The 131,737-nt window shown below is 47.1% G+C and overlaps 2 protein-coding genes across 3 annotated transcripts; one reads left to right on the forward strand and one right to left on the reverse strand.

Annotated features, from left to right (window-relative positions):
- The first annotated feature begins 7,733 nt into the window (after window positions 1-7,733).
- Window positions 7,734-82,946, forward strand: LOC141051766 (complement C2-like). Its single transcript, XM_073548788.1, has 18 exons — window positions 7,734-8,719; window positions 9,728-9,943; window positions 10,366-10,548; window positions 11,542-11,715; window positions 11,805-11,891; window positions 12,892-13,025; window positions 16,923-17,058; window positions 17,542-17,679; window positions 19,957-20,046; window positions 58,775-58,912; window positions 59,936-60,027; window positions 60,903-61,014; window positions 62,061-62,208; window positions 63,969-64,045; window positions 64,697-64,803; window positions 65,029-65,140; window positions 66,581-66,630; window positions 82,106-82,946. Exons 1-18 carry the CDS (start codon window positions 8,638-8,640, stop codon window positions 82,295-82,297), a joined length of 2,268 nt encoding a protein of 755 aa, XP_073404889.1. The 5' UTR covers window positions 7,734-8,637; the 3' UTR covers window positions 82,298-82,946.
- A 6,576-nt stretch (window positions 82,947-89,522) lies between these two features.
- Window positions 89,523-121,681, reverse strand: NELFE (negative elongation factor complex member E). 2 transcript variants are annotated; one of them, XM_073548790.1, is made up of 11 exons: window positions 121,507-121,681; window positions 94,739-94,817; window positions 94,143-94,212; window positions 93,404-93,549; window positions 93,022-93,096; window positions 92,882-92,919; window positions 92,604-92,812; window positions 92,117-92,261; window positions 91,983-92,037; window positions 91,331-91,433; window positions 89,523-89,951 (listed from the first exon to the last, which is right to left on the reverse strand). In XM_073548790.1, exons 2-11 carry the CDS (start codon window positions 94,811-94,813, stop codon window positions 89,842-89,844), a joined length of 1,026 nt encoding a protein of 341 aa, XP_073404891.1. In that variant the 5' UTR covers window positions 94,814-94,817; window positions 121,507-121,681; the 3' UTR covers window positions 89,523-89,841. The 2 variants fall into 2 exon arrangements, with proteins under 2 accessions (XP_073404891.1, XP_073404890.1); XM_073548789.1 differs by lacking the exon at window positions 121,507-121,681 and adding an exon at window positions 121,140-121,160.
- Window positions 121,682-131,737: the final 10,056 nt, after the last annotated feature.

Consider the following 131,737-nt stretch of genomic DNA (forward strand, 5'->3'; position numbering starts at 1 on the left):
CGCTCCCTCCATCCTCCCCCTCGCTCCCGCTTTCCTCCGCGTTACTGGAGTCCAGCGGGAGGGCCACCTGCTCGGGGGCTATCCCGCTGCATGTTACCTGGCTCACGCTGGTGTCCGCCAGGTCTTCAGGTGGAGGTGGCCCGGATGTGGTGTGGGCGCCATCTTGCTCTTCCTCCTCCTCGCTTTCCTCCACCTGGACGGGGACTCCTGACCCCCCAGGAGACCCACCGGCCATGGCCCTGAACCGGTCCTCGTTCTGCAGCTTCTCCTGGAAGGGGCCGCTGCCGGCCACGATGGTACTTCGCCGGTCCTCCAGGGCCCGAATCTCCCCTTTCAGCCGCTTGACCGTGGCGGTGACCTCCGCTCTCTTTGAGGCAGGGAGCCTGTTTTTACTGATGACCCGGGCTCCCTCCAACTCCCCCCAGAGTCTCCTGAGCTGCTTGCCGGCCTCCTCGTACTCGGAGAGGTGGGCATGAATGCGGGAGGCGTAGGTGGTAGCTGGCTCTCCCGCAACCTTGGAGCCCCAGATGTTAAGGGGGGGCCCCGCCTCACCTCTGCCGGCTGCTGCACCTCCGGGGGAAGGGCCCGCCACAGCCTTCACTTCGGGGGTCCCGGACCCTGGAGCCTTGCGGCCCCCTGGGGTCCGCTTTTTCCCCATCCCTGGGACTGGCTGACTGTGCCTTGGGCCTCCTGGTGGTGGATGAGGCCCCCCACCCCCAGCTGGCTTGCCGGAGGGTGGGAGCCAGGGGCACAGCCCTGGCGCTCAGTCCCAAGGAGAGTCCTCTTTCCTGGGAAGGGGGCAGATGGAAAGTCCTTGCAGGAAAAAAAACCTCCCTTCCCAGGAGCTTAGCAAAACCCCAGCCTGCAGACGCTCAGCACAGACGCTCCTCCTCTTCCTGGGCGTGTACAGAGCTGCACTCACTATTCTGCTGGTGCAGTCACTGTGTACATACATTACTGATCCTGAGTTACATCCTGTATTATACTCCAGAGCTGCACTCACTATTCTGCTGGTGCAGTCACTGTGTACATACTGTTAGGGATGGCGGAACGCACCAAATATAAATAGGAGGTGCGTTCGCTGCCTGGGGTCCACCGTGCGGTAGGTGACAAGACCGCTGCTGGACAATGGCAGACTCGCTAGCTGGTGAAGTGCTGCACTCGGGTTAACGTCACCCGAGGAGTGAAGGCGGACTCTGTTAAGCCACAGAGACGCCCTAATATAAATTAGGAATGAGCGCTGGGCCTGTTAACTCCACAGGACCAGCTGGCGTGTGGCGTCGCAGCCGCGAACGCCAATAAATGCTGCTACTGCAGCGCAGCGGTAACAATAGCCGCTAGACGATGGCGCCGGACACCATCGGACGCTAGTGTACAGTGCGGGAAGCACAGTGGCGCTTAGCTTGCCACTAACTGGAGCGGACTAACCCAACACTCTGTCACCATTCGTTTTATCAGAGGGAAGGGGGTTTCAAATAAGTCAGTCACCAGACACATGCATCCATCACCTTACACACACAGCATAATAGTCTACACTAGCGCATGTACGAGCCGCCATGCGTGCTTTTTATAGCCATCCACTTCCGGGACCTTCCAGTACTCTGGGAAGGACCAATCAGATCCGACACAGGACCTGAGCATGTGACCCCTGTTCTCCACTGAGAGGTCATCTTGCGGGCATGCCCAGCAGCACAGCGAGAGGACTAAGCCTCTGGAGCGGTTCCCTGCAGAGCAGGTTGCGCTACCATTGCTGCACCAGAGGTGGCAGCAACATCCAGGCTCACAGAGTGAGTCTGAGCAGGATGCCTGGATCGCCGGGATTGCTGAGCAGGTCTCTGAGTGGTTGGAGGGGAATGGGAGACCGCTGGATGTACGGCTCTGGATTCCTGTTGTGCAGTCCCAGGAATCTGATGCCTTACACATACGTTACATTTCTGATCCTGAGTTACATCCTGTATTATACCCCAGAGCTGCACTCACTATTCTGCTGGTGCAGTCACTGTGTACATACATTACTGATCCTGAGTTACATCCTGTATTATACTTCAGAGTTGACACACTATTCTGCTGGTGCAGTCACTGTGTATGTACATTACTGATCCTGAGTTACCTCCTGTATTATACTCCAGAGCTGACACACTATTCTGCTGGTGCAGTCACTGTGTATGTACATTACATTACTGATCCTGAGTTACATCCTGTATTATACCCCAGAGCTACATTCACTGTTCTGCTGGTGCAGTCTGTGTGTACATACATTACATTACTAATCGTGCACTAATCCTGAGTTGGATCCTGTATTATACTCCAGAGCTGCACTCACTATTCTGCTGGTGCAGTAACTGTGTACATACATTACATTTCTGATCTGGAGTTACATCCTGGATTATACTCCAGAGCTGCACTCACTATTCTGCTGGTGCAGTCACTGTGTACATGCTGGACTCATAGTTATCCTGACATACACCCTTGGTTAGACTCCAGAGCCCGGTATGATACTTGTCCCTGTGATATTATACACAGACTTTAGCCTCTTATCCTCTTACATAAACAGTTCCTGTGAATTCTGTATTATCAGCCAGTATTGATTTAACAAAAAGGGTAAACAGATGAAGGGAGATTGGAGAAATAAAAGTGAGAGCAGCATGGAGACCACACAAACTTCCAGTACAGAAAATGAGAATGATTAAAGGGATCTCCGAAAATATGAGACACAATTGTCCACCATAATCATTCATTAGAGGATTCTTTATTTAACCTTTATAGGGCAGGTGATGATCTAATGAAGATCTGGAGATGTCACTAACATTACAGGCAGGGCCGGTTTTAGACAAAGTGGGGCCCTGAGCCAAAGTTTAAAGTGGGGCTCCAAATACTCACATATTCTACATCACATAAACATTTCGGTTGTATTTACATGCACAGAGTTCAGGCCGCTAAACGAGTATGACCAACAATTTTGAAGTCATCAGACGCTTGTTTCCCGGCCTCTTTTCACCAGCTGAGGAAGATTGATGGGGACAGAACAATCACTAATAGATCAATCTGTCCCCATACAGTATCATATTATTTGCAGCAGTTATAGGAAGTTTCGCCCCCAGCAGTTCGTCCCCAGCAATTTGCCCTCAGGTACATTTCGCCCCCGCACATTTCGCCCCCGCACATTTCGCCCCCAGGAAGATTCGCCCCCGCACATTTCTCCCCCCACATTTTGCCCCCAGGATTTCGCCCCTGGATGTTTCGCCCCCGGATGTTTCGCCTACAGCATTTTGTCCCTGGATGTGTCGCCATCTGATGTTTCACCCCTAGCATTTTGACCCCAGATGTTTCACCCTCAGCTTTTGGGGTCAACATGCAGGGAACAAAACATCTAGGGCTGAACATACCTGGAGGTAAAATATAGGACCCCAATTGCTGGGGATTCCTGTGGCTGCCTTTTCAGCAGCTCACCCAGTGTCTCTTCTGGCTGGCCTTAAAGGAGTATTATCACCCTAGAACACAAAAAAACTGACATACTTACCTGTCACAGCTGCAGCTCCTTGGGTCACGGAGTGCAGTCTAGCGGTTCCCTGTGACGTCTTCTCCTGCTTCCGGCTGTCTTTTCTTCTTGCCTGGATCACTGATCCATGAAGCATGATGAATGTCTCCTGGCCGCTCACTGACATGATGTCACTCCTGCCCCATTCATTAGTAAATCCAGGGGGCAGGATGCCTCTTCTGCCACCAAGACACTGCTGCGCATGTGCAGTGCCGCGATGTGATCAGGCAGAAGAAGAGGACACTGGGAAAAAGGAGAGGACTCATGGTGGCCTCCGAATCCAGCATGGCGATCACCAGCCCACACAGCCAGAAGAAGATCAGGCAAAGATGAGCATAAGACCTCTAGGTAGGTACCAGGAGGGGAAGATCGGCAGCATGCTTACCGCAACATGTTTGCTGAAAGCATGCTGCCTTATTTTGCTGTTCGGCATGAGAATACCCCTTTAATGCAGGCTATGTATGGAAGCAGGGGGATTGTTGACTGACTACAGGTTTAATCCCACCAACTATCTCTGCAGAACTAAGATATTGGCTTTGCTGAACTAAAGTGGTTAACCAGCTTCTACAGAACAGGGTACAAATAAAAATAGGGTACAAACATCCGGGGGCGAACTGCCGGGGATGAACTGCTGGGGGCGATATGTGCGGGGGCGAAACATCCTTGGGGCCAAATGCTGGGGACGAAATGTGCGGGGGTGAAATGTACCCAGGGGTGAACTGCTGGGGGCAAACCGCTGGGGGCGAACTGCTGGGGACAAAATAGCGAACTGCTGGGGGCGAAACATCCAGGGGCAAACTGCTGGGGGTGAAAAATCCGGGGGGCGAACTGCTGGGGCGAGACATCCGGAGGCGAACTGCTGGGGGCAATATGTGCGGGGGTGAAATGTGCGGGGGCGAAACATCCTGGGGGCCAAATGCTGGGGACGAAATGTACGGGGGCGAAATGTACCCAGGGGCAAACTGCTTGGCGCAAACCGCTGGGGGCGAACTGTTGATGGTGAACTGTTGGGGGTGAAACATCCAAATCCCATCTGCAGCATATCTGCAGTTTTCACCGGGCGAAGTGATGCCGAGAAAAATGATTTCTGTTTCCACATAAACAATCCAATCAATCGATGAATAGGCAGGATTCTGCTCATTTAGTATAATGTGCCCCATAGTCCTCCACATAGTATAATGCACCTTATAGTCCTCCATATAGTATAATACACCCCATATTGCTCCATACAGTAAAATACACACCCCATAGTCATCAGTATAGGGTAATGCATCCCACAGTCCTCCATATACTACAATGCACTCCCCATAGTCCTCCATATAGTACAATGCACTCCCCATAGTCCTCAATAGTATAATGCAGCCCCACAGGAGTATAATGCAGTCCAAAAGACACAGAGGTATAATCTAGCCCCAGAGAGGTATAATGCAGCCCCATAGGAATATATTGCAGCCCCACAGGAGTATAATGCAGTCTCCACAGAGGTATAATGCAGACCCCAAAGAGTGTAATGCAGCCTCATAGTGTATAATCCAAACTCATAGAGTATAATGAAGCTCCATAGAGTATAATGCAGCCCCATTAGAGTAAAATGCAGCCCCATAGAGTATAATTCAGACTCATAGAGTATAACACAGCCCCCATAGAGTATAATGTAGCCCCCATAGAGTATAATGCAGCCCCGCAGAGTATAATGTAGACCCCACAGAGTACAATGCGGCCTCACAGAGTATAATGCAGCCTCATAGAGGTATAATGCAGCCGAATAGGAATATAATGCAGCCCCATAGGTGTATTATGCAGACCCCACTGAGGTATAATGCAGCCCCACAGAGGTATAATGCAGACCCCCACAGAGGTATAATGTAGACCCCACAGAGTAAAATGCAGCCTCAAAGAGTTTAATGAAACCCCATAGAGTACAATGCAGCCTCATAGAGTATAACGCAGTCTCATAGAGGTATAATGCAGCCCAATAGGAATATAATGCAGCCCCATAGGAGTATTATGCAGACCCCACTGAGGTATAATGCAGCCCCACAGAGGTATAATGCAGACCCCCACAGAGGTATAATGTAAACCCCACAGAGTAAAATGCAGTCTCAAAGAGTATAATGCAACCCCATAGAGTATAATGCAGCCGGTTGTGAACTCATTTTCTGGTCTGTCTCTGGTTTCTGGTGAGGGAGCTGGTTATGCTGACATAAGAGTTGTGAATTCTCTTTCCGGGCTCCCTCTGGTGGTGGCAGGAGGTAATGAACCTGATCTAATTAACAGAGACCTGCCACCTGATAATGAGGATGAGGATTGGACATCTGGAGTCTCAGACTGGATTTAAGACAGCCAACTCCCTATTCCCATGCTGGTGATTTTTTCCTGCCTCCTGAGGTCTTAGTTTCCAGTTCAGTTCCTGCCTTCTAAAGCTAAGTGTTCTCTGCTAATGTTCACATTTGTTTTGGTTTGGTCTATTCAGTTTTTTGTGTGGTCAGCCAGCCCCGGCTGGGGCTGTGCTGAATTTCCATTCTTATGTTACTGTATAATAATAATAATAATAATAATTTTTATTTATATAGCGTCAACATATTCCGCAGCACTTTACAATTAAGCGGGGACATGTACAGACAATAAATTCAATACAAGTTAAGACAATTCAAACAGTGACATTAGGAGTGAGGTCCCTGCTCGCAAGCTTACAATCTACAAGGAAATGGGGGGACACATTAGGTGAGAAATGCTTGTTAATTCAGGTCTGGCAATTATAATAGGGATTTTCATATAAAGCTGCATGATCCAGTCATCAGCCCGTGTGTTTAAGTGCAATAGACAAGTATCAAGTGCAGTTCTCATGTGCATGAAGGGTGTGGAGACAGATGAATAGTAAGGTGCAGATTCAGAATAATATTTGGAAGGAGGGAACAGGGCAAGAGCAGCACGAGAGAAGTCTTGGAGACGGAGGTGCGAGGTTTGGATTACGGGGGATGTTAGTCTTAGGTCATTTGTAGAACGGAGGGCACGTGTAGGGCGATAGACAGAGATGAGAGAGGAGATATAAGGCGGTGCAGAACAGTGGAGAGCTTTGTGGGTGAGAGAGATGAGTTTATACTGGACCCTGTAGCGAATAGGTAGCCACTGTATGTGCCAGTTTGCTTTTTGTCCCTTATTAGATTGGCCTCTTTTTGCTCTGTTCTCACAATATGCCAGAATGCTGATATAGTGGGAGAAGTCTAGTGACTTCAGGGTTTTTTTGCTGTCAGAAGTGTTGGACATTTTTGCAGGGTTTTTTGGCGTGATTGCAGACAGTTTCTTTCCTTTCCTGTCCTTTCTAGTTAGTGTGGGCCCCATCGTTTGCTCAGCCTATTTTCCTACCTGTGTTTGTGCTTTCATCTTGTCTCACCGTCAATACATGTGTGGGGGCTGTCTATTCCTTTGGGGTCTGCTCTGGGGCAGTTCAGATTTCCCCTTTTCTTGCTTTAGGCTTATTTAGTCCTCCGGCTGTGACGGGGCATCTAGAATCATCATAGGTACGCTCCATGATTGCTGTTAGTTGTGTGGTTATGATCAGGGGTCTGCAATCCACGTAGTTACCAACCTCTCTGGTTTTCTGTGACTTAGCTTGGTCTTGTTTTCCTCCTCGGTGACCCAATCATAACAGCAGCCCCCATAATGCAGTCCCATTATAGTATAATGCAGTACCATCCCATTAGAGTATAATGCAGCACCATTTTGGTATAGCATAGTCCCCATAGAGTATAATGCAGCCCCCATAGAGGGTAATGCAGCCCCACAGAGGTATAATGTAGTCTTGCAGAAGTATAGTGCAGCTCCCACATAGAATAATGCATCCCCATAGAGTATAATGCAGCCCCATAAAGTATAAGTCAGCACCATAGAGAATAACGCAATCCCTATAGAGTATAATGCCACCCCATAGAGTATAATGCAGCCACCCCATCGAGTACAACACAGCCCCCATAAAGTATCATGCAGCCACCCCATAGAGTATAGCACAGCCCCCACAGAGTATAATGCAGCCCCACAGAGGTATAATGCAGACTCACAGAGTATAACGCAGCCCCCATAGGGAATAATGCAGCCCCCACAGATGTGTAATGCAGCTCCATAGTCCTTCAGTATTATGGCCACAATGTACCCACTGATTTAAAAAAAAAAAAAAAAAAATACAATCCTCACCTCTTCTTGTTTCCCCACTGCTCCAGTCTCTGCAGCACATCTACTCACCTCAACAGCTTCACTGCCTAGTACAATGTGGTTCGCGATGAAGCAACATCATCGCCCAGCTGTGTCTGAGGCAGAAGGGGAATTATGGGAGAGGGAGCATCAACTGATGTGTCTATGATGCCAGTACAGTTGAATGCGCGATGAGGGGTCCCACGGGTCCCATAGCGGCCGGCGCACCACTGGCTATGGTCCCCTGGGTGGGGGCCTTAGGCAAATGCCCAAGATGGCCTACCCCTAAAGGTTGGAAAACTAGTTAAAGGGTTGATATCACCTTCTGATCCTACAGGGAAACGGTCTCCATCATGCTTCATAGGGGACTTTATGGAGGATCTGAAAGTATATTTTTTCCAAAATAAAGAGTGCTTGTCTCAGTCATGTTAGTTTCTAGTTAGTGAACTTGTGCACCAACCCTTACAGAATAGGGGTCAGGAGACACAGGGTCCGAGAAGCTAAAATACGAGCAACTAAGTGCTGAGCGTTGAGGTCCTCACACTGTCCAGCTACTTTATTAGTGTTTGCGTTGCCTTCAATATGTGTTGAAATGATGGCCAGACTAAAAAGATGGCTTACAGATGATCTACTTTTGACTCTTTGACCCTGTAGCGCCTCATATCTCAGCTTCCAGGCAGAAGATCACTGCTACTCAACATGTTTCCTGCAAACTTTAGGCTAGAAATAATTCCCTTTTGGGTCACATCATTTTTAACCTTCCTTCTTCTTAGTCCCGTAATAGTTTAACTTTGCATTTTCCTTTCATCATTTCCCGGAGGTTCACTCCTCCCTGGAGGTGTAGTCTGGACTGTGCTCTTCTCATAACTCTGCACCCAGTGCAGCAGAGCTCGGGGACACAGAGGACAGAAATGGGCCACCGACTGCAGGCAAAACATATTTTATCAGGTGACCTCCTCCAGGTGGTCCTCCTGGGGTTATTATTTACAGCAGGTATGTAGAGTCCTCAATCATTTTATTTGCTATTTCCACATGGGGCCGGAGATGTAAGTACTGTATGCACTTTGAGCAGAACTTTTTTTACTGACTTGTTAGCTATGAAATTTGAAAATAAGCAACAATATCTGTAGTCAGATATAACCTATAGCCTTTGTTGGATAGTACTTTGGGTTTAAGCTCAGTCCAAATGCCGGTCTGCCATTAGTCTGCTGAGTATGAGTCTTTCGGAGATGCACATTTCAGTCAAGCCATTTTCTCTCTATCTGGTCTGCACGGTGTCTGGTCACGATAATCTGACCAACTTGTGGGTGCTGCTAGTAATATTCCTGCCTTGGTGACCTCTGGTACATTGGGTGGAGACCAGGAGCAAACATGGCTCTTCCACTCAGTCTGATGCTCTTCTTGAACAGAGGTTCTTCAGCTCCCACTAAAGCTCTTTGGTGACGTCCGGTACAATGGGTGGAGACCAGGAGGTTGTCTTGGCTCTTCAACATGTCCTATTTACCTTCTGATGCTTTTCTCAAACAGGTGGTCTTCAACTACAACTAAAGTTGGCCATACACATAGGCAGACTTGGACTGTCCCATAGGAATATGGGTGAATCCCCTTTGTGGGTCCTTGTGCAGCAGTAAACATTTTACCCCCTACATGAGCAGTAGTTGGCCCAATATATTTGATTAACAATGTAGCTGAACCGTGGCATCCACAGTGAATGCTACTGGTGGGGCCTTGTCACTCTAGTACGACACTGCAAATGGTCATAGAAATCAAGGGTGCCTACACACTTTGGCTGGTCAGTCATCCCTCCAATGTCGGCAGGTTCTAATCACTTTCGTGTATTGGGTATGGGAGCCTATAGTCCAACATCCAACTTTTTCAGGTGCTTTGGGAAAGTGATCGAGAGGGCAATGGTTTAATCTGTCAAGGTAGTAATGCTTGAATTTTGACTAACAGAATCCAGCTGTTGTCTTCCAAACTCATACTTAAATTATTTTTTCTCAGCTTGTGAAGCAAGGGTCCATTGTCCTCAAGATATTGGCAACCGGACTTCTACTGTTTCCCTTACGGATGGACTGAATGTGGGAAGCACAGCCAAATTCCAGTGCCCCTTAGGACAATACCCCTGGCCACAAAGCAGCCGCATGTGCCAAACAAATGGCAAATGGACAGACATAAAAAACAGCTATGGGAGGAAGATAAAGGAAATATTATGTAAAAGTATGTACTAAAAAGTATAAATGTTGTCATAGTCCTTTGGCAATTGAGGGCACCCTCTTGAATGTTCAGTGAAAAATTGACAAGGAACAAGGCATATACGGTATAGTTAATAGATTGTCATAAGCAGTTGCCAGCAAGAATAATTTTAAACTCTAATTGGAGGCAGAAATAGATTAATATACTTACTGTATATGATTTCTAATCACTATCTTGTCATTAAGACAATATTGTCAATTTTTTAGATAGGATATATAATTGCAGTGGACAGTTATGACTAAGTCACAGGGACCGCTATGGGTACCTACATAAGTACATGAATGACACTTTTATGAATGAGCCTAGCTAGTAAACAAATTAGTTTATTATACTATCTTTTTATTTCAAACATTCTTTTGACTTTTCATTTTTTTGTATCCTTTCAGAAATTAGATGTCCTGATCCTGAAATGTTTGAGAATGGAGAGTTTATTCCAAGAGGGCCTTTTTTTGTAGACTCCAATATTACCTTCATGTGTAATGATGGTTACATCCCCAGGGGATCTATGGTGAGGGTATGTAAGAAAAATGGAAAATGGAGTGGAGAGACAGCAATTTGTGATAATGGAGGTAAGTGAGTGGCTACCATAGGTTAGTATGCGCTACAGCAAATGCATGTGTAAAGCAAGTGAAAACTGGATGGATATTAAAAACAACATCTCTGAATGGAAGATAAGAGCAAAAACACTCCCTTAAAATACGCGTGGGAAATTGACAAAAACCTAGTATAAACTTAGCTGGCGTTGTAAAGGGAAGAAAGAACACTATATTAATACTTAAAGGGTATTTGTCCGCAGGTTTTCCCTCCTGTAAACAGACAAAACCGCATTATGTTTTTTACAAGCCTCAATATCACCCCTGCTGCCCCACAAGCATTGTTAAAAATAGTTGGAAATTATCCCATTTGGTATAGTAATGAGATTTGAGTGGTTTGGGTGTCTCCAGACCACATTCAGTGCCCCCTTGTAAATACTATCAATTCCCAACCTTTTCTCATTGACATCGCTGAAATCCCAATCCCCTTAAGCGCTGAAATTTTGCATCCACACCATTGATCAGAAGACTGGTAGAATTAACTAATTCTCTGTACATGAGCCAGTCCTCTGATTAGCATCTCAGTTGAAGGATTTCAGAGGATATAAGGATGAAATAGAGGACGTCATCCACGTCAATCAGAGGTTACGGGAGTGAAGCATGCTTCGGAAAACCCACAGGAAACCACTTATTACCATATCACATGGGACTATTGACTATTTCAACAGTTTTTTGAAAGGTATAATGGTAGCAGGTGCATTAAGGAGAGTTTTTAGGGAAGTAAAAAAAAAGTTTGTGGTGACAGTTTACAGAGTTCAATAAGACTTTCATCATGGATTGTATTTATGATGGTAATGGATCACTTGGTTTCTGATCACTATTTTATCACGATGACTAAATGAGCAGATTAATTTGGTGAAGAGAATGGGCGACCGGCTCTTAGACAGACCTAACAGTATGAGGCTAGGAGTCATTATGGGATTGCTGGCTATTAATGATATTTGCATTACCTGATGTTCTACCCTACAGCCGGCCACTGTCCTGACCCAGGATTACCACTGGGTGCAATGAAAACAGGTATTCGATATGATATTGATGAAAGTGTCTCCTACAAATGTGTCTCTGGCCTCACACTAATTGGATCATCAACAAGAACGTGTCTAGAGAGTAGGCGATGGAGCGGAACCGAGGTCACCTGTCAATGTGAGTACAGAGCCCAATAAGTGATGCTGAGGTCTGAAAAATATGCCACCCTTTATCTAAACCCATTATGTTCTTCTCTTTTTTTCCAGTTCCTTATACATTTGATCTCCCGGAAGAGGCCGGAGAGTTCTTTGCAGGGTCACTCTCTGGAATTCTGCAAATGTCTGAATTGAAAGGTAAGTTGTTCTGGGAAGGTGGCAAAGTCTTTAGGAACCTTATAGTGGACATGTGGTTTACCTGAAGTGGCCATGTATGAGACTGAAGCTCCACATGGTAACCCTACAAGCCAAGGCTCACTTGTGTGGCACCAGAATTATGGTGGCCATGGCAGTGCTCTTAACTGTTGCCAGAACTGTAGCTAGGCTTTTCTTCTCCTATAACTATCAAGATCCAGGCAAAGAGGCTTGTTGGCTTCCCTCTGAACACTAAGTAATCGGGGCAAATTCCTCATTTGCAGTCATGTAGCTACATTACTGCTTTTACACGCTGACATATCTTGAGTAAGCTCTTAATCTGAACAATTCATTCCCCAATTCATCATCTCCTTTGACCCTGTTGTTACTTTGTGTACTTTTGTGTGTTTTTCACATTTTTTTGTTTGCACCAATTCATTATTCTATTTGTGCCTTTTTAAAATCTATTTTATATGTTCCATACTCGTCTGTTTTTTTTTGTTTTCTGCTTTGTGAGCAGCGTCTAGCAATTCCAGATGTTTTAGCCTGATTCAATATATTACGACTTTATAAAAAGTTGCAAAATTTGGCGCAACTTCACTCTGGTCACACCCTGATGTATTTTTGAGAACGTCAAGCTTTTGGTGCAATTCCTGCAACTTTTGGCTCCAACATACAAATTTATGTGCCAAAAATCCCCAAAACAGTTCAAGACAGGAAGAAAGAACCTTTTTTGACGAACAGCAACTAATAGCACAATCCAAAAAAAAAAAGAAAGTGACTTTAAAAAAAAAAAAATTAAAATGGCAAAATGACGCCTCAGTCTTCGAAAAGTTAGGTGATCTCTCCAATGAGAACTGTAGTGGCAACCAACATTGGTGGTCATCCACCGACGTACAAGCGGAAAATATCAACTTTATATCTCCATTAAAAAAAATCTACTATTCTAATAATCCTCCTGAAACCTTAAATAAGCTTCCATAATATATCCATTTGCTTTCAGAAAATGCGGGGAGAACGATAAAGATAAAGAAGGACGGGATTCTCAATGTGTATGTTCTCCTGGATGCCTCCAGTAGTGTTCTTGAAGAAAACTTTGCCATCTTCAAAGAGTGTGTTGAAATTCTTGTCGGAAAGGTTTGTAATGGCGCCATAACTGAGCCACTCTATCTGATATGCCTTCTTATAAGAAAATCTGGCCTAATTATACCTAGGAAACATGGCGTATATGACCAGGTCTGTGTCCCTGAGCAAAACATCTGAGGTTAGATCCTCCTAACTCTTCTTTTGAAGTAAAGGAGTAATATTGCCAATCTAGTGCTCAAACTCTTATGCCATGCTGTGCAAATGATTACTATTAACATAATATAAAGTAACGGTACCACCATATAGTACCCAAATAAGAGTGCTGCTGTAATACGATAAGAGGAACTGTGATTTAGGTTTGAGATGAGCTGCTAGGAATTAAATAAAAAATACTCATCAATGGGATAGGCGATACCTTGTCAATTGTTGGGGGTCCCACTGATTCACAGAACGGGTTGCTTTAAGGCTCCGTTAGAATATAAAATAGTTGAAAAGTTGATAAAACCAAATGACAGATATGCATCTCATCAATGAAGGCCAAGACCAAACCACAGTAGAAAGTGACCAGTCGTTCTGTACAAATTGTTCTTTTAATCTATGGTATTGTGGTCCAAGATGTCAACCTTCACGGACCATCCACGAATGAGAATTCATTCAGAAGACAGTTTTCTCATCAGTCTCATTAAAGGGGGTCCAGGACTTAGGAACTGATGGCCTTAAGAAAAGTCACTAATATCGTATTGGTGGGAGTCCGAAACCAAAAGCTTTGCGCTTTGCCGATTTGCTGCTTCCAGCTCCCACAGCAGCCGGATGTGCACAATGTACCGAGCCGGAACAGCACAGCTCCATACACCATGTAGTAGCCGTTTTCTGGTGCTGCAGATCAGCTCTTATTGAAGGGATTGATCTGAGCTGCTGTACCTGAGAACAGTCACTAAGCAGTGCATATGTATAGTCGCTCCTGGTTCGGTAGATTCTTGAGACCCCCGATCTGGTGGCGCTGAGGAGTATTGGTGCAGCGACAAAGGTTGTAAGTCTAAAGCTACATGACATGTGTAATTTTGTACGGTGTAGTGTTGCAACCTGCTGCAACACAGAGACAAAAATGTTTCCAAATGTGTTGGATTTTCTGTCGTGAGACCCATGCCACTTATCTGCAACTTGTTTTATTCACAGCAAAATCAGTCTTTTAAAATAGTCATGTGAAAGTAAGTCACAGACAAGATGCGCACCTGTTTTTGTTGTGCTACTATTGTAGTACATGTGCCGACTGGGGGGTGGTCCCTTTTGGCCGTGGAACAGACTGGAGGCAGAGGCAGAAATCCGTTCAATCAGCTCCAAACTTTATTCGGTGTCCTCTGACATCTACAGCAGACACATCAGCTTCTGGTCCTTGGCCTGGGTACCTGTCACCTTCCTTTTGCTTCGATTGGCAAAGACCCTCCGGATTCTTTCACCGTGGCTGCCATTAGGCCCACGGCCACAGTGCTTTCCCCTGGCTAAGTCTGCCCGCTGTACACCTACTCACTCTTCGGTGTCCCAGCCGTCCGGTACTCAAACCTTCCGTCAGTCGCTGACGTCCTTTCCTGCGGCTGCCTCCTCAGGGCCAACCCCTGTCTCCGAGTAACAGTCTCTGGCTCTCCTCTGCCCTTCTTGAGCTTCTCCTCTCTCTGTCCTCTCCTGTGCTCTTCTCACTTCTTTCTTCCTCGTGGGTGTCTCTCTGCCCTGCCCCTGGAACTCTCCTCCCTTATACCTGTTCTCTCTGGAAATCCCCCTTCTCAGTCCCGTAACTCCGCCCACCATTACTCTGTGGTTTCCTAGCCTTAAGCTGCAGTTAAAGGGACTATGTCACCCCTTTTTATGGCCTTTCAGCTGCCGGCATAGACATCGGGGGCTTATCTACAGCATTCTGTAATGCTGTAGATAAGCCTCCGATGTAACCGGAAAGAGAAGAAAACCACGTTATATTATACTCACGGAGGTGGGTGGTCCAGTCCGATGGGTGTCGCTGTCCCGTCCGGCGCCTCCCTTCATGTGATGACGTCCTCTTCTTCCCGTCCTGTATTGGCTCCGGCGCACTGCTCTGCCCTGTTGAGGGCAGAGCAGAGTCCTGCAGTGCGCAGGCGTCGGGAGAGGTCTGGCGCCTGCGCACTGCAGAATTCTGCTCTGCCCTCAACAGGGCAGAGCAATGCGCTTGCGCCGGAGCCATTTCAGGATGGGAGAAGAGGACGTCATCGCATGAAGGGAGGCGCCGGACGGGACCGCAACACCCATCGGACCGGACCGCCCACCTCGGTGAGTATAATATAACGTGTTTTTCTTCTCTTTCAGGTTACATCGGAGGCTTATCTACAGCATTACAGAATTCTGTAGATAAGCCCCGATGTCTATGCTGGCAGCTAATAGGGGAAAAAAAGGGTGACAGATTCCCTTTAAGCCCTTTTCTCATTGCTCCCTGTCTCCATCTTGTTGCCAAAACCCAGTACTACCTCATCCTGCACTAATTCCCAGCTGTTAACCACATACACACAATAAAGTATAGTGCACGTCATCCTCCACGTGCTCCTTCCTTCTCAGACAGGTCTACAGGTCAGTCCACCCCCTACACTTTTCCAATAATTCCACCTCATCATGTAGCCTTTATCTATAGGCCGTATGGCCACGGGAGGTGTAGCGAAGTAAGCCACAAGGAAGACGGAGATTTAACTTTGGGAGACTGATGTTGAATAAAATAAATGGCACTGCAAAGAAGACTTGATGATGTGGCAGAGCTGAATTGAACAGAACACTCACTGTAGTGATGTGGCAGAACCCAGTGATGTAGCAGATTAAGTAAGTTAGGAGACTCACTGTAGCAATGTAACAGAGTCCAGTGATGTAGCAATAGTGGATCAGGAAGCTTACTGTAATGATGGAGCAGAACCCAGCGATGTAGCAGAGCTGAGTAGGTTAGGAGACTCAAAGTAGCAATGTAAACAGAGCCCAGTGATGTGACAAGGGTTGGTCAGGATACTGCTATAACAATGGAGCATAGCCCAGAGATGTAGCAGCGTTGAGTCAGTTAGGAGACTCGCTATGTCAATATAACAGAGCCTCGCAATTGACTCACTATGTCAATGTAACAGAGCCCAGTAATGTAACAAGAGTGGCTCAGGATGCTTACTATAATGATGGAGCAGAGCCCAGCGATGTAGCAGTGCTGAGTCGTTAGGAGGCTCACTGTAGCAATGTAACAGCGCCAAGTGATGTAACAATAGTGGATCAGGATGCTTACTGTAATGATGGAGCAGGCCCCAGCGATGTAGTAAAGCTGCGTAGGTTAGGAGACTCACAGTAGCAATGTAACAAAGCCCAGTGATGTGACAAGGGTTGGTCAAGATACTTACTATAATGATGGAGCATAGCCCAGAGATATAGCAGCGTTGAGTCCGTTAGGAGACTCGCTATGTCAATGTAACAGAGCCCAGTGATGTAACAAGAGTGGCTCAGGATACTTACTATAATGATGGAGCAGAGCCCAGCAATGTAGCAGAGCTGAGATGGTTAGGAGACTTGCTATAGCAATGTAACAGAGCCCAGTGATGTAACAAGAGTGGCTCAGGATACTTACTATAATGATGGAGCAGAGCCCAGCAATGTAGCAGAGCTGAGATGGTTAGGAGACTTGCTATAGCAATGTAACAGAGCCCAGCGATGTAGCAGGGCTGAGTTGGTTAGGCGGCAGGTATAACAGAGCTAGCGCAGCTTCGCAGAGAAGATGAGTCAGTAATAAGATTAAAATGCAAAGTGACGGCTGTGTAAAGTAGTAGTGTGGACACCAACTACTTGTATGATCAGATGTCCAGAAGCCGTGTCCTAGCAACCCCTCTTTAACCCTGCGGGACACAATGATGACAGATCCCTTATAGTTCTGCCGACACCGCTGTCCTGTTGTTCTCATCCTTTTAGCTCGGGAGGTTTGATATGAAGATTCAGTTTGCAGTGATATCTTTCGCCACGGAGCCCAAAGTCATTGTCAGCATTTCTAATGATGAAGACGCTAACGATGTGTTGGATCTTATCGAAAAGGAGCTGAGATACAGCGGTGAGTGCCGTGGGGAGCGCCACGGGGAGCGCCATGGGGAACACAAAGACACAAGATTCAGCAAGCAGAGTCAGGTGTAAAAACTGCTTAAAATGTCGCCACATTTTTACGCCATTATGTTGCGACTTTTGGTGTTTTTACACCCTTCCCGGCCAGTTTCACTTAGTATTTGAAAAACGGGTGAAGCTCATTTGGGCAGGGCGTCTCTGAGAGCGCTCAACGAATCCATCTTAATTTACGTCACAAAGGTGGTGTAAATTACAACAGAGATGTACATACATCCCCAACCAAAGTAACATTTCTTACCCTGGTACTCGAGCAACTAAAAGAGGCTCCATATTCCAGTACGAAACGTGCACCCCTTCATGAATATGGCGCATATTACTTCAGCGCACCTTAAGACTGGAGAGCGAAATGCCAGAGAGCGAAAAACAGTCACCAGGGAAAGTCATAAACTCATCGCCTTTCCTTCCCCTCCATCAGATCACAAGGACAAGTCAGGGACGAATACCTATGCTGCGCTGAGGCAGGTGTACGGGATGATGACGTTCCAGGAGCAGACATATAAGGACAAGGTGAAGTGGGACTCCATCCATCATGTCATCGTACTGCTGACCGATGGTGAGAGACAGCATCAACCTTCCACACAACTGCAGAACAGGGACAATTACAGGGGGATGTTATCATCGGAAAATCTCTTGTTGTTTAAATCAAATTTTTGTGCTCCATGTATTTTTTTATATTTTTTACCAATGTTTTTCTTTTTTCGTATCACAATCTTTATTAAACAAAAAACAAGAAGAAAACTAGTAATCTTGCAATCTTAACAATGGCCACTGAGGGTATTTCATATACGTACTTCTTGTCCTTTCAAGACGAGTTTTCGACTTTGCTGATTATCATCAGAGGCAGGATTACAATGACTGATAACTCCTGTATACAGTAGATGACACAGTACCCACCATTTACAATAGTTGATGTCACAGCTCACCTCCTCCTCCTGTACAATGACTGATAACACCTCTTTATACAGTATATAACACAGGATCAACCATTCACAATAGGTGATGTCACTGCTCACCTCCTCTCCCTCCTGTGCAATGACTGATAATACCTCTATATACAGTAGATGACACAGGATCCACCATTCACAATAAGTGATGTCACAGCTCACCTCCTCCCCATCCTGTACAATGACTGATAACACCTCTATATATAGTAGATAACACAGGATCCATGATTCACAATAGGTGATAACACCTCTATATACACCAGATAACATAGGATCTAATCAAAATATGTGATGTTACTGCCCACCTTCTCCTCCTGTACAATCACTGATAACACCTCTATTTACAGTGGATAACACAGGATCCATCATTCACAATAGGTGATGTCACAGCTCACTTCCTCCTCCTGTATAATGACTGATAACACCTCTATATACAGTAGATAACACAGGATCCACCATTCACAATAGGTAATGTCACAGCTCACCTCCTCCTCCCTTCACAATCACCTTTGCACATGCTCATCAGATGCTTCAGTTCAAGAGAGAGGGCTGAGTCTTTTCATTGCAACTAATGTTTTAATTTTAATTGTTTCTAAATTTCTTGAAACATATGAAGCTAGAGCCTAAAAAAACCCCCTGATGGCTAATGTGAAAATTGTAAGATTTCTAATTTAGTTTTAACACAGATTGTGATGTGGAAAAAACAAACAAAATCCTTTGTACACAATAAATTTAGCACAAAATCCTGATTTCAACAATATGTCATTTTTTCAATTTGTTTCCCTTTTAAGTCCTTCTCCAAACCCGCCATGAAATTGGGGCCGTCCTAGAAAACATGGACTGTCAGCAGCCATGATTGTAGGTACAGTGCCTTGCAAAAGTATTCGGCCCCCTGGAACCTTTCAAGCTTTTCCCACATATCATGCTTCAAACATAAAGATGCCAAATGTAAATTTTTGGTGAAGAATCAACAACAAGTGGGACACAATTGTGAAGTTGAATGAAATTTATTAGTTATTTTAACTTTTTGAGGAAATTCAAAAACTGAAAAGTGGGGTGTGCAATATTATTCGGCCCCTTTACTTTCAGTGCAGCAGACAAAAATGTAAAATAACCATTAAATTTCGTTCAACTTCACAATTGTGCTCCACTTGTTGTTGATTCTTCACCAAAAATTTACATTTGGTATCTTTATGTGTGAAGCAGGATATGTGGGAAAAGGTTGAAAATTTCCAGGGGGCCGAATACTTTCGCAAGGCACTGTATCTGGTGGAGCAGCCGCAGGGTCTCATATCCCAAGCGAGCGGTGGTCTTACAGTTGCAGTTGCTTCTTCCACAATTGGGGGTCCTTCACCCAGAAAATTGGTAGTCATGTGTCTGATCTCTGTAACGTGGAGGGCCGATCCTGGAAAAGCCAATGTCTCCCATAAAGTGGCCATTCAGCGTAGGTTTTGGACGATTCCTGCTCAACAACCATAAAAGGTGTCTACTGTATACACATTGGCCAAACCTCAGCCAAACCTGAGGAACTTCTCCAATATTGCCCACCAGACCTCCCCGCTGTCCTGTGGCAGCAGTGGAAACTAGGTTCGGCCATGCCCTTAGTTTTGACAAGAAACAAGCCCCTGCTGGTATTCAGAAATGGACAGGGGTGTTCTTAGTGGTTCTGAGTACACCACCGCACCCGTTCCCAATTAGTGCCTGACACCTCTGGAGAATAACTGTAACACATCTAACCCTTCACGAGACCCCAATACTGGGCTTGGCAGACGTTACTCCCAGAAGCTCCCACAAACGTCTTCACTTCTATGGTTTCTCAAATTTTTTCCCCAACATAAACCTGAAATAACTTCTCCGATAAATTCATGGCTTATTACTGTTACTAGGAAAAGCAAATATGGGAGGCCGACCTGTGGAAATGATCAAGAAGATCAGAGAATTCCTGAAAGTTTCAGACAATAGGGAAGATCATCTAGGTAAGAAATTATCTATCTATCTATCTATTGTCTATCTGTCTATTATCTATCTATCTATCATCTATCTATCTACCTATTATCTATCGATCTATTATCTATCTGTATATTATCTATCATCTATCTATCTATCATCTATCTATCTATTATCTATCTACCTATTATCTATCGATCTATTATCTATCTGTCTATTATCTATCATCTATCTATTATCAATCTATCTATCTATCGATGTATTATCTGTCTATTATCTATCATCTATCTAGCTATCATCTATCAATTATCTATCTACCTATTATCTATCGATCTATCATCTATCTGTCTATTATCTATCATCTATCTGTCTATTATCAATCTATCTATCGATCTATTATCTATCTATCATCTATCTATTATCTATCTACCTATTATCTACCTATCGATCTATTATCTGTCTATTTATCATCTATCTATCTATCTATCTACCTATTATCTATCGATCTATTATCTATCTGTCTATTATCTATCATCTATCTATTATCTATTTATCTATCAATCTATCTTTCTATTATCTATTATCTATCTGTGTATCACCTATCTATTGATCTATTATCTATCTATCTATCTATCTATCTATCTATCTATCTACAGTTGTGGCCAAAAGTATTAACACCCCTGCGATTCTGTCAGATAATACTCAGTTTCTTCCTGAAAATGATTGCAAACACAAATTCTTTGGTATTATTATCTTTATTTAATTTGTCTTAAATGAAAAAAACACAAAAAGAATTGTCCTAAAGCCAAATTGGATATAATTCCACACCAAACATAAAAAAGAGGGTGGACAAAAGTATTGGCACTGTTCGAAAAATCATGTGATGCTTCTCTAATTTGTGTAATTAAAAGCACCTGTAACTTACCTGTGGCACCTAACAGTTGTTGGCAATAACTAAATCACACTTGCAGCCAGATGACATGGATTAAAGTTGACTCAACCTCTGTCCTGTGTCCTTGTGTGTACCACATTGAGCATGGAGAAAAGAAAGAAGACCAAAGAACTGTCTGAGGACTTGAGAAACCAAATTGTGAGGGAGCATGAGCAATCTCAAGGCTACAAGTCCATCTCCAAAGACCTGAATGTTCCTGTGTCTACCGTGCGCAGTGTCATCAAGAAGTTTTAAAGCCCATGGCACTGTGGCTAACCTCCCTAGATGTGGACGGAAAAGAAAAATTGACAAGAGATTTCAATGCAAGATTGTGCCGATGTTGGATAAAGAACCTCGACTAACATCCATACAAGTTCAAGCTGCGCTGCAGTCCGAGGGTACAACAGTGTCAACCCGTACTATCCGTCAGCGTCTGAATGAAAATGGACTGTATGGTAGGAGACCCAGGAAGACCCCACTTCTTACCCCGAGACATAAAAAAGCCAGGCTGGAGTTTGCCAAAACTTACCTGAAAAAGCCTAAAACGTTTTGGAAGAATGTTCTCTGGTCAGATGAGACAAAAGTAGAGCTTTTTGGGCAAAGGCATCAACATAGAGTTTACAGGAGAAAAAAAGAGGCATTCAAAGAAAAGAATACGGTCCCTACAGTCAAACATGGCGGAGGTTCCCTGATGTTTTGGGGTTGCTTTGCTGCCTCTGGCACTGGACTTCTTGACTGTGTGCATGGCATTATGAAGTCTGAAGACTACCAACAAATTTTGCAGCATAATGTAGGGCCCAGTGTGAGAAAGCTGGGTCTCCCTCAGAGGTCACGGGTCTTCCAGCAGGACAATGAGCCAAAACACACTTCAAAAAGCACTAGAAAATGGTTTGAGAGAAAGCAATGGAGACTTCTAAGGTGGCCAGCAATGAGTCCAGAACTGAATCCCATAGAACACCTGTGGAGAGATCTAAAAATGGCAGTTTGGAGAAGGCACCCTTCAAATATCAGGGACCTGGAGCAGTTTGCCAAAGAAGAATGGTCTAAAATTCCAGCAGAGCATTGTAAGAAACTCATTGGTGGTTACCGGAAGCGGTTGGTCGCAGTTATTTTGGCTAAAGGTTGTGCAACCAAGTATTAGGCTGAGGGTGCCAATGCTTTTCTCTGGCCCATTTTTGGAGTGTTGTGTGAAATGATCAATGTTTTGCTTTTTGCTTCATTCTCTTTTGTGTTTTTTCATTTAAGAAAAATTAAATGAAGATAATAATACCAAAGTATTTGTGATTGCAATCATTTTCAGGAAGAAACTGAGTATTATCTGACAGAATTGCAGGGGTGTCAATACTTTTGGCCACAATTGTATCTATCTATTATCCATCTAATATCTGTCTATTATCTATTATCTATTGATGATCAATCTATTATTTATCTGTCTATATATCTGTTACCTCTCTATCTAACTGTCTATTATCTATCTAATGAAAAAAAAAATGAAACAGCACAACACTACACAGGCAGGTGTACAGGACTTCTAAGCAGTTCATCCAACACTTGCCCAGGTCCATAAAAAAAGGCAGGACTCCATATACTTCAAGAGAAAAAGTGGATTTATTCAGACCCACGTGGCGTGGCGATGTTTCAGCTCACACTTTCTCAAGCAGTGAATTCATCATACAGGTGAGTATATAGAGGTAAAATTTACAATCATCAATTAATAACAATTATTATAAACAGTACAAAAAGTGCAGAACAATACATGAGCCAATCAATAGTTCAACATTAATACATTTCATATATTCTTAAAAAACGCTAGATTTCCTCATTCAGCGTTCCTTACAGCTAACTGCGCATGTCTCTGTGCGTCATCAAACTGTCACAGACAACCAGCCGATAGTGACATCCGCGTGGCATGATATTGTGTGCATGCGCACTTGCACAATTTGGACGCGTCAGCCTCATATTGGATGAGGCATGCTGACAGAACGGAGAGCCTACTGCGCATGTCTTTGCGTGTGATAGATTTATAGGTTTATCAGTTACTAGATGGTGGCCCGATTCTATCGCATCGGGTATTCTAGAGTCTCTGTGAAGATATACTCACCTCCCGGCGGCCCCCGGACTCTTTCTCTCCTCTCCACGCCCCGGCATCTTCCGGTTCCTAATGTATTGTACTCCAGTTACACCCAGAGCTGCTGTCACTGTTCTCCTGTTACATAATGTACTCCTGTTACACCCAGTGCTGCAGTCACTGTTCTGCTGTTACCTAATGTAGTGTACTCCAGTTACACCCAAATCTGCAGTCACTGTTCTGCTGTTACCTAATGTATTGTACTCCAGTTACACCCAGATCTGCAGTCACTGTTCTGCTGTTACCTAATGTACTACTCCTGTTACACCCAGAGCTGCAGTCTCTGTTCTGCTGTTACCTAATGTAGTGTACTCCAGTTACACCCAGAGCTCCAGCCACTGTTCTGCTGTTACCTAATGTATTGTACTCCAGTTACACCCAGAGCTGCAGTCACTGTTCTGCTTTTACCTAATGTATTGTAGTCCAGTTACACCCAGAGCTGCAGTCACTGTTCTGCTCTTACCTAATGTACTGTACTCCAGTTACACCCAGAGCTGCAGTCACTTTTCTGCTCTTGCCTAATGTATTGTATGCAAATTACACCAAGAGCTGCAGTCACTGTTCTGCTCTTACCTAATGTACTGTACTCCAGTTACACCCAGAGCTGCAGTCACTGTTCTGCTCTTACCTAATGTACTGTACTCCAGTTACACCCAGAGCTGCAGTCACTTTTCTGCTCTTACCTAATGTATTGTATGCAAGTTACACCCAGAGCTGCAGTCACTGTTCTGCTCTTACCTAATGTATTGTAGTCCAGTTACACCCAGAGCTGCAGTCATCGTTCTGCTCTTACCTAATGTACTGTACTCCAGTTACACCCAGAGCTGCAGTCACTTTTCTGCTCTTACCTAATGTACTGTACTCCAGTTACACCCAGATCTGCAGTCACTGTTCTGCTGTTACCTAATGTATTGTACTCCAGTTACTCCCAGAGCTGCAGTCACTGTTCTGCTTTTACCTAATGTATTGTAGTCCAGTTACACCCAGAGCTGCAGTCACTGTTCTGCTTTTACCTAATGTATTGTAGTCCAGTTACACCCAGAGCTGCAGTCACTGTTCTGCTCTTACCTAATGTACTGTACTCCAGTTACACCCAGAGCTGCAGTCACTTTTCTGCTCTTACCTAATATATTGTATGCAAGTTACACCAAGAGCTGCAGTCACTGTTCTGCTCTTACCTAATGTACTGTACTCCAGTTACACCCAGAGCTGCAGTCACTTTTCTGCTCTTACCTAATGTATTGTATGCAAGTTACACCCAGAGCTGCAGTCACTGTTCTGCTCTTACCTAATGTATTGTAGTCCAGTTACACCCAGAGCTGCAGTCATCGTTCTGCTTTTACCTAATGTACTGTACTCCAGTTACACCCAGAGCTGCAGTCACTTTTCTGCTCTTACCTAATGTACTGTACTCCAGTTACACCCAGAGCTGCAGTCACTTTTCTGCTCTTACCTAATGTATTGTATGCAAATTACACCCAGAGCTGCAGTCACTGTTCTGCTGTTACCTAATGTAGTGTACTCCAGTTACACCCAAATCTGCAGTCACGGTTCTGCTGTTACCTAATGTATTGTACTACAGTTACACCCAGATCTGCAGTCACTGTTCTGCTGTTACCTAATGTACTCCTGTTACACCCAGAGCTGCAGTCTCTGTTCTGCTGTTACCTAATGTAGTGTACTCCAGTTACACCCAGAGCTGCAGCCACTGTTCTGCTGTTACCTAATGTATTGTACTCCAGTTACACCCAGATCTGCAGTCACTGTTCTGCTGTTACCTAATGTATTGTACTCCAGTTACTCCCAGAGCTGCAGTCACTGTTCTGCTTTACCTAATGTATTGTAGTCCAGTTACACCCAGAGCTGCAGTCACTGTTCTGCTCTTACCTAATGTACTGTACTCCAGTTACACCCAGAGCTGCAGTCACTTTTCTGCTCTTACCTAATGTATTGTATGCAAGTTACACCCAGAGCTGCAGTCACTGTTCTGCTCTTACCTAATGTACTGTACTCCAGTTACACCCAGAGCTACAGTCACTTTTCTGCTCTTACCTAATGTATTGTATGCAAGTTACACCCAGAGCTGCAGTCACTGTTCTGCTCTTACCTAATGTATTGTAGTCCAGTTACACCCAGAGCTGCAGTCATCGTTCTGCTCTTACCTAATGTACTGTACTCCAGTTACACCCAGAGCTGCAGTCACTTTTCTGCTCTTACCTAATGTATTGTATGCAAGTTTCACCCAGAGCTGCAGTCACTGTTCTACTGTTACCTAATGTATTGTACTCCAGTTACACCCAGATCTGCTGTCACTGTTCTACTGTAACCTAATGTACTCCTGTTACACCCAGAGCTGCAGTCACTGTTCTGCTGTTACCTAATGTACTCCTGTTACACCCAGAGCTGCAGTCTCTGTTCTGCTGTTACCTAATGTATTGTACTCCAGTTACACCCAGATCTGCAGTCGCTGTTCTGCTGTTACCTAATGTATTGTACTCCAGTTACTCCCAGAGCTGCAGTCACTGTTCTGCTTTTACCTAATGTATTGTACTCCAGTTACACGCAGAGCTGCATTCACTTTTCTGCTCTTACCTGATGTACTGTACTCCAGTTAAACCCAGAGCTGCGGTCACTTTTCTGCTCTTACCTAATGTATTGTATGCAAGTTACACCCAGAGCTGCAGTCACTGTTATACTGTTACCTAATGTATTGTACGCCAGTTCCACCCAGATCTGCAGTCACTGTTCTGCTGTTACCTAATGTACTCCTGTTACACCCAGAGCTGCAGTCACTGTTCTGCTCTTACCTAATGTATTGTATATGTACAGGACTGTACCTGTGTAATGTGCGATGCAGCAGTGATGCCTTTAACGTCTGTAATGTGCCTGTACAATAAGCGATGCGGCCATGTTGCCGCGACGACTAAGCGAGGATTTCGGTTACAGACAGACATGATAAGACAATTATATATATAGATGGCATGCCTATCATAGAGTCCGTATGGCATACATCAAATAAATGCTTGCGCATGTTCAAAGTCAAGACACATCTGCACCTCTTTAAAGTGGTGAACCATATACAAGGGAATTGTTCTGCACTTTTTGTACTGTTTATAATAATTGTTATTAATTGATGATTGTAAATTTTACCTCTATATACTCACCTGTATGATGAATTCACTGCTTGAGAAAGGCTCAGTGTGAGCCGAAACGTCGCCACGCCATGTGGGTCTGAATAAATCCGCTTTTTCTCTTGAAGTATATGGAGTCCTGCCTTCTTTTTTTTTCTTTTTTATCTATCTATTATCTTTTTAATATTTATCTATTATGTATCATCTATCCAATTCTTATCTATCTAATTCCTATCTATCTATTATCTATCTACACTCACTGGCCACTTTATTAGGTACACCTGTCCAACTGTGTGTTAAGACTTAATTTCTAATCTGCCAATCACATGGCGGCAACTCAGTGCATTTAGGCATGTAGACATGGTCAAGACAATCTCCTGCAGTTCAAACCGAGCATCAGTATGGGGAAGAAAGGTGATTTGAGTGCCTTTGAACGTGGCATGATTGTTGGTGCCAGAAGGGCTGGTCTGAGTATTTCAGAAACTGCTGATCTACTGGGATTTTCACGCACAACCATCTCTAGGGTTTACAGAGAATGGTCCGAAAAAGAAAAAAAATCCAGTGAGCGGCAGTTCTGTGGCCGGAAATGCCTTGTTGATGCCAGAGGTCAGAGGAGAATGGGCAGACTGGTTCGAGCTGATAGAAAGGCAACAGTGACTCAAATTGCCACCCGTTACAACCAAGGTAGGCAGAAGAGCATCTCTGAACGCACAGTGCGTCGAACTTTGAGGCAGATGGGCTACAGCAGCAGAAGACCACACTGGGTACCACTCCTCTCAGCTAAGAACAGGAAACTGAGGCTACAATTTGCACAAGCTCATCGAAATTGGACAGTAGAAGATTGGAAAAACGTTGCCTGGTCTGATGAGTCTCGATTTCTGCTGCGACATTCGGATGGTAGGGTCAGAATTTGGCGTAAACAACATGAAAGCATGGATCCATCCTGCCTTGTATCAACGGTTCAGGCTGGTGGTGGTGGTGTCATGGTGTGGGGAATTTTTTCTTGGCACTCTTTGGGCCCCTTGGTACCAATTGAGCATCGTTGCAACGCCACAGCCTACCTGAGTATTGTTGCTGACCATGTCCATCCCTTTATGACCACAATGTACCCAACATCTGATGGCTACTTTCAGCAGGATAATGCGCCATGTCATAAAGCTCGAATCATCTCAGATTGGTTTCTTGAACATGACAATGAGTTCACTGTACTCAAATGGCCTCCTCAGTCACCAGATCTCAATCCAATAGAGCATCTTTGGGATGTGGTGGAACGGGAGATTCGCATCAGGGATGTGCAGCCGACAAATCTGCGCCAACTGTGTGATGCCATCATGTCAATATGGTCCAAAATCTCTGAGGAATGCTTCCAGCACCTTGTTGAATCTCTGCCACGAAGAATTGAGGCAGTTCTGAAGGCAAAAGGGGGTCCAACCCCTTACTAGCATGGTGTACCTAATAAAGTGGCCAGTGAGTGTATCTATCATCTATTATCTATCTATCTACTTATTATCTATCTATCTATCTATCTATCTATCTATCATCTATCTACTTATTATCTATCTATCATCTATCTACTTATCTATCATCTATTATTTATTATCTATTAATATATCTATCTATGAATCATCTATCTATTTATTATCTATCTATCTATCTATCTACAGTATCTATCTATCTATCTATCTATCTATCTATCTATCTATCATCTATCTAAATAAAATTAATAAAACCTGTTAAGGTGATGTCCAAACCTCCAAAATAGAAAATAAAAAAATACAGGCAGCACTCCAAAAATTAAAGTGAAAAACAGTGTCAGCTAATGGATCAGTAAAGCCACAGTTTTCACTTAAATTTTTGAAGTGCTGCCTGTTTTTTTTCTGATTATCTATCTATCTATCTATCTATCATCTTTCTACTATGTATCTATCTATCTGTCTATGATCTATTTATTATATATCTATTATCTATTTATCTATCTATCTACCTACCTATCTACTTATCATCTATCTATTATGTATTATTTATTATTTATCTGTCTATTATCTAGCTATCTATCTACTTATCATCTATCTATCTATCTATCTGTCTGTCTATTATTTATGTATCTATAATCTATCTTTTTATCTATCATCTATCTAATGTATATATCTATTATCTATCTATCTATTAATTTATCTATCTATCTATCTATCATCTGTCTATTATCTATGTATCTAAAGAGCCATCATTGAGATTTTGGTAAGTGACAAATGAAGGTGTGCATGCAGTACTCTGTGTATAATTTTTACTTTCCCATTTGTATTTGATTCACTCATACTGGATATAACCTTAGACCAGACTCTTTTAACAAATATAGATTCAAAACCAGATCCTCTAAAGTAGTACAAACCCTAGGCAAGACCCTCTTAAATTAATATAGATCCTCTAAATTAATATAATACAGACCAGTGGTGTAGTTAAATCCTATGGGACCCAATGCAAAATTTGGACATGGGCCCCCACCTAAATGTTGGTCAGATGTATGGTCTCTTGTAGTGTTCTAGATCCTATAAAGACATACTGTACATGTTCTCCCCCCATGTAATAATGGCCCCCATCCTGGCACCTTTTTGTAATAATTTTCCCCATCCTGGACCCTGTGTTATAACATATCTTCCTGGTATAATATTCCCAATTCTTGTAAATATCCTGTGCGACTTCCATTTTTCTTCAGCACATCACAGGCAAGTCTGATGTCAGCACCGGTGGGGATATCTGAGACATGGCTGGACGAGAGCCACGACTGGGCGGTTAATTTACAGGGCTATAGTCTGTTCAGAAATGACCGATCAAATAAGCGAGGGGGGAGGCGTGTGTTTATATGTAAAATCATCCTTAAAACCCATCCTTCGTGATAATATATATGAATCTAATGAAAATGTAGAGTCCCTGTGGGTGGAGATAAGGGGAGGGGGGAAAAATAATAAATTACTGATAGGGGTTTGTTATAAGTCTCCAAAAATAATGGAAGCAACAGAGAATATCCTCATAAAGCAAATAGATGAAGCTGCGACTCAAGGAGAAGTCATTATTATGGGGGGCTTCAACTACCCTGAAATACATTGGGGAACCGAAACCTGCAGTTCCAGCAAAGGTAATAGGTTTTTGACAACTAGGAGAGACAATTACCTTTCACAACTTGTTCAGGAACCAACAAGAAAGGGGGCACTGCTAGATCTAATATTAACCAACAGGCCAGACCGCATATCAAATGTAAGGGTTGGGGGTCACTTGGGTAACAGTGATCAGAAATTAATAAGTTTTCATGTATCCTTTAATAAGATGTGTAGTAGAGGGGTTACAAGGACACTAAACTTCAGGAAGGCAAATTTCCAACGGATGAGAGATGATCTTGGTGCAATTAACTGGGACGATATCCTGAGACATAAAAATACACAAAGAAAATGGGAGAAGTTTATTAGCATCCTGAATAGGACCTGTGCGCAATATATACCGTATGGGAATAAACATGCGAGAAATAGGAGGAAACCACTATGGCTAAATAGAGCTGTAAGGGGTGCAATAAGGGACAAAAATAAAGCATTTAGAGAATTAAAGCAAGTAGGTAGTGATGAGGCATTAACTAAATACAGAAGATTAAATAAATTCTGTAAAAAGCAAATCAAGACAGCAAAGATTGAGACAGAGAGACTCATTGCCAGAGAAAGTAAAAATAATCCCAAAATATTCTTTAACTACATAAATAGTAAGAAGCTAAAAAATGATAGTGTTGGTCCCCTTAAAAATAGTCTGGGTGAAATGGTGGATGAGGATGAGGAAAAAGCCAATATGCTAAATGACTTTTTTTCAACAGTATTTACACAAGAAAATCCCATGACGGATTACATGATCAGGAATAAAAATTCTCCATTAAATGTCACCTGCTTAACCTAGCAGGAAGTACGGCGGCGTCTAAAAATCACTAAAATTGACAAATCCCCGGGCCTGGATGGGATACACCCCCGAGTACTGCAGGAATTAAGTACAGTCATAGACCATTATTTTTAATCTTTAAAGATTCCATAATAACAGGGTCTGTACCACAGGACTGGCGTATAGCAAATGTGGTGCCAATATTCAAAAACGGGACAAAAACTGAACTTGGAAATTATAGGCCAGTGATCTTAACCTCAACTGTGGGTAAAATCCTGGAGGGTTTTCTAAGAGATACTATACTGGAGTATCTGGAGAAGAATAACCTCATGACCCAATATCAACATGGGTTTACGAGGGACCATTCCTGTCAGACTAATCTGATAAGCTTTTATGAAGAGGTAAGTTTTGAAAAATCCATGTACACCACGTCCACTGCATTCCCGGAATGCAGTGGACGTGGTGTACATGGATTTTTCAAAAGCTTTTGATACGGTGCCACACAAAAGGTTGATACATAAAATGAGAACAATGGGGATAGGGGAAAATATGTGTAAGTGGGTTAAGAGCTGGCTCAGGGATAGGAAACAAAGGGTGCTATTAATGGAGCACACTCGGACTGGGTCACGGATAGCAATGGGGTACCAAAGGAGTCAGTATTGGGCCTGCTTCTTTTTAACATATTTATTAATGACCTTGTAGGGGGCATAGAGAGTAGAATTTCAATATTTGCAGGTGACATTAAAATCTGCAGGGTAATCAATACAGAGGAGGACAGTTTTATATTACAGGAGGATTTATGTAAACTAGAAGCTTGGGCTGATAAATGGCAAATGAGCTTTAATGGGGATAAATGTAAGGTCATGCACTTGGGTAGAATGAACAAGATGTATAATTATGTGCTTAATTGTAAAACACTGGGCAAAACTGTCACTGAAAAAGACCTGGGTGTATGGGTGGATGACAAACTCACATTTAGTGGCCAGTGTCAGGCAGCTGCTGCAAAGGCAAATAAAATAATGGGATGCATTAAAAGAGGCATAGATGCTCATGAGGAGAACATAATTTTACCCCTATATAAGTCACTAGTGCGACCACACTTAGAATACTGTGCACAGTTCTGGTCTCCGGTGTATATGAAAGACATAGCTGAACTGGAGCGGGTGCAGAGAAGAGCGACCAAGGTTATTAGGGACCTAGGGGGTCTGCAATACCAAGACAGGTTATTACACTTGGGGTTATTTAGTTTGGAAAATCGAAGGCTTAGGGGTGATCTTATTACAATGTATAAATATATGAGGGGACAATACAAAGACCTTTCTAATGATCTTTTTACTCTTAGACCTGTGACGGGGACAAGGGGGCATCCTCTACGTTTGGAGGAAAGAAGATTTAAGCATACTCACATATGCGGATTCTTTACTGTAAGAGCAGTGAGACTATGGAACTCTCTGCCATATGATGTTGTAATGAGTGATTCCCTAATAAAATTTAAGAAGGGTCTGGATGCCTTTCTTGAAAAGTATAATATTACAGGGTATATACACTAGTTTCCTTAATATTGCGTTGATCCAGGGAGCTAGTCTGATTGCCGTATGTGGAGTCGGGAAGGAATTTTTTTCCCCAATGTGAAGCTTACTGTTTGCCACAAGGGTTTTTTTTGCCTTCCTCTGGATCAACATGTTAGGGCAGGTTAGGATAGGATATGGGATGGACTAGATGGACTTAAAGTCTTCCTTCAACCTTAATAACTATGTTACTATGTTACTATGGAATACAGACCCTCAACCATACATAATACAGATCCTCTAAAGCAGGGATAGGGAACCACTGGCCTTTTACAGCCCTTGATGGCATTTCCTCCAGCCCCCTGGCAGACTCCCAGGAACTGATGTTCTTGGGCCGATGTCCCCAGTTTTACTTCCTGCCAGCCCTTTAATTCTACCTTAGACTGTGGGCACACACATGCAGCACTCACCACTGAATGCTGCCATGCACGCAACAAAGGATAATGTCCTGACGCTGGCCAGTGCCAATGTCAGGGTGTTCTATGTGTGTGGAGTTAGTGCACTCCCATCTCTGCAGTGATGAAGGCAGTAAACGCAGTGTCTCCTATGTGTTGTATATACACCAGTTCCAGCATCTCCTTTGTATTTACATCAGCTTCAGTGTTTCCTATGTGATGTATATTCAGCGTCCAAATGTCTCCTATGTGATGTATATACACCAACCCCAGGGTTTCCCATGTGATGTATAAAGTAGTCCCAGTGTCGCCTATGTGATGTTTATACAGCTGTCTCAGTGTCTCCATTGTGATGCATATACAGCAGTCTTGGTGTCTCTTATGCGATATAAAGTATATATAGCAGTCCCAGTGTCTCCTATTTGATGTATACATAGCAGTCCTAATGTCTCCTATGTAATATATTCAGCAGTCTCAGTGTCTCCTTTGTGATGTATATATAGCAGTCGCAATGTCTCCTATGTGTATATGTAGGATACTAGCAGGTGCGTAGGATGCAGTGACGAGCACGAAGCAGATCAAATGTTAATGGGTGTTTTTTATATAACGAGAGGAAAAAAGATGACAAAGCTTTCTCCACGCAGGGAGTTGATATGTACAAGTTACACAGCGGTATTGCGCGGGCAGAAATATGAAAAGTACAGTATAACGTGGTGTCACGAACCGGGGGATGTGACCTTTGGCCGCACATGGCTATCACAAACACAGGGGGGCTTATCTTAGTTATCCCACCGCTGGCTCCATGTGATAAAAACAGCAAGCTAGTCTTGCCCTAACAATTTACCGCAGGGGGATTTATTTTAGTTATCCCACCACCGCCACAATATGTTACAAGTTGTCGGGATTTATGGATATCCCACTTTTCAGTTACACTTTGGAACTCGCAACTCTCCGGCGCCCCCCTTACCCTCAGGTCAGTCAAGGAAGTACACCTAGGATAATTAGTCGCTACTTGTTGTGCAATGGCTGTTTGGCCCGCCTCCAGTGAGGAAGTTCTAAATGCTTTGGCCGCAGCCACACAATCAGCTTATAAAACCCGCTCAGTCACTACCAGCGCTACCTGTTATGATTGGGTCACCGAGGAGGAGAGCAAGCCTAAGCTAAGCCACAGAAAACCAGAGAGGTTGGTAACTAAGCGGATTGCAGACCCCTGATCCTATCCACAGAACTAGCAGTAGCCGTGGAGCATGCCGCAGAGCTAACAGCCGGAGAGCTAACTAAGCCTAAAGCAAGAAAGGGGAAATCTAAACTGCCCCAGAGCAGACCCTAAAGGAATAGATAGCCCCCAAACATATATTATCGGTGAAACAAGATGAAAACACAAATGCAGGTAGGAAAATAGACTGAGCAAATGATGGAGCCCACATTGACTAGACAGGACAGGAAAGGAAAGACACTGTCTGCAATCATGCAAAAAACCCTGCAAAAGGCCAACACGCCTGATGCAAAAAATACTGAAGTCGCATGACTTCGCCCACTATATCGGCACTCTGGTATATTCTGAAAGCAGAGCAAAAAGAGGCCAATCTAATAAGGGACAAAAACAAACTGGCACAAGAAGTAACATATGGATGGTGATTCAGCACAGCCTCAGCCGGAGCTGGCTGACCCACACAAAACTGAAATAGACAAAACCAGATCAAATGTGAACAGAATAGAAAAGAACACTTAGCTGAGCATGCAGGGACTGAGCTGGAAACTAAGACCTCAGGAGGCAGGAAAAAATCACCAGCAGGGATAGAGGGAGTCAGCTGTCTTAAATCCAGTCTGAAACCCCAGATCTCCAATCGTCATCCTCATTATCAGGTGGCAAGCCTCTTTTAATCAGATCAGCTCCATTACCTCCAGTAACCACCAGAGGGAGCCCAGAAAGAGAACTCGCAACCCCTCTGTCAATATGACCAGCTCCACTACCTTCAGTAGTAACCAGAGGTAGGCCAGAAAGTGAATTCACAACAGTACCCCCCCTTGAGGAGGGGTCACCGACCCCTCATTCACGCCCCAGGCTGATCAGGATGGGCCCGGTGAAAAGCACGAACCAATCTATCGGCATGAATGTCAGAAGCAGAGACCCAAGAATTATCCTCCTGGCCATAACCCTTCCATTTGACCAAGTACTGGAGTCTCCGTCTAGCCAAACGAGAATACAATATTTTCTCTACCTCATATTCCACATTGCCTTTAACCAATACAGGGTCAGGAGGCACCGCCATAGGAACTACTGGCTCCACAAACCTCTTCAACAGAGATTTATGAAACACCTTATGGATCTTAAACGTAACTGGAAGAGCCAATTGAAAAGAAACAGGATTAAGAATCTCCAAAATCTTATAAGGTCCAATGAATCTTGGCTTGAACTTTGGAGACGCAACCTTCATAGGAATATTCTTTGACGACAACCAAATCATATCACCCACTTTAAACCGGGGACCAATGGTCCTATGCCGGTTGGAAAACCGTTGGGCTTTTTCCTGAGAGGGACAACTTATCCACCACTTGGTCCTAAATCTGCTGCATTCTCTGTACCACAGTGTCTACACTTGGGCAGGTCGAAGATTCCGGTTGCCCTGAAGAAAATCGAGGATGAAACCCAAAGTTACAGAAAAAGGGCGACATCAAAGTGGCAGAACTAGCTCTATTGTTTAGCACGAATTCGGCCAAGGCCAAAATGAGACCCAGTCATCCTGATCAGCATATATAAAACATCTCAAATAGGACTCCAAAGTCTGGTTTGTTCTCTCAGTCTGCCCATTGGTCTGAGGATGAAATGCAGAGGAGAAAGATAACTGAATTCCCAATTTGGAACAAAAAGCTCTCCAAAATCTGGAAACAAACTGGACTCCTCTGTCCGACACAATGTTCTCAGGAATCCCGTGCAACCGAACTACCTGTTGTAGAAACAAGGGCACCAACTCAGAAAGAGATGGCAACTTTGGGAGTGGTACAAGATGGATCATCTTAGAAAATCTATCACAAATCACCCAGATAACAGTCATTCTCTGAGAGACAGGAAGATCGGAAATAAAATCCATTGAGATATGGGTCCATGGCCTCTTGGGCACCGGCAGGGGCATCAACAACACACTAGAACGAGAACAGGGTTTGGACCGAGAACAAGTCCCACAGGACTGCACAAAATACCTGACATCACGAGATAAGCCAGGCCACCAAAAAGACCAACTCATCAAATCTCTGGTACCAAAAATACCTGGATGACCAGCCAACGCGGAGCAATGAATTTCAGACATTACTCTCTTCCTCCACTGGTCAGGGACATACAATTTTCCCATAGGGCAACATTCAGGTTTGTCCTCCTGAAATTCCTCCAGGGCATGTCTCAAATCGGGTGAGATGGCGGAAAGAACCACACCCTCATTTAGAATGGTAGTAGGCTCAGTCACAATAAGAGAATCCGCAAAGAAACTCCTAGAAAGGGTGTCCGCCTTAACATTCTTAGTGCCCGGAAGAAAAGAGACCACAAAATTAAAACGCGTGAAAAAAATGCCCACCTAGCCTGTCTAGGATTCAAGCGTTTGGCTGATTCAAGATAAATCAAATTCTTGTGGTCAGTGAGAACCACAACTTGATGTCTAGCTCCCTCCAACCAAGGTCTCCACTCTTCAAATGCCCATTTCATGGCCAACAATTCCCAATTCCCCACGTCATAGTTACGTTCAGATGGGGAGAATTTTCGAGAAAAGAAGGCACAGGAATTCAATTTAGAAGTCACCGGATCTTTTTGGGACAAAACAGCTCCTGCACCAATCTCAGAAGCAGCTACCTCCACCTGAAATGGGAATGAGACATCAGGTTGCCGTAGAACCAGAGCAGAAGTGAATCTCCGCTTAAGCTCCTGAAATGCCGAGACTGCCTCTGGAGACCAATTCACCACATCAGCACCCTTTTTGGTCAGATCAGTCAGTGGTTTGACAATACCAGAAAAATTACTTATAAATTTACGGTAGAAATTAGCAAAACCCAAAAACTTCTGGAGCGCCTTCAAAGAAGTGGGCTGAATCCAATCATAAATGGCCTGTACCTTGGCCGGGTCCATTTCAATAGCCGACGGGGAAAAAATGAATCCCAATAATGAAATCCTCTGTACACCAAAGAGGCACTTCGATCCCTTAACATACAGGGAATTTTCCCTCAAAATCCGGAACACAGTCCGGACATGTTCCACATGAGAATCCCAATCACTGGAAAAGATCAAAATATCATCCAGATAAATGATCAAAAACTTATCCACAAAGTCCCGGAAAATATCGTTCATAAAAGATTGGAAGACAGAAGGGGGATTAGTGAGCCCGAAAGTCATTACCAGGTACTCAAAATGTCCCTCCGGAGTATTAAACGCCGTCTTCCATTCATCCCCGTGCTTGATGCAAATAAGATTATACGCCCTCCTGAGGTTGTAGTACCAGCAGGTACGCAGGATGCAGTGTCGAGTCACGAGACAACTACGGTGCCTTCTAAGAATACGTTTATGGGACTTGAGGGGACTTTCCTCAGTCACGGCCTGATCACCGAAACAGGGGCAACACAGGTTGCCCACGCTTGGGCTCTAAACAAGCAAACACAGTAACGCAGCACACGACTACTCCCGGCAAAAGTCGGTCACTATAGGGCCGCGGTTTGGCCAATTACGGGTCCTTAAGTCTAGAGCCTACTTAGCCGTCCAGATATCCCTCGCCGTTCGCGCTGGTGGTCTTTCGTCGAAATAGTTGCTGGGCCCAGTTGCTGAGGTGTTGATGCAGTCTTCGCGCTCTCCGACGCGCTGAGGACACTGGAGCCCCACAGGCCCCGGCGGAGTCCTTGGACGGTTGGGCCGCAGTGCCTCCAGTGACAGGCCACCTGCACAGCTAGCGGCTGCGACGGGGAGTCCGCGATCAAGAGAGGCCCGGCTCCTGCTGCGGACCGGAGCGGGACAGTTGTGGCCGCTGACGGCGCGGTGCTGGCCGCGGCCACTGGTGAAGGCAGGGCAGCCGTGGGTGGCAAGGAACAGGCTGTGGTCATGAGCTCAGGGGAGGCGGCTGCGGGCGACCGCGGGTAGGCCGCAGCCGCGGGCAGAGGGGAGGCGATAGCGGCCGCGAGCTGTGCTGGGGCCGCAGTGGCCGCAGGCTGGAGAGGGGCAACAAGTCTCCGACGGCTCTCTGGATACCGTCCCTCTGGAGTCCTCAGTCGGCGTCCTCCCTTGCGCTGATGAGTCGCTCTAGCTGGCAGTCGCTCCCACGCTCTCCTCCTGTCTCTGTCCCGGTTTGCTGACTCATCGTCTGGGGGATTCCCCGCCTCCTTTATACCGGTCCCTCCCCCAGCCCACCTGTTAGTCACAATGGTCGGTCCTCGAATCCTGTCCCCCGGGAAGTTTCCCCCAGAACCCAGATGACGGCTCCTCTGGTTCCGGCCCGGACACTCGACGGGGGCCGTTCCTCCCACACTCCCCCGCCCTGTATGTTCGCCAGTCCTCGGGCGAGGGTTTCTGTAGACTCGTGTTAGTTCCTTGGGATGACTGTCCTTGTCGCCATATGAACTGGTCCTGTTCGTACCGTTCAGTGGGTTTGCCAGCTGTTGACCGCTCAGAGCGTCAAAGCTCGGGTGTAGTGGAGTCTTCTGGGGTGGTGGAGGGTGGTCGAATAGTTGGTTCTGGTGGGATGTCTGGGTCTGCTGTAGTACCACTACTGGGACGCGCCGTAGATGTGATGGGGAAGTCCTCTTCGTCATCCAGGTCCCAGACCGTGGGCCGAGGGTCGGGGACCTGGAGGGTAGGTTCGGGCCGCGGGGGATCAGCAGACGTACAAGGTCGTAACATGTTACGGTGCACAACCCGAGTGAGAGGCGTGTTATCTCATTCAGACTGTATTTCCTATACAGGCCCATCGGGGCTTACCCGACGCAACACTCGGTACGGGATTGCCTCCCACCATGGTTCTAATTTGTTTTGGGGACGTTGATCAAGTACGAGTACCCGATCCCCAGCCTGAAAGTCAATAGGTGGGGGTAGTGCTCCCCCCTGGTGTTCTAGATCCCGGAGTTTCGTATGTACGATCTGGTGGAGGGTCTGCAGCTGATGCCGATGATTTCAGACCCATGAGGATACCCTGGTCCAGGGTTGTGGCTCTTCCGGATTTAATTCCACCTCCGTAATCCCTTTGCCTTCTCGCCTGAACAGCAATGAATAGGGGGTGTAACCCGTTACTCGATGCACTCGGTTGTTATACACCCACATCAGCTCGGGGACATATTCAGGCCAGCGGGCCTTGCGGTCGCTCTCCAGGGTGCGCAGCATTTGGATCAATGTACCATTGAATCGCTCGCAGGCTCCGTTTCCCTGCGGGTGGTATGGCGTAGTCTGCGATTTATCGATTCCGTACAGATGGTGAAGCTCTTCCATGACTTTTCCTAGGAAGCACACTCCTTGATCCGAATGTATTCGTTGTGGACAGCCGTACATTTGAATAAAGTTCTTACAAATCACGTAAGCAGCCAACTCTGTTGTTTGGTCTCGGGTGAGGGTGACCACGGCGAACTTGGTGAAATGGTCCACCATTACGAGACAATGTTCATACCCCTGATAGGCAGGACCGATGGTCAGGTAGTCCACCATAAGAAGCTCCAGGGGGGCTGATGTTACAATAGTCTGCACCGGGGCTTGTTGCACAGGGGGTTTAGCAAGCTCGCACGGGCGGCAGGTCCGACAAACTTCTTCTACAGCAGTGTGTAAGCGTGGGTGGTATACTATCTGCTGTAACCACTGTAGCATCTTTTTTTTTTTTTTTTCAAATTAACTTTATTGAAATTTTAAATTTGAAAGGTGGTGGAAAAAACAAGGATAAGGAAGTTAAGGAAAGAGTGGGAGGGGGAAATGGGAAAGAGGGAAGGAAAGAAAAGGGAAAAAAAGGAGTGAGAAGACATTTGTGATATACATACACAAGTAAACACATTTACATCAAAGTACCACATAAACGCCTAGCAGCATAAGCTAAACTTCTACGCGGACGAATCTCCGAAAATCGAAACAGTAGTTCAAACTACAGTATGTTATGGGAAAGCCTCTGACCAACGGGACCATTTATCAGAAAATTTTTTAAAACAATCGTTACCAATGGAGAACTTTTGTTCATATGTCTTGTGAAGAACAATCTGCTCCACAATCTCTTGGATGGAAGGAGGAGTAGTACTCTTCCATTTGTATGCAATAGCATTTTTTGTAATCAGTAAGATATGAATAACAATAGCCCTAAGAGAGAAATGTATGAAATTTAGACCAACAGAAAGCAATGCCATCTGAGGGGAAAGGACAATATTCCCATCTATTAGAACGTTAATCATATCGGAAATCTTTTTCCATAGCGGTTTTATCTTAGGGCAATTCCAGAAAATGTGAAGTAAATTACCCCTATGGCCGCAATTTCTCCAACAGTCCGAGGAATTACGACTGCCAATCAAAGACAGCCTTGCGGGAGTTAGATACCACCGAGAAACTATCTTAAAATACGACTCTTGTAGAGTCATTGAGATAGTAGAGGAATAAGTACGGGCAAGAGCCTTTTCCCACTCGTCTGCATCAATTGTTAGTTGAAGCTCTTCCTCCCATTTTAACATAAACGGGGATTTAGCAAATTCGATGTTATGATTGAACCATCCATATCTATACTTGTAGCTCCAAAAGATTTTGTGATCAGGGTTACAAATGATATTTTGTGCTGCTTCGGAGAAAAAAGGTCTATTGGAGAGAAATTTTTGTATCTGATCTTTTACAATCTGATGTTCGCAAAAAGCAGAAAAAGGAACACCAAAGTTACTTTTTAAAGTATTAAAGGGTAAAAAATTTTTCCCATCAAATATGTCTTTTAATTTTATGATTTTATATTCTGTCCATAGAGGGTTGACCACTTTGTTATATAGTTCAAAAATGAAAGAAATGGCAAGATTACTTAGAGATTCAAATCTATCCAAGCCTCTCTTTGGCCTAGCCAATTTAGACCAGGCCCTGCTAGCCGCTATAAATATTTGGTGCGTTTTGGTACTAATATTTTTAATGTTCATTAATTGTTTGAGAATGAGTTCTTTAGGAGCAGAATCTAGATTTAGCGTGGTCTCAAGATCTAACCAAGCAGGGGCTTCCTCCTTGGACCACCAGTGGAAACTTTGCTTAATTAGATTGGTGTAGTAATGAGCCGTAATATTAGGTAGACCCATTCCGCCCGTGAGTTTATTTTTGTGAAGTGTTCCAGTAGCAACTCTCGCTCTTTTGTTGTTCCACAGGTAGGCGTTAATTAATGACTGAATATTATTTAAGTATGATGTGGGAATTGGAATAGGTATGGATCTAAAAATGTATAGAATTTTTGGAATTATGAAGGTCTTGACCGATATATTTTCCCCCACCACGATAAATCTTTCCCCGCAAAAAAATTAAAATCGAGTAGATATTTCTAATTAAAATGTCGATATTTGTGGGGATAAGCGAGTTCATATTTTTAGTTATTTTAATCCCAAGATAGGTGAAATCTTTTTCCACCCAGCTCCATGAGATAACTTTCTTAATCTCATCAATCTGAGAAGGGTCCAAATTAAAATGCATTACCTGAGACTTGACCTCATTAATTTTAAAGTATGATAATCGAGAAAACCAATCAAGTATGTTTTGGGTTTCAAAAATGGATATTAAAGGATTTGTCAGGGTTAGAACAACGTCATCGGCAAATAGGCCAATTTTAAAGTCCCTACACTTTGTTTGAATTCCTGAAATATTTTTTTTCTCCCTTATTGCTTGAGCTAAAGGCTCAATAGCCAGTGCAAACAACAAGGGAGAAAGGGGGCAACCTTGTCGTGTACCGTTCGAGATTAGAAATGATGATGAAAGGTGGTTATTTGAAAAAATTTTTGCAGAGGGATTCGAGTACAGAGCCATTATTGCAGAAAGACTCTGTGGGTTGAAGCCAAATTTTTGTAGCGTTAAGTTTAGATATGTCCAATTTAATCGGTCGAATGCTTTTTCCGCATCTAAAGAAGCAATAACTGAAGGGATTTTTCTAGAGTTGATAATTTTCATTAAGTCAATAATCCTTGTTCCATCCACGGATTGTCTACCCCTAACAAAGCCTATTTGATCATTGTTTATTAATTTAGGTAGGAAGTTATTGATTCTATTGGCAAGAATTTTTGAGTATAGTTTAATATCTGTGTTTACTAATGATATTGGCCTGTAATTTGTTAGTTGGTCTGTATCTCCTTTGGATTTTGGGATCAAAATGATTGTAGCCTCCAGCATTTCTTTTGGGAATTTGCCAGTTGAGGAAGCTATGTTGAAAATTTTGGATAGGTGTGGCGCTAAGATTTCACTGAAGGGCTTGTAATATTCATTAATGAAGCCGTCTGGCCCTGGAGATTTGAATGCTTTTAAATCTTTTATGTTTTCAATAATTTCTTCTATTGAAAAAGGAGCTGTGAGGTCAGTCAGATTGTCAAGCGTAAGTTTTGGCAAGGTGAGATTTGAGAGAAACGCCTTAATTTCTGATTCTTTTGGTTGGATTTGATGTGGATTTTGGTTAAGATTATATAACTCGGAGTAAAAGGAAGCAAACGCATCCACAATGTCTTGCGGGTGAGTCAGCAACTGTCCCCTAGGGGAAGAAATTTTAGCAATTCTATTATGAATTCTCTGTCTTTTTAACCTGTTCATCATGTAACGAGTTGGTTTATTTAAAGAGGCGTAATGTTTAAATTTGGATGATTTGACAACTGAATCATAAAAAGAAAAAATCAATGATCTCAATTCCTGTCTCAGATTTATAATTTCAGATTGGATTGTGGTTGAATGAGTTGAGGAATTAGTTAGTTCTGATTCTTTGAGTTTTATCGTCGATTGCAATTCTTTAATCTTAGCCCTATTTTGTTTCTTTACCTTAGATGAAATTTGAATCAGGGCCCCTCTAATCACAGCCTTGTGGGCATTCCAGAGAATAAATGGGTCCACTGTATCTGACCCGTTCTCTCGGAAATAGTTCTTAATAGCTGAAATAATTGTGTTCTTATGGGTTGGGTTGTTAATAATGTTTGCATTACACTTCTATAGAAAGTGTTTCTTAGAGGAAGGACCGGAAATCAGTTCACCAATAACAGGAGCATGATCAGATACTGTTTTGGGCATTATAGATATTTGTTTAAATTTGGGCAGAGAAAAGACATCGGAAATCATCAGATCAATCCTAGAAGCAGTTTTATGCACATCGGAGAAGTGGGTATATTCTATGGATGTAGTATTAAGACATCTAAACACGTCATACAGCTCATTTTGGTGTAACCAGTTGTTTAGTGTTAAGGCTTTGTATCTGTTTTTGGCTGAAGAATCAAGGTGGCCATCAGGTACTACATTAAAATCTCCCATCATTATTAGGTCCCCTTTTTTAATTTCTAGTAGTTTCACTGTAGCGTCTTTTGAGCACCAAAGTGAGCCCCTTTTTCATGGGCGTCCCGGGCCAGTTGGTTGAGATGGTCTCCGGGCACGATCACCTGCCATATCGTAGCTGATGTGGCTCGTGATATGGCCTTTCGATATAAAAGTCCTTTTTTGATGACCAGTTTTTCCCACTGGCGCAGCATCAGTAACATATCTTGGGTCAAAGTCTGCCTCTGTGAGCCCGTGGGCAATTTACCGGTGGCCACCCATCGGCACAGGAGTCCAATTTCTGCATCTTCTTGTTGCTGCTGTATCCACTGGTCGCGGGGCTGTCCCAGCATCCCCCCTAGGAGTTCCGGACTAGGCACTTCCTGCGTGCTGACTGCAAGCGCGGTGGTGGTGAGGGTGAACGGCGTCTCATCTGCTTCTAATTCGTCATCTCGGTTTCTCCCTGGGGTGGTGTGTCGGATTCTGGAGAGCGCGTTGGCGTGCACATTTTCAGCTCCCCGTTTATAGATGATCTTATAATTGAATTTGGCCATCCGAGCTACCCACCGCTGCTCGAGGGCCCCCAGCTTGGCATTCTCTAAATGGGCTAATGGGTTGTTATCGGTCCGCACTACTACTTCGGAGCCCGCCATATACTCTGCGAATTGCTCCGTCATTGCCCACACTACCGCGAGTAGCTCGAGCTTAAAGGAGCTGTAATTGTCTGGGTTGCGTTCTGAGTCGTGTAGCGACTGACTACCATAGGCGATCACTTTTTCTCGACCATCCTGCACCTGTGACAACACAGCTCCTAGTCCCTGGAGGCTCCCGTCGGTATGCAGGATGAACGGTTGCGAAAAATCCGCATATGCCAATACCGGGGCGTCCGAGAGAGCAGCTTTGAGGTCTTGAAACGCATCCTCTTGCGGTTGCTGCCACTGGATCTTCCGTCCATTCGTCCCTGAAGGAGCCCCCTTCAGCAGGTCTTGCAGGGATCGAGCTCGACATGCAAAATTCTTTACGAACCGACGGTAGTAGCCGGCCAACCCCAGGAAGGCCCACACGTCCTTCACTGTCTCGGGGGTAGTCCACCCCTGGATGGCAGCGACCTTTTCCTGGGATGGTTGAACGCCCTCTGCCGAGATGGTATGCCCCAGGTACTCGATCTGGGTGTGGAATAGATGGCATTTCTGGGGCTTCACCTTCAACCCGTACTTCTGCAGCCGGCCGAGCACCTGCCCCAACCGCCTCAGGTGGTCCTCGAAGCTGGCAGAATAGATGATAATATCGTCCAGGTATATCAACGTGGCTTCGAAGTTGAGGTCTCCCAGACACTGCTCCATCAACCGCTGAAAAGTTCCAGGGGCGTTGGCCAGCCCAAACGGCATCCGATGGAACTCGAACAGTCCCATGGGAAGGATGAATGCCGTCTTGGCTCTGTCCTCCTCCGACATCGGCACCTGCCAGTACCCACTGGCCAGGTCAAGGGTGGAAAAGTACGTTGCGCTCCCCAGGGCGGACAGAGACTCTTCTATACGGGGCAGCGGATACGAATCCTTGATGGTGCAGGCGTTCAACTTCCGATAATCCACGCAAAAACGTAGAGTGCCATCTTTCTTCCGAACCAGGACGATAGGGGCCGCACAAGGGCTTTGACTTTCACGTATGACCCCCTTTCGGAGCATTTGGGCTAATAGAGTTTTTACTTCCTGATATAGCTGCGGTGGTATTTGCTGATATCGCTCCCGGATGGGGGCTGTTCCCGCCATGGGGATTCCATGTGTGATGGCCGTGGTACATCCAAAGTCGTCCTCTTGGCTGGCGAAGACACTGTAAAATTGCCCAAGAAGTGTCTCCACTTGGAGAAGCTGGGCCGGCTCTAGACCGGAAAGCAGCCCGCATTTTCTCCAAGATGACTCGACCCTTTTCGTGGGCCGCAGGTGCGGCAGGTTGTTGGGTTCGCACCGTGACTGCCCAGGGATCTTCGGGTTGCACCCGCAACCGGACCGCGGGGTCCGGCAACATCTCCTCCAATGGCCGGACTAGCTTGGCCACTTTGGCCTGGGGCTTCAGGGCGATGTTTTGATCTTCCAGGTTGATGCACCGTACCAAGACGGTCCCTCCCCGCACTGTGGCCAGGGAGCGGGCCACCAGGATGCCAGGGTGCAGGCGTTCCGAGTAACAAGGTTCCACCTGCACTGGCATTGGATGTCAATTGGATGCTTAGATGCGAATAAAATCGGTTCATCGCCGGAAATTCAGATGACAGACGGATCCCTGGATAAGAAACCTTTGTGTAATTTCGTACCGTAAAAATCGGACCGATTTTTTAATCATTGTGTGTGACTCCAGTCTTAGTATTTAAAACTAATAGAGGGGTTCGAAGCAAACCCAAATCAGTAGCGTAATTAGCTTATTGACACGAATGAATTTGTCACAAAGCAAGGAGGCAGAACTAATAAATTTTATAGTTTATTCCCAAAAGATGGGCAGTGTTTACAGATGATAAAAAGGCTTTACGAAATGAGACAATAATAGTATGTACAATGCAACTACAAATAAAAGGGATTTAAAAGCAGAAAATAAAACTTACATATTGCTTATTTCACTTCAGGCAGAACCATGCAGGGAGGAGGAGCCAAACATCACCATTTATTTGAGATCTTATTGTCACGGCATCCCAGCAGCAACTCACTAGGGGGGGCTCAGTTGCACTTATAAGTTTGGGCTTGTGACATCACCATAGGGGCTGTCTGGTGATGGTCCTCCCCCTGCTCTTACAGTTACAATCTTGCTGAAAAACTTATAACCATAATTCGCAGAGGGTACTTCGTATAGAAACGCACATAGTATCATCTTTTCCAGCTTGTCGCTGGTATTCATCCAAAACCAAACTCGAACTAGTTATTCCCCACCGTTCAGGAGAAATCCATTTCTCTGGTTCTTTTGTTGCTGGAACCATGAAAAACATGGGCCTGGAAGCTAAGTCGGCGCACATCGCAGAAATGTAATTTTCATGTATCTGTCACTGATTGGGTCCGAGATACGGCCTCTTTAATATTTCCCACACTTATCCACGCACATGGGCTAAGACAAAGAAAATTCTTTCTACTAATTAAGACATTCCTTGCAGTGAGGAGGGGAGGGGGACAGGAAAGAGCTAGTGTAGTGTTACAAGCTGTGAAGCTGCAGGCACAAGGCTGCAATGTGTGACAAGGGGGGGAAGAGGGGGGTCACTTGGCTCTGCGCTGCTATGAATCATTCTAGAGAGTGTAGAGAATGGAAGATTCTGGAATGTTCCAGAAAAGTCATGCATGATATTTTTAGATTATCGTTGCACCTCCCCCTTTTAGAGTGCGCTAAGGAGGTAAAACCTGCCGGTACTCGTCCATGCGCACCTCAGCGGGTTAGCCCCGACGGGACAACCCATCGGCATTTCCATGCTCGCTGCTTTTTTGTGTTGTATGGTAAAGTCATACTGCTGGAGGGCAAGGCTCCAGTGTAGCAACATTCCATTAGTTCCGGGCACTGTGTGCAGCCAGCTTAGAGGGTTGTGGTCGGTTACCACCGTGAAGGTGCGTCTGTACAGATAGAGCTGAAAACGTTGCAGTGCCCAGACCACGGCCAGGCACTCCTTCTCGATGGTGTAGTATGCCACTTCCCTCGGTAGAAGTTTCCAGCTCAGGTACAACATGGGGTGCTCTTGGTTCCCCGAGTCGGCCTGGCTAAACACAGCACCGAGGCCAAACTCGCTGGCGTCGGTCTGTACCAGGAATGGGTGACTGCTGTTGACTGCTTTCAACACTGGAGAGTTGGACAGGGCTGTTTTCAAAGCTTGGAAGGCCGCCTCGCAGCTGTCTGTCCTGTCGACTGTTTGGGGTAGACTCCCCTTGGTGAAGGCCGTCAAGGGTTTTGCAAGGGCGTTATAGTCCTGTACGAACCACCTATAGTACCCTGCAGTGCCCAAGAAGGACATCACCTGTTTCTTGGTCCTGGGGGTGGGCCAGGACACGATTGCGTCCACTTTATCTGATTCTGGACTCATGGAACCCCCACCTACCCGGTGCCCGAGTTAATGGACCTTACTCATGCCCATTTGGCACTTTCCCGGCTTGATGGTCAGACCTGCCTGGTGAATAAACTTGAGCACCTCCTGGAGATGCTGAAGGTGTTCCTCCCAGGTGGAACTGAAGATGGCAATGTCATTCAGGTACGCCACGGCATACTTCTCCTGTCCCTGAAGCAGGTGGTTGACCATCTGCTGGAAAGTGACAGGGGCATTTTTCATGCCGAAGAGCATGACCGTGGACTCGTACAGTCCAAAGGGGGTGATAAAGGCGGATCTCTCCTGCGCCGCAGGGCTCAGGGAAATCTGCCAGTATCCCCGACTCAAATCCATGATGGATATGTACTTTGCATTCGCCAACCGCTCAAGCAGATCCTCGATGCGCGGCATCGGGTGTGCATCAGAGGTTGTGATGGCGTTGAGCCCCCTGTAGCCCATGCAGAACCAGGTGGTCCAATCCATTTTAGGCAGGAGAACTACAGGTGAGGCCCACGCGCTCGTGGACCGTTGAATCACCCCCAGCTTTAACATCTCATCGATCTCTTGGTGCATAACCTGCTGCAGCTCCTCAGAGATCCGATAAGGTGTTTGCCGTAGTGGGGCGTGATTCCTGGCGTCCACCTCGTGGACCGCTAACTCAGTCTGTCCGGGTCAGTTGGAGAACACGGTCCAGGAGAGTTCCAGGGTGGCCAACTGTGACCGCTGGGGTACGGTTAGGGAGGCACTTACCTCCATGTCCTCAATGGACCCATTGGCCTTGTCTTGGGCCAGCATGTCCAGGAGGGGGTCTTCCTCCCCATCCTCGGGCAGGTTGCAGACCGGTAGGATGCAGGCTTCACATTCATGATGAGCCTTCAGCATGTTGACGTGAAAGGCCTTGCGCCTACCCCGAGCGTGATCAAGCGTGACCACGTAGGTGACTGGGTTGAGCTGTTGGTGGACGATGTATGGGCCTTCCCAGGCTGCCTGAAGCTTACACGTTGGTACAGGGTCCAGCACCCACACCTTTTGACCCACCTAGTAGGTCCGCTCCTGGGCGTTCTGGTCGTACCAGTGCTTCTGGTCAGCCTGAGCCTGCACCATGTTGTCATGTACCTACTGTGTCAAGGTCTGCATCTTGTCACGGAAGCGCATGACATAATCCACGATGGACACTTCAGTGGGGTTTTGTTCATCTTCCCAGGATCCTCTTATCAAGCCAAGTGGTCCCTGGACTCGCCTGCCATACAGGAGCTCAAAGGGGAAGAACCCCGTCGAGGCCTGCGGAACTTCTCTGTAAGCGAATAGCAGGTGTGGGAGGCACCGCTCCCAGTCACGTATGCTGTCTCCCCGGGGACATCTACAGACCCATCAGCGGGTGCTGCTATGGGTGTTACCTCCCCATCCACCCCCAACATTTCAGGAGCAGTGCTACTTATGGGCCAGTTACCTTCCTCGGTGGCACTGGTCAGTGGCATGGCATCACCTTCCTCACTGCTCCCATGCACCTCCCCATTTCCTGTAGCACCGATGCTTGCCCCTGCTAGGGGTCCCTCAGCCGTCTCACTCCACAAAGCGATGGGGCTGAGCAGTCCTGTACCTGTGGACACATCAACCTTTGCAGAAAAATGGCTATCAGGTTCAGTTGGCACATTTACATCATCATCAGCATCCTCCCTAGGGAAAGAATGGTTATTAATTCCAGTTGGCACATTTACATCACCATCAGCATCATTCCTAGGGAAAGAATGGTTATTAGTGGCATCATTACTCATCAAAGCATTGGCACGTAATCATCATCATCATCCTCAGGGTTAACGTTACCCTTATTATTAGATTGGGGAGGGGTGTCAGGGACGTAGTATGCAACCATCCTCCCCAAATCAGTCCCCAATAAAACATCAGTGGGCAGGTCTTTGGACACCCCCACTTCCCTCACCCCACCCCCAGCACCCCAATCAAGATAAACCAGGGCAATTGGCAAGGGACAGCAGGTGCCCCCAATCCCGGTGACAGTTAGGGTTTTCCCCTCAATCATCTCTTCACGGGTCGCCAGTTCGGGTCGGATGAGGGTTCAGTCAGCCCCTGTGTCCTTGAGGCCTGTAGCAAGATGGGCCCCCACCCGGACAGGCTGTAAGTTGTCATTGATCCTCCCAACCACACCACCCGCCAAAAGAACAGAGGCGTTGGGCCCAGAGGCTTTGGCTGGGGGGTTCTTCTGCCTCTCTGGACAGGTGGCAGTGATATGTCCAGTCTGTTTGCAGAGGAAACACTGGTGAGGGTATGATGTAGGCCTGGCGTTGGCAAATGGTGTCGAGGTAGCTATTTCGGGAGGGCTAAATTAACCCTTCACTGTTGATCCAGTGATTTCCAAATTAATCCACAGGGCGTTGCTAGCAACTGGGAATGACCACACAGAGACGGGGGTCTCTGTATGGGAGGATCGAGACAGATCACTAGTCCCCTTTATTTTAGTCACTTCTTTTATAATATTTTGCTTAATTATGCAAAGTTCTCAACTACCAAGGGAACCATTTCACTTTTTAAGCCAATAATATTGCAAGAAAACCGGAAACTGCATATATGTCCGTATCCAAATAGCATAGAAAGTAGTATAATGGCATAATCTTCAGACTTCTACAACCCCGGTTCTTTTATCTTGCACCTGCTGGGAACAGTCTGGTTTCAAGACAGCCTGAACTCTTTCATCCCAATTACAAAAATGTATCTTACAGTAACAAAAATGGAGAAACAAAACCTTCAGAGAATGGAGAAAATGAAACTTCGGCTCTGATTTTAATTTTACCCCTTCACAATGGAACAGGGCCTCCGGTGTGTCAACTGGCAGGGGCACTGGGGTTGGTTGCAGGCTTATCCCCTCTACAGCTGGCGGTGACTGCCTTCCAAGTCTCCGGTTTCTGGTTGGCCTCATAGTTGTCGGTGATCTGCGCTGCTTTGTCTGCATTCGTTGGTTTTCGATCCAGGATGAACTGTCGGACCTCAGCTGGGCAAAGATGTAAGAACTGGTCTTTTATAATCAGGTCTCTCAGCAGTTCAAAGTTGGTCACTGACAGTCTGTGGATCCACTGGTCAAAGTGGGTCCTGAGTCCTTGCATCACATCGGTATAGCTGTCGTGAGGGCCACGTTGGAGGTTCCGGAACTTCTTGCGGTACACCTCAGAGGTTAGCCGGTATTTGGTGATCAGGGCCTGCTTGATGGTGTCATAGTTGTCATCTTCTTCTGACGGGACAGAAGCAAACACCTCCAGAGCTTTGCCCTTTATCCCTGGGGTCAAGTACCTTGCCCATTGTTCCCTAGGCAGCTGGTACTGTCTGCAGGCTTTCTCAAAAGCTCGCAGAAAAGTGTTCAAGTCCCCATCATTTTCCATTACGGGAAAATGCTCTGGCTGGGGTTTCAGACTCTGAGCGCTGTTAGGCTCACGGCTCCGGGCTGTGGAGGGCATCACTCCTTGTCGGAGCATCTTCAGTTCGTGGGCTCTCTCAGCCTCTCGTTTGGCTCTCTGGGCCTCTGCTTGGCGCTCAGCTCTCTCTTGAGCTTCCAGGATCAGCTGTAGGCACCTGTCCGTATCGTCAGTAGAGATCTGTTGCAGGGCCATTTGCGGATAGCGGTCCACGACTTCCTGGCTGCCAGTCAGGCTGGCCTGCACTAGCTGGACCTCTGTGGCTGCACCATCAGCACTGGTGCTGCCTTCTGCACCCTGGCTCCACTCCCATTGCAGCAGAGCCGCGACCAACTCGGCTTTGGTCTTGTCGGCAGCGTCAACCTGGTTTGCTGTGCACAGGGCCCTAAGGGCATACTTCTTAAGCTGCTTATAATGAGATTCTTCCCGCGTAGCCACGGTTGCCAAATATAAAAAGGATAGAAAAACAAAGAGAAGGGAGGGGGTAATCGCAAGTACACACAATTGTCTCAGGACTAATAAACACTGAGTTTCAGTCTCCTAAACTTTTGCTGCAGGGTCCTCGGAAGAACCGTGCAAGTCTTTAGTGAGAGGAATGCTTGCTCAAACCAGATCACTAATGCTCTATGATCCCACCGCTCTGCCACCAATATGTCTCAAACCAGGGGATGTGACCTTTGGCCGCACACGGCTATCACAGGCACAGGGGGGCTTATCTTAGTTATCCCACCGCTGGCACCATGTGATAAAAACAGCAAGCTAGTCTTGCCCTAACAATTTACCGCAGGGGGGGGTTTATTTTAGTTATCCCACCACTGCCACAATATGTTACAAGCTGTCGGGATTTATGGATATCCCACTTTTCAGTTCAACTTTGGAACTCGCAGCTCTCTGGCGCCCCCTTACCCTCAGGTCAGTCAGGGAACTACACCTAGGATAATTAGCCGCCGGACGGGCTACTTGTTGTGAAATGGCTGTTAGGTCCACTTGCAGCGAGGAAGTTATAAATGCTTTGGCCGCACCCACACAATCAGCTTGTAAAACCCGCTCAGTCACTACCAGCGCTACCCACCTAGCCAGAACACACTTTGCTGCCACCAGCTTCAGATTCCTCATATTAATATTTAAAACTAATAGAGGGGTTCGAAGCAAACCCAAATCAGTAGCGTAATTAGCTTATAGGCACGTATGAATAAGTCACAGAGCAAGGAGGCAGAACTAATAAATTTTATAGTTTATTCCCAAAAGATAGCCAGTGTTTACAGACGATAAAAAGGCTTTACGAAATGAGACAATAACAGTATGTACATTGCAACTACAAATAAAAGGAATTTAAAAAGCAGAAAATAAAACTTACATATTGCTTAGTTCATTTCAGGCAGAACCATGCGGGGAGGAGGAGCCAAACATCACCATTCATTTGAGATCTTATTGTCATGGCATCCCAGCAGCAACTCACTGAGGGGGGGCTCAGTTGCAGACTTATAAGTCTGGCCTTGTGACATCACCGAAGGGGCTGTCTAGTTACAGTCCTCCTCCCTGCTCTTACATTTACAATCTGGCTGAAAAGCGTATCATAACCATAATTCGCAGAGGGTACCTCGTATAGAAATGCACATAGTATCATCTTTTCCAGTCTGTCGTTGGCATTCATACAAAACCAAACTCGAACTAGTTATTCCCCACCATTCAGGAGAAATCCATTTCTCTGGTTCTGTTGGCACTGGAACCGTGCAAAACATGGGACAGGAAGCTGAGTCGGCGCACGTCGCAAAAATGTAATTTTCATATTTCTGTCACTGATTGGGTCCGAGATACGGCCTCTTTAATATTTCCCACACTTATCCACGCACATGGGCTCAGACAAAGAAAATTCTTTCTACTAATTAAGACATTCCTTGCAGTGAGGAGGGGAGGGGGACAGGAAAGAGCTAGTGTAGTGTTACAAGCTGTGAAGCTGCAGGCACAAGGCTGCAATGTGTGACAAGGGGGGGAAGAGGGGGGGGTCGCTTGGCTCTGTGCTGCTATGAATTATTCTAGAGAGTGTAGAGAATGGAAAATTCTGGAATGTTCCAGAAAAGTCATACATATTTTTACATTATTATCGTAACACGTGGTGACAGCCTGACTTCAGCTGTCACCAACGTTAAACAAAAAAATAGCTACCGGCGGGAAAAGGAAAATGTAGAGTTCAACTTATCAGACTCTGATGTCCGGAGGGAGGTGGTTGGCAGAACCTACGATGGTGCCACAGGCGGCGCGTCACGTTGATGAAGACGTCCTGGATGTACCGGAGGCACTGTCTTGGCAGCGGCGAAGAGTCTAGAAACTTTTGGTGGGCTGTTGTATGTCCGGGTACAAGCGGCTGTTGTTCCGGCGTATGAGGAGGAAGGAGCCGGTCTCAAGGCCGCAGACGCGGCTGAGTTGAAGTCTCCGATGGGGGCTGTGCACCCCAAGCTATCAGCGGTCAAGGGTTGTGCAGTCCGGTCAGTGTTTCTTGTCTGCGGTCCCGTAGGGTTGGCGTCAGACAGCGGTAAGCGGTCACTGGAGCTGTTGCTGGGGGTAGGGTAGTAGACACTCAAGCGTAGTCTGCCGTCTGGAGGGTTGCCTGCAAGGAGGGAGCAAATCTTCACCTGCCGCAGCTCCTGTCTTCCCTCCAAAAGCCCTGGGTTCCCGCACTCAGCCCCTTTTATAACAGACCCGCCCTTGGCAGCAGGGGTCACAGGTCTGTCCCGGTCAGGTTCTCTGTCCCCCTGCAACACTAGTGGCAGTCCAAATGGTTCCTGCCCAGAGACACCATTGCCTCTATTGTTCTGGTCCTTCCTGCCACATATAAATAGCAGTCCCAGTGTCTCCTGCATGATGTATATAAAGCAGTCCTGTCTCCTATGTAATGTATACACTACAGTCTCAGTGCATCAGGTAATTTATATATAGCAGTCTCAGCATCTCCATTGTGATGTATATAGCAGTCTGTATCTCCTATGTGATGTATATAGCAGTTTCAGTGTCTCCTATGTGATGTATAAACAGTCAGTGTCTCCTATGTGATGTATACACTACAGTCTATACAGTCTAAGTGCCTCCTATGTGATATACAGTGCCTTGCGAAAGTATTCGGCCCCCTGGAACTTTCAACCTTTTCCCACATATCATGCTTCAAACATAAAGATACCAAATGTAAATTTTTGGTGAAGAATCAACAACAAGTGGAACCCAATTGTGAAGTTGAACGAAATGTAATGGTTATTTTAAATTTTTGTGGAAATTCAAAAATTGAAAAGTGGGGCAGGCAATATTATTCAGCCCCTTTAACTTAATACTTTGTTGCACCACCTTTTGCTGTGATTACAGATGCAAGTCGCTAGGGGTATGTCTTTCAGTTTTATACAATCGAGAGACTAAAATTCTTGCCCATTCTTCCTTGGCAAACAGCTCGAGCTCAGTGAGATTTGATGGAGATCGTTTGTGAACAGCAGTTTTCAGCTCTTTCCACAGATTCTCGATTGGATTCAGGTCTGGACTTTGACTTGGCCATTCTAACACCTTGATACGTTTATTTGTGAACTATTCCATTGTAGATTTTGCTTTATGTTTGGGATCATTGTCTTGTTGGAAGACAAATCTCCGTCCCAGTCTCAGGTTTTTTGCAGACTCCAACAGGTTTTCTTCAAGAATGATCCTGTATTTAGCTCCATCCATCTTCCCATCAATTTTAACCATCTTTCCTGTCCCTGCTGAAGAAAAGCAGACCCAAACCATGATGCTGCCACCACTATGTTTGACAGTGGAGATGGTGTGTTCAGGGTGATGAGCTGTGTTGCCTTTACGCCAAACATATCATTTGGCATTGTTGCCAAAAAGTTCGATTTGTCATCTGACCAGAGCACCTTCTTCTACATGTTTGGTGTGTCTCCCAGGTGGCTTGTTGCAAACTTTAAACTATACTTTTTATGGATATCTTTGAGAAATGGCTTTCTACTTGCCACTCTTCCATAAAAGCCAGATTTGTGCAGTGTACGACTGATTGTTGTCCTATGGACAGACTGGCCCACCTCAGCTGTAGATCTCTGCAGTTCATCCAGAGTGATCATGGGCCTCTTGGCTGCATCTCTGATCAGTCTTCTCCTTGTTTGAGATGAAAGTTTAGAGGGATGGCTGGGTCTTGGTAGATTTGCGGTGGTATGATACTCCTTCCATTTCAATATGATCGCTTGCACAGTGCTCCTTGGGATGTTTAAAGTTTTGGAAATCATTTTGTACCCAAAACCGGCTTTAAACTTCTCCACAACAGTATCACGGACCTGCCTGTTGTGTTCCTTGGTCTTCATGATGCTCTCTGTGCTTCAAACAGAACCCTGAGACTATCACAGAGCAGGTGCATTTATACGAAGACTCGTTTACACACAGGTGGATTATATTTATCATCATTAGTCATTTAGGACAACACTGGATCATTCAGAGATCCACAATGAACTTCTGGAGTGAGTTTGCTGCACTTAAAGTAAAGGGGCCGAATAATATTGCACGCCCCACTTTTCAGTTTTTGAATTTCCACAAAAATTTAAAATAACCAATAAATTTCATTCAACTTCACAATTGTGTTCCACTTGTTGTTGATTCTTCACCAAAAATTTACATTTGGTATCTTTATATTTGAAGCATGATATGTGGGAAAAGGTTGAAAAGTTACAGGGGGCCAAATATGTTCGCAAGGCACTGTATATAGCTAATGAAGGAAGAAGCCAGCTCACCAGTAACCAGAAGCAGTATCACGGAGCTCCGTACAGACCAACGTCAGGAAATCAGAGGAAAAGAAGTTTGGCTCCAGCTGCATGAAATTCTTCTTCATTGAATGAAGTTAAAATTAACACATCGTTAGACTCTCCATATAACCACACCAGAGCAGGACAAGATGAGGCTACGCGTTTCGACCTACATGGTCTTTGTCAAAGCCATACTCAAAATCCACCATGGGTTGGATATATACATACATGACTAACCAATAAAATTACTTGCAGAAATCACATGACATCTCAGACAGGTCCTTTGTATGAACAAAGCGTAACATATAACAATGCTTCTGACAATACAAATGTCAAAAACATTAACAGTAGTGCAACATTAAATCATGTCTTTTATTTAAGCCACTTGGATATCTAGTGTTTAGATGGTAAATCCAAAATGCTTCTCGGGTGAGAAGACATCATCTGACGTATCCCCCCCCCCCCCCCCCCCCCCCGAGATGACAGGTTTACACGCTCAATCCCCTGTACTTTAAAGTGTAACGTGCTTCTGGCATGACAATCAATAAAATGCTTTGAAGCTGCTGAAATATTTCTTTCAAAATTATTTATGTTAACTATGTCATGCAAGTGCTCCCTAATTTGTATTTTTAATTGTCTGGAGGTGCACCCGACATTAGATAAAATGCACTAATCACAATTAATTTTGTACACTATATTGTTTGAATTACAATTAATGTAGTTTTTGATTTTAAAAGTTAGAGTGTGATCACTATTGCTGAACTCCTTAGATACCTGCGCGTGCTTGTACGTTTTACAAATATTAGCACCGCATTTGTAAAAGCCTTTAGTGGTGAAGAATTTCATGCAGCTGGAGCCAAACTTCTTTTCCTCTGATTTCCTGACGTTGGTCTGTACGGAGCTCCGTGATACTGCTTCTGGTTACTGGTGAGCTGGCTTCTTCCTTCATTAGCTATATACAGTGCCTTGCGAACATATTTGGCCCCCTGTAACTTTTCAACCTTTTCCCACATATCATGCTTCAAATATAAAGATACCAAATGTAAATTTTTGGTGAAGAATCAACAACAAGTGGAACACAATTGTGAAGTTGAATGAAATTTATTGGTTATTTTAAATTTTTGTGGAAATTCAAAAACTGAAAAGTGGGGCGTGCAATATTATTCGGCCCCTTTACTTTAAGTGCAGCAAACTCACTCCAGAAGTTCATTGTGGATCTCTGAATGATCCAGTGTTGTCCTAAATGACTAATGATGATAAATATAATCCACCTGTGTGTAAACGAGTCTTCGTATAAATGCACCTGCTCTGTGATAGATGGTGGATTTTGAGTATGGCTTTGACAAAGACCATGTAGGTCGAAACGCGTAGCCTCATCTTGTCCTGCTCTGGTGTGGTTATATGGAGAGTCTAATTTTAACTTTATTCAATAAAGAAGAATTTCATGCAGCTGGAGCCAAACTTCTTTTCCACTGTATATAGCTGTCTCATTGTCTCCTATGTGATGTATACACAGCAGTCAGTGTCTCCTATGTGATGTTAATATAAATGAAAAGTTAAACCCACTAGGTGCATGAACATAGCTATTAGAAACAGAAAGGAATAATTTTGCTTAAAGGGAATCTGTCACCTTTTTGTTCCCCTATTAGCTGCCGGCATAGACATCGGGGGCTTACCTACAGCATTCTGTAATGCTGTAGATAAGCCTCCGATGTAACCTGAAAGAGAAGAAAAACACGTTATATTATACTCACGGAGGTGGGCGGTCCGGTCCGGCGCCTCCCTTCTTCATGCGATGACGTCCTCTTCTCCCGTCCTGAAATGGCTCCGGCACAGGCGCATTGCTCTGCCCTGTTGAGGGCAGAGCAGAATTCTGCAATGCGCCTGCGTCGGAGCCATTACAGGGCGGGAGAAGAGGACGTCATCGCATGAAGAAGGGAGGCGCCGGATGGGACGGCGACACCCATCGGACAGGACCGCCCACCTCGGTGAGTATAATATAACGTGTTTTTCTTCTCTTTCAGGTTACATCGGAGGCTTATCTACAGCATTACAGAATGCTGTAGATAAGCCCCCGATGTTTATGCCGGCAGGTGAAAGGCCAAAAAAGGGTGACAGATTCCCTTTAAATGGCAAAAAGCAACTCCAATTATAGTCAAATTACAAAATTGAGAATAAAACAGAGCTCTATGCTTAAATATAATAATTTATTGACATGTATAGTATAAATTATGTAAAAAAATTCATAAAGACAGAAAGACAGTACTTGCGTTTTCAGTATGTGGTTTCCTAAGGAGTCTTTACATCTTTTCTGTCCCCGTATTCTGTTGACCATAGTACATACAGTTAGGTCCATATATATTTGGACAGAGACAACATTTTTCTAACTTTGGTTCTAGACATTGCCACAATAAATTTTAAACAAAACAATTCAGATGCAGTTGAAGTTCAGACTATCAGCTTTCATGTGAGGGTATCCACATTAAAATTGGATGAAGGGTTTAGGAGTTTCAGGTCCTTAGCATGTGCCACCCTGTTTTTAAAGGGACCAAAAGTAATTGGACAGATTCAATAATTGTAAATAAAATGACTGCCTGAAATCTTGAACTCATGGACATCACCAGACGCTGTGTTTCCTCCTTTTTGATGCTCTGCCAGGCCTTCACTGCGGTGGTTTTCAGTTGCTGTTTGTTTGTGGGCCTTTCTGTCTGAAGTTTAGTCTTGAACAAGTAAAATGCATGCTCAATTGGGTTGAGATCAGGTGACTGACTTGGCCATTCAAGAATATTCCACTTCTTTGCTTTAATAAACTTCTGGGTTGCTTTGGCTTTATGTTTTGGGTCATTGTCCATCTGTAGTATGAAACGACGACCAATCAGTTTGGCTGCATTTGGCTGAGCACACAGTATGGCTCTGAATACCTCAGAATTCATTCGGCTGCTTCTGTCCTGTGTCACATCATCAATAAACACTAGTGACCCAGTGCCACTGGCAGCCATGCATGCCCAAGCCATCACACTGCCTCCGCCGTGTTTTACAGATGATGTGGTATGCTTTGGATCATGAGCTGTACCATGTCTTCGCCATACTTTTCTCTTTCCATCATTCTGGTAGAGGTTGATCTTGGTTTCATCTGTCCAAAGAATGTTCTTCCAGAACTGTGCTGGCTTTTTTAGATGTTTTTTAGCAAAGTCCAGTCTAGCCTTTTTATTCTTGATTCTTATGAGTGGCTTGCACCATGCAGTGAACCCTCTGTATTTACTTTCATGCAGTCTTCTCTTTATGGTAGATTTGGATATTGATACGCCTACCTCCTGGAGAGTGTTGTTCACTTGGTTGGCTGTTGTGAAGGGGTTTCTTTTCACCCTAGGGACTATTCTGCGATCATCCACCACTGTTGTCTTCCGTGGGCGCCCAGGTCTTTTTGTATTGATGAGTTCACCAGTGCTTTCTTTCTTTCTTTCTCAGGATGTACAAAACTGTAGATTTTCCCACTCCTAATGCTGTAGCAATTTCTCGGATGGGTTTTTTCTGTTTTTGCAACTTAAGGATGGCTTGTTTCACCTGCATAGAGAGCTCTTTTGAACGCATGTTTCCTTCACAGCAAAACCTTCCAAATGCAAGCACCACACCTCAAATCAACTCCAGGCCTTTTATCTGCTTCATTGAGAATGACATAACGAAGGGATTGCCCACACCTGTCTATGAAATAGCCTTGGAGTCAATTGTCCAATTACTTTTGGTCCCTTTAAAAACAGGGTGGCACATGTTAAGGAGCTGAAGCTCCTAAACCCTTCATCCAATTTTAATGTGGATACCCTCAAATGAAAGCTGAAAGTCTGAACTTCAACTGCATCTGAATTGTTTTGTTTAAAATTCACTGTGGTAATGTCTAGAACCAAAATTAGAAAAATGTTGTCTCTGTCCAAATATATATGGACCTAACTGTATTGTTTGATGCGGACATTTGCTCCTTTATTTTTCTGTTCCCATATTTTCTTTCTGATAGACGTCTACGCATTTGGTGTTGGAGAAGGCACAGATAAGACAGAACTAAATGAACTGGCCTCGCAGAAAGAGAATGAAAGACACGTTTTTATCTTGGACACTCCAGATGACATGAAGACTACGTTCCAAAAAATTACACGTATAGTGCCGCAAATCTCATCTGTCTCTCACGCTGTCTCTTTTTCCACTTCTGTATAGTACAAAATCTGTGCGTAATTTTGATCACAAACGTTAGTTGCCACCAGACAGGTGGAGCGCCGCTTGTCTCCTGATCTTTATCAGCAGAAAAAATACCAAATTTATAATAGATCAGTCAATCAAAATTGTGAAAAAGCTAAGGCGGAGGTTATATATAGGCTTGCCTCCCTCCATTCAGGGTCTGTTACAGAGGGCTGTCTGTTAGGGCCCGTGACTTGCAAATAGTGAAGCTGTCTGTGAGTGACAGGAGAGAACGTCTCCTTTGCAATGGGAGGTTTAATAAGGGGAAGTTTACCGCACCCTGAGGTCAGACCTGGAGTCCAGTGAGCGAGTAGCGGTGACGTAACTTTGGTGTTGAGTATAGTAAGAACTCGGCCATTGGTGATATGTCTTGACTAAACATCTTGAGCCTCTAGGTTTTCTCAGGGGAGGAACTAGAGAAGCCTACCTGTGAGCAAGTTTGTAGATTCGTCACTTTAGAATGGGGTGAAGACCTCAAGAGTGAAGGGTTCCTTGGCGACATGAGCCGGAAAAGTCTCAGTGTGAAAGTGAGAGGGGCATGGACTAAAAGAACAATGCTAGCCGATGAGAATAACCAACCATGGCAGTTGGGTCAGAAAGGCCACGTGCTGGGGGTCCAAGAGTGAGGCTGGACGAAAAATCATTTGAGGCTTAGTGAAGTTTATGGGGTGTCTAAGAGAGACTTCAACTGGGACGTTTGTGTAATTTTGGCAAGAATTATACCTCTAAAAGTAGAAAGTTTAGAAAAGTATAAAGAAAAAAATACAGTCTCCGGTACTATGCTCAACTGCGCTGCGCAGAGAGGTGAACCAGGGCTGTCCGGTAAAACCTGCTGAGGTTGGTCTACCACACAAGTTTGGAGCATCTTATCTCTTTCTTAGATGTATTCATCTTTTGCACGACTTCCACCAATTGATCATAAATATATATTTTTCCCTGACAGATATCAGGGACTACGGCGAAATGTGCGGCCTCAATGACGAGACGGATGAATCTGACAAAAGCTTGATTTATCCCTGGAACGTGAAGATCGGAGTGAGTGGAATAGAAAATTAGCCCAATTTATCATTTACATTTATTTTCTTTTTTGTCTCGGGGTATTCGTTGGCGTTTTTAGTAGTAAATTCTTCAAAATTGCACACGCGGGTTCATTAATATTGCACATAATCAGATATAATCCATATTTGTTGTCTTTTACCTTCCTTTGGGTTTTTATTAGAGCAAAAAGTTACGCGCTAATCTAATGTTTGGGTAAAAGTTTTGGTCCTACAGTATAATAAAATCATTCTGGGGAGGAAACCGGAAAACATTTGTTTCAAAATGTTGCGATTTTTTAAAAAAGTGACAAATAAATGAATCGTCCCATTGGTCACAAAAACAAAAATAGAAAAAAAACAGAAGTAAAAAAGTAAAAAATAGACATCAAAAGAGATGCTGCTTAAAAGAAGAATTTAACGAAAAAAAAAAAAACAACCTTAAAGGGGTTGTCCAGTGATAAGTTATTGTTCGTGGGGGTTTCACCGCTCGGTCATACTGCGTATGTTTGACCACTGCTCAATTAATTCCCCATGTAGTTGTCGATCACTGAGCTCGGCTTTTTCTTCAGCCCCATGGAGAATGAACGGAGCAGCAGTCGGGCATCCGAAATGCAGCTCCATTTTATAACGGGGACAAAATTACTTCGATTCAGTGATCGGTGCAGATCCCAGCGGTCGGACCCCCGGCGATAAGGAGAGAGTCAAGCATGGCAGGGTATTTAGCAGCCAATGACTCGAACTTTAAGGGGTTTTTCAGTGGCTAATGAAATGGGTTCGCAATCCGAGACTCATTCTGTCAGGAGCTCTGTCCCTACTTATGTGGCGCTTCAGTAAAAATCAGAACTCGGCTGTAATAACTATTCTCTATCCTAGTTTGGAAAAAAAAGCCCGTGCTTTGGCTCTCTTATCTCCGGCAGATGGGTCCTTTCTGCAGCACATTGCTTCACAGACCTCCAAAACATTGACGGCTACACATTCGACATTGGTAAGCCAATTAGTTCCTATATTTGCAATGCCTCAGTAGTGCAGCCTAAGGTTCTGGGCCTGTAACGTTAAGCGATCATATCACAGCATAGAAGTAAGGTAAAACCTTTTTTATACCTTTAATGCTCAGAACAAGAATGACATTCGCCCTCCTCCCATAAACCTAAATGTGGCCATACACTTCCCAAGAGCAGTCAGGGCCAGATTCGGGTTTATCCAGGCCCTTGGGCTGCATCGTCCCAGGATGTCCGTCTGCCGCCTTTCTCGCCTTCCCAGAGCTATAACTTAATGTTCTTACTTTTTTTTTGCAGTTTTGCCATTATTATTAGAGGGGGGCATCAATTCTGCCATTTCAATTTTTTTGTTTCGCCGTTCACTGCATGGGATAAATATCCTAACAATTACATGATGCATCAATACCAAATATGTAACAAAAAACAAACTTTTTTTCTATTAATTATATTTTGAGGACACGATATTATGATGATGTCATCGGTAGACATTTTTGCAGGCAGTGGGGCTGATGGGCATTGGAAGAGGACACTACCTCCCTTTTCAAACTTTTTAAGCTCCTCTGTCTCTAATGACAGCAGCATTTGAGGGGTTAAGCTGTTGTGATTGATGTACTGCAGATGTGGACCCCTCAAGAGTCTTGGTCCTTGAAATTGCCTGACATTTTTGAGCGTTCTGAAGTTGTCACCCCTATGTTAGCTCAGTGCCTCTCGCGCTGCAGAATGGACACCGCACCGCCGCCATCTGCATCTGTCCATCTCACACAATAGAATGGCATAGGAGGCCTGGTCCTGACCTTTCATGATACACTCCATGCCTCTGCGTCATAATCTATACCGATACGCAATGCTGACGTATGGGAGGCCCTTCTGGTTTTCAGACTAGAAGGGCCATAATTTGCTCTGGTTGAATTAATTTCCCCCTTAAGATCTTCCAAACAATATGGAATTGTGCATGGTTACTTCTTCCTTTCTTCTGTAGGCACTTGACTTGAGGGTCCACGGCATATAATCCATGTAATCTCATGTCTTCTAGGTGGCAAAACTTATAAATCAGAAAGTATTACAATTCACGACTGCTACAAGCTGAGCCGTAAATCGGGGAGAGGGATACCTCAAGATTTCGACTATGATGTGGCTCTTGTAAAACTAAGCACAAAAGTGAAATTCTCTATAAGCGCCAGGTAGGACACTGTTCAGAAGTGTCTACCTGAAGCCACCACCAGGGGGAGCTCACTGCATAGATTTTCAAAGCTCCGATGAAGATCAATAATTGTTGTATAAATCATTAAGTAGTGCGCTCCCCCTAGTGGTTGCTGCAGGCAGCCAGAATTAACCCTATAAGGGTTATTCACATCTTCATAAAATGGGTATTGTTTGATAGTCCATCGCTGCTAGACAGAAGAACATGCACATTGTTCACAAGCTCTTTTCTACTGAGTTTGTAAGTGCTGTTCTGTAGCTGGGCAGGATCATCTGGAGGGTGCCGTACCAGAGCTTCAGGGTAGTATTTACAAGCTAGACAGCAGTGGTGGTCAGTTTCCTAGGCAACCAGCTGTAAACGAAAGAAAAAAAGTGTCAATATCTCAAGAACGGCTGCAAATTTTAATAAGCAGTAAATTGCAAACGTGCTTGTAGTGTGATGAAGTGATGAAGTCGGCATTGTGTAAACAGCTGGTCCTCATCAGCCCCGACTTCAAGAAGACCATCATAGAAACAGATGCCTCAGAGGTAGACTTAGGAGCGGTGCTCTCACAAGAGGTGAACGGGGATGAGCATCCAGTCACCTACTTGAACAGGAAACTGACCCTGGCAAACAACAATTATAGCATAGTGGAGAAGGAGTGCTTGGTGATTAAGTGGGTCTTGGAGTCCCTACGCTACTATTTGCTCAGATGTCAGTTTCATTTAGTAACGACCATTCACTCCTCGTCTGGATGAGAAACGCAAAGGAAAGGAATGCTCGGGTCTCCAGATGGTTCCTGTCCCTACAAAACTTCAGTTTTTCAGTGGAACATCATGCGGGAAAATCACAGTGGAATGCAGATGCCCTGTCATGGGCCCCCTGTATGGTGACAAATGTTCAACCCCATCAGTTTGAACGGGGTGGGTATGTGAGGCAGTGACCGTTGTTATATGCGAGGGTCGTTATGTGTCCCCCAGGATGCGTATAGAAGCGCATTGAGGTCGCAGGAGTGCATTGCAGTCACAGGCATAGCTGTGATTGCAATGCAAAATAAAAGTGTTGGTCTTGGGCAAGCTATTTGTCCAAGGCAGATTTAAGAAAACCTGCCATGGGCTTTTATTTTTGAAGTGGACTACAGGATGGTAGTGGGGCGGTCCGCTTCCTTCCCGGCCAGGTCTTCCAAGTGGCCTGTGGTCACAGGTTCCTTGTAAAACTCCTGCAGCAGACGGTTTGGTGTGTCAGTTTTTGGTTTGCAAGCGTGCAGAGCAGGAGGCTCTGCAGAGCTCAGCCTGTGGGAGGTAACATGAAGCCAAGCGGAGCCAAAAGGCCTGGCACCCCTCAGCGTAGCACAGTGGTGTAGTCGCCCACGGCAACCAGTCTCGGATGTGGACTGTCTTGTTTCCCGGCTGCGATCCAGAGGATACCGTGTGCTGTTTATTTCTGCAAGTTTGGACATTAAATACATTTTGCTTTGAACTTTGCTTGGTCACTGCCTGTCTGTCACACAGCACCAACCACAATGCTCTAGAGTAGTTACAATCTCTAGCCAATGATATACATCTGTGAAAATAAAATTTGGACCTTAAAACAGAACTGTAGATGTCAATGCAAAAAAGGTTTTGTAAATTTGGCAGAAGAGGGGCCCATTTTAATTTTTCTGATTCCAGCTATTATTACGGGTCCCCCTGGGGTTGGCACCATTACACATTGAACACGGGCCTTAATCAACCTGACAACCTCTTTATCTTTGTGTTACAGGCCCATCTGCCTCCCCTGCACGGAGCCCGCCAACAGGGCCATGAAAAAGGCGAGAGATGCAACCTGCAACGAGCACCGTAATGTCTCATCCATGTGTCTTGTCCAATGCACATTCACACCAGCTACCGTAGTTAAAGGGAAGCTCCAAGTATGGCCATACTGGTTGTCATGCCATCTAAGTATTCTCCTGCAAGATAGGTCATATGTAGGTCAACATGGCAACCAGAAGGAAGTCGCTATTGCTTCCATTGTTAGAGGCCTTCAGCTTTCTTTGAAGCCTGTTAATGGGTCATTATTACCAATAGTGACGATTAATGGGGGTCTGACTATTAGGACCTACACAGATCTTAAAACTGAAAGGGCATCTTCTTCTTTGAGGGTATAACCCCCAATAACCATGAAGAGATGACATTTTCCTACCACCACTTTTTATAACCCTGGCACTGAAACCACAAATAAAAATGGAGATTCTGTCAGCCATGAACCCGTTAGGCCTAAATTATCCAGCACAGACTAGTTGCTAGGGGCGTTTTGCCTAACAACCCCCATGATAATGTCCAAGATTGTTAAGTGGCGTATGCCTAGAAACCAGACAAAAACTGCGTAGGTACTGTGCTGCCGAGAGGTGGGAAGTGCGACTCAGCAGCACTCATCCTCCATCTTGGAGTACTATATTTATAGGGTCTTTGTATGATACCTGCTTGGTAATGGCATCTGTATCGTGACAGGTGACTTCCTACAGAAAGGCAGTGATGTGCCTGCTGAATTTCTGTCCAGAGAAGGACAAAAAAAAGAGCTGAAAAAGATGGAAGTCTTTATAAAGTACGACAATCTGGTAAGTCTGAATCTCAATATAAGGAGAAAGCAGCTGAATGTTTTCTTAAAGGGGGAATCGGGAATGACATCTCATCCATCAATCAGCTGACCGCTGCAGCCAATCATTTGCCCTAGTGGTCACATGCTTATTATTGACAAGAAACCTCCCACTTCATTTTTCGAAACAAGCTTCTGCAGTAGCTGGACTGACATTGTAATGACTGTATTCTATTTTATTGTCCAGAGAGAAGCCTGCGTATCGGCCATTAAAGGCTTGGAGACATATAAAAACATCACACCTGATGATATGGTGTCTCCGCGCCACCTCTGTGTACAGGGAGATATGTCTTGTAAGGGTAAGTGTCTCCTCCAGCAAAACCAAAAGGGTCTGATTCATCATTTTCTTTTTTAAGTCAGGTTTTTTTTTACTGTGGGATGCGATATTCTCGGACATTTTTTGATCCAAATTCACCAATATTGTGCTAGTCTGTTCATTAATTGTGTGCAAAAGCAAAGATTTTCTTTCTATCTTCAATCTGCTTTGTGGTAGTTCACCTGACGTGGCGGTATACGGAGGTAGAGAAATAGGAACACCGTCTCTTTAAATCCTGGGTTGGTTTATTATTATGCAGCATAAACCAACACGAGGGAAACAAAAACTCAGCCTTTCCAGCTAAAACAGGAAAACAACAAAGAAAAACAAAAACGCTACAACACAGTCCATACGTTGTGGGTGGCACCCCGCTCTGGAGCAAGACAGGATCAGTCTGTCCTCTAGAAGACACAAAACCACTCGAGACTCCTCTCTCCAGTCTTGATGAACCCAGACTGCCTGTAGAGCCCATTTATTTAAACTCCAGACCATGTGACTCTTTCCATCATGTGACTGACCACATGACCATGACATCACACAGGTCCTGGCAGCTCTGCAAGTGGAGATAAAGTGGACCTCCTCCCACCCGCTCTATGAAGGTCAACATGAAAACAGCCCATTATGCAACTTTAACTTACCCCTCACAACACGTAGTGTGCTGGAGGAAAATGCTCTGGTTTCATATCAGAGATGCCATTAAGCGCAGTGACACACATCTCCCCTCTATTACCTTACCAGTGTCTTTGTCACAGCTTTATGACCTTTAATGCAAAAAAATTTGGACTCTTGGCTCAATTGTCACAAAGAATGTGCCACAGTGTAAAGGCGTACAAAAAAAATGACTTAAGGAGTGAGGGACTGAACGACATTTGCAACAATTTTTGCGACTTTTCGAGAAATCGCAAATTTGAAAATCAGGCAGAAACAGCCAACAAAAAAACAAACAAAGTAAAAAACCCCAGACGATTACATAGAAAAGTGACTTTACAAATGGCGCAAGTGAAAAAAATGAGAAAAAAAAAAAAAAAACTGCACAGCGCAAAAGACTTAAAAAAAAAAGTCAGAAATGCAATAATGAATCGAGCCAATGTCTTGGGACTCCTCAAGCATCAGATGTAATAATTTTTTTTTTTTTTTTTGGGGGGGGGGGGGGGAGGTTGTTCCAAGGCAACAATTGTTCAAGTTTCCCTGCAGCACTTCCACAGGAAAAATGAGGAATTACACTGCACTCACAGTGCAATGCACGTCGGGTCCTCCAGAGCAAAAAGTCCTTTTTGTAATCCCTCGCTGGTCCCAACATATTCACCCTTGTAGCCACACCTGCCTTTGTAAACTCATAATTCTCCAATTGGGCATTTAACCCCTTTATTGTTCTCCTTTTCCCAGCTATTTCTATATGACCAATCCCATTTTTCTCTTACAGGAGAATCCGGAGGATCTCTTTTTGTGAACCCGAATAAGAGATTCTTTCAGGTGAGACTGAAAGCAATATGTAAGATAATCTGCCAGGAGCTGAAACCTCCATACATCAGAGTCTGTATATTAAGTCATTATACCGCTATACTGTAACCTGAGGGCACAAACAGGACCGTGCCTCATTGCCCATTAGGCCATCATAAACCATGATATAAAGACAATACAATGAGCTGGGCTTCATAGATCGTCAGATTCACAGTAATCTGCACTGCTCTAGTATTGCAATTTTTTAAAAAAGAGGGGATCAAGTCCCCTTAAGGGGACTAATTAAAAGTGTAAAAAATATATACAACCCCTGGCAAAAATTATGTAAATCACCTACCTTGGTGGATGTTCATTCAGTTATTAAATTTAGTAGAAAAAAAAACAGATCACAGACATGGCACAAAACTATAGTCATTTCAAATGTCAACTTTCTGGCTTTAAGAAACACTAAAACAAATCAAGAACAAAAAATGTGGTAGTCAGTAATGGTTACTTTTTTTAAACCAAGCATAAGGGAAAAAATTATGAAGTCACTCAATTCTGAGGGAAAAAATTATGCAATCACCCTGTAAATTTTCATTCCCAAAACTAACACATGCATCACATTACGGTACATCTGCTCGTTAGTCTGCATCTAAAAAGGAGTGATCACATAGCAATAGAAATATGGAAGAAAAGACGATCCACATGGTCACCTGCAACACATGCTACATGTTTACGGATCTTCCGGCCCAAAAACTCAACTTTACCTGTCAGAAGTGCAAACTTGTTGCCCTCTTAGAGGAGCAGGGACTGGAAGAAAGAATAGCAACATTGAAGGTAATTAAAGAACATGAGGACTTCTTGGATGAAGCAGAAGCAACTATTCAGGATACGGAAAGTGAGAAAAGCTTCAGAGCACATACAGAGGCTGAAAAGTGGAGCCATGTGACGAAAAGAAGCAAACGGATCAAGTGGTCATCACCACCCACACAGCTTAGCAACCAATATGAAGCCCTCATGCTGGAGAACGAAAATGGCACAGCTCAGGATGATCCCGTATCTACAAGAGAAGACACACTATCAACAAAAGAAGTTACTCTGTCAACAAAAGCGGAAACAAATGACACTCAAAAACTCACGAGCAACAAGCCGTGCGTCCGGAAAGAAAAGAAGAGTGGTAGTTATGGGCGACTCACTACTAAGAGGCACGGAGGCAACTATCTGCAGGCCGGACATAACTGCACGAGAAGTATGCTGCCTCCCAGTAGCAAAACTCAAGGATGTGGCCAACAGAATAGCAACTATCCTCAAATCCAAGGACGACTACCCTTTCCTACTGATACATCTAGGCACAAACGACACGGCAAGAAATGACCTACTAACTATCTGCGAAGACTTTGAAATTCTGGGGAAGAAAATAAAGGAACGGAACGTACAGGTTGTTTTCTCATCAATCCTCCCAGTCGATGGCCATGGCATCAGAAGATGGAATAGGATACTAGAGGTGAACAACTGGCTACGACGGTGGTGCAGGCAGCAAAGATTTGGATTCTTGGACCACAGCGTGAATTACCTCTACGATGGACTTCTCGCAAGAGATGGGATACACCTCACTAAACCTGGGAAACACACATTGGCTAGAAGACTTTCCACACTCATCAGGAGGGCTTTAACCCCTTCACTACCAAGGGTGGTTTGCACGTTAACTCCCGGGCCAATTTTTACAATTCTGACCACTGTCCCTTTATGAGGTAATAACTCTGGAACGCTTCCATGGATCTCGGTGATTCTGACATTGTTTTCTCGTGACATATTGTACTTCATGTTAGTGGTAAAATTTAATTCAAATAACTTGTGTTTATTTGTGAAAAAAACAGAAATTTGGCGAAAATTTTGAAAATTTCGCAATTTTCCAACTTTGAATTTTTATGCTCTTAAATCACAGAGATACGGCACACAAACCGGATTACTTACCGGTAATACTCTTTTGTAGAGTCCACGACAGCATCCACTGAGAGAGGGGATCCGCCCCTAGGAACAGGAAACCTACAGAGAGATAAATAGGGCGGTCCCCCTCGCTCCCTCAGTTTGGATTACAGAGAACAACGGAGGAACCGCCATACATGTTTTAGTCCATTTGTTTAGACAATTCATCCATCTATATATATATATATATATATATATATATATATATATATATATATATACATACACACACACACACACATACATACACAGTATATATATATATTTCTATGCTTGCTAAAGTTATTTGCATAATAATTTTTAACTTTAAAACCTCCACCACCAAGAAGGACCACTCGTGAAATCTTATGGGCGGGAAGTGAGCGGGTGCTGTCGTGGACTCTACAAAAGAGTTTTACCGGTAAGTAATCCGCTTATTCCTTTTCGCCACGACAGCGACCAATGAGAGATTTTCAGAGATAATCACCTGGGAGTGCACACCGTGTTAAGGACTGATCTACCAAAGGTCAAATCCTCTGTAGAGGACAAATCTAGTCTATAGTGACTATAGAAGGTAGATGGAAAAGACCAGGTTGCAGCCTTACATATTTGCTCAATTGGGACGTTCGACCTCTCGGCCCAGGAGGATGATATGGCTCTGGTAAGAGTGCGCCTTAATACCCTGTGGAGGGTCTTCTCCTTTTGCCGAATAAGCCATCGTGATCGCATCTCTGATCCACCTGGACAGCGTGCCTCTCGTAACTCTAGCCCCTTTCTTGTTTCCCTGGGAGGAGACAAAAAGAGACCTACTCTGCCTCCAGGGGCCTGTCCTTTCTAGGTAGGCTAGCACTGCTCTCCTTACGTCCAAGGTGTGATATTTAACCTCCTCTTGTGTTGTTGGGTTCTCATAGAAGGAGGGTAGGCAGATCTCTTGAGACCTATGAAACTTAGTAGCCCGTTTGGGAAGATAAGACGAGTCCGTTCTCAATACTAGTCTGTCCTGGGTCGCTGACAGGAACGGGGGATCTACCGATAGGGCATGAAGATCGCTTACTCTTCTTGCTGATACTAAGGCTACTAGCAGGACAGTTTTTAATGAAAGGCATTTCATTGATGCTGAATTTATTGGCTCGAAAGGGGCCTGTGTGAAGGCATCCAAGACGAGGCTAAGGTCCCATGTTGGTACCTGAGGAATGTGGACCGGATCTGACCGCTGACAGGCTGAAATGAACCGGGTCACCCACTTATTACTTGCTTAACAAGGCTCCTAGGGCCAACACATGGACCTTTAGAGTATTCACTGAGAGCCTCAATTCTCGGCTTCTCTAAAGGAATTCTAGAATGGCCGTAATGGGTGCTTCCCCGGACAATCCTGCTGGGTGAAAGGCCAGGAATTTCCTCCACACTTTAGCGTAGATCCTTGTTGTGGATTCCTTCCTACTTTGTAGAAGGGTGTTAATCAGGTTGTTTGAGAAGCCTCTCTGCTTCAATAGCTGCCTTTCAAATTCCAGGCCGCTAGGCGCAGGGCTTTGACCTGTGGATGATAACAGGGTGCCAGCAAGAGAAGGTCCTGGTGTAGCGGCAGAATCCATGGGTCGGTTATTGACATGGCTCTCAGCCACGAGAACCACGGCCTCTTGGGTCAAAACGGGACTATCAAGATGACTCTCGCCTTCTCCTGCCTTATTTTCCTGACCACTGTTGGTAACAGAACCATCGGAGGGAAAGCATAGGCTTGCCTGAATGTCCAGGATGCTTGGAGGGCATCTAGTATCTAGTATGTTTGGGTTGTTTGCTCTGTAAAGAGAAGCAAACCTTTCTACGCGTCTGTTGGCTCTGGTTGCGAACAGGTCTATCTCCGGTCTGCCCCATCTTGCCGCTATCATCTCGAAGATGTGCCGGCTGAGGACCCACTCGCCCTGATAGAAGGTTTGGCGGCTGAGGTAGTCTGCCCGAGAATTGTCCACTCTTACATGGAGTGCAGATAAGGAGTGGAGATGCACTTCGGCCATCTCTAAGATTTTTTCCGCGATAGACATCAATGGTCCTGATCGCGTACCTCCCTGCCGGTTTATGTATGCCACTGCCATAGTATTGTCTGATTAGGTTCCTCTTAGCTGCGGGATGAATTTGGACATAGCATAATAAATTGCTGTTAGTTCCTTTATATTAGAGGAGCTTTCTGTTTCATGCTCCAACCACTGGCCTTGCACCATCTCCTCCTCTAGATGGGCCCCCCACCCTAAGGGGCTAGCGTCTGTGGTAACTACCCTAGAGGGAGTAACCCACCATTGAACCCCCTTTGACAAATTATTAAGGTCTAACCACCAATCCAGGGAGTTAATTACTTCAGGCGAAAGGGACATCTTTCCCTCCAACCGTCCTCCCAGTCTATCCGTCTCCTGCAAAATAGCCCACTGCAATTTTCTGGAGTGGAATTGGGCCCATTGCACTGCCGGAATGCATGATATTAGGGACCCCAACAACGACATACCCTGTCTTAATGATATTATGGGTTTCTTAGTAATTCTCCGTATTTTATTAACTATGGCCTGCGCGCGCCTTAGTGTCTGGTAAAAAGCATTTCTGACTTACGGAGTCTACTTGGAGGCTCAGGAACGTTTGACAGGTTACCGGTTGTAGCCTGGACTTCCCCCAGTTGATCAGCCAGCCTAGTGTCTGTAGGGATGAGACAATATCAGCTATCCTTTTTTGACATTGGGAGACCGAGTTTCCTACTATGAGTAGGTCGTCCAAGTAGGGGACCACTAGGGTGTCCTTCAGCCTCATATATGACACCACCTCCAGCATTAATTTGGTAAACACTCGAGGAGCCATAGACAGCCCGAACGGCATCGCCGTAAATTGGAAATGTTGAATCCGACCTCTGAACCAGACTGCTACCCGCAGGAACTTCTGGTGCCCTCGGTGTATGGGGAGATGGTAATAGGCATCCTTTAGGTCCAAGACTGCCATATAGCACCTGGGGAACAAAAGTTTTATTGTTGAACGTATTGTCTCCATTTAAACGGTCTCAGCTTCAAGAATGTATTAAGCTTTTTTAAATTAATTATTGTCCTAAAGGATCCATCAGGTTTAGAGATTAAAAATAGGGGAGAATAGAAGCCCATTCCTTTTTCGTCCTCTGGGACATTTATCAGAACCCGTTTGGCTAACAGTGCTGTAATCTCCATCTCCAATGCTTCCTGCTGCGTTTGAGTCTTCATAGAAGTCAATAGAAAGGAGTTCGGTGGATGCCGAACAAAATCTAGTTCTAGGCCCGATGAAACGATATTAATGGACGAGGGGTTGGATAAAATTTTCCCCCATTGGTGGCTGAATTTTAACAGCCTGCCACCTACCGGTGAACTAGTGCTACCGGAATCTGTCCCCTGGCCTGAAGGGACGCTTCCCAAATAGGTTTCCTCTCTGTTTGGGATCCTTACTGCCCCAGCGGTTTTGAGGTTTGAAATCCTTTTTCGCATACGGAGGTTTTCTGAAGGATCTCCTGTTGAAGGGAATATACGGGTTAGGGAAACATTTCTTCCTCTCACCCGCCTTGGTTAGGATCTCATCCAGCTCAGTGCCAAATAGGTACTTACCTTGACGGGGTAAAGCACAAAGCTTTGTCTTTGTTTGTGTATCTCCTCTCCATCCTTTTAGCCATAAGGCCCGACGGCCTTAATTGGTTAGCCCTGCTGCTCTAGCAGATAATCGGAGAGAGTCCGCTGAGGAGTCGGACAGGAAGGCCGCTGCCCCTTTAATCAGTGGAATGGAGGAAAGGAGCTTATCTCTGGATGTTCCGCTTTTAATCTTTCCTTCTAGGTCATCCAACCATATCAACATTGACCTTGCTGTGCATGTGGCTGGTATTGCTGGCTTAAAAGCTGCCGTGCACGTCTCCCAAGATCGTTTAAGGAAGGTATCTGTCTTACGATCCAACGAATCAGAGTGTCCCTGAATCTTCCACTGGCAGGGAAGATCTGCGAGACGTGGAGGCCACTGCTGCGTCTACTTTGGGGGCTCTCGACCAAGATGTCAAGTCTTCGTCATCAAACGGATATTTACGTTTTGACGATAAGGGGAGGAAGGTTCTCTGACCCTGTTTCTCCCACTCCCTCCTCACCAGCTCCTTTATAGCTGGAACTACTGGGAAGGCCTGGATCTTTTTCCGGAAAATGCCCGCAAGCATCATCTCTTGCGGAGTTTTGGGGTCCTTAGTCTCAGGGAGCTCCATAGTATTCCGGACGGACTTCACCAAGTTATTAACACTGTCCGTAGGAAAACATGTTTGTTCCTCCTCATCTGAGGACAAATATTCTTGGGATCTATCCGAGTCTAGCTCCCCAAATTCTGACGGCGATCCAGACGCCAGTGAAGCTATTCCTCTGACAGAGGAGTGGCCCCCCAGACTACCGGAGCTGCCTAAGGCCCGTAGCTCCTAATTATGGCCCGGATATCCTCCTTTTTCCCTGAGGATTCTTCCTGTAAGGTCTTTTCAATACAAGATTGACACAATCTCTTGGGGCGGCCGTCTGGGAGGGGCTGAGAACATAAGGCACACTCTCTATTTTTCTCCTTCTCCGTTCTTTTGGCCTAAAAAGGGGTATGGACCAGAAAAAACGCCATCAGCTGTAAGTCTGACTAAAAACACTCACCCGTGAATCTCGTCAGAAACATACTGGCTGCGGGGTCTGCGACTCGGGCTGAGGCGTGGGACTATTTTTTCTCTTTCCGTTTCTTTTCCAAGGCTTCATTCTGCCTAGAATGCCCGCTGGACTCTCTTCTGGAGCTGCCACTCCTTCTGGTGCTGCTGCTCCTTCTTGTAGTACCGCTAATTCTGCTTCAATGTGGGGATTCCCCTGGCTGAACTAACGGGAGCGAAACCGGGTCGTTTATGGACGACATGGCTGCGCACCTCTGCATTATCGCTGGTGCTTTTTATGCAGCTTTCTGGTTCCGCCTCCTCCCCCTTTTTTTCTTCTCTCTGTACTGCGCATGCGCGGACACCTGCTCCCGTGATACCGCTGTCTTTCTGCCTTCACTGACCCCGGAAGCTGTTTGCTGAACTTCCTCTGGCTGGGAGCGCTGACGCCTCCCTCTCTGCCCGTCGCTATCTCCTCCACGCCCGGCCACATGATGCCCCAGGTATGCCGCCCTCTTAGCGCTGCTGGCACCTACACCGTGATCTCAGGGTACCGCTCTCCCCTGACCTCGCTGTCTCGGCGGGCGCGTGGCTACCTTCCCCCGTGCCGCGCTTACGCAATGCGTCTGCCCCGCTCCAAGGTGGGGGGGGGATTTAGCCTGCCCCATAAAACAGTGAGCCTCGGCACTAATTAACGCGGCCTCACCTGCATTACCAGCCATAGGGGGAACCTCCTCTCCGCCCGACGCTGCTTCCAGTCCTGGGGCCCCTGCTGCTCATATTATGCATGCGGGCGGCTTCCAGACCAGGCATCCTCTTCTGCAAGTTCCCTTCTAGGAACAGGAAACCAAACTGAGGGAGCGAGGGGGACCGCCCTATTTATCTCTCTGTAGGTTTCCTGTTCCCCTCTCTCAGTGGGTGCTGTCATGGCGAAGAGGAAAAAACTTAAGTACATTTCCCACATATTTACTTTACATCAGCACAAGTTTGGAACCAAAATTATTTTTCGTTAGGAAGTTATAAGGGTTACAATTTGACCAGCGATTTCTCATTTTTGCAACACCATTTTATTTTTACGGACCACATCACATTTGAAGCCACTTTGAGGGGTCTATATGATAGAAAATACCCAAAAGTGACACCATTCTAAAAGCTGCACCCCTTAAGGTGCTCAAAACCACATTCAAGAACTTTATTAACCCTTCAGGTGCTTCACAGGAATTTTTTGAATATTTTAAAAAAAATGAACATATAACTTTTTTCACAAAAAAATACTTCAAGTTCAATTTTTTTTTATTTTACCAAGGGTAACAGGAGAAATTGGACTGCAAAAGATATTGTGCAATTTCTCCAGAGTACGCTGATACCTGATATGTGGGGGAACCACTGTTTCGGTGCATGGCAGAGCTCAGAAGGGAAGGAGCGCCGTTTGACTTTTTCAATGCAAAATTGGCTGGAATTCAGATCGGACGCCATGTCACGTTTGGAGAGCCCCTGATGTACCTAAACAGTGGAAACCTCCCACAAGTGACCCTATTTTGGAAACTAGACCCCCCAAGGAACTTATCTAGATGTGTGGTGAGAACTTTGAACCCCCAAGGGCTTCACAGCAGTTTATAACGTACAGCCGTACAATTAAAAAAATCATATTTTTTCCACAAAAATGATCTTTTCACCCTCAATTCTTATTTTTCCAAGGGTAACAGGACCCTAAAAGTTATTGTGCAATTTGTTCTGAGTACACTGATACCCCATATGTGGGTGTAAACGACTATTTGGGCGCATGGCAGAGCTCGGAAGGGAAGCAGCGCCATTTGACGTTTTTGGCTGGAATTGAGATCGGACACCATGTTGTGTTTGGAAAGCCCCTGATGTACCAAAACAGCTGAAACCCCCACACAAATGACACCATTTTGGAAACTAGATCCCCCAAGGAACTTATCTAGATGTGTGGTGAGCACTTTGAACCCCCCCAGTGCTTCACAGAAGTTTATAATGCCCGGGCGTGAAAATAAAAAAATCGTATTTATTCCACAAACATGATCATTTAGTCCCCAATTTTTTATTTTCCCAAGGGTACCAGGAGAAATTGGACCCCAAAAGTTGTTGTCCAATTTGTCCTGAGTACGCTGATACCCCATATGTGGGAGAAAACTACTGTATGGGCACACGTCGGGGCTCGGAAGGGAAGTAGTGACGTTTTGGAATGCAGACTTTGATGGAATGGTCTGCGGTTGTCATGTTGCCTTTGGAGAGCCCCTGATGTACCTAAACAGTGGAAACCCCCCACAAGTGACCCCATTTTGGAAACTAGACCCCCTACCGAACTTATCTAGATGTGTGGTGAGCACTTTGAACGCTCAAGTGCTTCACAGAAGTTTATAACGCCCAGGCGTGAAAATAAAAAAATCATTTTTTTCCACAAAAATGATATTTTTGCCCCCAATTTTTTATTTTCCTAAGGGCAACAGAAGAAATTGGTCCCCAAAAGTTGTTTTGCAATTTGTCCTGAGTAGGCTGATACCCTATATGTTGGGGTAAAACACTGTTTGGGCGCATGGCAGAGCTTGGAAGGGAAGGAGCACCATTTGACTTTTTCAATGCAGAATTGGCTGGAATTGAGATCAGATGCCATGTTGCGTTTGGAGAGCACCTGATGTGCCCAAACAGTGGAAACCCCCCAATTATAACTCCAACCCTAACCCCAACACACCCCTAACCCTAATCTCAGCCCTAACCCTAACCCTAACGGGAAAATGGAAATATATATTTTTTATTTTATTATTTTTCCCTAACTAAGGGGGTGATAACGGGGGGTTTGATTTACTATATATGGCGGTTTTTATTTTTGGCAGCTGTCACACGCTAAAAGACGCTTTTTATTGTAAAAATAGTTTTTGCATCACCACATATTGAGGGCTATAATTTTTCCGTATTTTGAGCCACTGAGTCATGTGAGGTCTTACTTTTTGCGGAACGAGTTGACGTTTTTATTGGTATCATTTTCGAGCACGTGACATCTTTTGATCGCTTTTTATTCTGATTTTTGGGACGCAGAATGAACAAAAACCAGCGTTTCATGAATTTCTTTTGGGGGGTGCGTTTACCCCGTTCTGCGTGCGGTAAAATTGATAAAGTGGTTTTATTCTTCGGGTCAGTACGGTTTCAGCAACACCTCATTTATGTCTTTTTTTATGTTTTGGCGCTTTTATGCAATGAAAACAATTTTATATAAAAAATAATTATTTTCGCATCGCTTTATTCTGCGAGCTATAACTTTATTTTTTCACTGAAGACGCTGTGTGGCGGCTCGTTTTTTGCGGGACAAGATGACGTTTTCAGCGCTACCATGGATATTTATATGCGTCTTTTTTGATTGTTGTTGCACTTTTTGTTCGGCAGTATGATAATAAATCATTCTTTTTTGCTTCGTTTTTTATTTTTATTTTTTAAGGGGTTTGCTAAAAGGGTTAACTAATGGGACAGTTTTATAGGGCGGGTCGTTACGGACGTGGCGATAACAAATATGTGCACTTTTATTGTTTTTTTTTTTTTTTTTATTTCCAAAAAATGAATTTATTAGGGAATATTTTTTTATGTAGCGATTTTTAAAAAATTATTTTTACACTTTTTTTTTACTTTATTAGGTTGTCCCAGGGGGGACATCACTGTCCTGTGACAGATCGCTGATCTGTCACATCACAGATCACTGTGACAGATGAGCGATCTGTCACAGGCATTGACGCAGACTTCCTCATGCCTGCGCTTTGCAGGCACTGAGGAAGTCCGCTCCCTGCAGGCCCCCGAAGGTCCCCGCTGCCATATTGGATCCGTGGACCTGTAGGGAAAGAGACCCCCGCAGCAGCGCTGCACATTGCGCTGCTGTGGGGGGGCTCAGGGAAGCACGGAGGGAGCCCCCTCCCTGCCGATGCTTCCCTTTAACCCCCGGTACACCTCGATCGTGTTTGATCGTGGTGTGCAAGGGGTTAACGTGTCGGGGGCGGTCCGTGACCGCCCCTGACACATTGTGCCGGGTGTCAGCTGTGATAATCAGCTGACCCCCGACCACTGATCGCTATGACGTACTATCCTGTCCCCGGTCATAGGGGCCTGGGTACCGTGGACGGGATAGTACGTCATGTCAGGAAGGGGTTAATGAAGGAAAGTATATAAAAAACCCTGCTGTGGGGTTCACAATCCTCTTGCAATAGGACAAGCTGTATGGCAAAACAAGTGCTAGTAATATCCCAAAAGTAATAGGAATGAAAAAATAACATTTAACCATGCCAAAGGAGCTGATCTCACTAGACGTACTATTCCGTCCTTGGGATTTAGGTCCCAGGTCACATGGATGGAATAGTACGTCCATTGTATGAAAGGGTTTAAACTAGAAGAAGAGGGGATGGGAGGAAAAACAGCAGACAAGAACATGCAGCAGAAGGACAAACTAATCAAGGATACTAGATGTGGTACAGAGGACCCAAGACAGGGTACTCAGAAGGGAGCTAAGAAAAAGGAAGCAAAACTTCTTTCCTGCATGCTGACCAACACAAGAAGCCTGACCAATGAGATTGAAGATCTGGAGTCGGTAATGTATGAGGAAAAATACGACATAGTAGGAATAACTGAGACATGGTTAGACGACAGCTATGACTGAGCGGCTAACTTGCAAGGATGTGATTTGTTTAGGAGGGATTGTAAAAAAAGGAATGGGGGTGGAGTCTGTCTATATATAAAGTCCACTTTAAAGCCCACACTAAGAGAAGATATACAAGAGGGAAATGAAGAGGTGGAGTCTCTATGGGTGGAGATACAAGGAGGGAAAAGAAATAAAATCCTCATAGGGGTTTGTTATAAGCCACCAAATATAACAGAAGCCACTGAAAATGTATTATTGAAACAAATAGACAAAGCAGCAAATCACAATGAGGTGATTATTATGGGGACTTCAACTGCCCCGACATAGACTGGGAAACTGAAACCTGCGTATCTCAGAAAGGAAACCAATTTCTGTCAGTGACCAAGGATAATTATCTGTCACAACTTGTGCAGGGCCCAACTAGAGGGACAGCCCTTCCGGACTTAATTTTAAGCAACAGGCCAGATAGAAAAACAGAAGTACGAGTCGATGGGCACCTAGGGAACAGTGACCACAATATAATACAATTCCACTTGTCCTTCAGTAAGGTGCCCTGGAAGGGGGGGGTTACAAAAATGCTGAAAAAAATAAAATGTGTAAAAAACAAATACATTTAGCAACAGTGCAAACTGAGAGACTCATTGCTAAGGAAAGTAAAACAAACCCCAAACTATTCTTTAATTATATAAACAGTAAAATGATTAAAATTGATGGTGTTGGCCCTTTAAAGAACAATGAGGGTGAAATCATAGAGAGCGATGTGGGAAAAGCAAATGTTTTAAATACTTTTTTCTCAACAGTGTTCACACAAGAAAAGGATTTGCCAGGGGAAATGCAGAGTGATAATGTAAACTCCCCGTTAAGTATTACCTGCCTAACCCAGGAAGAAGTGCAGAACCGCCTTAGTAAGATTAAAATTGACAAATCACCAGGCCCTGATGACATTCACCCTCGGGTATTAAGGGAGTTAAGTAATGTGATAGACAGGCCTCTATTCCTTATATTTAAAGACTCTATAGAAACAGGGTCTGTTCCTTTTGATTGGCGGCAAGCAAATGTGGTACCAATATTCAAAAAGGGGTGTAAAAGGGAACCTGGAAACTATAGGCCGGTAAGCTTAACATCTGTCGTGGGTAAAATTTTTGAAGGGTTTCTAAGGGATACCATTATGGAATATCTCAATGTTAATAAATGTTTAACTCCATATCAACATGGATTTATGAAGGATCGCTCCTGTCAAACTAACCTGATCAGCTTCTATGAGGATGTAAGCTCTGAAATGGACCAAGGAGAATCATTGGATGTCATTTATCTCGACTTCTCTAAAGCATTTGACACTGTCCCACATAAAAGATTGGTAAGTAAGATGAGAAAGCTTGGGCTAGGGGAAAATGTGTGTAGATGGGTAGGTAGCTGGCTTAGTGATAGAAAACAAAGAGTGGTTATTAATGGTGCATACTCAGATTGGGCCAGGGTTACTAGTGGGGTACCACAGGGTTCTGTATTGGGCCCCCTACTATTTAATATTTTTATTAATGATCTAGTGGATGGCTTACACAGTAAAATATCAGTATTTGCAGATGATACAAAACTATGTAAGGTAGTTAACACAAAGGAGGACAGTTTGCAACTACAGACAGATTTGAGTAAATTGGAGAATTGGGCTGAAAAATGGCAAATGAGGTTTAACACAGATAAGTGTAAGGTTATGCACATGGGAAGGAGAAACAGATGCTACAATTACTTACTAAATGGGAAACTGCTGGGGAAATCAGACATGGAAAAAGACTTAGGCATCTTAGTCAATAAGAAGCTAAATTGGAGTGCCCAGTGTCAGGCAGCTGCCACCAAAGCAAATAGGGTCATGGGATGCATTAGAAGAGGTCTGAGGACACGAGATGAAAACATAATTCTCCCTCTGTACAAATCACTCGTCAGACCACACTTGGAGGATTGTGTGCAATTTTGGATGCCGGTGCTCAAGAAAGACATTACTGACCTTGAAAGGGTTCAAAGGCGGGCTACTAAAATGATAAATGGAGTTGGTTCACTACAATACCCAGAAAGGTTATCAAAATTAGGTCTATTTACTCTAGAAAAGAGAAGACATAGGGGAGACTTAATATATATGTACAAGTATATCAGAGGGCAATACAGAGATCTCTCCAATGAACTGTTTGTACCAAGGACTGTGACAAGAACAAGGGGGCATTCTCTTCGCTTGGAGGAAAGACAATTTCTGCACCAGCATAGAAGAGGGTTCTTCACGGTAAGAGCAGTGAGGCTCTGGAATTCTCTTCCTGAGGAAGTGGTGATGGCCAACTCACTGAATGAATTTAAGAAAGGAATGGATGCTTTTCTTGTGAGTAACAGTATAGAAGGTTACGAATAACAGAATATTATAGGTAGATGGTTGACGCAGCTTAGGGGAAGGAATTTTTTTCCCTATGGAGAAAATTGGCTTCTACTCTGTGGGTTTTTTGCCTTCCCCAGGATCAACAATGCAGAACAGCTGCACTAAAAATAAGCTGAACTAGATGGACATAAGGTCTTCCTTCAGCCTTCAAAACTTTGTTACTATGCTACTATGTTACATCTTGGAGAGCTGTTGCACCAAGTGGACTGACATGAATCATTGCTCCAACACAAGAGATGTCAATTGAAACAAAGGAGAGGATTATCAAACTCTTAAAAGAGGGTAAATCATCACGCAATGTTGCAAAAGATGTTGGTTGTTCACAGTCAGTGGTGTCTAAAATCTGGACCAAATACAAACAACATGGGAAGGTTGTTAAAGGCAAACATCAAAGCGTCAAGACCGGAAACTTAAAGCAATATGTCTCCAAAACAGGAAATGCACAACAAAACAAATGAGGAACGAATGGGAGGAAACTGGAGTCAACGTCTGCGACCGAACTGTAAGAAACCGCCTAAAAGAAATGGGATTTACATACAGAAAAGCTTAACGAAAGCCATCATCAACACCTAAACAGAAAAAAACAAGGTTACAATGGGCTAAGGAAAAGTAATTGTGGAATGTGGATGACTGGATGAAAGTCATATTCAGTGATGAATCGCAAATCTGCATTGGGCAAGGTGATGATGCTGGAACTTTTGTTTGGTGCCTTTCCAATAAGATTTATAAAGATGACTGCCTGAAGAGAACATGCAAATTTCCACAGTCGTTGATGATATGGGGCTGCATGTTAGGTAAAGGCACTGGGGAGATGGCTGTCATTACATCTTCAATAAATGCACAAGTTTATGTTGATAATTTGGACACTTTTCTTATCCCATCAATTGAAAGGATGTTTGGGGATGATGAAATCATTTTTCAAGATGATAATGTATCCTGCCATAGAGCAAAAACTGTGAAAAAATTCCTTGAAAAAAGACACATAAGATCAATGTCATGGCCTGCAAATAGTCCGGATCTCAATCCAATTGAAAATCTTTGGTGGAAGTTGAAGAAAATGGTCCATGACAAGGCTCCAACCTGCAAAGCTGATCTGACAACAGCAATCAGAGAAAGCTGGAGCCAGATTGATGAAGAGTACTGTTTGACACTCATTAAGTCCATGCCTCAGAGACTGCAAGCTGTTATAAAAGCCAGAGGTGGTGCAACAAAATACTAGTGATTTGTTGGAGTGTTTTTGTTTGTTTGTTTTTCATGATTCCATAATTTTTTCCTTCAGAATTGAGTGACTCCATATTTTTTCCCCTATGCATGGTTTAAAAAAAGTAACAATTACTGACTACCACATTTTTTGTTCTTGATTTCTTTTAGTGTTTTTTAAAGCCAGAAAGTTGCCATTTCAAATGACTTTAGTTTTGTGCTATGTCTGTGATCTGCTTTTTTTCTACAAAATTAAACAACTGAATGAACATCCTCCAAGGCCGGTGATTCCATAATTGTTGCCAGGGGTTGTACATGTATATTTTTCAGTGTTAAAAAAACAAAAAATAAAAGTTGAAGTATCCCTCCTTTCCACCAAAAAAACAAGCCCTCATACACTTAACTGGTGGAGAACATCAAAGTACAGATCTTGGAAAAAGAGTGGAAAACGGAAACATGAAAATGAGGGAAGAAAATAAAAAAAACCCCACAAAAGTGCTAACTAAGTGTAGTTAACACTAGGGGGAGCTCAATACATATATTTATTTCTACGTACTGAACTCAATAAATATATAAACACCATTATGTAAAGTCGCAGAAACAATCTAATATCTCATACTACTTTTTTCTCACCTTTTAGGTCGGGGTCCTCAGTTTTGGTACATTTAATCCTTGCGAAACAAGTAAAAGGAAAACCTTGTTTCCAAATTATGCTCGGGATTTTTATGTTGAACTCCTGCAGGTTCTGCCATGGCTGCATAAACATCTCAATGATGAACTAGCATTTCAACCCGGCATAAGGAACTACGAAGAAGTGATCTGTCCTGCATGATGTGATTCCCCGCCCGGGTCAGTGACCGCCTCGTGATATTAGTGCCGTGATGTATAAAGCGACTTCTTCATTCTTAGTCTATGGTTTAACCCAGTCAAATCAGCATTTTTTTATGAATTTATTGACTCTTCCTACAAAAGATATATTGCTTAAAGCTCTTACTGTAAAGAATCCCTACAATGAAAAGTCACTAAATATACTGCCCTTACTATAAATAATGCCCACATATGAAAAATCTTCATATTTACCGCTTATAAAGACCACATTATCAACCTTACTGTGAAGAATCCCTACATATGAAGTCACAATTTTATAACTTTTATTGTATAAAATCTCATCCTGTAGCGAATCAAGCGTAACTGCTTATTGAACAACCATCAGATTAAACGCTCTTACTGTAAAGAATGTTTGTATATGAAATCATGTCATTTTTATACATGTATGTTACTTTAGACAGTTTATTGTCTCATACTGTAAAGAACCCACTACCTATGAAAAGTAACCTGATTGACGCTCTTACTGTAAACAAGCAGTTTGAATACTTTATATGGAATTTCCTTTCCTTCCCCCACAGTGCTCTTAACCTACGGTTATTAGAATTGATAGTGCATGCGCTGAATATCTGCAATAAACTTTTTATTGTAATGTATTTTCTTTATCGATTTGATATCTCTTCATTTCTCCTTCGTCTCATTGGGGGACACAGAGACTGTGGGTGTGTGCTTCTGCCGTCTGGAGGCCGACACTAAGTGTACAAAAAAAGAGTTAGCTCCTCCTCCGCCGCATACACCCTCGCCCCTAGGCCGGGCGTAACTCAGTTTTTGCTTAGTGTCTGATGGAGGCACACGCAGTCTGGAGTTCCAGACTAGATTTTTTTTTTTTTTTTTCCCTTCCCTTTTTTCTATGAAGATAAGATAGGGGCGACGGATCCTATAGAGAGGATCCGATCTCCCCAAATCACCAACGGGCGACCACGTGTGAGTAACCCTCCACGTGTCCTCTCCCGCACCGAGGGACACATCTGGGACTTTTTTCCAGACATCTATTTTTTAACGAAAGAGGGGCAACGCGTCCTGATTAGAGGACTCGGTTTCCCCACAACTTCATCAGGCGCGTGTGAGCAGAACCAGTGGTCAGCCTCCACGTTGTTCCTCTCCTACAACAGCAGTGTATGGAGGCCCCGTCCACCCCTTGGTTGTGAGTCCAGGGGGCTGAATCGGAGGCGCAGGTGAGAGCGCGCCCAGGAGCGGGGGATCCGGTACAGGGGGAAGAGGCCGCGAGTAAAACCGACAGAGCCCCCCCCCCCCCCGCCTGCACGGCGGATGGTCCTGCTCACCTTTTAATATATGGGGGATCCGCTCCTGGAGCGCACCGCAAGTTGGCGCTGGTGAGTAGCGGTAGCTAGGGCGTTGCACCCGGGCTCCGCACGCCGCGTGTATCGGAGCGCGGCCGGAAGCCCGCCGGCGGCCGCGGCCCCGCTGCAATCGCGCGAAGCCGCGCGCCGACTTCCGGTGGTAGCCGGAAGTCCCGCCCGCTGACTTCCGGTGGTAGCCGGAAATCCCGCCCGCTGACGCGGCGGTGGCGGCGGCGAATGCGGAGACGCGCGATATAGGTTCCGGAGAGACTTCCGCCCTAACACCTCGCATCCACGCAGGGGTAATGCAGACAGGAGCCGGTGGGTGAGTGTAACTCCGTTTGGAGAACCACGCTGCTTGTCAGGGAAGAGGTTACCCTCCTCCTCCTTCTACTCTGCCTTCAGCCTGTGCAAGTATGTCTGCCAAAGGGAAAGCTCACTCTTTCCTTTACGCGGTTTGCGTGTCCTGTGGGGTCAGGCTGCCAAAGGCACAGGCGGGTAAATATTGTGAAGCCTGTGAGTCGGAGCGCGCCCAGGAGCCCCCCACTGTTTCTGAACCCAGGGGTCAGGACCCCCCGGAATGGGCGGTGTCCTTATCGCAGTCTATGCTGTCCCTTACAAGGGCAATTGAATCCCTTCAGGGCCCGGGCAGGAACAGGGAGGGGGGTCTGCCAGCGGAAGAGAGCTCGTCCTCGTCTCAGGACCCTCCAACCATTAGAGGTCGCTCCAGTACCAGGCAAGCTCATATCAAGAGGGTTCGTTCCCCGTCGGCCGGACCCTCCGGGGCTTCGGCGGCGGGTATTAGGGCATCCCGTTCCCCGTCACTGAGCTCTGGGAGCGATCAGGATGAAGGAGAGGAGGAAGAGGCCTGGAATCTAGAAAGTCTGGGGTTCCAGGATTCGGTGGACAGTCTCATTGAGGCAGTCAACCAGACATTAGAGATCGAGGACGATGTGCCCACAGCCTCAGGTCACAAGGTCTCTTTTAAGAAATCCAGGCGACCACATAGAAGATTTGCCACGCATCCGGAGTTTGAGGAGCTAGTCCAGAAACATAGAGATCACCCGGATAAGCGTTTTGCAATGCAAAAAGCGCTGCAGGCAAAGTATCCGTTTCCCCCTGAGCTCCATAAGGCTTGGGTAGAGTCGCCAGTAGTGGACCCTCCGGTATCTCGTTTAGCATCAAGATCACTATTGTCGATACCCAGTGTTTCCTCTATAAAGGACCCAACTGATCGCCTCATGGACGGGCTTGCCCGCTCGGTATATGAGGCAGCAGGGTCGGCTCTGGCCCCCTCCTTTGCGGCGACTTGGGTGGCTAAGGCCATGGTTTCGTGGGGGGACGCTCTGTATAAGGCCCTCCAGGACAGGGATCTCCCCGCGGAGGTCTTAGAGGTGGCAAATCAGATGTCAGGAGCAAGTGATTATCTTGTCAGCGCCTCACTGGACGCGGCCGAGTGCTCGGCGGTGGCGGCGGCGAATGCGATCGCCATTAGGCGTGCATTATGGCTGAGACTGTGGAAAGCGGATTCTATCTCTAAAAAATCCTTAACCTCATTGCCGTTTCAGGGCAATCGACTGTTCGGTGAGAAGCTGGATAGGCTTATCTCAGAAGCCACAGGGGGGAAAAGTAGTTTCCTTCCGCAGCAGAGAAGTTGCCCGGCATTCAGGCAAACGCAAAGGCGTTTTCGACCCTTTCGTAGCCCCTGGGGGGGGACTTCGGCCAGGGCGTACTCCTCCGCAAACGATGGCCAGAGTAGGGAAAAACAAGTCTCTTACAGGGCCAATCCGCTGGGTAGAGGCCGAGGCCATTTACCCAGAGCGAAGGGGGCCAAGCCCCAAAAGCCTCCAGCTAAATGACTGGAGGCACTCCGTACCTACGGACGACAGAGTGGGCGGACGCCTACTAAGGTTCAGCCACGTTTGGGTCGCAGTGACACGCGACACTTGGGTGGCAGAACTTGTATCGTCCGGGTACAAGATAGAGTTTGTCGGACGGCCACCTCAGCGATTCTTCCGTTCGCGACTTTCCAAAACAGATTCGCAGGCGGAGAGTTTGTTACAGGCTGTAACATCGCTACAGCACAAAGGGGTCATCGCCCCAGTGCCGCAGGGCGAAGAGTTGCAGGGGTTTTACTCCAATCTTTTTTCGGTCCCCAAAAAAGACGGGACTGTGAGGCCGGTTCTGGATCTAAAGATCCTAAACAGATTCATCAGGGTCAGGCGATTCCGGATGGAATCCCTCCGCTCGGTCATTGCAGCCATGGATCCAGGGGAATTCCTGGCCTCAATCGATGTGCAGGATGCATATCTGCATATTCCGATATTCCCCCCACACCAGAGGTTCCTGCGATTTGCGATCGGAGGACGTCACTTCCAATTCGTGGCTCTGCCCTTCGGTCTGGCCACTGCCCCCAGAGTCTTTACAAAGATAATGGCGGTGGTTATGGCCATCCTGCATGCACGGGGCATAACGGTGTTACCTTACCTGGACGACCTTTTGGTAAAGGGGCCGTCGTTTCAGGAGTGCCAGGACAATGTCAGTATTACTCTGGATACCCTGGCCCGTCTGGGCTGGCTGATCAATTGGAGCAAGTCGTCTTTGGTTCCAGCCCAAAAAATCGTGTTCCTGGGCATGATTTTCGACACCTCCCGGGGGCTGGTGATCCTCCCTCAGGACAAAGCGCAAAAAATCAAGCAAGGGATACGGAACCTTCTACAGCCGGGCTCCAGATCCATCCGGTATGGCATGAGTGTTTTGGGCAGAATGGTGGCGGCGATAGAAGCAATCCCGTTTGCCCAGTTCCATCTCCGTCCGCTTCAGCATGCGCTCTTGACAGCATGGGACCGGAGGCTGCTGTCTCTCAGTCATCGGTGCAAGTTGTCTCCGCTGGTACGGGGTTCACTCCGGTGGTGGACTCGCGACTCGTCTCTGGTCCAGGGGAAACCCTTTCCCCCGGAACAATGGTTGGTGGTGACGACCGATGCAAGCCTGCAAGGTTGGGGAGCAGTTTTCCAGAGTCACATAGCCCAGGGGCGGTGGTCCGTTCAGGAGATAGTTCTCCCGATCAACATTCTGGAGATACGGGCAATACGATTGGCCCTACAACATTTCCAGTGTTTCCTGAGACACCGGCCGGTGCGCATCCAGACGGACAATGCTACAGCAGTAGCATATGTCAACCATCAAGGGGGCACGCGCAGCCAGGCAGCCATGCGCGAGGTCGGACTGGTACTACGTTGGGCGGAGAAGAACCGCGTGGTAATTTCAGCGGTGCACATTCCAGGAGTCGAAAACTGGGCGGCAGATTTTCTCAGCCGACAGGGGGTCGCGGCAGGGGAATGGTCCCTGCACCCCGAGATCTTTCAGCAGATCTGCCAACGGTGGGGGACACCAGACGTGGACCTTATGGCATCCAGAGAGAATGCCAAAGTACTAAGGTTTGTCGCTCGATCCCTCGATCCGCAGGCAATCGCAGCAGACGCGCTGGTGCTCCCGTGGAGCCAGTTTCGTCTCCCGTACTTGTTCCCCCCGTTGCCGCTGCTTCCAAGAGTTATCAGGAAAATAAGGAGAGAGAAGGTTCCAGCAATTCTGCTGGCCCCAGACTGGCCCCGGCGGGCCTGGTACGCAGATCTGGTCCAACTAGTGGTGGACGTACCCTGGCGTCTTCCAGATCGGCCGGACTTACTGTCCCAAGGGCCGATCTGCCATCCGAACTTAGGGGCCCTGTGTTTGACGGCGTGGCCATTGAATCTTGGCTGTTAACACAGGCAGGATTCAGACGCGATGTGGCGGCCACGATGGTGAGTGCCCGAAAGCCTTCCTCGGCGAGGGTGTATCATCGAACTTGGGAAGTTTTCTTCCGTTGGTGTAGGGATCGTGAAGTGGCTCCTCTGGTTTTTTCGATCCCCAACGTACTGGCTTTTCTACAGGCAGGGCTGGACGCAGGGTTGGCCCCGAGTTCCCTCAGAACGCAAATCTCGGCCCTGTCGGTACTTTTCCAACGAAAAGTCGCTTCCGTCTGGCAGGTTAGGACGTTTATGCAGGGGGTCGCACATTTAGTACCCCCCTATAAGGCGCCGACGGAATCATGGGACCTGAACTTGGTGCTCAGAGCCCTTCAGGAGGCCCCTTTCGAACCATTGCAAGAGGTCTCTTTACCTTACCTGTCCAGAAAGGTCGTTTTTCTAGTAGCCATAACGTCTATTAGGCGGGTTTCGGAATTGGCGGCCTTATCTTGTAAACCACCGTTCCTAACCTTTTATAAGGATAAGGTAGTTTTAAGGCCAGCTCCCCCCTTCTTGCCGAAGGTTGTGTCTGCATTTCATATCAACGAAGACATCGTCTTACCCTCGTTTTGCCCGGCACCGGTGCACAGGGTAGAGAAGGCTTTGCACACCCTGGATCTGGTAAGAGCTCTTAGGAGGTATGTGACAAGGACGGCGCCATTCCGCCAGACAGACGCTCTATTCGTGGTTCCAGAGGGACGGCGGAAGGGGCTCGCTGCGTCCAGAGCGACTTTGGCCAGATGGGTTCGCCTGACGGTCCAGGAAGCTTATCAAATCAGTGGCACGCCGGTTCCGGCAGGGATCAAGGCTCACTCGGCACGGGCAGTGGGTGCCTCATGGGCACTACGACACCAGGCTTCAGCGGAGCAGGTATGCAAAGCAGCTACCTGGTCCAGTTTACATACGTTTGTCAAACATTATAACGTACATACCCAGGCATCCTCGGATGCAAGCCTGGGAAGAAAGATTCTCCAGGCAGCAGTTGCGCACCTCTAATCAGGGGCGCAAATTAGCAGGGATTGGGTGAGCTAAGATCCCGCCCAGAGGACTGCTTTAGGACGTCCCACAGTCTCTGTGTCCCCCAATGAGACGAAGGAGAAACATGGATTTTTGTGAGTACTCACCGTAAAATCCTTTTCTCCGAGACGCTCATTGGGGGACACAGCACCCACCCTATCAGCCAGTTGGCATTTACTTATTTTGAGTTTTACAAATCCTTGTACAAGGTTTAGGGTGGCCCCCTTTTTCAGACATATAGTTTCTTGCCTGAGTTTAAGGCGCGTTCTCCTACTGCTTATGCACTAAACTGAGTTACGCCCGGCCTAGGGGCGAGGGTGTATGCGGCGGAGGAGGAGCTAACTCTTTTTTTGTACACTTAGTGTCGGCCTCCAGACGGCAGAAGCACACACCCACAGTCTCTGTGTCCCCCAATGAGCGTCTCGGAGAAAAGGATTTTACGGTGAGTACTCACAAAAATCCATGTTTTTGTTCTATAAGACGCAAAGGACAATATCAGCGTCCGTCCATTAACCCGAAAGAAAGAAGTCATTGAAGCCCTCCCAAATCACAGGGAAAGCAAAAATTAACCCCTCCAAGTACTATATATGCTGAATTATCGGATGGACATGCAAGCCTGTCTACATTAGCAGTATTGTGGCTGATTGGCTTCCTGTCACTGATCATTTAATAGCCTTATACACAGCCTGAACGATATGCACAGAACACTCGGTGCAGACCAGATCATTTCACCTGACGATTTGCTCGTTTTGCCGATGATCGTCAGTCCTTTTATACTGTCCGATCATTAGGAAATGATAATGGTGCAGTGTAAATGGACCTCTAGGATTAATAAATGTCAGGACGCAGACCCAAAATCTGCTGCTATTTTCTGTTTCAGCGGAATGTTTACAGTAAATATTCCCGATTATCAAATTGAGTTATTGGATTCTGGATTACAGGAAGCACGAGCGGGCGGTTACAATTCTCCAATCCTTGCGGGTCCTTGTCTAGGTACAGAATAAATGAGTAGGGTGATTGTTAGCATGGCAGAGAGCAGTTCTAAGATTACAGCACACATGGAGGATGAGAGTAGTAGTAGACGTTTATTATACAGCGTTGAACACTTGCACATTACACACACATCGGCCACCTCACTACAAGAGAAGTGACCTGAAAATAGGGTTTTCCCACCAGTGACCCTTAGTACATGTACACATCATAAAAGACTATGTGCAGACGTCAGCAACCCGAGGCACTCCAGCTACTGAGAAACTACAACTCCCAGCATGTACCACAGGTTGCCGACCCCTGCACAATGTCAAGGAAATAAAGCTGTGCTCCGAAGAGCCATCTGATGCCTCGCACCTCTGCCATCCCATCCCACATGAGCTCCTCTCCGCCGCTCACCCGGTCGTGTTCCCCGCGCCGGAGGAATCTAGATTGAAATAATCCTCGGAGTAGCTGACCTGAGATCTCTTGTCTTTGTGGGATCCCTTGGCGCTGCTGTGGAAAGCTGTGGAGACATCAAAACTTACAGTCAACACATAAAAGGGAATGTTCACCATTACGGACAACTTGTACAGATTGTCCGAAATAAAGGAGTGCAGTTGCTTTGCCAACAGTCTGGAAAAAAAAAAATCTATTGCTTCATGTATACAGCTGCTACGCGGAACCGGCAGCCTCCATACATGGCTTGCTGACAGTCTAACCATGGAGAAGAGTAGTCTGCACACGTCGACCACCGGTGTATAACATCCAGCCACTTAATCCGTGGTGTATAACATTTGGCCCCTGTATACCCCCAGTGTATAACATCCGGCTCCTCGCTCCCTGGTGTATAATATCTGGCCCCGTAAACCCTGGGTGTAAAGCATCTGGCTCCATAGATCTCCAGTGTATAACATCCATCCCTGTAGACCCCAGGTGTAAAGCATCCAGTTGCCAAGATCTCCTGTGTATAAGATCCAGCCCTGTAGACCCAAGGTGTAATGCATCTGGCCCCATAAACCCCCTTCCTGATGTATAAAATCAGGCCCTATCACCCCTTGCTTGCTGTCTTCCTTTACTAAGATATGACAGAGCGGCTGGTGGTGCAGAGCTCCCCGATACCAGCGCGGTCCTGTAATATAAGCCACCAGTGTAACAAGTCCATCCATGACATATGTGCCTCCTAAACCTTCCCCATCACCTGTGAGTGATATTATTGAGAAGAGGAAGGAACCGCAGCAACTCAGCCACAAAGTGGAGATCCCGTAATGTTACAGAGCAGGGAGCCGAGTGCTGAAGCGCAGAGGGCAGAAAATCACCACTACGCTGTTTACCCCATAACTGCAAAGTACAGACCTCCTCTGGTATCAACATCAGCACAAACACTGAGCCCCCACCGGTAGCTTTATGGCCGAGCAGCTGCATGCAGCCATACATCACCAAGCACAATGCTGAGCGTCGGATGGAGTGGTGTAAAGCCGCCACTACTGGACTCTGAAGGAAGGGAAATCTTAATCTTCAGCACAAGACATTGTGGACAATTGTAGCTTCAGCTTTGTGGGAACAGACCTCAGCCCCATCCAAGGCTGGAGATTATGAGCCCTGCCTCCCCCAACATCAGGGACTGATCTCACAACTGATCTTCCGGATGAAGGGAAAAAAATTCCCACAGACACCTCCAAAATCTTGTAGAAATCCTCCCCAGAAGAGAGAGAGAGCCGTTATATCTGCAGATGAGCGACTCCATATTAATGCCTATGGACGTAGGATGGGAGGTTAGGAAAGCTCCTGGAGGGGGATTGTGGGGGCACATACTTTTGTATATAGTTTATTTGAAAAGAAAGTAACAAATCCAGAAACATGTAATTTATGAGACCTGTGAGTGAGCAGCTGCCAAATACTCACCCAGCTGACCCCACACAGACTTCTCTATGGCGGCATCCAGCATTGGCTGCTTCCGGGCAATGCTGACCTTCATAGAGACGTCCTCTATCATTGTGTTATTAAGCTGAAAAACATGGAGAACGGAAGAAAAAAAATTATATAAAATGTATCACATGACGGCTATAACACAGAATAAGTTTGTTTCTTCACTTTTACCTCTTTTTTTTTTTTTCTCTCTTTAAGCAAAGCTCAGGCCACATGCAGTCACCACTAGAGAGAACTCTATTATTGAATGCATACAAAGTATTCCGTGAGCTCGCACGCTCCCCCTAGTGGTGACAGCAGGGAGATGAATTCTATCACTTTTTGGTTCCTCTGTCATCCGTATGACTAGAGTATTAGATCCCCATTAACTCTCTAAATAAAAAGGTCCCATAAACACTGAATGGGACAGTGGTGCGCATGTGACCACCACTTCATCCAAATTGGGCACTTGGGATTCCTGTTCTTGTGGACAGAAGGACCCCAAGACATTTATTGATTATCCTGTGAATATGTACTAGATGTGTTTTTTGTATGTTAGTCCTTTTGCTTCTCTAACTATGTAGGGGATTTAGAAGCAGAACCAAGTCCTTCCCAGCGGCTTCTTTAATGCCCCCTGTTCCAATCTCACCTCCTGGATCGCCTGATCTGCTGATTCCATCTTCTCAAATGTGACAAAAGCGCAGCTGTATGGGACAAAACAGAAACTCGATTATGTCTGCTTGTTCTCTACAGCAAGACGGACAAGCATCTCTGCACACTTACTTCCGCTGAGGATCAGTTGCGAGATCTATGATCTTCCCAAACTTGGAGAAAGAGTCAGTGAGCATCTGCTTCTTCATGCCCACACCATTAACATACACCGTGTTTCCTTTCCTGGGTGCTCGACGTTCTGGAAAAGAATCTGATCCTGTGTACACCAGGGACCAGAAAAGGAAAACATTTAATCGACAGCCTGTGTTTACACCCAATCCCACCCTGCCACCTAATAAACAACACGGGGGTTGCAGTAATGGAGTTAGTAAATCTTCTGAAAACAGCACCACTCTAGTACACTGGTTGAGTCTGGAATTGCACCTTAGCCCAATTCAATTGGCTGTAATACCAGAAACAGTCAATGGATAATAGTGGAGCTGGTTCTAGAAGAAATCTACCATGTTGTTCTGGTCTTGTCTAAGGTAATTAGATTGTAATCTCCTGGGGTCACTGTCTAATGTGGTTACAATCCCTGCAGTCACATAAGGACACGTACTCCGGTGGAAGCCTTCTCTGTCTCGTTCCCTCTCCCGATCTCTATCACTTCGGTCTCTGTCTCTCTCCCTCTCTCTCTCCCGGTCGCGTTCTTTGCCGCGGTCTCGTTCATAAGGCTCCCTGTCTCCTACGCGATGACCTTCTCTGTCGCTCTCTCGGTCCTCTGTCTCCCTCTCGGGTTCTCGCATACGTTCACTGGAGCTGACAAAACTGAGAAGGGAGAAAATCAGATTAATAGGAGTATAGAAAGGTAAGAGGCGATAGATGGAGGAGACTCACCTGTCATAGAGAGACTTCCTTTGGTTGCGTCTTGAACTCTGGAGAGAGAAGAAGAGACAACGTGTTAGGAGTGAGTGTCTCAGATTGGATGGCTCCTATAGCAAAACAAAAAAAAAAAAAAAAGTTCCAAGAGTGCCGACCTCCGCCTGCTCCTCGTCTACAGAGACACTGCGCTGGAAAGGCTGGAAAGTGGGTGCTGGGCCCTTATCGGGGTCCTGAGGGAGAGAATAAAAGGTGTTAAACAATTATACAGTTATTGTAATTAAAAGGGGAATTCCTATCTTGTAAAGTGATAGTCTGTGAGGGTCTGACCCCTGCGTTCCCCAGACAAGCCCAGGAATGATAGAGAGGCGCTCATGGACTCCCAGTTGACTGCATGAGCAAAAACTTTAAGCCAAGGCCATACATTACGTACAATGTCACATTAAGGGTGTGTAGGTCATATAAGGTAACAGACCAGCAGAGCCCCTTATAGACCAGCCAAGAATAAAAAGACCCCGTGGAGCCACATATAAGTGTCACCTTCAGCTTGCCCTCTAGTGTCCGAGAACGTTTGAATCCGCTGTTTTTGGTCCCAGATTTAATAGCACTGATGGCGCCAGTCTTCACCAGCATCTTGGCTTGTTCTGTTGCTGTGGCAGTGTCCACTGCTGGTTGGTCTGATAGAGCTGGAAAAGAGAAGTTCCCCAGAAACAGAAAAAATGGTAACAGCGCCACGCTGGTCTCTGGGCTGTGCCTGGTATTGCAGCTCAAAGGGGTTGTTTGACAGTAAAATTATTGGTTTCTTTGGGCATGGACTGATTAAAAATAAGAAATGCCGACATAATCACATTCCAGCACTCCCGAAAATTCAGCACAGGCCTTTCTGGAGGTCTACCCATTCAAATGTCAAAGTACTGTTGCTGCGGTTATGTGAGGAGGATAGCACGTCAACAGAGAAACATCTTCTTGTCACCTAACCGCTGCAGCCAATTACCGTCTGCACAAGTCCTGTGACTCCAAACAAGGCAGACACTGCTTCTGATGCCGATGCAAACCTTTGGAGCAGCCTGCACTTGTTCCGGGAGGGCGCGGGAAGGGGAGTGTATGCCTTTAATCCATGCCTTTATAAAAATAAATAAAACAAAATTAAATATATTTTACTGTCAGATAAATGATTGCTGCAGTACCAGACACGACCACTGGAGAAGGGGATCACGTTTTCAAAAATAAAAAGACTAAACTCCTCAACTATGGACAGTAAATATATGATCTGCCTCACATCTCTTGATGCCGGCCTGGCTCGTCTGGTTGGTGGACGTTTGCTTCTTCAGAGCCAACAAGGCTTTTTTCTAGTAGAAAACAGAAAATAAAATACATTAAAAGAAAGATCCTGCAAAACATGGCAGCTTTCTTCCATAAACAGAGCCACACCTGTCCATGGGTGGTATATGGTAATACAGCATTGGCTCCATTCCGATAGCTGCAATACCACAGACAACCACTGAACAGGTGTGGTGCTGTCTCTGTCCTATAACACTACAGGAAATCATATGATGCGATGTTGCAATGGTACACTGGACTCAACGTTGTGTGTACTCCTCACCTAATGCATCCATGTGACAACCGCAGCCAATCACTGGCATCAGTCATCTTGAACCGTACACGCTAGCTGAGGTCTGTCATTGGCTGTGGCGATCACACGAACGTACTAAAAGAAAAAAAAAAAAAAAAAAAAAAGATCCATGTGACCACCAGCCAATAACAGGCCTCAACTAGCTTGTACATTCCAAGATCACTGATGCTAGTGATTGGCTGCAGCGGTCACACTGATGTATTTTTTTAAAATCCTGAACCTCCCCTTTAGTCTTAACAAACCTTCTTTTTCAGCTTGGCAAACTTCCTCTGTAGAGCCTCCTCTTCATCGGTCAAGACAGGTGGCAACGAAACCATGGTGCTTGGGGGTGAGAAGGGAAAAAAGAGGTGGGAGGGTTATTAGTAAAAAGGTATAAAAAAAAAAAAAAAGAGTCACTAATTTACATAATTAAAGGGACTGTGCCTACTTAAAGGGTCAGTACCATCAGATTCTCATACTGTCAGACCATTACCATAAGTGATGATTGACATCTAGGACCCCCTAAACCACCCGAAATACAAAAGCAGAAGCCTTTTGGCCCTTTCCCTGGGCAGAGGGAGAATTTCTGTACAGATAAAGGAGCCCTTTGATTTGAGGTTTGGGGGTCTGGGCTGTTGACCCCCAACCTACCAAAAAGGGAACTCACATCCTAGAGAGGGAGACAATCATTCAGGCTCCTAACTGACCATTAGAAACAAAAGGGCCAGAAGCATATTCATTAATGGGACCGTGCCCCAACTGGGTGCTGACTAGTCACATGTGTGAAACCACTCCAAACATGGCATTTTTAAACAAGAGAAAAGGGAGCAATTGGTTTAAAAAAAGATTTAAACTTTATTAAATAATTTATCAAAAAGGATAGCAGCAATATATGTCACTGTCAGCAAGCAGAGATCTCGTGTATGCCACTGTCAGCAAGCAGAGATCTCGTATATGTCACCGACAGCAAGCAGAGATCTTGTGTATGTCACTGACTGCAATCAGAGATCTCGTGTAGGTCACTGTCAGCAAGCAGAGATCTCGTGTAGGTCACTGTCAGCAAGCAGAGATCTCGTGTAGGTCACTGTCAGCAAGCAGAGATCTCGTGTAGGTCACTGTCAGCAAGCAGAGATCTCGTGTAGGTCACTGTCAGCAAGCAGAGATCTCGTGTAGGTCACTGTCAGCAAGCAGAGATTTCGTGTAGGTCACTGTCAGCAAGCAGAGATCTCGTGTAGGTCACTGTCAGCAAGCAGAGATCTCGTATATGGCCAAATATTGAGACACATGGTCAGTAGAATTTTTAAACAAGAGAAAGGGGAGCAATTGGTTTAAAAAAGGATTTAAACTTTATTAAATAATTTATCAAAAAGGATAACAGTGACATTTAAAACTATTTCAGATGTATCAAAAAGTGGACAGACAGATAACGCATGATCATCTAATTGTTGTAGCACAGGGATTAGCTCACTAAATTAGCAAGCAAAAACACCAATTCAAACAGTCAATAATATTGGTCTGCACACAAATGCAATATCAAGTGTTTTAGTTAGGTTAAGGAGGTAAACCATTAATACTCCTGGGCAAACCACAATAATAATGTTGAGAATTGAGTGTTCAAAAAGTTAGAAGTGTATGCAGCTTACCCTGTGGGAGAGAATAATAAAGTGCAGTGCACAAATTGGGTGCCTCAAACCCTGACGCGCATTTTGCGTTGATTTATTCCCTTGCTTTCTCAAGGTGCGGTTGTCAGTAAGTAATGCACTGAAAGGACCTTTTGTAGCCATAGCAGCAGTCACGTGATCTTAAAGGGATCCCCGGAATGGAAGTTAGGACAGTTCCACTCAGCGCTCTGGCTCTGACCCCAGGCTGACGGGATGATGTGGGATATTAGGGGTAGTAGTCTGGCGGCTTTGGCTAACGGGATGATGTGGGATATTAGTGGTAGTAGTCCGGTGGCTCTGGCTGAAGGGATGATGTGGGATATTAGGGATAGTAGTCCGGTGACTCTGGCTGACGGGATGATGTGGGATATTAGGGATAGTAGTCCGGTGGCTCTGGCTGACGGGATGATGTGGGAAATTAGGGGTAGTAGTCCGGCAGATGTGACGGGATGAAGTGGAATATTAGTGGTAGTAGTCCGATGACTCTGGCTGGTGGGATGATGGGGGATATTAGGGGTAGTAGTCCGGTAGCTCTGGCTGACGGGATGATGTGGGATATTAGGGGTAGTAGTCCGGTAGCTCTGGCTGACGGGATGATGTGGGATATTAGGGGTAGTAGTCCGGTGGCTCTGGCTGACGGGATGATGTGGGATATTAGGGGGAGTTGTCCGGTGGCTCTGGCTGACGGGATGATGTGGGATATTAGGGATAGTAGTCCGGTGACTCTGGCTGACGGGATGATGTGGGATATTAGGGATAGTAGTCCGGTGGCTCTGGCTGACGGGATGATGTGGGAAATTAGGGGTAGTAGTCCGGCAGATGTGACGGGATGAAGTGGAATATTAGTGGTAGTAGTCCGATGACTCTGGCTGGTGGGATGATGGGGGATATTAGGGGTAGTAGTCCGGTAGCTCTGGCTGACGGGATGATGTGGGATATTAGGGGTAGTAGTCCGGTGGCTCTGGCTGACGGGATGATGTGGGATATTAGGGGGAGTTGTCCGGTGACTCTGGCTGACGGGATGATGTGGGATATTAGGGATAGTAGTCCGGTGGCTCTGGCTGACGGGATGATGTGGGATATTAGGGGTAGTAGTCCGGTAGCTCTGGCTGACGGGATGATGTGGGATATTAGGGGTAGTAGTCCGATGACTCTGGCTGGTGGGATGATGTGGGATATTAGTGGTAGTAGTCCGGTAGCTCTGGCTGACGGGATGATGTGGGATATTAGGGGTAGTAGTCCGGTGGCTCTGGCTGACGGGATGATGTGGGAAATTAGGGGTAGTAGTCCGGCAGATGTGACGGGATGAAGTGGAATATTAGTGGTAGTAGTCCGATGACTCTGGCTGGTGGGATGATGGGGGATATTAGGGGTAGTAGTCCGGTAGCTCTGGCTGACGGGATGATGTGGGATATTAGGGGTAGTAGTCCGGTGGCTCTGGCTGACGGGATGATGTGGGATATTAGGGGGAGTTGTCCGGTGACTCTGGCTGACGGGATGATGTGGGATATTAGGGATAGTAGTCCGGTGGCTCTGGCTGACGGGATGATGTGGGATATTAGGGGTAGTAGTCCGGTAGCTCTGGCTGACGGGATGATGTGGGATATTAGGGGTAGTAGTCCGATGACTCTGGCTGGTGGGATGATGTGGGATATTAGTGGTAGTAGTCCGGTAGCTCTGGCTGACGGGATGATGTGGGATATTAGGGGTAGTAGTCCGGTGGCTCTGGCTGACGGGATGATGTGGGAGACTAGGGGGAGTTGTCCGGTGGCTCTGGCTGACGGGATGATGTGGGATATTAGGGGGAGTAGTCCGGCAGATGTGACGGGATGAAGTGGAATATTAGTGGTAGTAGTCCGATGACTCTGGCTGGTGGGATGATGTGGGATATTAGGGGTAGTAGTCCGGTAGCTCTGGCTGACGGGATGATGTGGGATATTAGTGGTAGTAGTCTGGTGGCTCTGGCTGATGGGATGATGTGGGATATTAGGGGTAGTAGTCCGGCGGATGTGACGGGATGATGTGGGATATTAGTGGTAGTAGTCTGGTGGCTCTGGCTGACGGGATGATGTGGGATATTAGGGGTAGGAGTCCGGCGGCTGTGACGGGATGATGTGGGATATTAGTGGTAGTAGTCCGGTGGCACTGATGGGATGATGTGGGATATTAGTGGTAGTAGTCTGGTGGCTCTGGCTGACGGGATGATGTGGGATATTAGGGGTAGTAGTCCGGCGGATGTGACGGGATGATGTGGGATATTAGTGGTAGTAGTCTGGTGGCTCTGGCTGACGAGATGACGTGGGATATTAGGGATAGTAGTCCGGTAGCTCTGGTTGACAGGACAATGTGGGATATTAGGGGTAGTAGTCCAGCGGCTCTGGCTGATGGGACGATGTGGGATATTAGGGGTAGTAGTCCAGCGGATGTTATGGGATGATGTGGGATATTAGCGGTAGTTGTCCGGCGGCTCTGGATGACGGGATGATGTGGGATATTAGAGGCAGTAGTACGGTGGCTCTGGCTGACGGGATGGTGTGCGATATTAGTGGTAGTAGTCTGGTGGCTCTGACGGGATGATGTGGGATATTAGTGGTAGTAGTCTGGTGGCTCTGGCTGACGGGATGATGTGGGATATTAGGGGTAGTAGTCCGGCGGATGTGACGGGATGATGTGGGATATTAGTGGTAGTAGTCTGGTGGCTCTGGCTGACGGGATGATGTGGGATATTAGGGGTAGGAGTCCGGCGGCTGTGACGGGATGATGTGGGATATTAGTGGTAGTAGTCTGGTGGCTCTGACGGGATGATGTGGGATATTAGTGGTAGTAGTCCGGTGGCACTGATGGGATGATGTGGGATATTAGGGGTAGTAGTCCGGTGGCTCTGGCTGACGGGATGATGTGGGATATTAGGGGTAGTAGTCCGGTCGCTCTGGCTGACGGGATGATGTGGAATATTAGTGGTAGTAGTCCGGTGACTTTAGCTGGTGGGATGTTGTGGGATATTAGGGGTAGTAGTCTGGTGGCTCTGGCGGACGGGATGATGTGGGATATTAAGGGTAGTAGTCCGGCGGCTCTGGCTGACGGGATGATGTGGGATATTAGGGGGAGTAGTCCGGTGGCTCTGGCTGACGGGATGATGTGAGATATTAGTAGTCCGGTGGCTCTGGCAGACGGAATGATGTGGGATAATAGGGGTAGTAGTCCGGTGGCTCTGGCGGACGGGATGATGTGGGATATTAGTGGTAGTAGTCTGGTAGCTCTGGCTGACAGGATGATGTGGGATATTAGTGGTAGTAGTCTGGTGGCTCTGACTGATGGGATGATGTGGGATATTAGTGGTAGTAGTCCGGTGGCTCTGACGGGATGATGTGGGATATTAGTGGTAGTAGTCTGGTGGCTCTGGCTGACGGGATGATGTGGGATATTAGGGATAGTAGTCCGGTAGCTCTGGCTGACGGGACGATGTGGGATATTAGGGGTAGTAGTCCAGCGGCTCTGGCTGATGGGATGATGTGGGATATTAGGGGTAGTAGTCCGGCGGATGTGACGGGATGACGTGGGATATTAGTGGTAGTTGTCCAGCGGCTCTGCCTAACGGGATGATGTGGGATATTAGGGGTAGTAGTACGGTGGCTCTGGCTGACAGGATGATGTGGGATATTAGGGGTAGTAGTCCGGCAGATGTGACGGGATGATGTGGGATATTAGTGGTAGTTGTCCGGCGGCTCTGGCTGACGGGATGATGTGGGATATTAGTGGTAGTTGTCCGGCGGCTCTGGCTGACGGGATGATGTGGGATATTAGGGGTAGTAGTCCGGTGGCTCTGGCTGACGGGACGATGTGGGATATTAGGGGTAGTAGTCCGGTGGCTCTGGCTGACGGGACGATGTGGGATATTAGGGGTAGTAGGCCAGCGGCTCTGGCTGATGGGATGATGTGGGATATTAGGGGTAGTAGTCCGGTGGCTCTGGCTGACGGGATGATGTGGGATATTAGTGGTAGTAGTCCGGTGGCTCTGGCTGACGGGATGATGTGGGATATTAGTGGGAGTAGTCTGGTGGCTCTGGCTGATGGGATGATGTGGGATATTAGGGGTAGTAGTCCGGCGGATGTGACGGGATGATGTGGGATATTAGTGGTAGTTGTCCGGCAGCTCTGGCTGACGGGATGATGTGGGATATTAGGGGGAGTAGTCCGGTGGCTCTGGCTGATGGGATGATGTGGGATATTAGCGGGGAGTAGTCTGGTGGCTCTGGCTGATGGGATGATGTGGGATATTAGGGGTAGTAGTCCGGCGGATGTGACGGGATGATGTGGGATATTAGTGGTAGTTGTCCGGCAGCTCTGGCTGACGGGATGATGTGGGATATTAGGGGGAGTAGTCCGGTGGCTCTGGCTGATGGGATGATGTGGGATATTAGTGGTAGTAGTCTGGTGACTCTGGCTGATGGGATGATGTGGGATATTAGGGGTAGTAGTCCGGCGGCTCTGGCTGATGGGACGATGTGGGATATTAGGGGTAGTAGTCCGGCGGATGTGACGGGATGATGTGAGATATTAGTGGTAGTTGTCCGGCGGCTCTGACTGACGGGATGATGTGGGATATTAGGGGTAGTAGTACGGTGGCTCTGGCTGACGGGATGATGTGCGATATTAGTGGTAGTAGTCTGTTGGCTCTGGCTGACGGGAAGATGTGGGATATTAGGGGTAGTAGTCCGGTCGCTCTGGCTGACGGGATGATGTGGAATATTAGTGGTAGTAGTCCGGTGACTTTGGCTGGTGGGATGATGTGGGAAATTAGGGGTAGTAGTCTGGTGGCTCTGGCTGACGGGATGATGTGGTATATTAGGGGTAGTAGTCCGGCGGATGTCACGGGATGATGTGGGATATTAGGGGGAGTAGTCCGGTGGCTCTGGCTGATGGGACGATGTGGGATATTAGGGGTAGTAGTACGGTGGATGTGACAGGATGATGTGAGATATTAGGGGGAGTAGTCCGGTGACTCTGGCTGGTGGGATGATGTGGGATATTAGTGGTAGTAGTCTGGTGGCTCTGGCTGATGGGATGATGTGGGATATTAGGGGTAGTAGTCCGGCGGCTCTGGCTGACGGGATGACGTGGGATATTAGGGATAATAGTTCGGTAGCTCTGGCTGACGGGACAATGTGGGATATTCGGGGTAGTAGTCCAGCGGCTCTGGCTGATGGGACGATGTGGGATATTAGGGGTAGTAGTACGGTGGCTCTGGCTGACGGGATGATGTGCGATATTAGTGGTAGTAGTCTGGTGGCTCTGGCTGACGGGATGATGTGGAATATTAGTGGTAGTAGTCCGGTGACTTTGGCTGGTGGGATGATGTGGGATATTAGGGGTAGTAGTCTGGTGGCTCTGGTTGACGGGATGATGTGGCATATTAGGGGTAGTAGTCCGGCGGATGTGACAGGATGATGTGTGATATTAGGGGGAGTATTCCGGTGGCTCTGGCTGATGGGACGATGTGGGATATTAGGGGTAGTAGTACGGTGGATGTGACAGGATGATGTGAGATATTAGGGGGAGTAGTCCGGTGACTCTGGCTGATGGGATGATGTGGGATATTAGGGGTAGAAGTCCGGTAGCTCTGGCTGACGGGATGATGTGGGATATTAGTGGTAGTAGTCCGGTGGCTCTGGCTGACGGGATGATGTGGGATATTAGTGGTAGTAGTCTGGTGGCTCTGGCTGATGGGATGATGTGGGATATTAGTGGTAGTAGTCCGGTGGCTCTGACGGGATGATGTGGGATATTAGTGGTAGTAGTCCGGTGGCTCTGGCTGACGGGATGATGTGGGATATTAGTGGTAGTAGTCTGGTGGCTCTGGCTGATGGGATGATGTGGGATATTAGTGGTAGTAGTCCGGTGGCTCTGACGGGTTGATGTGGGATATTAGTGGTAGTAGTCCGGTGACTTTGGCTGGTGGGATGATGTGGGATATTAGGGGTAGTAGTCTGGTGGCTCTGGCTGATGGGATGATGTGGGATATTAGGGGTAGTAGTCCGGCGGATGTGACGGGATGATGGGGGATATTAGGGGGAGTAGTCCGGTGACTCTGGCTGGTGGGATGATGTGGGATATTAGTGGTAGTAGTCTGGTGGCTCTGGCTGACGGGATGATGTGGGATATTAGTGGGAGTAGTCTGGTGGCTCTGGCTGATGGGATGATGTGGGATATTAGGGGGGAGTAGTCCGGTGGCTCTGGCTGACGGGATGGTGTGGGATATTAGGGGTAGTAGTCTGGTGGCTCTGGTAGACAGGATGATGTGGGATATTAGTGGTAGTAGTCTGGTGGCTCTGGCTGATGGGATGATGTGGGAAATTAGTGGTAGTAGTCTGGTGGCTCTGGCTGACGGGATGATGTGGGATATTAGTGGTAGTAGTCTGGTGGCTCTGGCTGATGGGATGATGTGGGATATTAGTGGTAGTAGTCCGGTGGCTCTGACGGGATGATGTGGGATATTAGTGGTAGTAGTACGGTGGCTCTGGCTGACGGGATGATGTTGGATATTAGGGGTAGTAGACCAGTGGCTCTGGCTGACGGGACGATGTGGGATATTAGGGGTAGTAGACCAGTGGCTCTGGCTGACGGGACGATGTGGGATATTAGGGGTAGAAGTCCGGTAGCTCTGGCTGACGGGATGATGTGGGATATTAGTGGTAGTAGTCCGGTGGCTCTGGCTGACGGGATGATGTGGGATATTAGTGGTAGTAGTCTGGTGGCTCTGGCTGATGGGATGATGTGGGATATTAGTGGTAGTAGTCCGGTGGCTCTGACGGGATGATGTGGGATATTAGTGGTAGTAGTCCGGTGGCTCTGGCTGACGGGATGATGTGGGATATTAGTGGTAGTAGTCTGGTGGCTCTGGCTGATGGGATGATGTGGGATATTAGTGGTAGTAGTCCGGTGGCTCTGACGGGTTGATGTGGGATATTAGTGGTAGTAGTCCGGTGACTTTGGCTGGTGGGATGATGTGGGATATTAGGGGTAGTAGTCTGGTGGCTCTGGCTGATGGGATGATGTGGGATATTAGGGGTAGTAGTCCGGCGGATGTGACGGGATGATGGGGGATATTAGGGGGAGTAGTCCGGTGACTCTGGCTGGTGGGATGATGTGGGATATTAGTGGTAGTAGTCTGGTGGCTCTGGCTGACGGGATGATGTGGGATATTAGTGGGAGTAGTCTGGTGGCTCTGGCTGATGGGATGATGTGGGATATTAGGGGGGAGTAGTCCGGTGGCTCTGGCTGACGGGATGGTGTGGGATATTAGGGGTAGTAGTCTGGTGGCTCTGGTAGACAGGATGATGTGGGATATTAGTGGTAGTAGTCTGGTGGCTCTGGCTGATGGGATGATGTGGGAAATTAGTGGTAGTAGTCTGGTGGCTCTGGCTGACGGGATGATGTGGGATATTAGTGGTAGTAGTCTGGTGGCTCTGGCTGATGGGATGATGTGGGATATTAGTGGTAGTAGTCCGGTGGCTCTGACGGGATGATGTGGGATATTAGTGGTAGTAGTACGGTGGCTCTGGCTGACGGGATGATGTTGGATATTAGGGGTAGTAGACCAGTGGCTCTGGCTGACGGGACGATGTGGGATATTAGGGGTAGTAGACCAGTGGCTCTGGCTGACGGGACGATGTGGGATATTAGGGGTAGTAGTCCGGCGGATGTTACGGGATGATGTGGGATATTAGGGGAAGTTGTCCGGCGGTTCTGGCTGACGGGATGATGTGGGATATTAGGGGGAGTAGTCTGGTGGCTCTGGTTGACGGGATGATGTGGCATATTAGGGGTAGTAGTCCGGCGGATGTGACGGGATGATGTGTGATATTAGGGGGAGTATTCCGGTGGCTCTGGCTGATGGGACGATGTGGGATATTAGGGGTAGTAGTACGGTGGATGTGACAGGATGATGTGAGATATTAGGGGGAGTAGTCCGGTGACTCTGGCTGATGGGATGATGTGGGATATTAGGGGTAGAAGTCCGGTAGCTCTGGCTGACGGGATGATGTGGGATATTAGTGGTAGTAGTCCGGTGGCTCTGGCTGACGGGATGATGTGGGATATTAGGGGTAGTAGTCTGGTGGCTCTGGCTGATGAGACGACGTGGGATATTAGGGGTAGTAGTCCGGCGGATGTGACGGGATGATGTGGGATATTAGGGAGAGTAGTCCGGTGGCTCTGGCTGATGGGATGATGTGGGATATTAGGGGGGAGTAGTCCAGTGGCTCTGGCTGACGGGATGATGTGGGATATTAGGGGTAGTAGTCTGGTGGCTCTGGCTGACAGGATGATGTGGGATATTAGTGGTAGTAGTCCGGTGGCTCTGACGGGATGATGTGGGATATTAGTGGTAGTAGTCTGGTGGCTCTGGCTGACGGGATGATGTGGGATATTAGGGGTAGTAGTCCGGTGGCTCTGGCTGATGGGATGATGTGGGATATTAGGGGGGAGTAGTCCAGTGGCTCTGGCTGACGGGATGATGTGGGATATTAGTGGTAGTAGTCAGGTGGCTCTGGCTGATTGGATGATGTGGGATATTAGGGGGGAGTAGTCCGGTGGCTCTGGCTGACGGGATGGTGTGGGATATTAGGGGTAGTAGTCTGGTGGCTCTGGCTGACAGGATGATGTGGGATATTAGTGGTAGTAGTCTGGTGGCTCTGGCTGATGGGATGATGTGGGATATTAGTGGTAGTAGTCTGGTGGCTCTGGCTGACGGGATGATGTGGGATATTAGTGGTAGTAGTCTGGTGGCTCTGGCTGATGGGATGATGTGGGATATTAGTGGTAGTAGTCCGGTGGCTCTGACGGGATGATGTGGGATATTAGTGGTAGTAGTCTGGTGGTTCTGGCTGACGGGATGATGTGGGATATTAGGGATAGTAGTCTGGTAGCTCTGGGTGACGGGACGATGTGGGATATTAGTGGTAGTAGTCTGGTGGCTCTGGCTGATGGGATGATGTGGGATATTAGTGGTAGTAGTCCGGTGGCTCTGACGGGATGATGTGGGATATTAGTGGTAGTAGTCTGGTGGTTCTGGCTGACGGGATGATGTGGGATATTAGGGATAGTAGTCTGGTAGCTCTGGGTGACGGGACGATGTGGGATATTAGGGGTAGTAGTCCGGCGGATGTGACGGGATGACGTGGGATATTAGTGGTAGTTGTCCGGCGGCTCTGGCTGACGGGATGATGTGGGATATTAGGGGGAGTAGTCCGGTGGCTCTGGCTGATGGGATGATGTGGGATATTAGGGGGAAGTAGTCCGGTGGCTCTGGCTGACGGGATGATGTGGGATATTAGGGGGAAGTAGTCCGGTGGCTCTGGCTGACGGGATGATGTGGGATATTAGGGGGGAGTAGTCTGGTGGCTCTGACGGGATGATGGGGGATATTAGTGGGAGTAGTCTGGTGGCTCTGGCTGACGGGATGATGTGGGATATTAGGGATAGTAGTCCGGTAGCTCTGGCTGACGGGACGATGTGGGATATTAGGGGTAGTAGTCCAGCGGCTCTGGCTGATGGGATGATGTGGGATATTAGGGGTAGTAGTCCGGCGGATGTGACGGGATGACGTGGGATATTAGTGGTAGTTGTCCGGCGGCTCTGGCTGACGGGATGATGTGGGATATTAGGGGTAGTAGTACGGTGGCTCTGGCTGACGGGATGATGTGGGATATTAGTGGTAGTTGTCCGGCGGATGTGACAGGATGATGTGGGATATTAGTGGTAGTTGTCTGGCGGCTCTGGCTGACGGGATGATGTGGGATATTAGTGGTAGTAGTCCGGTGACTTTGGCTGGTGGGATGATGTGGGATATTAGGGGTAGTAGTCTGGTGGCTCTGGCTGATGGGATGATGTGGGATATTACGGGTAGTAGTCCGGCTGATGTGACGGGATGATGGGGGATATTAGGGGGAGTAGTCCGGTGACTCTGGCTGGTGGGATGATGTGGGATATTAGTGGTAGTAGTCTGGTGGCTCTGGCTGATGGGATGATGTGGGATATTAGTGGTAGTAGTCTGGTGGCTCTGGCTGATGGGATGATGTGGGATATTAGTGGTAGTAGTCTGGTGGCTCTGGCTGATGGGATGATGTGGGATATTAGGGGTAGTAGTACGGTGGCTCTGGCTGACGGGATGATGTGGGATATTAGGGGTAGTAGTCCGGCAGATGTGACGGGATGATGTGGGATATTAGTGGTAGTTGTCCGGCGGCTCTGGCTGACAGGATGATGTGGGATATTAGGGGTAGTAGTCTAGCGGCTCTGGCTGACGGGATGATGTGGGATATTAGGGGTAGTAGTACGGTGGCTCTGGCTGACGGGATGATGTGGGATATTAGTGGTAGTTGTCCGGCGGCTCTGGCTGACGGGATGATGTGGGATATTAGGGGTAGTAGTACGGTGGCTCTGGCTGACGGCATGATGTGGGATATTAGGGGTAGTAGACCAGTGGCTCTGGCTGACGGGACGATGTGGGATATTAGCGGTAGTAGTCCGGCGGCTCTGGCTGATGGGACGATGTGGGATATTAGGGGTAGTAGTCCGGCAGATGTGATGGGATGATGTGGGATATTAGGGGTAGTTGTCCAGCGGCTCTGGCTGACGGGATGATGTGGGATATTAGGGGGAGTAGTACGGTGGCTCTGGCTGATGGGATGATGTGCGATACTAGGGGGGAGTAGTCCGGTGGCTCTGGCTGACGGGATGATGTGGGATATTAGGGGTAGTAGTACGGTGGCTCTGGCTGACGGGATGATGTGGGATATTAGTGGTAGTTGTCCGGCGGCTCTGGCTGACGGGATGATGTGGGATATTAGGGGTAGTATTACGGTGGCTCTGGCTGATGGGATGATGTGGGATATTAGGGGTAGTAGTACGGTGGCTCTGGCTGACGGGATGATGTGGGATATTAGGGGTAGTAGTCCGGTGGCTCTGGCTGACGGGATGATGTGGGATATTAGGGGTAGTAGTCCGGTCGCTCTGGCTGACGGGATGATGTGGAATATTAGTGGTAGTAGTCCGGTGACTTTAGCTGGTGGGATGTTGTGGGATATTAGGGGTAGTAGTCTGGTGGCTCTGGCGGACGGGATGATGTGGGATATTAGGGATAGTAGTCCGGTAGCTCTGGCTGACGGGACGATGTGGGATATTAGGGGTAGTAGTCCAGCGGCTCTGGCTGATGGGATGATGTGAGATATTAGGGGTAGTAGTCCGGCGGATGTGACGGGATGACGTGGGATATTAGTGGTAGTTGTCCGGCGGCTCTGGCTGACGGGATGATGTGGGATATTAGGGGTAGTAGTACGGTGGCTCTGGCTGACGGGATGATGTGGGATATTAGTGGTAGTTGTCCGGCGGATGTGACAGGATGATGTGGGATATTAGTGGTAGTTGTCTGGCGGCTCTGGCTGACGGGATGATGTGGGATATTAGTGGTAGTAGTCCGGTGACTTTGGCTGGTGGGATGATGTGGGATATTAGGGGTAGTAGTCTGGTGGCTCTGGCTGATGGGATGATGTGGGATATTAGTGGTAGTAGTCTGGTGGCTCTGGCTGATGGGATGATGTGGGATATTAGTGGTAGTAGTCTGGTGGCTCTGGCTGATGGGATGATGTGGGATATTAGGGGTAGTAGTACGGTGGCTCTGGCTGACGGGATGATGTGGGATATTAGGGGTAGTAGTCCGGCAGATGTGACGGGATGATGTGGGATATTAGTGGTAGTTGTCCGGCGGCTCTGGCTGACAGGATGATGTGGGATATTAGGGGTAGTAGTCTAGCGGCTCTGGCTGACGGGATGATGTGGGATATTAGGGGTAGTAGTACGGTGGCTCTGGCTGACGGGATGATGTGGGATATTAGTGGTAGTTGTCCGGCGGCTCTGGCTGACGGGATGATGTGGGATATTAGGGGTAGTAGTACGGTGGCTCTGGCTGACGGCATGATGTGGGATATTAGGGGTAGTAGACCAGTGGCTCTGGCTGACGGGACGATGTGGGATATTAGCGGTAGTAGTCCGGCGGATGTGATGGGATGATGTGGGATATTAGCGGTAGTTGTCCGGCGGCTCTGGATGACGGGATGATGTGGGATATTAGAGGCAGTAGTACGGTGGCTCTGGCTGACGGGATGGTGTGCGATATTAGTGGTAGTAGTCTGGTGGCTCTGACGGGATGATGTGGGATATTAGTGGTAGTAGTCTGGTGGCTCTGACGGGATGATGTGGGATATTAGTGGTAGTAGTCTGGTGGCTCTGGCTGACGGGATGATGTGGGATATTAGGGGTAGTAGTCCGGCGGATGTGACGGGATGATGTGGGATATTAGTGGTAGTAGTCTGGTGGCTCTGGCTGACGGGATGATGTGGGATATTAGGGGTAGGAGTCCGGCGGCTGTGACGGGATGATGTGGGATATTAGTGGTAGTAGTCTGGTGGCTCTGACGGGATGATGTGGGATATTAGTGGTAGTAGTCCGGTGGCACTGATGGGATGATGTGGGATATTAGTGGTAGTAGTCTGGTGGCTCTGGCTGACGGGATGATGTGGGATATTAGGGGTAGTAGTCCGGCGGATGTGACGGGATGATGTGGGATATTAGTGCTAGTAGTCTGGTGGCTCTGGCTGACGGGATGACGTGGGATATTAGGGATAGTAGTCCGGTAGCTCTGGCTGACAGGACAATGTGGGATATTAGGGGTAGTAGTCCAGCGGCTCTGGCTGATGGGACGATGTGGGATATTAGGGGTAGTAGTCCAGCGGATGTGATGGGATGATGTGGGATATTAGTGGTAGTTGTCTGGCGGCTCTGGATGACGGGATGATGTGGGATATTAGGGGCAGTAGTACGGTGGCTCTGGCTGACGGGATGGTGTGCGATATTAGTGGTAGTAGTCTGGTGGCTCTGGCTGACGGGATGATGTGGGATATTAGGGGTAGTAGTACGGTGGCTCTGGCTGACGGGATGATGTGGGATATTAGGGGTAGTAGTCCGGTGGCTCTGGCTGACGGGATGATGTGGGATATTAGGGGTAGTAGTCCGGTCGCTCTGGCTGACGGGATGATGTGGAATATTAGTGGTAGTAGTCCGGTGACTTTAGCTGGTGGGATGTTGTGGGATATTAGGGGTAGTAGTCTGGTGGCTCTGGCGGACGGGATGATGTGGGATATTAAGGGTAGTAGTCCGGCGGCTCTGGCTGACGGGATGATGTGGGATATTAGGGGGAGTAGTCCGGTGGCTCTGGCTGACGGGATGATGTGAGATATTAGTAGTCCGGTGGCTCTGGCAGACGGAATGATGTGGGATAATAGGGGTAGTAGTCCGGTGGCTCTGGCGGACGGGATGATGTGGGATATTAGTGGTAGTAGTCTGGTAGCTCTGGCTGACAGGATGATGTGGGATATTAGTGGTAGTAGTCTGGTGGCTCTGACTGATGGGATGATGTGGGATATTAGTGGTAGTAGTCCGGTGGCTCTGACGGGATGATGTGGGATATTAGTGGTAGTAGTCTGGTGGCTCTGGCTGACGGGATGATGTGGGATATTAGGGATAGTAGTCCGGTAGCTCTGGCTGACGGGACGATGTGGGATATTAGGGGTAGTAGTCCAGCGGCTCTGGCTGATGGGATGATGTGGGATATTAGGGGTAGTAGTCCGGCGGATGTGACGGGATGACGTGGGATATTAGTGGTAGTTGTCCAGCGGCTCTGCCTAACGGGATGATGTGGGATATTAGGGGTAGTAGTACGGTGGCTCTGGCTGACAGGATGATGTGGGATATTAGGGGTAGTAGTCCGGCAGATGTGACGGGATGATGTGGGATATTAGTGGTAGTTGTCCGGCGGCTCTGGCTGACGGGATGATGTGGGATATTAGTGGTAGTTGTCCGGCGGCTCTGGCTGACGGGATGATGTGGGATATTAGGGGTAGTAGTCCGGTGGCTCTGGCTGACGGGACGATGTGGGATATTAGGGGTAGTAGTCCGGTGGCTCTGGCTGACGGGACGATGTGGGATATTAGGGGTAGTAGGCCAGCGGCTCTGGCTGATGGGATGATGTGGGATATTAGGGGTAGTAGTCCGGTGGCTCTGGCTGACGGGATGATGTGGGATATTAGTGGTAGTAGTCCGGTGGCTCTGGCTGACGGGATGATGTGGGATATTAGTGGGAGTAGTCTGGTGGCTCTGGCTGATGGGATGATGTGGGGTATTAGGGGTAGTAGTCCGGCGGATGTGACGGGATGATGTGGGATATTAGTGGTAGTTGTCCGGCAGCTCTGGCTGACGGGATGATGTGGGATATTATGGGGAGTAGTCCGGTGGCTCTGGCTGATGGGATGATGTGGGATATTAGCGGGGAGTAGTCTGGTGGCTCTGGCTGATGGGATGATGTGGGATATTAGTGGTAGTAGTCTGGTGACTCTGGCTGATGGGATGATGTGGGATATTAGGGGTAGTAGTCCGGCGGCTCTGGCTGATGGGACGATGTGGGATATTAGGGGTAGTAGTCCGGCGGATGTGACGGGATGATGTGAGATATTAGTGGTAGTTGTCCGGCGGCTCTGACTGACGGGATGATGTGGGATATTAGGGGTAGTAGTACGGTGGCTCTGGCTGACGGGATGATGTGCGATATTAGTGGTAGTAGTCTGTTGGCTCTGGCTGACGGGAAGATGTGGGATATTAGGGGTAGTAGTCCGGTCGCTCTGGCTGACGGGATGATGTGGAATATTAGTGGTAGTAGTCCGGTGACTTTGGCTGGTGGGATGATGTGGGAAATTAGGGGTAGTAGTCTGGTGGCTCTGGCTGACGGGATGATGTGGTATATTAGGGGTAGTAGTCCGGCGGATGTCACGGGATGATGTGGGATATTAGGGGGAGTAGTCCGGTGGCTCTGGCTGATGGGACAATGTGGGATATTAGGGGTAGTAGTACGGTGGATGTGACAGGATGATGTGAGATATTAGGGGGAGTAGTCCGGTGACTCTGGCTGGTGGGATGATGTGGGATATTAGTGGTAGTAGTCTGGTGGCTCTGGCTGATGGGATGATGTGGGATATTAGGGGTAGTAGTCCGGCGGCTCTGGCTGACGGGATGACGTGGGATATTAGGGATAGTAGTTCGGTAGCTCTGGCTGACGGGACAATGTGGGATATTCGGGGTAGTAGTCCAGCGGCTCTGGCTGATGGGACGATGTGGGATATTAGGGGTAGTAGTACGGTGGCTCTGGCTGACGGGATGATGTGCGATATTAGTGGTAGTAGTCTGGTGGCTCTGGCTGACGGGATGATGTGGAATATTAGTGGTAGTAGTCCGGTGACTTTGGCTGGTGGGATGATGTGGGATATTAGGGGTAGTAGTCTGGTGGCTCTGGTTGACGGGATGATGTGGCATATTAGGGGTAGTAGTCCGGCGGATGTGACGGGATGATGTGTGATATTAGGGGGAGTATTCCGGTGGCTCTGGCTGATGGGACGATGTGGGATATTAGGGGTAGTAGTACGGTGGATGTGACAGGATGATGTGAGATATTAGGGGGAGTAGTCCGGTGACTCTGGCTGATGGGATGATGTGGGATATTAGGGGTAGAAGTCCGGTAGCTCTGGCTGACGGGATGATGTGGGATATTAGTGGTAGTAGTCCGGTGGCTCTGGCTGACGGGATGATGTGGGATATTAGTGGTAGTAGTCCGGTGGCTCTAGCTGATGGGATGATGTGGGATATTAGTGGTAGTAGTCCGGTGGCTCTGACGGGATGATGTGGGATATTAGTGGTAGTAGTCCGGTGGCTCTGGCTGACGGGATGATGTGGGATATTAGTGGTAGTAGTCTGGTGGCTCTGGCTGATGGGATGATGTGGGATATTAGTGGTAGTAGTCCGGTGGCTCTGACGGGTTGATGTGGGATATTAGTGGTAGTAGTCCGGTGACTTTGGCTGGTGGGATGATGTGGGATATTAGGGGTAGTAGTCTGGTGGCTCTGGCTGATGGGATGATGTGGGATATTAGGGGTAGTAGTCCGGCGGATGTGACGGGATGATGGGGGATATTAGGGGGAGTAGTCCGGTGACTCTGGCTGGTGGGATGATGTGGGATATTAGTGGTAGTAGTCTGGTGGCTCTGGCTGACGGGATGATGTGGGATATTAGTGGGAGTAGTCTGGTGGCTCTGGCTGATGGGATGATGTGGGATATTAGGGGGGAGTAGTCCGGTGGCTCTGGCTGACGGGATGGTGTGGGATATTAGGGGTAGTAGTCTGGTGGCTCTGGTAGACAGGATGATGTGGGATATTAGTGGTAGTAGTCTGGTGGCTCTGGCTGATGGGATAATGTGGGATATTAGTGGTAGTAGTCTGGTGGCTCTGGCTGACGGGATGATGTGGGATATTAGTGGTAGTAGTCTGGTGGCTCTGGCTGATGGGATGATGTGGGATATTAGTGGTAGTAGTCCGGTGGCTCTGACGGGATGATGTGGGATATTAGTGGTAGTAGTCTGGTGGCTCTGGCTGACGGGATGATGTGGGATATTAGGGGTAGTAGTACGGTGGCTCTGGCTGACGGGATGATGTTGGATATTAGGGGTAGTAGACCAGTGGCTCTGGCTGACGGGACGATGTGGGATATTAGGGGTAGTAGACCAGTGGCTCTGGCTGACGGGACGATGTGGGATATTAGGGGTAGTAGTCCGGCGGATGTTACGGGATGATGTGGGATATTAGGGGAAGTTGTCCGGCGGTTCTGGCTGACGGGATGATGTGGGATATTAGGGGGAGTAGTCTGGTGGCTCTGGTTGACGGGATGATGTGGCATATTAGGGGTAGTAGTCCGGCGGATGTGACGGGATGATGTGTGATATTAGGGGGAGTATTCCGGTGGCTCTGGCTGATGGGACGATGTGGGATATTAGGGGTAGTAGTACGGTGGATGTGACAGGATGATGTGAGATATTAGGGGGAGTAGTCCGGTGACTCTGGCTGATGGGATGATGTGGGATATTAGGGGTAGAAGTCCGGTAGCTCTGGCTGACGGGATGATGTGGGATATTAGTGGTAGTAGTCCGGTGGCTCTGGCTGACGGGATGATGTGGGATATTAGGGGTAGTAGTCTGGTGGCTCTGGCTGATGAGACGACGTGGGATATTAGGGGTAGTAGTCCGGCGGATGTGACGGGATGATGTGGGATATTAGGGAGAGTAGTCCGGTGGCTCTGGCTGATGGGATGATGTGGGATATTAGGGGGGAGTAGTCCAGTGGCTCTGGCTGACGGGATGATGTGGGATATTAGGGGTAGTAGTCTGGTGGCTCTGGCTGACAGGATGATGTGGGATATTAGTGGTAGTAGTCCGGTGGCTCTGACGGGATGATGTGGGATATTAGTGGTAGTAGTCTGGTGGCTCTGGCTGACGGGATGATGTGGGATATTAGGGGTAGTAGTCCGGTGGCTCTGGCTGATGGGATGATGTGGGATATTAGGGGGGAGTAGTCCAGTGGCTCTGGCTGACGGGATGATGTGGGATATTAGTGGTAGTAGTCAGGTGGCTCTGGCTGATTGGATGATGTGGGATATTAGGGGGGAGTAGTCCGGTGGCTCTGGCTGACGGGATGGTGTGGGATATTAGGGGTAGTAGTCTGGTGGCTCTGGCTGACAGGATGATGTGGGATATTAGTGGTAGTAGTCTGGTGGCTCTGGCTGATGGGATGATGTGGGATATTAGTGGTAGTAGTCTGGTGGCTCTGGCTGACGGGATGATGTGGGATATTAGTGGTAGTAGTCTGGTGGCTCTGGCTGATGGGATGATGTGGGATATTAGTGGTAGTAGTCCGGTGGCTCTGACGGGATGATGTGGGATATTAGTGGTAGTAGTCTGGTGGTTCTGGCTGACGGGATGATGTGGGATATTAGGGATAGTAGTCTGGTAGCTCTGGGTGACGGGACGATGTGGGATATTAGTGGTAGTAGTCTGGTGGCTCTGGCTGATGGGATGATGTGGGATATTAGTGGTAGTAGTCCGGTGGCTCTGACGGGATGATGTGGGATATTAGTGGTAGTAGTCTGGTGGTTCTGGCTGATGGGATGATGTGGGATATTAGGGATAGTAGTCTGGTAGCTCTGGGTGACGGGACGATGTGGGATATTAGGGGTAGTAGTCCGGCGGATGTGACGGGATGACGTGGGATATTAGTGGTAGTTGTCCGGCGGCTCTGGCTGACGGGATGATGTGGGATATTAGGGGGAGTAGTCCGGTGGCTCTGGCTGATGGGATGATGTGGGATATTAGGGGGAAGTAGTCCGGTGGCTCTGGCTGACGGGATGATGTGGGATATTAGGGGGAAGTAGTCCGGTGGCTCTGGCTGACGGGATGATGTGGGATATTAGGGGGGAGTAGTCTGGTGGCTCTGACGGGATGATGGGGGATATTAGTGGGAGTAGTCTGGTGGCTCTGGCTGACGGGATGATGTGGGATATTAGGGATAGTAGTCCGGTAGCTCTGGCTGACGGGACGATGTGGGATATTAGGGGTAGTAGTCCAGCGGCTCTGGCTGATGGGATGATGTGGGATATTAGGGGTAGTAGTCCGGCGGATGTGACGGGATGACGTGGGATATTAGTGGTAGTTGTCCGGCGGCTCTGGCTGACGGGATGATGTGGGATATTAGGGGTAGTAGTACGGTGGCTCTGGCTGACGGGATGATGTGGGATATTAGTGGTAGTTGTCCGGCGGATGTGACAGGATGATGTGGGATATTAGTGGTAGTTGTCTGGCGGCTCTGGCTGACGGGATGATGTGGGATATTAGTGGTAGTAGTCCGGTGACTTTGGCTGGTGGGATGATGTGGGATATTAGGGGTAGTAGTCTGGTGGCTCTGGCTGATGGGATGATGTGGGATATTACGGGTAGTAGTCCGGCTGATGTGACGGGATGATGGGGGATATTAGGGGGAGTAGTCCGGTGACTCTGGCTGGTGGGATGATGTGGGATATTAGTGGTAGTAGTCTGGTGGCTCTGGCTGATGGGATGATGTGGGATATTAGTGGTAGTAGTCTGGTGGCTCTGGCTGATGGGATGATGTGGGATATTAGTGGTAGTAGTCTGGTGGCTCTGGCTGATGGGATGATGTGGGATATTAGGGGTAGTAGTACGGTGGCTCTGGCTGACGGGATGATGTGGGATATTAGGGGTAGTAGTCCGGCAGATGTGACGGGATGATGTGGGATATTAGTGGTAGTTGTCCGGCGGCTCTGGCTGACAGGATGATGTGGGATATTAGGGGTAGTAGTCTAGCGGCTCTGGCTGACGGGATGATGTGGGATATTAGGGGTAGTAGTACGGTGGCTCTGGCTGACGGGATGATGTGGGATATTAGTGGTAGTTGTCCGGCGGCTCTGGCTGACGGGATGATGTGGGATATTAGGGGTAGTAGTACGGTGGCTCTGGCTGACGGCATGATGTGGGATATTAGGGGTAGTAGACCAGTGGCTCTGGCTGACGGGACGATGTGGGATATTAGCGGTAGTAGTCCGGCGGCTCTGGCTGATGGGACGATGTGGGATATTAGGGGTAGTAGTCCGGCAGATGTGATGGGATGATGTGGGATATTAGGGGTAGTTGTCCGGCGGCTCTGGCTGACGGGATGATGTGGGATATTAGGGGGAGTAGTACGGTGGCTCTGGCTGATGGGATGATGTGCGATACTAGGGGGGAGTAGTCCGGTGGCTCTGGCTGACGGGATGATGTGGGATATTAGGGGTAGTAGTACGGTGGCTCTGGCTGACGGGATGATGTGGGATATTAGTGGTAGTTGTCCGGCGGCTCTGGCTGACGGGATGATGTGGGATATTAGGGGTAGTATTACGGTGGCTCTGGCTGATGGGATGATGTGGGATATTAGGGGGAAGTAGTCCGGTGGCTCTGGCTGACGGGATGATGTGGGATATTAGGGGGGAGTAGTCTGGTGGCTCTGACGGGATGATGGGGGATATTAGTGGGAGTAGTCTGGTGGCTCTGGCTGACGGGATGATGTGGGATATTAGGGATAGTAGTCCGGTAGCTCTGGCTGACGGGACGATGTGGGATATTAGGGGTAGTAGTCCAGCGGCTCTGGCTGATGGGATGATGTGAGATATTAGGGGTAGTAGTCCGGCGGATGTGACGGGATGACGTGGGATATTAGTGGTAGTTGTCCGGCGGCTCTGGCTGACGGGATGATGTGGGATATTAGGGGTAGTAGTACGGTGGCTCTGGCTGACGGGATGATGTGGGATATTAGTGGTAGTTGTCCGGCGGATGTGACAGGATGATGTGGGATATTAGTGGTAGTTGTCTGGCGGCTCTGGCTGACGGGATGATGTGGGATATTAGTGGTAGTAGTCCGGTGACTTTGGCTGGTGGGATGATGTGGGATATTAGGGGTAGTAGTCTGGTGGCTCTGGCTGATGGGATGATGTGGGATATTACGGGTAGTAGTCCGGCTGATGTGACGGGATGATGGGGGATATTAGGGGGAGTAGTCCGGTGACTCTGGCTGGTGGGATGATGTGTGATATTAGTGGTAGTAGTCTGGTGGCTCTGGCTGATGGGATGATGTGGGATATTAGTGGTAGTAGTCTGGTGGCTCTGGCTGATGGGATGATGTGGGATATTAGTGGTAGTAGTCTGGTGGCTCTGGCTGATGGGATGATGTGGGATATTAGGGGTAGTAGTACGGTGGCTCTGGCTGACGGGATGATGTGGGATATTAGGGGTAGTAGTCCGGCAGATGTGACGGGATGATGTGGGATATTAGTGGTAGTTGTCCGGCGGCTCTGGCTGACAGGATGATGTGGGATATTAGGGGTAGTAGTCTAGCGGCTCTGGCTGACGGGATGATGTGGGATATTAGGGGTAGTAGTACGGTGGCTCTGGCTGACGGGATGATGTGGGATATTAGTGGTAGTTGTCCGGCGGCTCTGGCTGACGGGATGATGTGGGATATTAGGGGTAGTAGTACGGTGGCTCTGGCTGACGGCATGATGTGGGATATTAGGGGTAGTAGACCAGTGGCTCTGGCTGACGGGACGATGTGGGATATTAGCGGTAGTAGTCCGGCGGCTCTGGCTGATGGGACGATGTGGGATATTAGGGGTAGTAGTCCGGCAGATGTGATGGGATGATGTGGGATATTAGGGGTAGTTGTCCGGCGGCTCTGGCTGACGGGATGATGTGGGATATTAGGGGGAGTAGTACGGTGGCTCTGGCTGATGGGATGATGTGCGATACTAGGGGGGAGTAGTCCGGTGGCTCTGGCTGACGGGATGATGTGGGATATTAGGGGTAGTAGTACGGTGGCTCTGGCTGACGGGATGATGTGGGATATTAGTGGTAGTTGTCCGGCGGCTCTGGCTGACGGGATGATGTGGGATATTAGGGGTAGTAGTACGGTGGCTCTGGCTGACGGGATGATGTGGGATATTAGGGGTAGTAGACCAGTGGCTCTGGCTGACGGGACGATGTGGGATATTAGCGGTAGTAGTCCGGCGGCTCTGGCTGATGGGACGATGTGGGATATTAGGGGTAGTAGTCCGGCAGATGTGATGGGATGATGTGGGATATTAGGGGTAGTTGTCCGGCGGCTCTGGCTGATGGGATGATGTGCGATATTAGGGGGGAGTAGTCCGGTGGCTCTGGCTGACGGGATGATATGGGATATTAGGGGGAGTAGTCCGGTGGCTCTGGCTGACGGGACGATGTGGGATATTAGGGGTAGTAGTCCGGCGGCTCTGGCTGATGGGACAATGTGGGATATTAGGGGTAGTAGTCCGGCAGATGTGACGGGATTATGTGGGATATTAGTGGTAGTAGTCCGGTAGCTCTGGCTGGTGGGATGATGTGGGATATTAGGGGTAGTAGTCCGGTGGCTCTGGCTGACGGGATGATATGGGATATTAGGGGGAGTAGTCCGGTGGCACTGGCTGATGGGATGATGTGGGATATTAGGGATAGTAGTCCGGTAGCTCTGGCTGACGGGACGATGTGGGATATTAGGGGTAGTAGTCCGGCGGCTCTGGCTGATGGGACAATGTGGGATATTAGGGGTAGTAGTCCGGCAGATGTGACGGGATTATGTGGGATATTAGGGATAGTAGTCCGGTAGCTCTGGCTGGTGGGATGATGTGGGATATTAGGGGTAGTAGTCCGGTGGCTCTGGCTGACGGGATGATGTGGGATATTATAGTGAATATGTCTATGCGGAATGGGCGGGGCTCTACACTCAGCTTTATATATATCGATATAATCATAATAATTTGTTATAACTAAACATAGTTAGTTACTATGCCAATTGCTCCCTTTTCTCTTGTTTAAAAATTCTAACTGACCATGTGTCTCAATATCTGGCTATATACGAGATCTCTGCTTGCTGAGAGTGACATATATGAGATCTCTTCTTGCTGCCAGTGACATATACGAGATTTCTTCTTGCTGCCAGTGACATATATGAGATCTCTTCTTGCTGCCAGTGACATATACGAGATCTCTTCTTGCTGCCAGTGACATATACGAGATCTCTGCTTGCTGCCAGTGACATACACGAGATCTCTGCTTGCAGGACTTCAGTGACATAAACGAGATCTCTGCTTTCTGTCTGTGACATATACGACATCTCTCCTTGCTGTCAGTGACATATACAGATCTCTGCTTGCTGTCAGCGACATATACAGATCTCTGCTTGTTGTCAGCGACATATACAGATCTCTGCTTGCTGTCAGCGACATATACAGATCTCTGATTGCTGTCAGCGACATATACAGATCTCTGCTTGCTGTCAGCGACATATACAGATCTCTGCTTGCTGTCAGCGACATACAGTCATATGTAAAAGTTTGGGCACCCCTATTAATGTTAACCTTTTTTCTTTATAACAATTTTGGTTTTTGCAACAGCTATTTCAGTTTCATATATCTAATAACTGATGGACTCAGTTATATTTCTGGATTCAAATGAGGTTTATTGTACTAACAGAAAATGTGCAATCTGCATTTAAACAAAATTTGACCGGTGCAAAAGTATGGGCACCCTTATCATTTTCTTGATTTGAACACTCCTAACTACTTTTCACTGACTTCCTGAAGCACTAAATTGGTTTTGTAACCTCATTGAGCTTTGAACTTCATAGCCAGGTGTATCAAATCATGAGAAAAGGTATTTAAGGTGGCCACTTGCAAGTAGTTCTCCTATTTGATTCTCCTATGAAGAGTGGCATCATGGGCTCCTCAAAACAACTCTCAAATGATCTGAAAACAAAGATTATTCAACATAGCTTTTCAGGGGAAGGATACAAAAAGTTGTCTCAGAGATTTAACCTGTCAGTTTCCACTGTGAGGAACATAGTAAGGAAATGGAAGAACACAGGTACAGTTCTTGTTAAGCCCAGAAGTGGCAGGCCAAGAAAAATATCAGAAAGGCAGAGAAGAAGAATGGTGAGAACAGTCAAGGACAATCCACAGACCACCTCCAAAGACCTGCAGCATCATCTTGCTGCAGATGGTGTCACTGTGCATCGGTCAACAATACAGCGCACTTTGCACAAGGAGAAGCTGTATGGGAGAGTGATGCGAAAGAAGCCGTTTCTGCAAGCACGCCACAAACAGAGTCGCCTGAGGTATGCAAAAGCACATTTGGACAAGCCAGTTACATTTTGGAAGAAGGTCCTGTGGACTGATGAAACAAAGATTGAGTTGTTTGGTCATACAAAAAGGCTTATGCATGCGCTGTATTGTTGATCAGTGACATATATGAGATCTCTTCTTGCTGCCAGTGACATATACAAGATCTCTTCTTGCTGCCAGTGACATATACGAGATCTCTGCTTGCTGCCAGTGACATACACGAGATCTCTGCTTGCAGGACTTCAGTGACATAAACAAGATCTCTGCTTTCTGTCTGTGACATATACGACATCTCTCCTTGCTGTCAGTGACATATACGAGATCTCTGCTTGCTGCCAGTGACATATACGAGATCTCTGCTTGCTGCCAGTGACATATATGAGATCTCTTCTTGCTGCCAGTGACATATACGAGATCTCTGCTTGCTGCCAGTGACATATACGAGATCTCTGCTTGCTGCCAGTGACATACACGAGATCTCTGCTTGCAGGACTTCAGTGACATAAACAAGATCTCTGCTTTCTGTCTGTGACATATACGACATCTCTCCTTGCTGTCAGTGACATATACGAGATCTCTGCTTGCTGCCGATGACATAAACGAGATCTCTGCTTACTGTCAGTGACATATACAGATCTCTGCTTGCTGTTAGTGACATATACAGATCTCTGCTTGCTGTCAGCGACATACACGAGACCTCCTGCTTGCTGTCAGTGACATATACGAGATCTCTCCTTGCTGTCAGTGACATATACAAGATCTCTGCTTGCTGCCAGTGATCTATACGAGATCTCTGCTTGCTGCAGGTGACATAAACGAGATCTCTGCTTGCTGTCAGTGATATATACGAGATCTCTGCTTGCTGTCAGTGACATATGAGATCTATGCTTGCTGCCAGTGACATATACGAGATCTCTTCTTGCTGCCAGTGACATATACGAGATCTCTTCTTGCTGCCAGTGACATATACGAGATCTCTTCTTGCTGCCAGTGACATATACGAGATCTCTTCTTGCTGCCAGTGACATATACGAGATCTCTTCTTGCTGCCAGTGACATATGAGATCTCTGCTTGCTGCCAGTGACATATACAGATCTCTGCTTGCTGTCAGCGACATACACGAGCCCTCCTGCTTGCTGCCAGTGACATATACAGATCTCTGCTTGCTGTCAGCGACATACACAGGACCTCCTGCTTGCTGCCAGTGACATATACAGATCTCTGCTTGCTGTCAGTGACATATACAGATCTCTGCTTGCTGTCAGCGACATACACGAGACCTCCTGCTTGCTGCCAGTTAGCGGGAACAATCACATTTCCACCCCGAGGCTTTACCACCTGTCCGGATAGGACCAGGAGCAGCGTTGTCTGTCAGCGGCAGTAAGTGTCCAGAGGTCACCGACAACAAGCAGAGGTAGTGCCAACAGTGGAGAATGACGACACAGAGCCGGTGAGGCACTTTCACAACTTCTCATTTTACACCGAGAATTACGGATACACCTAAAACCAGAAAACTGGGTGAAATGGAGAAAATATGAGAAGAATGCAGGCAAATATGAGCTGCACATGTAGGAAGAGGCTGTAAGACCCCGGGAATAACACCGGTCACAGCTGCCCACAGAAGCGAATTACACAGGCTACTCGGACAACGGCAACAACCGAACTGAGAGCGAATTTACAGAAAGAAACATGAAGTATTTACCTCGTCGGTCGCGCTTTTTAGACGTCACCGTCAGATTTTTTTTTTTTTTTGTGTTTCCGGACTCCGGAGACTACCAACCAGCTGAGCGGCGCTTGCCAACCACTGACGTCATCATTGCATTTCAACCAATCACAGCGGACTTTCGGTATTACATTTCTGTGCCAACTTGTCTCGACTTGGTCACATGACTAAAATCGTTTCCGCCATACTTGAGGCCTTTTGACCAATCAGTAGAAAGTAGTAGTCGGCTGTGATTGGCTGGTGTGTGTGTCATTGTCACCGCCCCCTCACTTCTTTATTTTCTTCCGCTGCTCTGCCAGCGTGTGTAGTGTAGTAGTACCGTAGTTCAGTATATGGGCAGGCTGCCCATGGTTATAAAGGTGCTGCAGTTATCAGCTGGTAATAGGACAGCAAATGGTTGATAAGTTATCAGAACATAAACCTGGGCACTAATTCCTGGAATTCAAAGCAAATTGGGGGAAACAAGAGCCAATGAACAGCTATAGCCCATAATATATGGGTCAGACCCCACTGATCATGTATATAGGGGGCTCCTGTGTCCACTTCTGTCATAGATACTGACTGGTGTGGAGGTCTCGTCACTGCCCCATACCTATATAGATATTTATGAAATGGGACCCCCTGTTCTCATGGTCAGCGGGCGCCATATATAGGACATGGGACCCCCGTTCTCATGGTCAGCGGGCGCCATATATAGGACATGGGACCCCGTTCTCATGGTCAGCTTGCGCCATATATAGGACATGGGATCCTCGTTCTCATGGTCAGCGGGCGCCATATATAGGACATGGGACCCCGTTCTCATGGTCAGCTTGCGCCATATATAGGACATGGGACCCCCGTTCTCATGGTCAGCGGGCGCCATATATAGGACATGGGACCCCGTTCTCATGGTCAGTGGGGGCCATATATAGGACATGGGACCCCCGTTCTCATGGTCAGCGGGCGCCATATATTGGACATGGGACCCCCGTTCTCATGGTCAGCGGGCACCATATATAGGACATGGGACCCCCATTCTCATGGTCAGCGGGTGCCATGTGTAGGACATGGGATCCCCGTTCTCATGGTCAGCTTGCGCCATATATAGGACATGGGATCCTCGTTCTCATGGTCAGTGGGGGCCATATATAGGACATGGGACCCCCGTTCTCATGGTCAGCGGGCGCCATATATAGGACATGGGATCCCCATTCTCATGGTCAGCTTGCGCCATATATAGGACATGGGACCCCGTTCTCATGATCAGTGGGGGCCATATATAGGACATGGGACCCCCGTTCTCATGGTCAGCGGGCGCCATACATAGGACATGGGACCCCCGTTCTCATGGTCAGCGGGCGCCATATATAGGACATGGGATCCCCGTTCTCATGGTCAGCTTGCGCAATATATAGGACATGGGACCCCCATTCTCATGGTCAGCGGGTGCCATATATAGGACATGGGACCCCCGTTCTCATGGTCAGCGGGCGCCATATATAGGACATGGGATCCCCGTTCTCATGGTCAGCTTGCGCCATATATAGGACATGGGATCCCCGTTCTCATGGTCAGTGGGGGCCATATATAGGACATGGGACCCCCGTTCTCATGGTCAGCGGGCGCCACATATAGGACATTGGATCCCCGTTCTCATGGTCAGCTTGCGCCATATATAGGACATGGGATCCCCGTTCTCATGGTCAGTGGGGGCCATATATAGGACATGGGACCCCCGTTCTCATGGTCAGCGGGCGCCATATATAGGACATGGGACCCCCGTTCTCATGGTCAGCGGGCGCCATATATAGGACATGGGATCCCCATTCTCATGTTCAGCTTGCGCAATATATAGGACATGGGACCCAGTTCTCATGGTCAGCTTGCGCCATATATAGGACATGGGACCCAGTTCTCATGGTCAGCGGGCGCCATATATAGGACATGGGACCCAGTTCTCATGGTCAGCTTGCGCCATATATAGGACATGGGACCCCCGTTCTCATGGTCAGCGGGCGCCATATATAGGACATGGGACCCCCGTTCTCATGGTCAGCTTGCGCCTTATATAGGACATGGGACCCCCGTTCTCATGGTCAGCTTGCGCCATATATAGGACATGGAATCCCCGTTCTCATGGTCAGCTTGCGCCATATATAGGACATGGGACCCCGTTCTCATGGTCAGCGGAGGCCATATATAGGACATGGGACCCCCGTTCTCATGGTCAGCGGGCACCATATATAGGACATGGGACCCCCGTTCTCATGGTCAGTGGGCGCCATATATAGGACATGGGACCCCCGTTCTCATGGTCAGCTTGCGCCATATATAGGACATGGGATCCACGTTCTCATAGTCAGCTTGCGCCACATATAGGACATGGGACCCCGTTCTCATGGTCAGCGGGGGCCATATATAGGACATGGGACCCCCGTTCTCATGGTCAGCTGGCGCCATATATAGGACATGGCACCCAGTTCTCATGGTCAGCGGGGGTAGCATTGGTTGGACCTCCACCAATCATACATTTATTGACCATGCTGTCCATTGTTGATAAATGTTATTTTTGAGAGAACCCCTTTAAAACTATTGTGTAAACCCCGGGGCTGTTTACCTCACATAAATACAGAGCCCCAAGCTATGACGTCCTCCTATCAGACCTCTTTACGTAAATACAGCTCTGCAACAAATCCATCTAAATAAATACCCGCTCCCTAACTAATTACATACCCCTGCCCAAGACCCGGTAAAAAAATCCAGACCCCCTAAACTATTACACACCCAGACATACAGGCAACCTCCTTCAAATCACTGGAGCCTTTACGATGTTCTGTTCTGGCATAAAGGGGTGATCCAGGCTTGGGGTACAAGTCTGTATTCGCTCTGTGTTACTGTAGACTTGTGAATCCATGCACACTGCCCGCTATCAGAATTCTCCTGTACCAGGTGCACAACCGCATGTGTTCATGTGCTGACTAGATGTGCTAGACCTCACTCATTACAAATCTAGTCGTAATGTGGCTGAAAATATGCAAATTGCTTTCTCCCGGCATCAGACAATCCTGGCAGCGCACTCTGAGAATTTACAAGTCTGCAGTCACGTAGCGTGACAATAATACATTTCCTCCAGTGCCCTGAAGGGAAGAAAGGAAAGTGTTGCAATATCTAGTTTTGTATTGAAAGTTATTCATTATATCAACAATAATTTAGAAAAAAATGTAATGTAATGTTTTGACATTTATTTAGTTTTCTCTAGCTGCTGGTGTGTAAGTGTCTGAGCACAACACTTACACACCGTAAATACGGCAACAGACTGCCGTATCCTCGACCCAGGAGAAAGGTCGAGTCATCCTGGAGAGAATGCGGGCTGAACTTTCTGGCCTAGCGCCAGCCCAGCTTCTCCAGGTAGAGACACTTCTTGGACAATTTTACAGTGTCTTCGCCAGCCACGAGGACGACTTCGGATGTACCACGGCCATCATGCATGGGATCCCCACGGCAGAAGCGGCCCCCATCCGGGAACGATATCGGCAAGTACCACCGCAGCTATACCAGGAAGTGAAAACCCTATTAGCCCAAATGCTCCGGAAGGGGGTCAAACAAGAAAGCCAGAGCCCTTGGGCTGCCCCTATTGTCCTGGTTCGGAAAAAAGATGACACTCTGCGTTTTTGCGTGGATTATCGGAAGTTGAACGCCTGCACCATCAAGGATTCATATCCATTACCCCTCATAGAAGAGTCTCTGTCCGCCCTGTGGAACGCGACGTACTTTTCCAACCCTAGACCTGGCCAGTGGGTACTGGCAGGTGCCGATGCCGGAGGAAGACAGAGCCAAGACGGCATTCATCCTTCCTATGGGACTGTTCGAGTTCAATCAGATGCCGTTTGGGCTGGCCAACGCCCCAGGAACTTTTCAGCGGTTGATGGAGCGGTGTCTAGGAGACCTCAACTTTGAAGCCACGTTGATATACCTGGACGAAATTATCATCTATTCCGCCACGTTCGAGGACCACCTGAGGCGGTTGGGGCAGGTGCTCGGCCGGCTGCAGAAGTACGGGTTAAAGGTAAAGCCCCAGAAATGCCACCTGTTCCTCACCCAGCTCGAATACCTGGGGCATACAGTCTCGGCAGAGGGCGTCCGACCATCCCTGGAAAAAGTCGCTGCCATCCAGGGGTGGCCTACCCCCGAGACGGTGAAGGACATGTGGGCCTTCTTGGGGTTGGCCGGCTACTACTGTCGGTTCGTGAAGAATTTTGCACGCCAAGCTCGAGCCCTGCAAGACTTGCTGAAGGGGGCTCCCGCCAGGGCAAATGGACGGAAGATCCAGTGGCAGCAACCGCAAGAGGATGCATTTCAAGATCTCAAAGCTGCTCTCTCGGACGCCCTGGTATTGGCATATGCGGATTTCTCGCAACCGTTCATCCTGCATACCGACGGGAGCCTCCAGGGATTAAGAGCTGTGTTGTCACAGGTGCAGGACGGCCGGGAGAAAGTGATCGCCTACGGTAGCCGGTCGCTGCACGACTCAGAACGCAACCCGGACAATTATAGCTCCTTTAAGCTCGAGCTCCTCGCGGTAGTGTGGGCAATGACGGAGCGATTCGCAGAAGTACCTAGCGGTCTCCGAAGTAGTAGTGCGGACTGATAACAACCCATTAGCCCATTTGGAGAATGCCAAACTGGGGGCCCTAGAGCAGCGGTGGGTGGCTCGGATGGCCAAATTCAATTGTAAGATCATCTACAAACGGGGAGCTGAAAACGTGCACGCCGACGCGCTCTCCAGAATCCGACACACCACCCCAGGAAGAAGTCAAGACGACGAATTAGAAGCAGACGAGACGCCGTTCGCCTTCACCACCGCCACGCTTACAGTCAACACGCAAGAAGCGCCTCATCCGGGACTCCTAGGAGCGATGCTGGAACAGCCCCGCGACAAATGGATTCAGTAGCAACAGGAAGATACAGAAGTTGGACTCCTACGCCGATGGGTGGCCACCGGTAAATTGCTCATGGGCTCACAGAGACAGACTTTGACCCAAGATATGTTGCTGATGTTGCGCCAATGGGAAAAACTAGTCATCAAAAAGGGACTTTTATATCGAAAAGCCATGTCACGAACCACGTCAGCTACAATATGGCAGGTGATCGTGCCTGGAGCCCATCTCAACCAACTGGCCCCGGAAGCCCATGAGAAGGGGGCTCATTTTGGTGCTCAAAAGACTTTACAATGGTTGCAGCAGATAGCGTACCACCCAAGCTTGCACGCTGCTGTAGAAGAAGTTTGTCGAACCTGCCGCCCGTGCGAGCTCGCTAAACCCCCCGCACAACGAGCCTCGGTGCAAACTATTGTAACATCAGCCCCTCTGGAGCTTCTTACGGTGGACTATCTGACCATAGGTCCTGCCTATCAGGGGTATGAACATTGTCTCGTTATGGTGGACCATTTCACCAAGTTCGCCGTGGTCACCCCCACTCGAGACCAGACAGCGGAGTCGGCCGCCTATGCGATTTGTAAAAACTTTATCCAAGTGTACGGCTGCCCGCAACGAATACATTCGGACCAAAGAGCGTGCTTCCTAGGAAGAGTCATGGAAGAACTACATCATCTCTACGGTATCGATAAGTCTCGGACTACACCATACCACCCGCAGGGAAACGGAGTCTGAGAACGATTCAATCGGACACTAATCCAAATGCTGCGTACCCTGGAGAGCGACCAATAGGCCCGCTGGCCTGAATACGTTCCTGAGCTGGTGTGGGGATATAATAACCGGGTGCACCGGGTGACTGGTTACACCCCCTACTCATTGGTGTTTGGACAGGAAGGCAAAGAAATCACGGAAGTGGAGTTAAACCCAGAGAAACCTCTACCCTGGACTGGAGTATCCTCGTGGGTCCGAAACCACCGGCACCGGCTGCAGACCCTCCACCGAATTGTCCATACAAAGCTCCAGGATCTAGAACACCCGGGGGGAGCGCTGCTCCTGCCAATTGACTTCCAGGCTGGGGATCGTACTAGATCAACGCCCCCAAAACAAGTTAGAACAACGATGGGAGGAAAACCCGTACCGAGTGTTGCGCCGGGTAAGCCCCGACGGGCCTGTGTATGAAATACAATCGGAAAGAGACGGTGCACCTTTCACTCGTACTGTGCACCGAAATATGTTGCGCCCCTGTGCGTCCACTGATCCCATGTGACCCGAGCCGATCACTCAGGTCCCCGACCCCCCGTCAACGGTCTGGGACCTGGATGACGAAGAGGACTTCCCAGCCACATCCGCGGGCTCTCCAAGTAATGACATTGCAGCGGACCCAGTTAGCCTGCCAGAATCGACCAACCCACCACCATCCACCACCCCAAAAAGCTCCACCCCGGTCAAACTTAGACGCTCCGAGCGGTCAACAGCTGGCAAACCCCCTGAACGTTACGAACAGGACCAGTTTGTATGGCGACAAGAACTGTCGTCTCCAAAGACTAACTCGAGTCTACTAAAGCCCTCGCCCGATGACTGGCGAGCATACAGGGTGGAGGAGTGTGGGAGAGAGGGTCCCCGTTGAGTGTCCGGGTCGGAACCAAGGGGACCGTCACCTGGGTTCCGGGGGAAACTGTTTCACTGTTTCCAAGGGACAGAGTTCGGGGACAGACTGATGTGACAGACAGATGGGCTGGGGGAGGGACCAGTATAAAGGAGGCGGGGAATTCCGGGGACGATGAGTAAGCAGAACGAGACAGAAGGAGCAGGAGATTGTGGGAGCGACTGAGAGCCAGAGCGACTCACCAGAGCCAGGAAGGAGGCCAGAGACAGGAGAGACACTTCCCCTGGACATCAGTGGGATGGCGCTGAGACGACCGTCCTAGAACCGCTGCCCCGCGTCGACCAGCGGCCGCCGCCTTCTTCCAGCCCGCGGCTGCTGCCTGCCCGCGGTCATTCGCGGCCGTTGCCGCCTCGCTCCTGCCCACGGCTGCGGCCTGCCCGCGGCCACCAGCGGCTGTTGCCGCCTCGCTCCAGCCCGCGGACACCAGCGGCCGCTGCCGCCTCACTCCAACCCGCGGCTTTGGCCTGTCTCCTGCTGCCTGCAGCTGCTCTGCCCTCACCCGTGGTCGCGGCAAGCCCAGTGCCGTCGGCGGCCACCACTGTCCCGCTCCGGTCCGCAGCAGGGGCTGAGCCTCTGCTTGCCGCGGATTCCCCGTCGCAGCCATTAGCTGCGCAGGTGGCCTATCCTTTGCCACCCATCGCTGTCGCTTGCCCCAGCCCGGGGGCTGCGGCCCATCTGTCCAAGGACTCCGCCGGGGCCTGTGAGGTTTCAGTGTCATCAGAGCGCCGGAGCGCGCGAGGACTCCGTCAACGCCTCAGCAACTGGGCCCAGCGACTACTACGCCGAAAGACCACCATCCCGAATGGCGAGGGACATCTGGACGGCTAAGTTGACTATATAATTAAGGACCTGTAGTCGGCCATACCGTGGCCCTATAGTGACCGGCTAGTGCCGGACGTAGTCGTGTTCTACCCATTTGTGTTTGCTTGTTTAGAGCCCCTGCGAGGGCAATCCGTGTTACCCCTTTTTGTTGATGAGGCCGTGACTGAGGAAAGTTCCTTCTAGTCCTATAAACATTATTATAGAAAGCACCAAATTGTCTCGCGACTCGTCACTGCATCCTGCGTACCTGCAAGCACCACATGATCACTCACACACGCTCTGCCTAGTCAATGTAAAGCCTTATTCAGACATCTGTGATGCAGTAATATCTGAATGAGGCTTTACACTGAGCAGAGCCATGCATCTAGAATCATAGAATCATAGAATCGTAGAGTTGGAAGGGACCTCCTGGGCCATCTGGTCCAACCCCCTGCTCAAAACAGGATTTGCTAAATCATCCCAGTCAGATGTCTGTCCAGCCTCTGTTTGAAGACTTCCATTGAATGAGAACTCACCACTTCTCGTGGCAGCCTGTTCCACTCATTGATCACTCTAACTGTCAAAAAGTTTTTTCTAATATCTAATCTGTGTCTCCTCCCATTCAGTTTCATCCCATTGCTTCTAGTCTTTCCTTGTGCAAATGAGAATAAAGTTGATCCTTCTACAATGTGACAGCCCTTTAGATATTTGTAGACAGCTATTAAGTCTCCTCTCAGTCTTCTCTTTTGCAGACTAAACATTCCCAAATCCTGCAACCTTTCCTCATAAGACAGGGTTTGCAGACCGGTCACCATACTGGTCGCTCTTTTCTGAACTTGCTCCAGTTTGTTGATGTCTTTTTTTAAAATGTGGTGCCCAAAACTGGACACAATATTCCAGATGAGGTCTGACCAAAGAGGAGTAGAGGGAAATAATGACTTCACGTGATCTAGACTGTATGCTTCTGTTAATACATCCTAGAATTGCATTTGCCTTTTTTTGCTGCTGCATCACACTGTTGACTCATATTCAGTCTGTGATCTATTAGTATACCCAAGTCTTTTTCACATGTGCTGTTGCTTAGCCCTATTCCTCCCATTCTGTATATGCTTTTTTCATTTTTATTGCCCAGATGTAGTACTTTGCATTTTTTCCTGTTAAAAACCATTCTGTTAGTTGCTGCCCACTTCTCCAGTTTATTTATATCTTTTTGAATCCTCCCTCTCTCTTCACTAGTATTAGCTATCCATCCTAGCTTTGTGTCATCAGCAAATTTAATCAGTTTACCCTCAATTCTTTCATCTAAATCGTTGATAAAGATGTTGAACAATACAGGGCCCAGGACAGAGCCCTATGGTACCCCACTTGAGACATTCTTCCAACTGGATGTGAAGCCATTTACGACCACTCTTTGGGTCCGATCACTAAGCCAGTTATGAATCCACTGAAGAGTTGCCTTGTCCATTCCATACTTAGTCATTTTTTCAATAAGGATTGTGTGAGATACTTTGTCAAATGCTTTGCTGAAGTCAAGATATACTATATCTACAGCATTTCCTTGATCCACCCAATCAGTGATTCCGTCATAGAAGGAAATTAAGTTAGTCTGACATGACTTATTAGGTACAAACCCATGCTGACTCTGTTTAATCACTTCGTTCTTATCCAGGTACTGACATCTAATCCTATCATGTGTGATACAGTCCGCAATCCAAACAGTTTCATGAGCACAACTTACAGGAGATGGTTATAAACCTGCTTTTTTGCTGGAGAGAGACTACAAGTATGAGCATGACTTACAGTATCTCCGAAAACTGAGTACACCCCTCACATTTTTGTAAATATTTTATTATATCTTTTCTTTGGGTAACACTGACGATCTGACTCAGTGATAACAGTATACAATAGTCAGTGTGCAGCTTGGATAACAGTGTAAATTTGGTGCCCTCTAAATAACTCAACACGCAGCCACTAATGTCTAAACTAATAGCAAGAAAAGTGAGTACACCCCTAAGTGAAAATGACCAAATTGTGCCCAACTAGGCATTTTGACTCATCATTAGTGTTACGAGGTCACAGGAGTGAATGGGGAGCAAGAGTGGTAAATTTGGTGTCATCGCTCTCACACTCTTATACTTGTCAGTGGAAGTTCAGCATGGCTCCTCATGGTAAAGAACTCTCTGAGGATCTGACAAAAGGAGTTGCTGCTCTACATAAATATGGTCTAGGCTATAAGAAGGTCACCAGCACCCTGACACTGAGCTGCAGCACGGTGGCCAAGACCATACAGAGGTTTAACACGACAGGGTCCACACAGAACCGGCTTCTCCATGGTTGACCACAGAAGGTGAATGCACGTGCTCAGCATCATATTCAGTGGTCATATGGTCAGAATAGATGTATGAGTGCTGCCAGCATTGCTGCAGGGGTTACAGGGGTGGGAGGTCCGCCTGTCAGTGCTCAAACCATACACATTGCTGCAGAGGTTACAGGGGTGGGGGATACGCCTGTCAGTTCTCAGACTATACACATTGCTGCAGAGGTTACAGGGGTGGGGAGTTCACCTGTCAGTGCTCAGACTATACACATTGCTGCAGAGGTTATAGGGGTGGGGAGTTCACCTGTCAGTGCTCAGACTATACACATTGCTGCAGAGGTTATAGGGGTGGAAGGTCCGCCTGTCAGTGCTCAGACCATATGCCGCACAGGGCATCAAATTATTCTTCAAGGCTGTCGGCCCAGCAGTAAGCCTCTTCTAAAGATGAGCCACAAGAAAGCTGAAAACACAATGCTGAAGGCAAGCAGACTATGGACATGGATTACTGGA

The sequence above is a fragment of the Dendrobates tinctorius genome, unplaced genomic scaffold (assembly GCF_039654945.1).
Source record: "Dendrobates tinctorius isolate UK_male_01 unplaced genomic scaffold, ASM3965494v1 ptg000158l, whole genome shotgun sequence".
Classification (NCBI taxonomy): Eukaryota; Metazoa; Chordata; class Amphibia; order Anura; family Dendrobatidae; genus Dendrobates; species Dendrobates tinctorius.

Excerpts from the sequence above, each read along its gene's own strand:
- LOC141051766 (XM_073548788.1), top strand. The coding sequence starts at position 8,638 with ATGGGCCACCGACTGCAGGCAAAACATATTTTATCAGGTGACCTCCTC. Across the intron at positions 17,059-17,541 it reads AAAGGAGCTGAGATACAGCG|ATCACAAGGACAAGTCAGGG; the intron begins GTGAGTGCCGTG and ends CCCCTCCATCAG. Across the intron at positions 65,141-66,580 it reads GGGAGATATGTCTTGTAAGG|GAGAATCCGGAGGATCTCTT; the intron begins GTAAGTGTCTCC and ends TTTCTCTTACAG.
- NELFE (XM_073548790.1), bottom strand. The coding sequence starts at position 94,813 with ATGGTTTCGTTGCCACCTGTCTTGACCGATGAAGAGGAGGCTCTACAG. Across the intron at positions 93,097-93,403 it reads CACTAGAGGGCAAGCTGAAG|GACCCCGATAAGGGCCCAGC; the intron begins GTGACACTTATA and ends TCTCTCCCTCAG. Across the intron at positions 92,813-92,881 it reads AGGAAGTCTCTCTATGACAG|TTTTGTCAGCTCCAGTGAAC; the intron begins GTGAGTCTCCTC and ends CTCCCTTCTCAG.